This window comes from Pelobates fuscus, chromosome 2 (genome assembly GCF_036172605.1).
Source record: "Pelobates fuscus isolate aPelFus1 chromosome 2, aPelFus1.pri, whole genome shotgun sequence".
In the NCBI taxonomy this organism is placed as follows: domain Eukaryota; kingdom Metazoa; phylum Chordata; class Amphibia; order Anura; family Pelobatidae; genus Pelobates; species Pelobates fuscus.
Genome location: NC_086318.1, coordinates 77,203,428 through 77,347,606, shown reverse-complemented (window position 1 = coordinate 77,347,606; position 144,179 = coordinate 77,203,428). Strand labels below are relative to the sequence as shown.

Here is a 144,179-nt window from a genome sequence, read left to right as displayed (position 1 = left end):
TTCTGACATTGGCTTCTTACGCTCAAACATGTCCTTGACAGACACCTGACTGTGGGCAGATGAGCGTGAATTGCTCAAGGCGAGAGACGGAGTGGCGGATGGTTGAGAGGGGGCAAGGAGGACAACAGTGGTTGACGTGGCTGAAGATGCTGGACCAGGAGGAGGATGGCGGCTTTGAGTTTGTGTGCTGCTTGTACTCATGTGTTGATCCCATAGGCGTTTGTGATGTGCGATCATGTGCCTACGCAAAGCAGTTGTACCTAGGTGGGTGTTGGACTTCCCACGACTCAGTTTCTTTTGGCACAGGTTGCAAATGGCATCGCTGTTGTCAGAGGCAGACACACAAAAAAAATGCCACACTGCTGAGCTCTGTAATGACGGCATTCTGGTGGTGGACACAGCATGCGTTGATTGGTGTGCTGTCGGGCTGACCCCGGGTGCCGATGCATGCTGTCTGACTGTGCCACTAGCTCCTTGCAACGACCTCCCCCTGCTTCCAACTCGTCTCCTCCTCCTCCTCTCTGTCTCCCCATCTGAACTTTCGCCCTGTTCTTCTTCTTGCCGAGCGGGCACCCACGTGACATCCATGGACGCATCGTCATCATCAACCGCTTCACTTGTATCTGACAACTCAGCAAAGGAAGCAGCAGCGGGTACAACATCATCATCATCCCACCGTACGTCCATGTGTGTAATGCTGCCTCCCTGAGATATATCCCTGTTATCTACATCCTCTGGCAATAATGGTTGCGCATCACTAATTTCTTCAAACGGATGTGTAAATAACTCCTCTGACATACCAAGTGAAGCGGCTGTGGTGCTAGTGTTGGTGGTGGTGGCAGGCGAGTGAGTGGTATCTTGAGAGGTGCCCGAAGCTAAGCTGGAGGAGAATGGTGCGTCAAGGATCCGAGCGGAAGCTGTAGAAGATTGGGTGTCCTGTGTTAGCCAGTCAACTATGTCCTCAGAACTTTTCAAGTTCAGGGTATGTGGCCTCTGAAAACTGGGCATTATTCTAGGGCAAAAGGGAATCACAGCACCACGACCACGATGGCCCCTGCGGGGTGGCCTGCCTCTGCCTGTCATTTTTTTTGGATTAGTGGTACTATGCGTGCAAGCTACTGTGCGACCAGATATGAGTGGCACTGTGCAGTGGCAGAGGTTGGCAGAGTGCACGCTGTAGGCCTGACACACCCGCTTGAAGACAACTAACTGCTATTCAATCTATAACAGTGAAATCAACGCTATTGTGACACCAGATATGAGTGGCAAAGTGCACTTGCAGAGGTTGGCAGAGTACACGCTGAAGGCCTGACACCCGCTTTAAGGACACTGACTGCTATTAGCTTACAGTGAAAACCTTTTTTCTTTTTAAAGGCACGCTATAGTGACACCAGATATGAGTGGCAAAGTGCACTTGCAGAGGTTGGCAGAGCACACGCTGAAGGCCTGACACCCGCTTTAAGGACACTGACTGCTATTAGCTTACAGTGAAAAACCTTTTTTTCTTTTTAAAGGCACGCTATAGTGACACCAGATATGAGTGGCAAAGTGCACTTGCAGAGATTGGCAGAGCACACGCTGAAGGCCTGACACCCAGACGCTTGCAGACAACTAATGCTATTCAATCTATTACAGTGAAATTTTTTTTTTTTTTTTAAATGCAAGCTTAAGCTATTGTGACACCAGATATGATTGGTGGCACTGGGCAAGTGGGCACAGTATCCACTGTGAGCCTGACACAGACGCTGGCAGGCAGGCAACTGCATTTACATTACACAGAAAAAAAAAATGCAGACTGATGTTCTAGCCCTAAAAAGGGCTTTTTGGCGTGCTGTCCTTACAGCAGAGATCAGATGAGTCCTTCAGGACTGTAGCCTAGCCTAGCTATCAATTTCCCTATCAAATGAGCAGCAGCTACACTTTCTCTCCTCTATCTAAGAATGCAGCTTCAGAATGAATCTAAAATGGATGCTGTACAGGAGGTGGGAGGGTCTGGAAGGGAGGGTCTGCTGCTAATTTGCTGGAATGTGTCTGCTGACCGTGAGGCACAGGGTCAAAGTTTACTCAATGATGACGAATAGGGGGTGGATCGAACCGCGCATGTGTTCGCCCACCGTGGCGAACGCGAACACGCTATGTTCGCCAGGAACTATTCGCCAGCGAACAGTTCGGTACATCACTAATGAGGAGTTGTCATTCAGCCAGTGTGAGGAGTTACCCTCCTCTCAAGTAGAAGTGTCTACTTTCCTGTTAGGATAATAGACAAAAATAGTGTATACGAAGACTGTCAAAATGCAATTTTTATATGGTATTTTTTTTTTGTATTTTTTTTTTTTAAATTCTCATTCACTCATATCATGCATATATTCAAGCTCTTAATGTGTATGCGCTTCGAACCAGTTTTGATTGCTACTCTTCCATTGCAATAAAGATGTGATTCTATACTTCCACTATTCCGGTCTCTGGTTAATTGGAAAAGGGCTATTTGGCTAACACATCACTGCAATAAGGTATGCAGGAGAAGCTCTCTCCGCACATACGCTTACAGACACATATATGCATTGCAGGCACAGTCATTGATACACATACAAACAGATGTACAAAGATGCTTACTGCCATTTCCCCCTTTCATAATATTGTAAAGCACTGCGGAATAAAGTGCTATATAAATGCCTAAAATAATAATAATTTATAGGTAAGAGGATGATAGATTATGTAAAGGGAAAAAAGTAAATGTTACATACTGAGAAATAATGTTTATTTAAAATTCTGTTTTCCTATCTGTAACCTCATTAATTGTTAATTATTCCTTTTAAAGTTTTTCTGTCCAGGCAACATTTTCATTTTTGTTTCCATTAACCCCTTCAGGACCGCTGACGGTTCAGGACCGTCAGCGGTAAAACGTGCGTTTGGACCGCTGACGGTCCTGAACCGTCATAACGGTTTTGGGCTACTTACCTGATCGCCGTCGGTCCCACGGCGGCGATCAGCTCTCCTCCCGGTCCAGGGGGACTGCCTGTCTGCCCGGGCAGTCCCCCCTCGGCAGATCAGGACCCCACGGCCATGTGATCACTCGATCACATGACCGCAATAGGGGTCTTTGTATCTGCCTGCAGGGGGACTGTCTGTGCTGACAGGCAGTCTCCCTGCAAGTGTAAAATCATAAAATAAAGTAAAAAAAAAAAACAATCAGTGTAAAAAAAATTATAATATGTGTATATATATATGATATATATACATGTATTATATCTATATATATAATATATGTATATGTATCATATATATAATGTCACACTAAGTGTATTTTTATATTTATATATACGTATATTAATATAAAAATACACTTATATTTAAATTACACACGAATATATACAATATATATAATAACTATATATATGGTATATATATATTATTATAAAATACAAATAATATGTTAATAAAAATAAATAACAAAAAATAAAAATAATTTTTAATAATTAAAAAAAATTATATATATATATTCAATTTTATTCTAACAGTATTTTGATATTGATATATATATATTTATATCAAAATACACTTAGAATGTAATGATATATATATCTATGTATAAATAAATAAATAAAAATAATACGAAATATACATATGTCCACATACAAAATTACATTAATAATTTCATAAATATACACGTAGACGTCAAATATATAAATATGTATATATATTAAAATTCTACGTGCATATTTATGTAATATTTTTACCTAATTAAGTAATTTTAATGATTGCAATTTGAGGGACCTGCCTGCCAACCCAGGCCAAAAGTCCAGATAATTTAATTTGCTAGCACTGTGCTTAACCCTGTAACTTTCTATGACACCCTAAATCCTGTACATGGGGGTACTGTTTTACTCGGGAGACTTCGCTGAACACAAATATTAGTGTTTCAAAACAGTAAAACATATCACAGCGATGATATTGTCAGTGAAAGTGAAGTTTTTTGCATTTTTCACACACAAACAGCTCTTTCACTGAGGATATTATTGCTGTGATATATTTTACTGTTCTGATACACTAATATTTGTGTTCAGCGAAGTCTCCTGAGTATAACAGTACCCCACATGTAGAGGTTTTATAGTGTTTGTGAAAGTTACAGGGTCAAATATAAGGCTTGATTTTTTTTATTGAAATTTGTCAGATTGGTTAGGTTGCCTTTGACAGCGTATGGTAGCCAAGGAATGAGAATTAGCCCCATGATGGCATACCATTTACAAAAGAAGACAACCCAAGGTATTGCAAATGGGGTATGTTCAGCCTTTTTTAGTAGCCACTTAGTCACAAACACCGGCCAAAGTTAGCGGTATTTGCATTTTTAACACACAAACAAATATAAATGCTAACTTTGGCCAGTGTTTGTGACTAGGTGGCTACTAAAAAAGACTGGACATACCCCATTTTAAATACCCTGGGTTGTCTACTTTAAAAAAATATGTACATGTTAGGTGTGTTTCGGGGATTTATGACAGATAACGGTGTAACAATGTCACTATTGATACATTTAAAATATATATATATTGAAACAGCAATTTCCTACTTGTATTTATAGGCCTATAACTTGCAAAAAAAAGCAATAAAGCATGTAAACACTGGGTGTTTTTAAACTCGGGACAAAATTTTGAATCTATTTAGCAGTTTTTTTCATTAGCTTTTGTAGATAAGTAAAAGATTTTTCAAGTAAAAGTCCAAAAACATGTTTTTTTTTTTTTTTTCACCATATTTCATTATTTTTTTTAAATACAATATATGACATAATATAAATACTGGTATGTAAAGAAAGCCCTTCTTGTCGTGAAAAAAACAATATATAACTTGTATGGGAACCGTAAATGAGAGAGCGGAAAATTACAGCTAAACACAAACACCACAAAAGTGTTAAAACTGCTCTGGTCCTTAACGTACAAACATCGCAAAAACAGGCCGGTCCTGAAGGGGTTAAATAATGACCTCTTTACCATACTGAATTGAAAAATACATTTAAACATTACTTTCCAGGACCCCCAAAATACTAGAATTCTTAGGGTGGTTTTTCTGCAAACCGCTTTGTTAAAAACACAACAAATCATATCATAATAAGAAAGATGTATAGATATTAGATATGAGATTAAAAAAAAACTATATTAACTAACACAATGTATTACCAATATTACCCAAAACTCCATTAATGTTGTGCAAGGATAAAGTTTAGTGATACATCATGGAACATCCAGTTTTATTACAGCTGTGTGGGCTACTTATTGATTATCTCGGTACTTATCTTTTTAACACTTTATTTAACCTTATACGATAAACACAAGACGTGGAAAACGGAACGACATAAATAATACATAACAAAAATTGGATTCCTTTTGAAAGAGTTACGCTAAAGAATGATTTTCTTAAAGGGACACTCCAGTGCCAGGAAAACAAACAAACCGTTTTCCTGGCACTGCAGGTCCCCTCTCCCTCCCACCCCCCATCCCATGTTGCTGAAGGGGTTAGAACCCCTTCAGTGACTTACCTGAGACCAGCGCGATGTCCCTCGGTGCTGGTTTAGGGTCCGCCCACGCTCCTCCCCCGCTGACATCATCCAGCAGGAGAGACCGAATGCGCATGCAGGGCCGCCGGCGGGGGAGACCTAACGTGCATGTGCGTTTCAATGCTTTCCTATGGGGATTTTAGCGATGCTGGAGGTCCTCACAACCCTGTGCTATAGACCAGGAAGTGCCCTCTAGTGGCTGTTTAGAAGACAGCCACTAGAGAAGGAGTTAACCCTGCAATGTAAATATTGCAGTTTATGAAAACTGCAATATTTAGAGTTGCAGGGTTAAGGGTAGTGGGAGTCGGCACCCAGGTCACTCCAATGGGCAGAAGCAGGGCCGCCATCAGGGGGTGACAACCATGACGGTTGTCACGGGCCCGGCGGTCCTGGGGGGCCCGGACTGCACAGGTAATCCCCTGCATGCCCGGGCCCCCAGCCCTTCAATTTGCATATATACATAGCGAGTACCGCTATGTATATATGCCTCTGCGGGCCCTGCTGGCTTCCAAGCAGGGCCCAGGATATACTTACTTCCCCTCCAGCACTCTCGCAAGCCACAGCAGTAAAGCGTTGCCGCGGGTTGTCATGACAACGCTCCGCGGCGCGCAATGCATGCTGGGCTAGAGCAGTGGCTGGCAGGAGGGAGAACATGGAGGGAGTCTGCTGGGCTCCTCCTTGCTGCCCCAATAAGCGGAGCCAACGGACCACCAGGGAATCCAGTGTTCCCCCTCCCTGGCTACAGGTAAGAGGCAGGGAAGGGGGAATACATATTTTTTAATTATACAAATTCTACATAAAAAAAAAAAAAAAAAAATCCCAGCAGCATTTGTCACACATCCAACACACACACACACACACCAAACAGACAAACTGCATCCACTACACAACCATACACATCATCCACTACACAACCACACACATCATCCACTACACAACCACACACATCATCCACTACATTAAACAGACAAACTGCATCCACTACACAACCATACACATAATCCACTACACAACCACACACATCATCCACCACACAACCACACACATCATCCACCACACAACCACAAACATCATCCACCACACAACCACACACATCATCCACTACACAACCACACACATCATCCCCTACACAACCACACACATCATCCACTACATAAACACACAAACTGCATCCACTACACAACCATACACATAATCCACTACACAACCATACACATCATCCACCACACAACCATACACATCATCCACTACACAGCCACACACATCATCCACTACACAGCCACACACATCATCCACTACACAACTACACACATCATCCACTACACAACCACACACACATCATCCACTACACAACCACACACACATCATCCACTACACAACCACACACACATCATCCACTACACAACCACACACATCATCCACTACGCAACCACACACATCATCCACTACGCAACCATACACATCATCCACTACACAACCACACACATCATACACTACACAACCACACACATCATCCACTACATAAACACACAAACTGCATCCACTACACAACCATACACATAATCCACTACACAACCATACACATCATCCACCACACAACCATACACATCATCCACTACACAGCCACACACATCATCCACTACACAGCCACACACATCATCCACTACACAACTACACACATCATCCACTACACAACCACACACACATCATCCACTACACAACCACACACACATCATCCACTACACAACCACACACACATCATCCACTACACAACCACACACATCATCCACTACGCAACCACACACATCATCCACTACACAACCACACACACATCATCCACTACACAACCACACACATCATACACTACACAACCACACACATCATCCACTACATAAACACACAAACTGCATCCACTACACAACCATACACATAATCCACTACACAACCATACACATCATCCACCACACAACCATACACATCATCCACTACACAGCCACACACATCATCCACTACACAGCCACACACATCATCCACTACACAACTACACACATCATCCACTACACAACCACACACACATCATCCACTACACAACCACACACATCATCCACTACACAACCACACACACATCATCCACTACACAACCACACACATCATCCACTACGCAACCACACACATCATCCACTACGCAACCATACACATCATCCACTACACAACCACACACATCATACACTACACAACCATACACATCATCCACTACACAACCACACACATCATCCACTACATAAACACACAAACTGCATCCACTACACAACCATACACATCATCCACTACATAAACACACAAACTGCATCCACTACATAAACGCACAAACTGCATCCACTACACAACCATACACATCATCCACTACACAGCCATACACATAATCCACTACGCAACCATACACATCATCCACTACAGAACCATACACATCATCCACACACACAATGCATCCACTACACAACCACACACATCATCCACCACATAAACACACAAACTGCATCCACTACACAACCATACAAATCATCCACCACATAAACACACACACTGCATCCACTGCACAACCACACACATCATCCACTACACAACCACACACATCATCCACTACATAAACACACAAACTGCATCCACTACACACATCATCCACTACACACACACACAGCATCCACTACACAAATACACACTGCATTCACTACACACATAATCCACTACACACACACACATCATCTACTACACAAACACACACTGCATTCACTATACACACACTACATCCACTACACAAACACACACTCTGCATTAACTATACATACACACTACATCCACTATACACACACAATACCTCCACTACACAAACATACACTCTGCATTAACTATACACACACACTACATAAACACACACTCTGCATTCACTATTCACATACTACATCCAGTACACAAACACACACTCTGCATTTACTATACATACACACTCTGTCCACTACACAAACATACAATCTGAATCCACTATAAACAGCGTATCCACTTTACTCACGCACTTTGTATCCACTACACACATTTTATAGCCACTATACACACACAAACAAATTCAGTACACAGACACCTCATCCTTGTGGGTAGACTTAAGATGGGCCCTGTGGGGGCATTTGGGGGCGGGTTATGTGGGCGGACTTGGGGCGGGTCATGTGGACTGACTTGGGGGCGGGCCCCGGGGGGCCCAGACCGTAGGCTGTGTCAGGGGCCCCAAAATTTCTGGTGGCAGCCCTGGGCAGAAGTGGTCTGGGTGCCTGGAGTGTCTCTTTAAGGGTTGTGGTAAATGTTAGTAGGTAGAATAAGTGCGAGGGTGACTGCCCTATTTCTTTCTAGAAGTCATGTAGTGGAAATAACCTGGTTAGAAGTATAAAACTGGATATTTATGTTTAATTATTTTTCATTTCCCTATTGATCTCAGCGTGTGCTGTTTTTTTACATTTTTTTTTATCATTACTAGCATTTATAAAGAGCCAACATATTCCACGGTGCTGTACAAATGATGAAAAAGACAGTAAAATATACACCAACTAGTACAAAGATAAATAGGGCCCTGACCACGAGCTGAGACCTAGCCATTAAAGAACCTGTGAGTTTTAACCTTCTATTTATGTAATAAATGTTTCCTTTTTCTATTAGTTGGAAGATGCTTCCTTTTTGCAAGTTATTTTCTTGGCACAACATACACACTATAATTAGTTGAGACCGCAGCGAAGATGACCCTTTATTTCCAACCAAAGAAGGCTAGATGTAGGAGGTTTTGGTAATACTAGAAACTTGTTTCAGGGGGAACTTGGTCTTCACCTAGGATAACTGAAATGGCGTGATGTCAGAGCAGGGTATTTTTCCGGTTCTATATTAAGAACTGTCATATGATGATGCCTGGAGTGAGGAGGAGTCCATAATGTTTGAACATGCTGTTACTTTGTAAAATTATATAGCTTGAGTTCACCTATAAACTGGATGCATTGTAGCATTTTATTCACTTTATATCAATAAACAGGCTCATATAATTCCCTTTTCTACATTATGCGTTAGTGCAATAGTGTACACAGTTCCTATAACTTTTTTCTTTTAAAAAATTTTTTTAAACAAAATATTCATGTGTTCTCCTATTCGTTGTTTTGCCTAAGTACTAATATAGTACTAATATACTTACCCAGTGAAAGAAGAAGAAGAATGTTAAATTGTATACAATTTTAAATAAAAAGTATACAAACATAGCCAGGATTCGGCTGTAAGCATTTGCAACACTTACAACAATCAAGTAACATACACTCATATAAAATGTAAGTTACTTGGCCAGTCAATGTAATGACAGGAATGAATAAGTAGAAACTCCCTAATTCCCACGATATTAGGAGGCTATCTACTAAAAGGCTGAAAGACCTAAATTGGTCTTTCAGCCAAATTTACTAATACTAAGTAAAGATTACTTAGTATTAGTACATTTTGCCCCTACTCACTATACCGCGAGTAGGGGCATGTCTATTAAACAGTGTTTAAAAAAAAAAAGTTCCCCCCTCCCGAGTCCCCACCCGCATCGCACGAGTGGGGGCTTTTAAACTAAAGGGGAGACCTATTGCCCCCCCCCCCCCGGCCCCCACCCCTGACCCCCACCCCGCTCAGGGCTGCAAGAGAAGTCCTGAAGTTCCGAAGTCCCGAAATGCCGAAATTCCGAAGTGCCGAAGTTGCTGAAGTTCCGAAGTGTTGAAATGCCGAATTGCCGAAGCCCCGAATTGTGAAAATCCCGAATTTCGGAATGCCGTACCGAACTGAAAATTTTCCCCATGCACATGCCTACTTCTTAAACCATATTGCATCCCAGTGAAAACTGCAGAGAATACCGGTATCTTCAGACCTCACATGTCCTTAGCCAAATTACATATAAAGGCTGTGTTGCTACTATAACTAATTTATTATAGGCAGTTGTCTGGGATCTTAACAATGTGACCTCACCAATACCAACAATAAGGAACCGTTGAGAATGTATGGGGATTCTATTTCTGTGTTCTGAACTAAGGGCTATGAAAATGTGTCTTAGGGGATCCCTTTTTTTAGTTTTATGGAGACTGTAAAATAAATTTAAAGGGTTACTCCATGCACCATGACCACTTCAGTGATTTGAAGTACTCATAGTGCTTGGCGACTGTATGTGCAGTGTTTCGCAATGAAACTTGGCATGCATGTACACAGTTTAATTTCTCTACTGCAGCAGGAGTAACTACACCTTAAGTAGTCTCATTGGAGCATTATTAGCCAGCCTAGAACAAGCATTCTTGGTTAATTCTGTACATATTGGAAACACGCACAGCATGCGGACATACAGTGGTGTTATGGCCATGGTTTAGGGTTGGTATATGGCTAGAGTTAGGCAGGGTGTATGGTTGGTATAGCATTAGCATTAACTATCAAAAATACATTGAGATTCTAGACATATTAGGCATTTAACAATCAGGACTGATATATGCATATATATTTTTTTTATGTATTTGCATTGAATATTTAACAATTATAATAAGCAGAAAAGTGAAAAAAATACATATTTTTTCATTTTATTTCCCATTTTTAACATTTTATTGACACTTAATGTTGTGTTAGGTATACTTACAGGATATTAAAAGAAAGCCATTTCTGTCCTTTAACAAATTATATAATATCTATAGAGGTACTTAAAGAGAAACCCTTAAATTGCGGTGGCACAAACACATTGTAGGTTTTGTTTTGGTTCAGAAATTACCTCATCCTTAAGGGGTTTTGGTGATTAACCCCTTAAGGACCGGACTGTTTTTGCGATGTTGTACATTTGCGACCAGGCATCTTTTTACACTTTTGTGGTGTTTGTGTTTAGCTGTAATTTTCGGCTCTCTCATTTACTGTTCCCATACAAATTATATATTGTTTTTTTTCAGGCCAAAAGGGGCTTTCTTTACATACCATTATTTATATAATCTCATGTAATTTCATTTAAAAAAAATGAAAAAATATGATGAAAAATTGAAAAAAATACGTTTTTTGACTTTTATGTGAAAAATCTTTTACTCATCTACAAAAGCGAATGAAAAAAACTGCTAAATAGATTCCTGAGTTTAAAAATACCCAGTGTTTACATGCTTTTTGCTATTTTTTTGCATGTTATAGGGCTATAAGTACAAGTAGGATATTGCGGTTTCAAAACATACATTTTTAAAATGTATCAATAGTGACATTGTAACACTATTATCTGTCATAAATCGCTAAATAACACCCCACATGTACATATTTTTTTAAAAAGTAGACAACCCAGGGTATTCAATATGGGGTATGTCCAGACTTTTTTAGTAGCCACTTAGTCACAAACACTGGCCAAAGTTAGCATATTTTTTTAAAAAGTAGACAACCCAGGGTATTCAATATGGGGTATGTCCAGACTTTTTTAGTAGCCACTTAGTCACAAACACTGGCCAAAGTTAGCGTTCATATTTGTTTGTGTGTGAAAAAAGTAAAAAACTAAATTGAACGCTAATTTTGGACAGTGTTTGTGACTAAGTGGTTACTAAAAAAGACTGGACATACCCCATTTGCAATACCTTGGGTTGTCTTCTTTTGCAAATGGTATGCCATCATGGGGGTAATTCTCATTCCTGGGCTACCATACGCTCTCAAAGGCAACGTAACCAACCTGGCCATTTTCAATGTAAAAATATTTGACCCATATATTTGACCCTGTAACTTTCATAAACACTATAAAACCTGTATGTGGGGGGTACTGTTATACTCAGGAGACTTTGCTGAACACAAATATTAGTGTTTCAAAACTGGAAAATGTATCACAACAATTATATCATCAGTAAAAGTACTGTTTGTGTGTGAAAAATGCAAAAATGTCACTTTCACTGACAATATCATCGCTGTGATATGTTTTACTGTTTTGAATCACTAATATTTGTGTTCAGCGAAGTCTCCCGAGTAAAACAGTACTCCCCATTGACAGGTTTTAGGGTGTCGTAGAATGTTACAGGGTAAAATACAGTGATAGCAAATTAAATTCTCTGGACTTTCGGCTTGGGTTGGCAGGCAGGTCCCTAAGTTGCAGTCAATAAAATAACTTAATTATGTAAAAATATTACATAAATAGGCACGTAGAATTTAAATATATATGCATATTTATATATTTGAAGTCTACGTGTATATTTATATAATTATTTATGTAATTTTGTATATGGACATATGAATAGTTCGTATTCTTTTTATTTATTTATATATACATAGATATACATACAATTTCAAGTGTATTTTGATATAAATATATATTAATATCAAAATACAGTTAGAATAAAATTTCGTATAGATATATAATTTTTTTTAATTTTTATTATTATTTTTACATGTTTAATTTAATTTAAATTACTTATTATTTGTATTTTATAATAATATATATATACAATATATATAGTTATTATATATATTATATATATACGTGTGTAATTTAATTATAAGTGTATTTTTATATTAATATATGTACATATTAATATAAAAATACACTTAGCATGACATTATATATATGATATATAGACATATATTATATAGGTATAATATATGTCTATATATCATATATATACACATATATAATAATATTTTATTTTTATTAACTTTAACTATAATTTTTTTTATTTTTTTATTTTACACATGCAGGGAGACTGCCTGTCAGCACAGACAGTCCCCCTGCAGGCAGACACATGGACACCTATTGTGACCATGTGGTCGCCCTGTTGAGCGATCACATGGCCACAGGGGTCCTAATTCGCCATGGGGAGACTGTCTGGGCTGCAGGCAGTCTCCCCACAACGGGAGCACCGCCGATCGCCGCCAGGGGAACGACGGCGATCGGGTAAGTACATTTGACCGTTAGGACGGTTCAGGACCGTCACCGGTCGGCAACGCAAAAATGCCGATGACGGTCCTGAACCGTCCTCGGTCCTTAAGGGGTTAAAAACCCCCCAAAACAAACAATAATTGACAGGGTGCTTTGTGTCCCAAATTAAATTAAATTACATTTACTACAAATGTAACAAACATACATCTTCTAGCGCATGTAAAACTACAAACAATATTGATAATTGTGATAATAGTGATCCAGAACCACTCATACAGTATTTTACAAAAGTGAGTACACCCCTCACATTTTTGTAAATATTTTATTATAACTTTTCATGCATTAACACTGAAGAAATGACACTCTGCTACATTGTAAAGTAGTAAATGCACAGCCTGTATAACAGTGTAAATATTAAAGATATAATAAAATATTTACGAAAATGTGAGGGGTGTACTCACTTTTGTGAGGTACTGAATACAAGAGCATCACCAGGCTCTGTGATTAGCTCGCTAGGATGCCTTATGGGCTCACGCTCTCCTCTTCATATTGGGGTACATAAGCAAGGTCTTTAATAAAAGGCACAATCATTTATTTAGAATACGTAACAATAATATATTCAGCAAGATAAGAACAGCGGTATGATATTAGGGCAATATACAGTCACAATCTAACAATTTTTTTCTGTTTACTTTCTATATATGTATATTTGTGATTTTTTTTCCAATATAAAGTATATGTATCTAAGATTGTAATGCTTTTATAATCATATACTTTATAGTTTAATATCAGAATTGTTATTGTGGTAAAATTAAACACAACTTTATATAAAGACATCATTTAACCTTTGTCTTTAATTTTTTTTAAAGTCTTTCATTTTCATTTTTGTGGAGACATTTGCCGCTTCTTGATTCCCAGCTCTGTCATTCTCCACGAGTGTATCTATATATGGCAAAATCAAGAGGAAGCATTTTAAACACGTTGGTGTACACCAACAAGAAACCATCTCACACAGAAGCTGATTCATGTCTCATTGAATCTATCTGTATTCTACATAATACAGAGTAGCACTGTCATTTGTCAACATTCACTCACCAGAGAGGTAAGTGATACAAAGCGAAGAGTTTGATTATGCACATATATATATTTATATTTATATCATAGATCATAGTTATATATATATTTATAAAATGTGATGTGTAGTATGTTGATGATTGCCGTGAAAACTTTGTTTTTTTAGCTTTATTATTTAGGAAATTAATCTAAAGTTGAGCAAGTGCTACATAATTAAATAATATTATTCTGGATAATTGAAAAGATTACTATGGCCCTTTGGCTGAACAAGGCACATTTACTCTGTATGAGTTGCTCAAAGCAGTGCTGAGTTCAGTTATCCTCTGCTACTCATATGGATCTGAATTTATTGCAGATCCATTCTCAGTAGACTTCAGAAGCTCACTATAAACTTTGACATAGGACCTCCAGCGTCAGAGCGGAAATCAATGCTCAAATTCAGCATCCACTTGATTATATAATACAAAGAGGAGACACATCTCTAGTAGTGTAGCAATATTGCTGTGTGTCATTGTTTGTATAGAGTTTTATATAATACCCAGTGCCTTTGTGCCTTCCCTAACACATTGGTACCTGTACAATAAAGAAAAGGAACATGATGAGAGCCTCACTGCAGACACGCTCAGACGCTGTCTAGGTTGCCATCCCTAAATTACACGTAGAGTAAAAACATTGCGTTATTATTTAATGCAGGGCTATTTAATGCAAAAATAAAAAAAAATTAAAGGGAATCCATCACATTCCAGGATATTGTATATTATGTCAACCTGAAAAACTAAAGTTAAATGTAGAAACCCCTATCAGTGAGAGGGGACCACTATCTTGTAACTGAGCCCTTTCATCCAATAATGTACCAATGGGGAAGCTGCCTGCACACAGCACACCCTCCCAGCTCTGTCACTTTTTGTATTGCGGCTCAGATGGACCATGGCTGAGGACTATCACTCAAAGCTCCTCTGATAGATAGACAGAGGAGCATGTAGGTGTTAAGTTGGGCAGGTAGCAGGACTGGAGAGATAAGCAAGGGCTAGGAAATGGGTATGGGAGACACACAAAAGGTTCAGGAGGGGGGCTGGAGGGACACACAAAAGTTGGTAGGGAAGCTGGATGGACACACAAGGAGCTAGAGGGAGTTTGAGAGACACAAGGCGGTAGATGAAACACACAGTGAATGATGTACTAGAGGGAAGAGGAGACAAAGTGGGCGTGGGAGGGAACTGGAGATACACACAAGCGGTAGGCTGGAGAGACCCATAAGGGAAATGGAGGGTGTTGGAGAGACACAAAAGCGTATGAGGCATGCTGAAGAGACATACAAAGGAGTGAGGGAGGCTGGAGAAACATATATGCGCCGAAGGGGGCTGTGAAGATAAATGGGAAGGTCCCCAAAAATATAGATTACACCCCAGGTGAATTATACCCTAAGTGCACCTCTGCCTCCATCTTGGCTAAAACTTGTTATATGTTTCTGCTCTTTGTCCCTGTCAGTCATCATAATGAGGAGGGAAAAGAAAAACAATATTTCCGTTTTGTTGCCTCCAGTGCTAGGGATGCTCTATCTGTGTCTGAACCTTGAATTTAATAAAAGAAATAGTGCATCATAATAGTAATAGACAATTTGTTAATGTATTATTTATGGTGTCATTTCCAGAGAAGTAATGATTCCCCGTTAACTCAATAAAGTTTACATATCTGTTGCCCGTGATGCCTAATAATTAAAATATATTCATTTTTTCCTTTCAGTCTCTCGGTGGTAATGTGTGTGGGGAAATGTTCCCGATTCGTAGGCCCCAGCCTAACGGTGTTGTCTGTACTGTCTGTTCTGATGAATCTGTTGCTGTTCTTGCCAAACTTTGATGGAACCTACATGCGGAGAGTGTTTACCTACCCATTTGTGTCAAACAGTTTTCATGTTGGAGTTTGGTTAGGGGGAGTTTTGGTGAGTCCAGAAATATTAATATCTTTTACAAGGCAGCAAGGAAATAATAGTGAGGCAACCTGCAGAACTTCTCTGTGGTTCACTTTAAACAGCATTAAATAGAAAGTCTATTTTTATCATTTAGCATAACATTGTGGTCACAAGTTTATAAAAACATTTTTTGACGTTGCGGCTGGTAAAGCTCCTACCCTCTCCCCGACTTGTTCCGTTCTACCACTTCAATTCATGAGATCCCATGCCCTGTTCAAAACCAGTTGCACCTCCATGTATCAATAATGGGAAGAATAGACACAGCAGATATTATCATGGAAGACTATCAGTCCTCTTTACAATGTGAATTGATTTGTTTTTTTTGGAGGGATTGCAAAAGAACTGGGGAGGGGGATAGCCTTCCCACGTGTGCCTATAGAACAGCCTACAATACATGAAGGGTGTATATTTTACATTACAGAATATATCACTTCTATTTAATCATTCCAGCAGTTTATAAAATAAAAAAGGCTGCAATTTTCCTTCAATACCAACTGGCCATATTAGAAGAATTACTTTAACCCGTTGTTTCTTACTCTCCAATACGTTTGGCATGTTTTTGCCCTCTGAATGCTATAAGTTACCGTACTTCCTCCTACCACAGAAGCCTGCATCATACCTTGCTGTAAATCAAAAGGGAGAGGCTGGATGCAATCATGTTATTGGTGTGACAATCATGGTACATTCTGGAGTTCTAGCCTTCACTACACCCATTGAGTATATTAGCTCAATAGTTCACTCACCCATTGGAAAGTCGGTATTTTTAAAATGTAAATATATATATATATATATATATATATATATTTTTTTTTTTTTTAAACAACGGAAAAAGGACAGTATTGTTTTAACATAAAAATACCTAGTATGTGCATTTTCTATTCTATTTATGATTGGTTGAAAATTAACAAATTAATACTAAAATATCTAAAATACTTAATAAAACTTTTTTTTTTCGTCACATAGTCCATAATACATTATACATTACACATAGTCCTCATTCCACATAGTCCTCATTCCACATAGTCCACATTCCACATAGTCCTCATTCCACATAGTCCTCATTCCACACCGTCCTCATTCCACATAGTCCTCATTCCACATAGTCCTCATTCCACACAGTCCTCAGTCCACATAGTCCACAACACAGATAAAGCATATAAAAAGTAGTCAGAATTTTTTTTTTTTTTTAAAAGATTCTTTATTTTCATTTTCGGGTTTCATATGAACATATGAACATTTTTACAGAAAAAGGGTAAAGAAGAGGTTGGTTATTGGGATAACAACAATTAGGAACGACCTTGGGTTGTTTGTAGTCGAGTCTGGCTCATTGGGCAGGGGTATCTTTGTCTATCCCGTCTGTCGTGGACCGCTATTGGTGTTCACACGGTGCATCGCCCCGTTCGTGTTATTTGTTTGCATGCTTCAATGTGGAAGTTAGGATCGTAATGTGGCACTCTGTGCTGGGTCGCGGTCTGGTATGTTAGCTTCGTTGGTGGAGAGTAGGGGTAGAGCTTGTATGTCTGTTTTGCCAGAGTTGTTATGAGTGGTCGTTTTTGGGTGAAGGTTGGCTTCTGTGGAGGTCACTGCTGTTGAATGGTTTGTTATATGGCGTTGGTTCAGCGGTGCCTGGCGTATGATTCAGGTTTGTGGTCTGGTGGGTAATGAGGTAGGGGAGGTGGGTTTGTGGGGGTTGGGAGAGGGAAGAAGGGGGCGTTCAGGAGGGGAGGTGATGTGAGGCTGCCCGCCTGGTTACCCCCCGGGACTCCGAGTGGTGGGATTGGGTTGGGGGGAACTGGAGGTGTGGGTTGTGTGGGTGCTGTGGATCACCATGGGAGTGCGTTGTGTCCGTCCAGCCATGGGTCCCACACTTTATGAAATGATTTTGGGGTGTCATGAACTTGCGCTGTAAGCTTGTCCATGGCTATGTTGTCGGTTATTTTGGTGTTTATCTGGGGTTGGGTGGGTATATGTGGTGTGGACCAGGTTTCGGCTATTGCTCTGCGTGTGGCCAGTGCTATTCTTGCGATGAGTTTGTTTTCATTGCGGGTGAATGTGTCGATAGGTTTAGAGAGCAGAAGAGCCCAAGGGTCTAGAGGTACTGGTTTGTTAAGTATTCTGGCTAAGAGTGTTGTGATTGTGTTCCATAGTGGAGTGAGTTTGGGGCATGTCCACCAGCAGTGGAGGAATGTGCCGGTTTCCCCGCACATTTTCCAGCAGAGGTTATTGGGTATTCGATTCATTGCCCTTAGGCGGAGGGGGGTGAGGTACCACCTGAAGAGCATTTTATAGGCCTGCTCTTTATGGGTTACACAGATTGAGATGAATTTGGTGGATGCCCAGATGTCTGCCCAGTCGGTGGGATCTTCAAGGGGCCCCAGGTCGCGCTCCCATGCTGCGATGTATTGGAGGGCCACCTGAGTATGGTGTGTGGTTAATGCTGTGTATAGGTTTGATATTTGGCTCTTTCTGGCTGGTGAGCGGAGGGTGTCCCTCTCGAACCCAGTCAGGGTCGAGGTGGCTGCCATGCGAACCGTGTCCGTTGCTGCAAAGCTTCGGAGTTGGAGGTATCGGAAGTAGTCGTAAGTGGTTAGGGATTCGGGGTTAGGGATGTCCGTGTATTGTAGGAGTTTGCCATTGGGATAGAGGTGTCCTAGTCTGACTATATCCCTGTCTTCAAAGTGGGCATAGTGTCGTGGTGTGAGACCTGGTGGGAACAATTTGTTGCGGAGGATTGGTGTGAGGGGTGATAGGCCCGTGGAGAGGTCGAACTTGTCGCTGAGGCGGTCCCAGAGATCTAGGGAGTGGGTGATCGTTGGTGATGTGGGAGGTGGTAGCGGTCTGTGTGGTTTTGGGATCCACATATATTGAGAGGGATGGTCCCTACCGAAGATGAGGTGCTCCAGGTCTACCCATCGTTTGTGAGCGGGGGGGAGGTGCCAGTGTTGTATTTGTGTTAGGTGGGCTGCATGTAGGTAGTGTAAGAGGTTGGGGACGTATAGTGTGGTTCTACGGACTCTGGGTTTCTTTCCATTCCATATGAACCGGTCTATGGCTGATTGTAGGTGTTTGAGGTCGTTTTTGTTGCAGGGGATGGGTAGCGCTTGGAATGCATAAAGGAATTTGGGTAGGAGGTTCATTTTGACTGACGTTATTCTACCGAGCCGATCATCGGTTTCCAGCGTTCTAGGTCTAGATATGCTTTGTGCAGGAGGGGGGGGGGGGGGGTAGTTGGCTGTGTAGAGGGTGGTGGTATCGTTGGTAATTTGGATGCCTAGGTATGTAATTGCCGTTGGGCAGAAGTGGAAGGGGAAGTTACTTCGCAAAGTGGAGGTAGTGGGTTCGGTGAGGTTGAGCGGCAGGAGGTCTGATTTTGTGGCATTTAGTTGGTATCCCGATATCATCGAGTAGTCTTGTAGGGTTGACATAAGGGCAGTTAAGGTTGGGATGGGGTTAGTTAGGGTCAGGAGGATGTCATCTGCATATGCTGCGACGGTGAATGTTTCGTCCCTTATTTTGAGTCCTTCTATTTGTGGGTTGTTTCGTATGGTCTCTAGGAGGGGTTCGAGGGAGATGGCAAATAAAAGGGGGGATAGGGGGCATCCTTGGCGAGTACCGTTTAGTATCGGGAAGGAGGGGGGAGTGATGTTGGGGATTAGTAGTTGTGCGGTCGGCGTGTGATACATGGCTTTGAGGAATTGAGTGAGTTCCGGTGGGAATCCAAATTTGTGGAGTACTTCGTAAAGGTAGGGCCAGAGGAGGCGATCAAACGCCTTTTCGGCATCTAGGGAGAGTATTGTCGTTGGGATGTGCTTATGGTTGGCGTACCAAATTAAGTCTATGGTTCTCCGTGTGTTGTCTTGTGCTTGTCTTTGCGGTATAAAGCCTACTTGGTCCGGGTTAATGAGTTTCGGTAGAAGGGGGTTAAGTCTGTTTGTCATTGTAGTATTTTTAGGTCAATGTTTAGGAGGGATATGGGGCGGTAGTGGCCTGGTTCGTCATGGGATTTACCTGGTTTGGGTAAGAGGGTAATGTTGGCTTGTGTCATATCGGCGGGTAGTGGGTCTCCTTTCAGCATTGCATTAAAGACTGTGCATAGTCTGGGGGTAAGTATGTCTCTGAAGGATTTATAATAGATGGCCGTTAATCCGTCGAGGCCTGGGCTTTTATTGGGCTTCAGGGTCTTTATTGCTGCCTGAATTTCCTCTGGGGAGATGTCTGCTGCGATCAGAGATCTGGCTTCCTCAGTGAGGGAGGAGAGGGAGAGCTTCCCAAGGAAGTTGTCCGTTAGGGATTGGATTAGGTCAGCTGGGGGGTCTGGGGTATGATTGTATAGTGAAGTGAAGTATTGTCGGAATGTTTCACCTATTGTGTGTGGGGTGTCACTCATTGTGCCGTCTGAGGTGCGAATTTTGGATATTCGTTTTGTTTCAGTCAGATGTTTGAGGCGCTTTGCTAACATAGAGTCTGCCTTGTTGCCTTTCTCGTAATATTTTTGTTTGGTCCACGTGAGTGCCTTGGTTGTGGCTGTGAGAGAAAGGCTTTTGAGTAAGGACCTGGCTGTTGTGAGCTGTTCAAGGTGTAGGGGGGTCGGGTTTCGTTTGTGTAGGGTTTCCAGGCGGCCTATCTCGGCTATGGTGTCCATTAATAGTTTGTTGTGCTGTTTTTTGCGTGCTGTCGCTATAGCTATCAGTTTGCCTTTTATAACCGGTTTATGGGCCGCCCACAAAGTGATTGGGGAGGATACCGACGGGTCGTTCAGGGTGAAGTATTCTTTGATGTCTTTTGCGATGGATATGGTGACTAGCTTGTCTTGGAGAAGTTGTGAATTGAGTTTCCATGTCCATGGGCGCGTCATGTTGGGAATGGAGAGGGTTAGGGAGATGTCGGCGTGGTCCGACCAGGTGATGTGGCCTATGGAGGTGTGTGTAATTCGTGAGGTAATGTTTGGGGAGATAAGGAAGTAGTCGATGCGGGAGTAGGTGTTGTGGGGATGGGAGTAGTATGTATAGTCGAGGGTGGAAGGGTGTTGGGCTCTCCAGATATCTAGTAGGTTGTGTGTGCTTAGGAAGCTGGAAAAGAGGGTGTCGTTGAGAGAGGGTCGCGGTTCGCTTTGGGACTTGGTAGTGCGGTCTAATGTTGGTTGGTGGGTGGTGGCGTTGCAGTCTCCTCCTATAATGGTGAATGTGGCGTTGTGGGCTGTTAAGTGGGCGGAGAACGTGTGCCAAAACAGAGGGTCCGGGATCGTGGGGGCGTATAGGGAGGTGATGGAGTAGGTTGTGGAGCCTATTCTACCTGTGAGCGTTACATATCTCCCTTGTTTGTCCAGGAAGGCCTGCACATCGGTCAATGGGCATGATGATTTGAGAGTGATGGCCACTCTCAAATCATCATGCCCATTGGCAGTCTCCTCCTATAATGGTGGTTTTTACATCTGGTGAGTTAGCAAGGAAGGTGCGGTTGTAGTGTTTATTTTTGAGTAGGAATTGTTTGTGGGGTGTAAAGTGGGTTTCTTGTATCATGAGGATGTCTGCTTTTTGGCTGTGAGCCCATCGTAGTAGGGAGTGTCGTTTTCTAGGGTTGTTGAGGCCTTTTGCGTTGATGGAAACACAGTGTAGTTGGAGTGGCATGGCCTGGGATGGGTAGGCTGTGTGCTGTGTCGTTTGGTGTGGGTGTGGGTTTTAGGTAGGGGTTCGGAGCCCAGGTGGTCCCCAGAGGGCAGCAGTGTGATTTGGTGGGTCGGGTGAGGTAGGGTAGGGGGTGGGTGTGCTGGGCTTATGTTGATTGCCGGCAAAGGTGGATGGTGTTGCCAGTGGTCTCTCGGGCCTACAAGGTCCAGGACCAGCGGCACGGGTCAGGTCGTGGGGGGAGAAGTGGTCGTCCACGTGGGAGCAGGTGGCAGGCAATTTTCGTTTCGTTTGGGCAGTTGTAACTTATTACAGAACCTGATTAAGTCGAACTTATGATGCAACAGGTGAGGGTCAGGGTTTCCCCGGTCCTTGTCCCGTCCCCCGGTGTCCGATGCCGGGGGGGGTGAGGGTGCGGATCTAGGTGCTGTTGGGGAACAAGGAGGGGACTGGTCTCCGGAGACCTGCTTAAACTATTTACATGAGGGACTGTGTCGCACCGCACCCCTTGTCGTCATTAGGTCATGTTGAGTGGTGTGTTACTAGGTCTATTGGCGTGTCTGTTGTGGTCCGATGACCGGTCAGTAGTAAGCTCGGCCCGAGCACACCAGAGATAAATATGAGCCATGTTTTGTCAGGGTTCAGCCAGGGCCCCGAGCCGTCCGTTCCCTCCCCGCCCCGGACCACACACCCTCTCCCCTCCCGAGTGCGAAACCCAGGGTGCCCTTGGCTGTTCAGCGTATATTTCACCGATTAGGGGCCAAGTCTGGAGCGACCCTCCATGTGCACTCCCCCCCGGGGCTCGGTGCCGTCGCGGCCCGCCGCCCCCCCACCTCACTGAGAGGAGGGGGGGGGACGGCCGCCAGGGCCCCCGATAACCCCTCCCTCTCCCTCCCCCATCCCTCCGTATCAAACACAGAGTGTCCCATTTTGGTTCTTACGGTTTGCCCAGTGTCATTTGAGTTCTCGAGGTTCTCTGTCTCTTGGGCGGGGGGCGATCAGCGTCCAGCAGGTCCCGCAACCCGCCAGGGCTCCCTCCAGATGTGGCTGAAGGATGTGTTACAGTGTTCTTTAGTTTGTTGTTTGGTCTCGCTGGTGAGCATCTAGGCGCGGGGAGGCCCGACTGCGGCCTGTGCTGGTGGTGTGCGTAGTCGCTGTGGTCGGCATTGGTCGTCACTGGAGCTCCGCAGAGGCCGGAGGGCAGGCAGGTAGCGGAGGGGCATCCGTCCCCCGTAACGAGGTCCGTTGCTGGGTCTGCAATCCGTGTTCCTCCGGTGTGCGAGTCTGTGAGTCATCGGGATCTGTGGTTGTCTGAATGGGCTGTGGTGTAGAGCTGTGAAGTTATAGGAGAGATAGGGGTGCGGCAACGGCTCAGTTTCTTGGATTTAGGCTTGGGACTGTGAGGAGCGTTGTCCTCTGTTGCGGTCTCTTTGAGGCTGCGGGTCCCACATTCGGCGTTGTGACATAGGCGGTTGTAAGGCTGTGTTCAGGTCTCCGCGTAGGTCGTGGATGCCTAGTTGCGCAGCAAAGTCTTGGGCCTCTGACGGTCTAGTTAGCGTGAGTGTACGGTTGTTGTGGCGGACCATTAGCTTAAAGGGATGGCCCCATGAATAGCGTATCCTCTGTGCTTGTAGGGCTTGGGTCAGTGGTTTCAGTTCCCGCCGTTTTTGCAGGGTGGTAGGTGCTAGGTCTTGATATAGTTGTACTGTATGACCTTCTATTTGTAATGGGGTCTCCCTTGTTGCCCGCATTATCGCCTCCTTAATGTGGAAGTAATGACAGCGGATGATGATGTCGCGAGGTTGCGTGGGGTTCGAGGAGGGTGGGCGTAGGGCCCGGTGGGCTCTGTCCAGGAGGAGATCTGATGGCGGGGCGTCAGGTAGAAGGCTGCTGAATGCTTCGTGTAGCATAGCGGTGAGTGCTTCTGGTGCGGAGGATTCAGGGAGCCCCCTGATGCGAATGTTATTACGTCTGGACCTATTGTTTAGGTCCTCTTGCATGTCTTCTAAGTTTGTTATTTGCTCCTGTAGTTCTTTTAAGGAGGCCTCGTGGGTGGAGGTGGTGGCTAGTACATCCTCCATTTTGTCTTCCATCACCTGGGTGCGTTTGGAGAGGTCTGTGAGCCCTTCCTTGAGTGGAGCTAAGTGTTTAGTCAGCTCCTCTCCCACTAGTGATTTCATCTCTGTCAGCATTTCTTTCAGGTCTCTTTTAGTGAGGGGTGCTGATGTGTCCGTTTTGTGGCTGGCTGTGTTATTGTCTGAGTCATAGTCTGAGGCCTGCTGGCTGTGCGTACCTGGCGCCTCTTTTTCCGGCCTGGGTTTGAAGATTGGAGCCACGGCCGTTCCGGTCTTTAGTTTCCTCCCTCCTCCCATCCTGTTGTGGTTGGTGAGTGTTGCGCTCGGTCTGTTGCTGCTCGATGCGGGCTTTATTGCCCCCGGTGTGTGCTGTTAGTTTATTGCCGCCACGGAGCTCTCCTAGTGCGCGGCCATTTTCGTCGGCGGTCAAGCTCCGCCCCTCAGTCAGAATTTTATACAGTATATGTATTACCTATAAACTCAGGTCACATCAATGGAACGTAGAATTGATTATTCAAGGTCTTTTTTAGTAACTATTTACCAATTTTACCTAGGGTCGGGGGACAAAGTGCTCATTACAACCAACCAATCTTTGCCAATATAACTGCTAATGTGCTCAGCATATCTGCTCATGGCTAATTATTATGTTTTTGTATTTAGGTTCTCCTGACTGGAATACAAACCACATTAGCTGGTTATAAAGTTAAATATTTGCCTTGCTGTGGACCCCGTTGTGGTGTAAGTAGCAGATAAATATATCAGTCCTGTTTTATGCCAAGAAACGTAGTAGTTTTTTTATTCTTCTCCGTACACATGCCCACTGCATCCGTACACATGCCCACTGCATGTGTACACATGCCCACTTTTTCAGCCAATCACACAAGACACAAACACAAAAGCATTGCTACTCTGTGTACATATATTTCTATATCTGTCCTTGCTGACGTGCTGTGTGTGTGAAGATATGGTCACTTTAATAGCATTTTTAAAATTTTTATATTGTGATTTCTATTTGAAATCAGCATTTTTATAAATCCTTGAAGAAGCAACTCCCTATTATCTTAACTATTCCGTTAGCTCCAAAGAACCAAAGGAAGTGGGAGGTGTGCTCTGCTAGTCCGTGCCTATATTCTCCTGCCAGTCACATTGAGCTTGTGAGTAGACACCAACCCGTACACGCGTGTCCACAGGGCAGCTTACCTATTCTTCCCTGGCTTACTGGCTCTGCGCATGCATGTGTGCTTCCAAGCGCTCAGCTTAAAATCAGCTGAGGAAAAAACTGAGTGCTAGTCAAGGGTGCAGACAAGAGATCCACAACGTTTGCAAGCTGGTTTTAGATAAACCTCAATTACAAAAGGTATAATTAAATGCATGTGTGTTTTAATTGGGGGTATAATTACTAAATAGTATTATTATTATTTTTTGTTTGTGTATTTGGGCAGTGTCCCTTGTAATGTATTCATACAGTACTATCAATGAGAACGTAGTACATTTTGGAATCTACAGAAATTGCGTCTAAACTTTCATTCATTACCCCTTTTCTCCCCAGATGTTGTTTTCCTTTTCCCTTTGCATTTTGGCCACCGTTGGAGCATTTGCCAGCTTGCTATGTATCACTGTTGTCCTGAACAAAGGTCCTCATTGCTTGTACAAACTGAGCCAGAATACCGAGGAGAAATGGGGATTTCCTTTTGCAAATTTAAGCATTAAAGACCGTGTTTACAGAAAGTAAATAAAGAATGCAATGCATATGGCCATAAATCTTATTGATAATAAATAACTATATTTGATTTGTACCAGCAGGTACCAGGAAAATCCTAGTATTATCCAGGTAAAGTTAGCAACACAGAACTCCTCTCTCTCTGCAGGGGGAAACAACAGTGGCACCATACTGACAGATTAGATGAGTGCAGAGCTTTACCCATATGGCGTGTGATTCTTCGCATTGCACTTTCCCTGTGTGCCCCATAGCCTGATTACACGTGGCGCTGTGTGATCAGTATCGCTTATCTCTTTGTGTGATCTGTTAGGGTAAGGACATAGAATGTGCTGAGGATATCCTTCTCTTGAGGGTTAGAAATATATAAAATTAAAGCTGTCACATTATTGTGCAGACCAAAAGCTAAGTAAATGTTACAGGTAGCTTATACATTTTTCATGACCTTTTTATATAATATGCCAGGCTGTTCGGGAACATGAATATACAATTTACATTTCTTTAACCTCAGTGGTGCCATAAAGCAATATGGGAAACAATGGCGAGCATGCGTACACTTATACATACTTTCCAAGCAGATGGCTATGCACACATGAGTACACCCAGGGTACTACTAGTGAAAGAGAAGTGACATTACCTCTTTACGGTTAGGATTAGGGGATATTTATGGAACTTGGGGGACTTTGAAAATAATATGGGGGAGTTATAGGTTTCTTTCCAACTGTTGTCCATTTCCAAAGCTCCCAGTCTGCCGTGCCCCATAGAAAGTCAGAATGATTGAATCTACCGTGTTATGTAGTATGGCAGCAGATGTAAGTTAGAAAATAGCAGAAACATTAATTGTGGTGCAAATTATACTTGGTATCCTGAGCAATTTTTGTTCATCCTTGATTTTTTGGTTGGAATAACCCTTTAAATATACACTAACAGGGTTATTCGCAAAAGTGAGAATTGTTGGGAAATTTAAAGTGAATATTACATTTGATTTTATAGCCAAACCAGAAATGCTTCCAGTTAGGCTACTTTGCTTTAAAGTTCAAATTCCCTCTGAATTCCCAATAATTCTCACTGTAGTAAATGACCCACAAAAAATTGGTCACTCTGTTTATTTTAGTAAGTTTAAATGAGGATTCACATGAATAAAATATCCTTTGAGATTCTTGGTCCATATTCACGGGTAATTTCATTATTATTGATGTGATACTAACGGAAATTGAACAAGGCATTTTAAATACCTAAATATTTCTCTGCATACATTTATTGTTAAATATTTTATATGACTATAGAGCAACATGTGTAAGATAATCCATGGTTATTAACTATTTCTTATATTTTTGAACTTTGGTACAGCAACGCTGATCTATTTGACATCGACTCCTGGTACTCTATTTGCATTGAACCACTAAACATCGTACCCTGGTTTACCTGCATTGCCATGAGCCTTTTTATAACAAATTTGATAGAGACCTTTCTGTGCTTCTCTCAGGTGATAAACGCATGTTTTGGAATGTGTTGTGGACTATGCGACAAAAAAAAGGTTAGTTGAGTATTTTAGATATTTTAGTATGTTTTCAGATACTATTGAATTGTGTATAGCTTCAATTTCTCATGTTCCTTCACTTATTTATCCATTCCATGATGGCCTTTCAGAAATTAGATATCTGCTTTTGATAGTACAGCTCTCCCACTGCCATGTTTTTTATGTTCCTCTACTATTTCAGTGACCAACGATGACCATAATATGATGTATTTTTCTAGTTACCTTTATTACCCTCTGGTGTGATTTGATAAAGAAGCTGAGATTAGACATATGTGCTACCGCCCTCTAAACCAGGCTTCCCCAAACTCTGGCCCTCCAGATGTTGCTGAACTACAACTCCCATGATTCTCAGCCTGTTTCATTCATAGAATCATGGGAGTTGTTGTTCAGCAACATCTGGAGGGACGGAGTTTGGAGTTTTCTATTATACTTCATCTTAATTCTTTTATATTATTTAGTGAATTTGTGTCCACTCATTCTTTAGTGAATATACCTTGTGTATACCCCCTCTCCTTTTCAGTTAAAAACGAATTTTTTTTTTTTTACGTATCTTTTCTCCAGTGCAAGACTCCCTTGGCACTACTAACCACTCCTCCTTCCACAGCCAATCCAATGCTCCTCTTAGTTGAGCATTGGAAACAGCTTGCACATCCAAAAGCTTCTCATAGAATGATGGAGTGATGGTGTAGTTGAGGAAGCGCCTCTAATGGCTGTCTGGAAGACACCCACTAGCGTTGTGTTTTACCTTGCAATGTTAACAACAAAATGACAAGACCACTGCACCCTGACCACTTTATTAAAATGAAGTGGTCTGGGTTACTTTAGTGGTCCTTTAATTAATAAAAGTGCCAATTTCTATAGAATCTGCATTTTTTGTAAAATTTAAAAAAATCAGAACATGCAAGCTGAAGTGCTTTAGGGGTCCGAAGTCTACCTTTAATTTGTGCGGCTGGTAAATTTGGTATGCCTGGTAGCCTCACTGCTGATAAGCATCTATACTTTCTCTTAACCATAGGCTCATATTGTCCTGACCAAGTTTTGGGTCTTGGTGTCATCCTTTAGGCCAAAACAACTGTATGTTTTACTGTACTGGACATTCTGAGAGTAACTAATCAACCGATTGCTCCATTGCAAAATGCTCAATTCTTTACCACAATGGCACGAGGTCACGTTTTGTTAATTTTTTTTTTTTTTACAGCAAACTTTATTTACAAAGAAGCAAACTGTAATCAAAATGCTCCTCATAACAAAATAACAAAAGTATTTTATCTTTAAAATAAAGTTTATTTGTTTTAGAGAAAAATGTCTATGATTGCAAGGAGAACTGTTTCAGCGCTTATATCAGCAAAATGAGATGCCTACCATCATTGTTAAGGTAATTAATCTTTTGATTTCTTCAAAATATATGTAGAAACATAAATGGCCAATTATATACAAATTTCAATTGCATGTAGTCCCATTTAATTTATTTAAAGTGAATCTGTCACCAGTGGCGTACATACGAGGGTCGCAGGGGTCGAGGCTGCGACGGGGCCCGGCCCACCAGGGGGCCTGGCCGCCCCTGCGACCCGGTATGTACGCACTGGGCCAGCCTCTTCTCCTGGGGGGCCCAGGAGCCGGCCACCACCGGGCCCCCCGAGGCTGGCCCTGCTTACACCCGGCGGGCAGTCAGGCTGACCGGTGCGCGAGGGAGCACTCTCCCCTGAGTGCTTCCTCTTCAGCTCCCTCGCGCACCGTACTGATACCGGAGCCGGAAGATGATGTCATCTTCCGGCGCCGGTATCAGTACGCGGCGCGCGAGGGAGCTGAAGAGGAAGCACTCAGGGGAGACTGCTCCCTCGTGCGCCAGCCAGCCTGACTGCCCGCCGGGTGACCGGCCCCCCAGGAGCCCAGCAGCACCACTGGACCCCAGGGAATCCCCTCAGCACTCCAAAAGGTAAGGAGGCTGGGGGGATTAAATTAAAAAAAAAATTTGTTAGTGTGTGTGTGTTAGTGTTACTGTGAGTGTTAGTGTTACTGTGTGTGTTAGTGTTACTGTGAGTGTTAGTGTGTGTTAGTGTTACTGTGTGTGTTAGTGTGTGTGTGTTAGTGTTACTGTGAGTGTTAGTGTGTTTGTGTTAGTGTTACTGTGAGTGTTAGTGTTACTGTGTGTGTTAGTGTGTGTGTGTGTTAGTGTTACTGTGAGTGTTAGTGTGTGTGTTAGTGTTAGTGTGTGTGTTAGTGTTACTGTGAGTGTTAGTGTTACTGTGAGTGTTAGTGTGTGTGTGTTAGTGTTACTGTGTGTGTTAGTGTGTGTGTTAGTGTTACTGTGAGTGTTAGTGTGTGTGTTAGTGTGTGTGTTAGTGTTACTGTGTATGTTAGTTCTCTCCGGCTCCTGGCGCTTCAGCTGCCAGGAGCCGTGTCAGTGGTCTTCTCTGATGTCTAACACTGAGGTCTATGGAGGATCCCACCAGCCCATGGGAGCTTCCATAGACAATTCTTGAATACCACAGTCGTTGCATGTGACGGCTGCTTGGATTGGTCAAAAGTTGGAGGAGGAGTCATGATCAAGATTTCATAAAGGATCTATCTTTAGGAAATACATAAAAGTGACAGATTTACTTTAAAGCCCTTAGGTAACAACTTTGTAAATTGCTGGAAATTTTCATCAGTCGATAATATTCTCTGCCTTAATTAACCTCTTAAGGACACATGACATGTGTGACATGTCATGATTCCCTTTTATTCCAGAAGTTTGGTCCTTAAGGGGTTAAACAGAGTTATGATTATCAAGTCTAAAGGCCATCTTCTCATGTGTTATTTAGCCTCTCTGTGCACTCTCTTATTAGTTTATGTTAGGAAGCTAGAGGTAGCATCTAACCATTATGCATGTGACCTTTTTTTGTACTAGCCACCTCTTAATTTCTATAGCAGAGCATAAACCTACAGATTATCTCCAACCTGTCCTGTTGCACCTCTTGAGTCAAGGTAGCTTCATATAAACGGATTTACATTGAATTAAAGGCTTACATTCCTAATTAGACATACTGCATTTTATATCACTTAAAATTATGTTGAAATGGTAGGAGCCAGCTCTAGTAATGCACTAATGCAGAGATCCCCATGTTTTTATAATAATGAACTATGAGGTCTACATGGCATTTCAGATGTAAATACAAGTACTGAATAGTGATAGAAACATAGCTTATGATAGGAGATAACTAGCTGACCCTTCTAGACGGCCCATTGTAAAGTCTCAAACTAGCACTTCTTATTTATTTTCAGGTTAACCCCTTAAGGACACAACTTTTGGAATAAAAGTGAATCATGACGGAATATTTCCGTCATGTGTCCTTGAGGGGTTAACTTTATATAAATCACAAACATTCTTAATTCTTTTATGTTTAAACCTTCACTACTTATGCTCTAAAGTTATTCAAGGTATCCATGCTCTACAATGTCCTCACATGGTCCCTCTGTTATACACACTCCCACTTCAGGTCCCTCTTTTGTTCTTCTAATACTGTTTTTATTTAAAATGTTTCCTTCACCAACTATATTTAATATATTAATACATTTGCCTAGTTTTGTCATGTTTACTGTTTAATTTCTCTTTTCCAAGGTGCATTTATTAAGTTACAACGTCATCATTGGCAATCCTTTCTGTTTCTGAAGATGACTCAAGTAATTTTTCACTGACACCTGGAAGACTGATTTTGACTATTCCGTATATAAGAAGCACAGGAATATGACACCTGATAGAAACATCTTTTTGCGTTCTGGAGAAGGAAAAGGGGGCTTGGAAGTAAACTCTGGATCTTGTCAGAGAGATGATGGTGATTGGTATTCTTGATGGGGTGGTATGAGTCCATTTTCATAGAGGCATTAAAATGGCTGTTGAAGAACCAGTCGTACCAAATTCACCACATCCAGGCTCTACATATTACAGATCTAGACAGACATTGGGCTCTTCATAAATAGCCTAATAACGTTCCCAGCTGACAGCATCCTAATGCTATGCATTTAGGTAAACTTACAGATTTTTTAATGTCATTTGAAATGTATGTTATACGTGTATAATATCCAGGTAAGTGTTTGGAGAAGTTGGTCTGACGTGTGAAGAGCCTCAGCATTTGGATAGCTTTTAACTCTACAATTGTTGGTGATTTAAATCATTGAAGAGCATGGTTGCCAACAATGCCACCCTCTTTCACATAAAATTATCATCAAGGCAGAGGAACTATTATTTTACCTGGACAAAAATAAACATTTTCACACTTTTTACGTTTGTTGGAGTATCTATGTTTTTTTCACATGCTTTTTCCTTTTTTGTTACTATACAGTTATTAAATTCAGATGAAATATATTTCTATCAAATTTTGAATGCAATCTAAGTGGCCTTGTCACTTGATGGGTTTATCTATTGATTCTCATCCAGTTGCCCTGACTCAAGTAATTTGCAATAGAAAATCATCTTCCTCATTCACCAACATCACTTACACTACACAGCTTGCAGATTTGAGATGGACTCCTCCAACTGTTCCCAGGATCAATGATGAGAAAGCCATTTGTGTTGTGTTACAATCAATGTATTCCAACGGAAGCACTTCAGTCAATATGGAAGTTTAAACAGGAGCAAGGCATTGATTGAATTGTACCTGTATGCTATGATCCCTTCTCATAACAAATGTTACCCAATCTGTGTGTGAAATAATTCAAGAAGGAAGACTATGAAAGACATTAAAATATTTTTATATTTAGTATGTGTTGACTTTTACTTAACAACACGAAAGCAAGAGGGGACCACTACCCCTGAACTCTGATTGTGTCACGTCTCCCAGGCAACAGGAGACGCCTGGGAGACATGCACAATCGTTCCACGCCGCTGGACAGTGTGACAGGAACCTAATTGGTGCTGAATAGCTCACATGGCAAGTAATTGACAGCCCGATACACCAATATGGAGTTATGGAGGCTTGTCAAGTAGGTGTGCGTTTTGTCTGGCACCCTGTTTAAACATAGAATAGCTGAGCTTTCATTGCACAGTTGTTTTGTGCTACTTACCTGCTATGACCTGTGTTCTTGATCTTCTGAATTCCTGTTTTACCTGACCTTGGACTGCCTCACCATTGCTGAGCCTCTGCTGCCTGGATATTTGAACATTGAATTGCCTGGCCTTGTTTCTGTCCTGCCCCTATTGGATTTGTTTGCCCCAGACTCTGCAAGTACAATTACTGCATTCTGAGTTTTATACAATCACATGTGTCAGTATCATCCTGTTTATGGACAGATTATCAGAGAGATATTTCTACCGGTCCTGTGTATAATTGTATCCTATCCCCTCTGAGTCACCTTTTTTTTTTTCTAAAATAAAGAAGTTGAAATTTTCTAGCATTTCTTCAAAACTGTGCCTTCAATTTCTCTATTCATTTTGTAGCTCGCCTCTGCACTCTTTCTAGTTTCATAACATATACGTTAAAACAAGTGCCTGAGATTTTACCGAGTATTTGAGGTGGGGTCTTACCATTGATTTACAAAAAGGCAAGATTATACTTTGGTCCTTTGGATAAATAATCCTTTTTATGCATGACAATACCTTACTGGCCTTAGCAACATATAGCTAGACTTGTACAAATGTTGCATGGTCTCTAGTTTATAACTTCTCCTTTACTGTTTTCCCTAATCCATTTCTATTTACAGTATAAGTAGTATAATAAATATCTCACTTTAAAACATTTTCAATAGCCTAGTACAGAAAATAATATTAGCCTATCACAGTTTACACATCAAAATTACATTTTTACCAGATTTACTAATATAGACTAGATTTTAAAATATACATTATTAAATATCCTGCGATTTTTTGTTTCTTCTCTTCTATTTTTTTTTCTTATATCTACACTTAGAAGATTTGTATATATATATATATGGATATATATATTTTGTGAGTTTTATTTTTTAAGCATTATTTTCACATTTTATTGTATTAATATATCAGTACACAATCGTGTTTTTTCTCTCCTCCTCCCCTGTTTTTGTGTATGTGACAATCCACAATGCTCACTCATCCAATTTACATAGTTTAAAGAAGATTGGCGTAAATGAGTCATTTAATTAAATGCTTGGGTTGGATTTTATTTACAGCAGGCATTTACTGGCAAGCATAGGATTAATATTAGATTTGTCCTGTGAAGAAAAAAAAAACTTGATGCTGTTTCAGTCGGTCAGTTACAGCGATATACTGTAAAAATGAATTACTACCCAATACAAGCAGTATAATTGCACAATATGTAAGAGCAGTGTGTATTAAAAAGGAACATAGTTGGGGGCGGGGTTATCCCGGTCCCCACGGGAGACAGCTGCACGAACAACAAAGCCCAAACACCAGCCCAGCAATGAAGTGCAGAGAAGGCAGCACTCAGCAAGATGGCCGCCAACTCGCAGCCACGTGTGCACCACAGACCCAGATAACATCCCTGGATTCCCTCCAGGATAAACCAGCAGGCCCCTTTGAACAGCTTCTGGTGAGCTGGGCTACCTATGGGACTTACCTGCTACCACACAGCCTGCATTTGGGAGCGCACGCCTGGCAACCACACCGGCATTGCCATATCCAGCAACACAGGGCAGAAACACATAACAAGCGCCTGCCACAGCCACCTACACGGTACCGGCAGAACACAAGCTTCTGCCAGAACTAGGAACCAGCACCATATACTTCAGAATGCACCCTGGAACCCGTGGAACACTACAGCTTCAAGACCAGCTTGACAAAATACATATTTGACTCTCTGTTTTTTTCTCTTTATCGGTGGTGTTGCCACACATGCTTGTCACACGCAGCAGCATTAAGACCTGGACTATATACCATCCCCAGACCGTAGAGGCAACCAGAGGGACATGACCATAGAGGATTCATAGCTAGCCAGATAAACTTAGCATATCGTTGAATCTCAGCAGAACAAGTATGCTTAGCTCACCAGAGTAGCTTACTATATAAATGTTTCTAACATGACATGCCTGCCTAGCTCGCCAGAGTAGCTTACTAAATAAATGTCTTTGACATGAAATGTATGCCTAGCTCGCTAGAGTAGCCTACTATATAAATGTTTTTAACGTGTAATGTCTGCCTAGCTTGCCAGAGCAGCTTACTAAATAAATGTTCTTGACATGAAAAGTATGCCTAGCTCACTAGAGTAGCTTACTATATAAATGTTTTTAACGTGAAATGTATGCCTAGCTTGCCAGAATAGCTCACTATATCAACATTTTTAACAAGTAATGTCTGCCTAGCTTGCCAGAGTAGCTTAATACCTAAACGATTTATATGAATGCCTAGCCTGACAGAGGAAACCTTCGACTGAAGGTTCCAAAAGCGACTCCTATATAGTCTCAGAGCACACTAAGGCACACGCGGACAAGCAGCACACTTGGGGCTCGCTCTCAACACTTTCACCAGGGCACAGGGCTAGGAAAGCACCTCAGGCATAGCATTTCCGGAAACTAGCATAACATAACCACACAGCAACACAATTCACAACGTCAAATAGCTAATGCTAGGACAAATGCACATGAACTACTCTTCCTCTTTGTCACTCCTCTGCTTTCTACTCTCTGACATGTCCATACTGATAATCAACTAAGCAAGAACCAAAACTATAGTAATACTGACTCAAGTTCAAACGCCTCCCTCCTGTGGGGAAAAAAAAAAAGAGGGCAATGCTGTAGACCCTACCATCACCTTAACCCCTTAAGGACCAAACTTCTGGAATAAAAGGGAATCATGACATGTCACACATGTCATGTGTCCTTAAGGGGTTAAGCGTAACTGTCTTTGTTAGATGAGCATTTAGCCAGATATGTCTGGCGCAAACTACTGCTTTCACATAGCCTGTTATTTTCATGTTGTACAAAGCAAAAAATGTGCTATTTAAACTGTTACACTATGTAATGCCTTGAAAACGCTTGTAGCTGCTGTTGTGGCGCTGCACGCCTGTTGTCACGCTATGCACAAATAAAATAAAGAATAAAAAATAAAATAAAAAAAGGAACATAGTTTGAAATGCTAACTATAAACATGCTGTATGTACATACGTATACCATATATAAAAGTAAGACAATAAATAGCGTTTTAGAGAACACAGTGGATTGCTGAAAGACTTTTATAAGGATTTCTTAAAGGAACCCTCCAAGCCCCATAATTACTACAAGCCACTTTCCAAGATAGTGGTTAAACCATTCGTAAAGGTTGGCTCATTGGCTGAGAGCATCAGTTAAGTGCCCAGCCAATGAGCTAAACTCTGCACTGCTTGGCTAGTTCCGTGCAGAAATCTTCCAGCTACACAGGAGGAGGTGATACTTGTCTAGAAGACCCCAGATAAGTTGTCAAACTGTTCTCCAATGGTTTGACTATTTACCAATCCTTCTTAGACTGTTCCTTTAAATGACTAAACACTAGACTAATGCTATGAAGGTTGCCTATACCTGGACTAGACCAAGGTGTGATGGGATGACATTTCATAACAATAATGTAGTCAATAGTCCTTGGCAGAGTGAGCAAACTGGGTTTGGTTTTATTTGGAAGAATAGGTTGTGGTACAGTGGAGAGCTTTGTAGGTGAGTAATAAGATTGTGAATTTAATAATAAATAATGCAGGAGATTAATGTACCAAATGACAAAGTGGTGAAGTGTGAGATGAGTTGCAAATAAGCAAGACAAGCCTATCTGTGGAATTTATAATGCATTGCAATGGAGTACTACGAGTCAATGAAGAATGGGTTGCAGAAATCAAGATCGGTGATGATGAGTGCACGAACAACACTTTGCTTTATGAGTTAGAAATGGGTATATACAGGGAGTGCAGAATTATTAGGCAAGTTGTATTTTTGAGGATTAATTTTATTATTGAACAACAACCATGTTCTCAATGAACCCAAAAAACTCATTAATATCAAAGCTGAATATTTTTGGAAGTAGTTTTTAGTTTGTTTTTAGTTATAGCTATTTTAGGGGGATATCTGTGTGTGCAGGTGACTATTACTGTGCATAATTATTAGGCAACTTAACAAAAAACAAATATATACCCATTTCAATTATTTATTTTTACCAGTGAAACCAATATAACATCTCAACATTCACAAATATACACTTCTGACATTCAAAAACAAAACAAAAACAAATCAGTGACCAATATAGCCACCTTTCTTTGCAAGGACACTCAAAAACCTGCCATCCATGGATTCTGTCAGTGTTTTGATCTGTTCACCATCAACATTGCGTGCAGCAGCAACCACAGCCTCCCAGACACTGTTCAGAGAGGTGTACTGTTTTCCCTCCTTGTAAATCTCACATTTGATGATGGACCACAGGTTCTCAATGGGGTTCAGATCAGGTGAACAAGGAGGCCATGTCATTAGATTTTCTTCTTTTATACCCTTTCTTGCCAGCCACGCTGTGGAGTACTTGGACGCGTGTGATGGAGCATTGTCCTGCATGAAAATCATGTTTTTCTTGAAGGATGCAGACTTCTTCCTGTACCACTGCTTGAAGAAGGTGTCTTCCAGAAACTGGCAGTAGGACTGGGATTTGAGCTTGACTCCATCCTCAACCCGAAAAGGCCCCACAAGCTCATCTTTGATGATACCAGCCCAAACCAGTACTCCACCTCCACCTTGCTGGCGTCTGAGTCGGACTGGAGCTCTCTGCCCATTACCAATCCATCCATCTGGCCCATCAAGACTCACTCTCATTTCATCAGTCCATAAAACCTTAGAAAAATCAGTCTTGAGATATTTCTTGGCCCAGTCTTGACGTTTCAGCTTGTGTGTATTGTTCAGTGGTGGTCGTCTTTCAGCCTTTCTTACCTTGGCCATGTCTCTGAGTATTGCACACCTTGTGCTTTTGGGCACTCCAGTGATGTTGCAGCTCTGAAATATGGCCAAACTGGTGGCAAGTGGCATCTTGGCAGCTGCACGCTTGACTTTTCTCAGTTCATGGGCAGTTATTTTGCGCCTTGGTTTCTTCACACGCTTCTTGCGACCCTGTTGACTATTTTGAATGAAACGCTTGATTGTTCGATGATCACGCTTCAGAAGCTTTGCAATTTTAAGAGTGCTGCATCCCTCTGCAAGATATCTCACTATTTTTGACTTTTCTGAGCCTGTCAAGTCCTTCTTTTGACCCATTTTGCCAAAGGAAAGGAAGTTGCCTAATAATTATGCACACCTGATATAGGGTGTTGATGTCATTAGACCACATCCCTTCTCATTACAGAGATGCACATCACCTAATATGCTTAATTGGTAGTAGGCTTTCGAGCCTATACAGCTTGGATTAAGACAACATGCATAAAGAGGATGATGTGGTCAAAATACTCATTTGCCTAATAATTCTGCACTCTCTGTATACATTATATTTTAAAATTAGAGCTACAATATTGAATGGCTGTGAATGGTGTAGAAGTGTAGATTTGAATACGTACGTGTGCCTTAAAGGGACATTCAAAAAAATGGTTAGTGCGGGGGGCGGGGCCGGGCCGCCGAGCCGAGCGGTCGCATGAGAGACCAGCTCCCGCACAACATGGCTTAATAGACCCGTTAATCGCCGGTTATGGGAGGAAATCGATGCTCAGCATCCACGTACCTCAATGCACGCGGGCTACCGGAGCCGAGGAGAGGCTTGCCATTGGGGTTCTAGACCCTCGGAGGAGAGGTCCCCAATGCACCAGTTGGGGGCCTGCCTGGCGGTGAGTGGAGTGGACGGCCGCCACTCCACTATCCTGCCCAACGGAACCCGACAGCCAAACGGAACACCGGCGGATCCGGTCCCGACCCCCCCCCTGTGGACCAGGGGAGTCATCCCGGTCTCAACTGGAGGATACAATGCAGTCCTCAACGAAGCTCCAAAGGCCCCAATCCAAAATGGCCGCCGCACTGACTAGCCGATACGCGGCACCCAGAGAAACCCCCTAGCTACCAACAAGGGGACTGAATGAACCCCTGGCCCCAGCAACACCAGCTACCAGAGCCTACCTACCCGAGACACCTGCCTCACAACCGGGTCCCGGACAAACAAAGGCCCACAAGATGGCGGACCTACGTCCAGAAGCACCACGAGGCACCCGGACACAGAGATATTTCACGTCTGGCTGACAGGTACATTCCGACATGATACACACCCACTGCCAAGCGAACACCGACCACCACATAGACAAGGCATTGGATGAATGGGCAAGAAGCTCCGGACTGTCTCATGGCACGGGCACTGATGGCACTGCAGCCCTGGTATATCCTAATGGACACCCGACGAGTTCAGGCTCTCCTGTGAGCCTTTGGGACTGACATATGGACACAATCCTGTCTGATAATCTGAGCAGCAACATGCAGAGTTTCTCGGGTCTGTGTCCTGCCCAAAGGTGCAGCCCACCCCTGAGAGACCCACTTCAGATGGCAGGACTGTCACTCTGCACTGCCCACTCAAACCCCTTGTAAAACAGAGTGGTTAAAAATATCACAAGATTCTTTGTTTATGTTTACGTTATCGACATCACTATATATCAAAATAAACAGCGGAATCTAATGCATACTTAATATACCCACTTGTTAGAATGACTACTCGCCCTAGCCGGGTTAGCATTATAAGACAGAGAAGCGATGTTTTCAATTAACCTATATAAATAATCTTCTGTCCTTTCATGTTATTCTGTCTTACCTACAAATGCCAATAATTATGCATATAGTGTTCATATAGTATTTGCAGATTCAAAGAACAAGGTGGCTACTTCTGAATTCAATACAAATAGGCACACTGCTTAACTTAAGCTACTACCTAATCTAATTACGCTAGCATGTCTAACTATCTAGCGCTCTGTACCCGCACTACATACATTGTAGACTAGCGCAGCTTAAGGATACTCATGTAGCTGCTTAAGGCAGATATAGAACGCTCTATGTCGTCGAGATACTGTTTGAGCTACGCAGCTAACTGTTAAGCATCACTTACCCATTTTATTTCACTTAACGCCACTTACTAGAGCTTGCATCATTATGTTTATTATTCAAGTGTTATACTATTATCTATAATGAAGCATGTTTCTTTAACTTAAAAAAGTGCCATTGTCTCTCATGCCATGACACTGTATACAAATGTTGGACCACATTAAGCTTGTAGATGCTGTTGTGACGCTACCAGCCTGTATGTTACTTCTTTGTTGCACACTAAAATAAAGAATTCAAAAAAAAAAAAAATGGTTAGTGCTTGAAGATAAAATTCAAAACTTCAGCAAGTGAGCTGCCATATAGTAAGGGATGACTAAGATAGTTAGATAATGAAAATAATAACAGTGTTCAGTTATTAAACAAATGATTCATATCCCTGCTCTTTCGATAGAATAAGATGAAACTGTCAGTCACTTGGTTATCACATGCTAAATAGTTTCATGACAAGAATAAAATACCACTGTATGCATAGAAATAAATGTGAAATATTTATTTTCTTTCTACTTCACTCGACATTCTATTTTTATTTTCTAGTTTCATCCTCTTTTTATTTTATTTTTTTGTCTCTTTGTTCCTTTCTTTTTTTCCCATTGGATATAAGTTGTGGGAACAACTAGGAAATCCTGGATCTTCTAGAAGATGATTCTCATCGCCAGAGCCGGATTACCCATTAGGAGGCCAATTAGGATCTGGCCTGGAGCCATAACTATGACTGTGAGGTGGGCCTCCTTGGGCCAGCAGGGAGATGAGAAGATTTCCCTGCTTGGTCCTGAGCCCTTTCACTTTGTTGTGGGAGCTTTGTGGTCTCCATCTGTATTCAGTGTAGATCACCTTAACAGCTCCCCAGTGGTCCCCTGGCGCTTCTTGATGTACATGACAATGAGTTTATTGTGTTGCTTTGGCCTCCATATTCCCCAGATCTCAATACCATGGGATGTGCTGGAACAACAAACCTGATCCATGGAGGGCCCACCTTGCAACCTGCTGGACTTAAAGTTTCTACTGCTAATATACCAGATACCACAGGACACATCCAGAGGTCTTCTGGAGTCCATGTCTTGACACATCAGAGCTTTTTTGATCTCAGCAAAAGGGGACCTACCTTATATTAGGCAGGAGATTTTAATGTTGTGGCTGATCCATGGGAGGAAGGTGCCAGTGGGGGTAAGGTAAAGAGGGCGGTCAAAAAACATTAATGTGTCACTAGTTTTGCCCCCAAAGGGGAGGACTTGCTGGAAAGGGGTGGGTTCTCCTCAGTTAATGGCAGGTCATCCTGGCATGAATGCATGCCAAGCTGCCTGTCCATCACTCAGGCCAGCCCACTGAAGGCAGGACATGCAGTGGGCACTGTTTCAATGCTTCCTGCATGGTCCTAGTGCCCTAAACAAATAGCAAATGTATGTTATGATGTGCTTGTGTTATGAATGTTGGGGCAGTTCTCTGGTGTCCCCAAAAGCAGGACACTAAACTTAAAAATCACGACAGTCCTGCCAAAATCAGGACAGTTGGGAGGCATGCAATCTTAATCCAGGGATGCTTGCCACCTAGTTTATTAGAAAAAAACTTAAGTTACATACAGCTTATGTAACTTAGAAAATTATTATTCTGCTCAACTGAATATTTAATTGAAGTTTAGGCATATAATATTATTTACATTTGGTTCCTAAAACATATGAATGTTATAGGAAGGGACCTATTAATCTGAGAAACTGAGGCAACAAGGTAATGTAAAATGACAATGTATGCTGAAACATCATCTCATATGTATTAGCTGGGATTCCAACATGCCCAGACAGATAGTACTGGAGAGAGTGTAAAAAAAACATCCTAACTCACTGAATATTGTAAAACTGATGGAGGTTTAGCACTGCTGAAAGGCCAAACATAATATGCAAAAATAAGAAACTATTTAACAATATTAACACAGGACATAATATCTAGATTTAAACAAATTATAAATATAAATAACATCTATTTTTTACGTTATCTTGCTTTACGTTGGATAGTATGACAAGATCAGAACATAACACATCTGGAGCAATGCCAGTTCTGACAACAGACTATGCATATAAAGTGTAATGTCTATCATAACTTCAACAGAATATCTGCAGAAATGTTATGAGACTAGATCCATCTGCTTTCACTATCTGGCCCATGCCACTGCCATGTTAACTAACCCTTTTAGTGCTGGAGGGCTGACAGACACACAGGGAAATAGGTAACCATTTAAACTTCTATCCCTATTTCTGACAGCATTAAAAAAGCAGGATGTCTTCTAACCTAACTATACGAAGCCCATGGTTTCATAGATGGTCCTATGTCCTCACAATGTCCCATTTCAATATCACTCGCTATAAACACAGCATAGCTTTCCTCATTGGCTGTGGGAATATGTCAAACTATTTTTTTTCTTTAGTTTATCCACCTGTGCTCCAGTAACGATCCTCTAGAGATCTACATGGTCTGAAGATTGGTTTTAGAGTTCAAACCCACCACCAGATGTCCTCTGACCGCCATGTAGTTAATGAGGAAAGTCACACTTCTTTTCATTTAATTGTCCAACAAGTTATATTTGTTCCAATGTCAGCTGACAGAAGTGACTAATACAGGAGTACAATTATACATATTTCTTATTACTTGTGAAGATTAATACATTGTATATGTAGTTGACCTTAAAGAGTGACAATAATAAAATAATAAGAGAGAACAAAAAAACAATAAATGCAAAGTAATATATGTAGTAATCCCAATCCCTGAACTCAGCGCATTTGTATATGAGTGAAAACGAAAATAGTAACATTGATATTAAGATTGCTATTATTTGTCCATGCTTGATCCCGAACCTCACCTTCTTGTGCCCTAATCCAAAACCTATTGCTTTTATTTACCCATCTATGGTACCTGGCTTCTGCTTGTGAATTAGTCTAAGAAGTCCCACAGCCTATAGAAAAGGCTCAGATTAAATTATTGATAGAATGTGACAATTTTTTCTAGTTGCTTCATTTTGTGTATTTTACTGATAATAACATGGAAAGTTACACTTCTTAAACTTAGCACGTCAGATGGTCATACCCTCACCTCAGTCTCTTTTTAGTAAATAGATAAGTGTTTTAAACCCTTCTCTCTCTCTCTCCCTCTCCCCATGGGGATGAATTGCTAAAAATCTTCTGTCCAATTAAATTAATAGAATACAAATAAGGAAACTAGATTGTTTGGGAAAAATTACTTCAATCTTGACAATTCAGGGCATTAGAACAAATTAGTAATACGACACAGAGGGGAAATTTATAAAAATAAATATTGGGCTAAAGTTCTATAAGAGGAGAAGTCAGCAGGGACACAAAATAGTTTTCATCGTAACATCATAACACCATAACTATAACTTCTTCCATAATTACCCATAAATGAATAACCCTTATAATGCTTATGGAGTAATCATGGAGTAATCATGAGTAAATTTTACTCAGCTTTACATCAGGGTTAACCAGGTCCAAATTGGTGAAGTTTGGAATTTAGGTGGCCCATAGAGTCCCTAGGCAAGCGTATAATAAGGATGTGCAGGTGAGCTTAGTGATGAGAAAATGTTTGTTTGATTATCATTGGGACATTCTTGCCCCGTAATGAATTCAATAAAAGTTTTTGCTCTGAATTATAGTAATTGAGTGAAAATGAAGTGAATTGACACACCAATATCACTCACCAACAGGACTGGTCTTGAACAAATGTTTGGCCATGGCATTTACCCCAACAGGTGGGTGTAGGGCCAGGGCCGGCGCTTCCTATAAGGCGAACTAGGCAGCTGCCTAGGGCGCCATATAGGAGGGGGCGCCCTGCGCGCAAATCGCCGGCCATTTAAATGCCACAGCTGCTGCACTGCCTCACCTCCCCTTGCCTGTAGCGTGGCCGAGCTCCTCTGCGGTCCGCGACCTGGCCGGACTAAAAGGAAGTGCACACTCTCAGTGTGCACTTCCTGTCAGTCCGGCCGGGTCGCGGACCGGAGAGGAGCTCGGCCACGCTACAGGGGAGGTGAGGAGAAGATTGGAGGGGGGGGGGGAGTATTACAGGGAGGGAGGGAGGGGGGAGAATATTACAGGGAGGGAGGGAGAGTATTACAGGGAGGGAGGGAGAGTATTACAGGGAGGGGGGAGAGTATTACAGGGAGGGAGGGAGAGTATTACAGGGAGGGAGGGAGGGGGGAGAGTGTTACAGGGAGGGGGAAGGGGGGAGAGTATTACAGGGAGGGAGGGAGGGGGAGAATATTAGAGGGTGGGAGAGTATTACTTAGAGGGAGGGGGAGAGTATTACAGGGAGGGAGGGAGGGGGGAGAGTATTACAGGGAGGGAGGGAGGGGGAGAGTATTACAGGGAGGGGGAAGAATATTACAGGGAGGGAGGGGGGAAGAGTATTACATGGAGGGAGGGGGGAAGAGTATTACATGGAGGGAGGGGGAAGAATATTACATGGAGGAAGGGGGAAGAATATTACATGGAGGAAGGGGGGAAGAATATTACAGGGAGGGAGGGGGGAAGAATATTACAGGGAGGGAGGGGGGAGAATATTACAGGGAGGGAGGGGGAGTGAAGAAAATTACAGGGAATGAGGGGGGAGTGGAGAAGATTGGAGGGAGGGGGGGAGAAGAAGAGAAGATTAGGGGGGAGGAGAAGAGATTACAGGGAGGGATGGGGGAGAAGAAAATAAAATTACAGGGGGGAGGGAGAAGATTACAGGGGGGGGGGGGAGAAGAGAAGATTACAGGGGGAGAAGAAGAGATTACAGGGACGGAGGGAGAAGAAGTGGAGAACACAGGGAGGGGGGGGAAGAAGTGGAGAACACAGGGAGGGGGGAATAAGAGGAGAACACGGGGGAGAAGAAGAGGAGAACACGGGGAGATGAGAACACAAGGAGGGGGGGTTGAGGAGAACGTGGGGGAGGGAGAAACCACTAAAGGAGGGAGGGGGTGGTGGAGAGACCACTAGGGGAGGGGGGTGAGGAGAGATTGCTAAGGGGGGGAGGGGGGGGCGGCAAATCTTTCTTTTGCCTAGGGAGGCAAAAATCCTTGCACCGGCCCTGTGTAGGGCCAGAGAAACAACATGTTGTATGCTCACCAAGATCTCTTGCATGGAGAATGTGCCCAGTGTTTATTTACATACTTGCTCTGCAGTTGCAGAGACTTGTTTGACTTGTTTCTGGTGTCCCCATAAGTGGAGATTGCTTGTGGTGTTTTGTGTGTGTGGGGAGGCTGATTATGGTATTATGTTTTTGTGAAGACTCTGCTGTGGTGTTTTATGTTTGTTGGGTAGGGCTGTACACTGAGGTGTAGTGTGTGCGTGCGAGTGTGGGTAAGGACTACGTGTTTATTAACCCCTTAAGGACCAAACTTCTGGAATAAAAGGGAATCATGACATGTCTCACACGTCATGTGTCCTTAAGGGGTTAAAGAAGCAGGAATCACAAGCATTTTGCAATTACAGATCAAACTATGTGGAAAGGCAAATTCTCATGTAAATTGTCACATTCAGCAATGTTTATCTCTTGGCTAAAAATGGTTGAAGTATTTTCAATCTGACAAAGTATTAGTAACACACGGAGGAAGTTGTTGAAAATAATACTGCTTCCTCTTTCTCTCACCACTATTGTGGAACATTGCTCAATAATCATTATTCAAAATAATTGTTTCAAACGCAAAGGGAAGAGTGAGATTAACCCTCTGAATACCTTGTCTATTTCTGTCATTCTTTGAAGTGGAACCAAGAACCACAACCACCGCAGCTTATTATAGTGATTATAGTGCAGGGAGTATTTAAAGGAAAACTATAGTGCCAGGAAAACAAACTCATTTTCCTAGTACTATACTTAGTCAAGGCAGCCACTGGTAGACAGCCACTAGAGAAGGAGTTAATCCTAGCAGGTAATTATTGCAGTTTATAAAAACTGTAATAATTACCGCTCTTGGGTTAAGGGTGATGGGAGTTTGCACCCATGACCTTGTTTTCTACTTTGCCATACTCGCCTATTTTGAGCATCATGTTAAGCTAGGCCACTCTAAGGTCCACTAATACGTAACCTCTGGCTCTCATTTACCTTCTATTGGCTAACCTATTCTCTGTGAATTAGGGTCACTTATTCTGACAGGAAGGTTAATAAAAGCAGTGTAATTTCTGAAATAGGGCACTATTTCCATTTTGCAATCCTCATGTCTCTAGCTGTTGTCAGACAGACATCCACCAGGTTCTTTGGACTATAACAAATTCAGTAATGGAATCTATTTAAAGGAACACTATAGTCACCTAAATTACTTTAGCTAAATAAAGCAGTTTTAGTGTATAGATCATTCCCCTGCAATTTCACTGCTCAATTCACTGTCATTTACGAGTTAAATCACTTTGTTTCTGTTTATGCAGCCCTAGCCACACCTCCCCTGGCTATGATTGACATAGCCTGCATGGAAAAAAAACTGGTTTCACTTTCAAACAGATGTAATTTACCTTAAATAATTGTATCTCAATCTCTAAATTGAACTTTAATCACATACAGGAGGCTCTTGCAGGGTCTAGCAAGCTATTAACATAGAAGGGGATAAGAAAATCTTAATTAAACAGAACTTGCAATAAAGAAAGCCTAAATAGGGCTCTCTATACAGGAAGTGTTTATGGAAGGCTGTGCAAGTCACATGCAGGGAGGTGTGACTAGGGTTCATAAACAAAGGGATTTAACTCCTAAATGGCAGAGGATTGAGCAGTAAAGGCTGCAGGGGCATATTCTATACACCAAAACTGCTTCATTAAGCTAAAGTTGTTCAGGTGACTATAGTGTCCCTTTAATGTCTTGTGGCAGCATGCAAAATCTGCTGACGCCATATGCTGGGCATTGCAGCAATAAGTGCCCACGTGCCATATATCTACAATGCTTCTTTATATTGGACACAGATTAACAAGCTTGATGATCTCACAGTAGTAGGATCACAGTGCAGAGGTGATTCTGTCTGAATAAATAAATAAATAAATAAATATATACATATATACAAACTTTGATCTCTGGCTTAAAATCTTCCATTTCGGCTGGTGGCCAGTATTGGACTAAATGTATACCACATACGAAGGTGTACCGGCACTCGCAGTCTTCCCAATTAAGCTTTTATTCCATCTTTGTCAAAAAAACACATTGACATTTCAGTTCCAGACTGACTTTTATCATTACATGTCATCATGTAAAAATTTTTTTTTTTAGAGTATTACTTTAACATTGGCAGTGCATCAAGGGAACCAATACAGATCTTTCTGAACCACATTTCGCTTGATTCTAATTTCTCAACCCGTATTACGACGCAGTGTATCATGGGAAATGTAGTTCATAAACATCTGGGGTGTCATTGATAGCCACCACGCTCCTATATTATGGAACAAGGTTCTATAAATTTCTTATTCTATCCAATGTGAATTATAAAAGAGTAAGCAAGCACCTCGACAATAAGCCCTGGAAGTAATCTGGAGATCACCTGCACCTTCTATCTAGAATCTAGATGATTATGCCATTGTGCAGGTTCATTTCCAAGAAAACAAAACCCAAACTGGAAAATGATGTGTTTAAATCAAAACAATGTTTTGTATTGTTGCTCCTGCCTTTAAAATATTCTATCTACATCAGTGTTTAATATTTAGAATATTCTATGGAAAGACTAATCAACTATACATGTTCTGCTATTTAACTCAGAAAACAACTAACATCTGAAAAAAAGATAGGGTTATACTTAGGCTAGTGTTTTAGCATTGTGCAGTAGAGTTTGTAAACATTTGGCTGATTTTGGCGTTAGATGGAAATCTCCTAGATTAGGGAACATTTAATTTTGATTTCAAATTTAAATTAATTTAATTTAACAATTTATTGCTCCAACCTCTCCCTCATACCTCACTACTCATATAGTATGGGGTAGAGCAATGTGATTGGAGTTGGAATGTTTGGCTTATTTAATTAAGGATTAATGCAATTGGGAGGAGACTGATAAAGGAATTATATTGAGGGGTTGAGGTTGTGATGGGACAGATATTAACGGTGAGGGTTAATGCAAAGTGGTTATGGTTAAAGAAAATATGGGAATGGAGGTAATCACGGAATTAGGGGGTGGGTTAATGCGATAAGAATGGAAGTGATGGTTGGCTGAGGGGGTAAGTGTTGATGTGGGTAGCGAGAAAAATAGGTTATGAGAATTAGGATAATATTAGGAATATGGGCATGAAATTAATGTGATTAGAGATAGGGGTAATGCAATTAGAACTACTGGGCAGGATGATGAAAAGATTACGGGGCTGGATGAATGTGATTGATTGGGTATGTGGGCAGTAAGAGAAAGAGAGATTATGGCTCTAAGGGGTCTCTAGGGGGGGACTTTTGGGGCCTCATAATAAAGCTTTGCCCAATACCTTGATACGTTTAGAGCTATCTCCATAAGAGGTGTACCTCAAATTGCTACATAGAGACTCCATTTGCCTATTTCATGCACATGGGAATTTCCCCAAGAGGTGACTGTTTAAAATATGTGTACCCTGCCTGTGGAATTAACCTAAATGCCATGACATTTAACTTTTGATACAGCCCTTTCATTTTTGATTTCAGTTTCATACATATAAAGACATTCTGGATATGAAATACCTTACAAGTATACAGATAATGCATATTCATTAAAAAGTGCAGGTGTAAAAATACCCTTGAACACAATAACACTCACCTATAAGGAATAAGGGGATAGTACATGCTAGGTCTGTCTGTGCTAGTGTGGTTGAGCTTTCAAAAATGGATAAAGCAGAGAGTGGCTAATGAGTTAACAGCTGGTCACCATTTTGTTCCCCACTGCCATTTTGTTCCTTAGGTCTTGGTACTCTTTAAGCACACAATTATGTTTCTGCTGACTCTCTCCATTCACAATATTTGTCTGACTGTTGTCTTTTCTCAGTGTGAAAGGCTTGTTTTACTAACAGTATATTTTTCCCTTCAGATTAGAGGCAGTGCTTTTACCAATGGGATTTCTAATCTGGAGGGAAAAAACAGGCAGGCAATTCTCCAAATTTTTAACACCCTCCCCCTAATTAAACCCTTTCCGTTAAGTAGCATCTCCTCTTGAACATACGCAGTTCTTTGCTTGCCTCCGGCAGGGGAGGCTAGACAGGAGGTTCTCCAAGGAAGCAGGTGAGAAGGGCTGAGGCTCGGGAGGCTCTGCTTCCTTTTCTCGGGTAAGTAGAAATGTACACGCCGGACGGCATGGTCTGCCTTCATTTATGCCGTCTCGTGCCGTGCCAGGTGGTGGTCTGACGAAGGACGCAGGCGTGCGTCGGCTGGGAGGTCCTGTCGGTGGAACGCACGCACAGGTTGCAGAGCGCTATGCACATGCGCAATGCGAACCTGGATTCAGGCGCCAAATCTGAACTCGGCGTTTTGGTTCAGTGGCTTACAGGACTTAAAGGAGCAACTTACCAGCAGCAACCTCTGTTTGCCAGGAGCTCTCAGAACGGTTTCAAGTGTGTTTCTCACCTGCCCTCCAACACACTGTGAGGCCATTTAAGGTAAGACATCTTAGCTTTTATTTTAAATGGCTTTAGCCTGAATCTTAAAGGGGATTTTTTTTTTATTGTAATTTTTTCCCTTTCTTTTCTTGTCTTTCCTCAGTATGTCTAATCCTGAGATTCCTGAGATTCTGAATAAAGCTTCAAAAGCCAAGCCAAGCATCAAAAGCCAAGCATTTAAGTTGCTCTGTGTGTTGCCAACCTATGCCAGATGGCTATAAAAAGAAGCTTTGCTCACTATGTTCTAAAGAAGCTTCAGAGGAAGCGAAAAGAGCAGAAATGTCCACATTTCTCAGCTGGTTACAACAGAGTATGCAGCAAACTTTTGTGGATATGCAGTCGGCAGCTTTGCAGACAACCCAGGCTTCTATTGCCCAGGATTCACAGATAGTAAAACATTCAAAGAAAAGACGTAGATCGTGGGAAGATTCCGGTACGAGTTCAGGTACTTGTGGTTCTGATTCTGGCGAAGTTTCCGGTAGTGACTCATCGGATGAGGAATTTGCATTTACAGAAGAAGCTATTGGGAAACTTATAAAAGAAGTGCAGTGCATTTTTGAGAATGGGGAATCAGGAAAAAAGTCTAAAGTGTTCCCTTTACACCCACAGATTAAGGAGTTGGTTTTAAAAGAATGGAAGTTCCCAAGCCACAAACCTTTTATTTCAAAGCATTTTAAAACACTTTTTTCCATAGAAGCGGACCAGGACTGTAAGCTGGATACGGTCCCTGTAGTGGACGTTCCTATTGCACAAATAGGAAAGAAGACTACATTACCTATTGGGGACTCGAGCGGTCTAAAGGATGTCATGGAAAAACGCATGGACGCATCCTAAAGAAGATGTTTGTCTCCTCAGCGGCCCAAGCAAGAGCTCTGATTGCTGGAACATCCGTGGCCAAGGCCCAAAAACTTTGGCTGGAAGAGCTAGAGAAGATCTATACAGGAGAATCAAAGGAAGATCCAGTAAAGCTGTTAAAAAATGTCAAAATGGCAGCTGATTTTTTAGTAGATGCCTCTTTGGAAAGCCTGAAATTATCTGCCAAGAATTTGGGTCTTTCAACAGTTACTAGAAGAGCTCTTTGGCTTAGAAACTGGTCAGCTGACGCAGCATCTAAAAATTCATTATGTGAATTAGCCTTTGAACCGGGAAGGCTCTAAATTGGATGATCTGTTAAAACAGATGAAGGAAGGCAGGAAGGCTTTGCCGGAATCCCATAGGAAGTAGTTTTGGAACCGTAAATCGGAGACTCATCCCTCATTTAGAAGTTCCTTTCGCAGGAACAACTACAGGGGTCAACAGAAAAGGGTTTTCGATTATAGGAAGAAAGAAAGATTCACAGACAAGAGAAATAAAAGATTGTGACGCCAGGCCAGTGGGAGGAAGGTTGAGGCACTTTCTATATCACTGGAAAAGGACAACATCAGATCGCTGGGTTCTCTCAGTAATAAAGGGCGGGTACGCTCTGGAATTGTCAAATACCCCAAAGAAAATGTTCTAATGTTCCAAGGTTCATGCTCAAGAAATGGAATTTACTCTGATGCAAGAAGTATCAAGTCTCCTACAGAAGAGAGTTGTGGAAGAGGTTCCTCTAAGGGAAAGACATCAAGGCACGTATTCAAGGCTATTTTTGGTGCCAAAACCAGATGGCTCGTTCAGACCCATTTTAGACCTAAAAACCGTAAACAGGTGTATTATAAACAAGAAGTTCCGAATGGAAACAATAAAATTAGCTGCTCTTCTTATTCAACCGAGAAATTGGTTTGCATCCCTGGATTTAAAAGACGCCTATCTTCATGTGCCCATAGCAGAATCCAGCAAAAGGCTTCTAAGATTTGCAGTGTGCATCCAATCGGTAACCAGACATTACCAATTCAGGGCCCTGCCATTCGGCCTGTCATCTGCACCCAGGGTATTCACAAAGCTTCTAGTAGTCGTCTCAGCATTTCTAAGAGGTTTGGGGATTTATGTCATCCCTTATTTGGACGACTGGCTGTTGATTGCAGAGTCACAAAATCAGCTAAAATTAGACCATTGTACAGCTATACAAACTCTTCAAACACATGGCTGGCTAATAAATTTCAACAAATCGGAATTAGTGCCGGTTCAAAGGATTCAGTTCTTGGGTCTAATTTTGGACTCAATCGCTATGAAGATTTTCCTGCCGGAAGAGAAGAAGCTAAAGATCAATCTATTAATCCAGAACCTCAGGGAAAAAGGTGTTTTTTTCAGTCAGAGAAGCAATGAGTTTGCTGGGTCTGTTTACAGCTTCAATCCCTGCAGTTGGTTGGGCAAAAGCCAGAATGAGGCCTCTTCAGAGAAACATTCTGCAAGTCTGGAATCGACAGACAGACAGCCTGGAAGGGCTGATGAAGTTCAACAATCTAACACTGAGGAGTCTGCATTGGTGGACCTCTTCTCGATTCCTGCACGCAGGTCTTTCATTCCAAATGAAGTCCTTCAGAATAATAACTACAGACGCCTCTGCACTAGGCTGGGGGGCCCATTTGGGGGACCTAAAGAAGCATAGGTGTTGGCAAGAGAAGGATACGAGAAATTCCTCAAATTTCAAGGAATTGAAGGCTATATGGATGGCGCTCTTGGCATTTCAGTTCATCATCAAAGATCAGCATATTCAGATTCGTTCAGACAATCGAACGACAGTGGCGTTTTTGAACAAACAAGGAGGTACAAGATCGACAAAGTTGGGAAGTCTATGTTCAAAGATCATGCTGTGGTCAGAAGTTCACCTTCTATCGATCTCAGCGGTTCACATCTTAGGAAAATTCAACGTGTTAGCAGACGCCCTGAGCCGTCATCATTTAAAGCAAACAGATTGGTCCCTGTCATGCAGAATTTTCAAGCTCATTACAGACCGCTTCGGTTGTCCGGATATAGACCTGATGGCCTCCAGGACAAACAGGAAGACAAGACGTTTTGCATCTCTGAATCCAGTAGACAATCCGGATATCATAGATGCTCTGTCAGTACCATGGAAGTTCAACCTTGCATATATCTTCCCACCAGTAGTTCTTATTCCCAGAATACTTCAAAAGATCAAGTTGGAAAAAGTAAGATTATCTTAATCCTTCCCTGGTGGCCAAGACGAAGTTGGTTCTCGGTTCTTCTAAATGTTCCAGGGGCCACTTTTTGGAAGCTTCCTCTATCAGAAGAAGTTTTAGAACACGCCATGGTGCCTCTTCCAACCCTTCGGAGATACCAGTTGACAGCCTGGTATCTGAACTCCAGATTTTAGAGAGTAAAGGTCTAGATCCTGAGGTTATAAAACTTTTATTAGCTACTAACAAGGAATCTACGTCTAAAATCTACTCTAGGATTTGGAAGATATTTTGTCAGTGGTGTTGTAGGTTTTAAGTCAACTCTGTTTCTGCATCCATCCAGAAGATTCTCAGTTTCCTTCAGATGGGATTTGCAAAGGGTTTAAAACCTGCTTCGTTGAAATTACAAGTTTCTGCGATCAGTTTCTTTTCTTTCCGATGTTTAGCCTCAAACATTCTGATATCAAGGTTCTTCAGAGCTCTGACCCGTTTGGTTCCCAATATTAGGGAAACCTGTCCTCCCTGGGATCTAAACTTAGTCCTTTCCGCTCTTTGTGAGCCACCCTTTGAACCAATAGAGAGTGCGTCCCTGAAGATTGTTTAATTAAAAAACGTTTTTTTGGTGGCAATCACATCAGCCAAGAGAGTGGGTGAGATCCACTCCGAATTTTCCTTTTTTGGTTTTTCATCAAGACAAGGTGGTTTTAAAGCTCGACCCATCGTTCATCCCTAAGGTTTTGACTGCTTCTAACATCAACCAAGAAGTTGTGTTGCCTACTTTTTGTCAGAATCCTTCTAACGCCTTGGAAAGTAAATTTCACTGCCTAGACGTGAAGAGATGTCTTATGCAATATCTTAAAGCTACGGAATCCTTTCGGAAGGATAACAGTCTTTTTGTCTTGTTCAATGGCACAAGGAAGGGTATGAAGGCTTCAAAGAGTTCGCTGGCTAGATGGCTGAAGGATTGTATTCTTTTGGCATATTCCACAAGTGGCGCAGAAATTGCAGGTCCCATAAAGGCCCATTCTACTAGAGCTGTTTCTACATCATGGGCTCTGCGAGCAGCTGCTTCACCTTCTCAGATTTGTTCAGCGGCTACTTGGTCCTCTCTGCATACGTTCTCAAGACACTACAGGTTAGACATACTGGCCTCGGAGGATGCAGCTTTTGGGCGTAAGGTGCTTCAAGCAGTGGTGAAATAAAACCCGCCCTCAGGAATTGCTTTGTCATATCCCATTGGTAAAAGCACTGCCTCTAATCTGAAGGGAAAAACATAAATTTTTACTTACCGTAAATTTCTTTTTCCTGAAGATGAGAGGCAGTGCTATATACCCCCCCCCCCCCTTTTTTTCTAATAAACTCAGTGTTTTTCAGGTATTTGGCTTGTGTATTTTCTGGGTATGTTCAAGAGGAGATGCTACTTAACAGAAAGGATTTAATTAGGGAGAGGATGTTAAAAATTTGGAGAATTGCCTGCCTGTTTTTTCCCTCCAGATTAGAAATTCCATTGGTAAAAGCACTGCCTCTAACCTTCAGGAAAAATAAATTTAAGTAAGTAAAAATGTGTGTTTTGTGTATCCTGTCCTTGAAGTGTGATATGAAAAAACTTAGATATGGATGCCTCCTGTGTCTCCCATATCCCTGTTTTGCTAAATGCATAGAAGAGTCTATGGCTCATTATATTGCCAAGTATAAACCTGTCATTTAATGCTTCAATATTAGGTAAGGATGTATTAACCTATTCTTAGTTTTTTTTTTGCGTTAGCTTTATTAACTATGGTTTTGTAATTATGTGTAACCAGTATATAAGATGTGGCTGGCACCACCCCAAGCCAGAAATGCATTTCTCTCCACTGAGCTACTTTCATCGTAACCCTTTCAATAAACAAACTCTCCAAGAACCTGGCTAGTGTGGTATGGCTTAGTATGTACCCCATCGATAATTAGCGTAATCTAGATTAATGGTCAGCGAGAGGAGCAATAGGTGTAGGTGAAAATATATAGGACTATAATTTACAGTACCAAAAAACAATTCATCTACCACAATTAAAATGATAGATGCATGTCCCTGCTGTCTTTAATTGTGCAAAGTCACTAATTTCCTCATTTAATGCGATATTTGCCACCTCATCTCTCTTCCCTGCCCTCTCCTACTCTTAGTGTGTGTATATCTATATATGGCAAAGGCAAGAGGAAGACAAAACAGTGAACTCTGACATGAAAATATCTACTCCAGATACTGATTAATTCATGTTTGTACTGCTGTTACCAAATCACCACCTATCTGTGTTCTACCCGTTAAAGAACAGCACTATATCTGTTAGCATTCTTCCGGAAGGTAATTGATACCCAGCTAAGAGATACAGTAAGTAACTATTAAATACGTACATGTCTCTGTTTATGTACCAATATTCTTCATCTTCAATAACATAAAACAGTTGCAACTTTTTATTTTATTTTTATAATTATTTCTTTAGCTCTGGAAATGGAAATACAAATTAAATTAATTAAAATCTTTAGATATTTAGTCACTAAACGGGGATTTGTATGTACGACTGACTCCAGCAAAGTTTTTTTTTTTTTTTTAAGCTTGACTGTTTTGATCTAAAATTTTCCAGGGTTATTTACTAAAGTAAGAATTCAAAGTGAATTTCAGATTTTAGGCCAAAGTAGGTCAATTTAAAGCACAGCTGACTTTGAAAGTTTTTCCAATTCTGTAATTTTGGACTTTGAAATTCACTTTGAATTCTTACTTTAGTGTATAACTCCGTAGAAGCAGTTTGGAAACTCATCTCAGAACACTGCTTAGTAAACAGAGACCAGAGTTTGCACCAACCTTCGGTAACCCAGCTGCTCTGGGCTGCAACTGTAGAGTGCTGTAGGACGAGTTACTATTTGTATTGTTTGTACACTTGCTCATTAATTCCAATGTACGCAGACATTCTCAACACTTTCTTATTATTTATTGATTTATTTACCGGTTTAACTCAGGCTAAGTATTATTACAGTGATGTTGTTGATCCTCTCTTGACATGTAAAGCCTGACCTTCATCTGCAGCTTGACCAAACTAAAATCCAGATTGTCCATTCAACTTTGGACAGCAATGATATTGTTTGGATTATATTCCTTAGATTGCACCTTTAACAGTTAAGTGATACAAACTACTTTTATTCACAATTTGCTTCACTGTGTACTGGTAATAAACAGGCCTATTCACTTTCTGATGTTAACATTTTCATTTAATTACCAACTTTACTTGCTTCGTACTTGTGGAATTATGTCTTATATTTAAAATGAATTTAATATTTAATTTCAGGTTCTCTGCGGAAATGTGTGTGGGAAAATGTTCCCGGTGTGTCGGCCTCAGCCTTTTTGTTCTATCTGTACTGTCTCTTCTCCTGAACCTGTCCCTGCTCTTCCCAAACTGCGATGGGTCCTACCTGCAGAAGGGGCTTATCGGTACATACGTTATGGACAGTTTTCATGTTGGATTTTGGTTAGGGGGTGTTTTGGTGAGTTCAAAAATATAATTGTCCTACAAGGAGCAACTAAATCAGATTTCACATAATCTACTGAGGTCTAAATCTAGAAAAATCACCGTAAATACTATTGTATAGTAGTTGGAGAACTATCATGCTCCTCTTTATCGTTCAAGCTTCTGCTCAGTCCGTGTTTTAACCCCTTAAGGATCAAACTTCTGGAATAAAAGGGAATCATGACATGTCACACATGTCATGTGTCCTTAAGGGGTTAAACTAACACAGAAACTAGCTTGAAATTCCCAGATTTTACTATTAACATGACGTAAAGTCATGATTTTATTAATGACACGGAGGCGAGTATTATGCTATCTCTTTCTTACTTTATTCCTCAGCAGCAAAGAAAAATATAACTGAAAGAGAAAATATGTAGAATATGAATATATAACAGATACAACCATATCTGCCTAGTAACAGGGCAGCCAATCAGTCTCTAGGAACAGTCCATAAATCTCTATCCTTGTACTTCCACTTCCTCTTCTTTGCCTTCTGAACCGAAGACCCAAACCGAAACATCCATATAAGTAACGAGTAACTTTCAAACTGGTAATTTCCACATAACGAAATCAAGCTGTAAAAACAAAGAAATATGTGGTAAACTCCAAACTTAGGACCTGAGTGTAACATATCGTATACATAAAACTTGTACACAACGAGCATCCTAGTTAGAATAATATGAATATATGTCACACCCTACAAGAATATGCATTCAATACAAGTAAACCAAGTATACTCACCATGAGGAAGAAGATCATCCCGATTGAACCATAAATGTAAACTTACCCCAGATCCATGGGCAGGTGGGTGGGAATAATACTCGCCTCCGTGTCATTAATAAAATCATGACTTTACGTCATGTTAATAGTAAAATCTGGGAATTTTATTAATGACACGGAGGCTCCTATTATGCTAGTTTAAAGCTGAGCCACAACCAACGAAGAAACATGTTCAATCAGGCGGAAATAAAAATCACGGAACGTAGATTCCTTAGACCAGTCCGCCGCTCTCAAGATATCGTCCAGACGACATCCCATCGTAGAAGCCTTCGATGCCATGGCACCCCTAACCGAATGAGCCGAAAAAATCGAAGTATCAATTCCTGCAGCGGAAAGTAGACCCTTAACCCATCGGGCTAACGTAGTCGAGGAGACTGGTAGAAACGGTGCCTTAAAGGAAATAAATAGTGGAGGCAAGTCCGTTGACCTCAGCTGTCGAGTATGAGCCAAATAGACCTGGAGACAAGCCACAGGACATAAAGTCGGTCTGACGGAGCATCTAGGGTAGTCCACCGACTTGGAAGCCGACTTAGTCCTCCTTGAGATATTGAACGACACACCTTCGGGGGTGAACGAAATCGCGTTCCAATCCAGAGCCCTGACGTCCGATACCCTTTTGCACGAAAGTAAGCACAGAAGCATGACCAGTTTCCATGACAACTGTTTGAGAGTCAGGTCCTCATTACAGGGCCAGGAGTCCAAAAAACCAAGGACAACGTTAACATCCCAAAATGATGAGTATCTAGAGCTTGGAGGCCTAGCGAAACGGATACCCTTCAACAGTCGGCACACAACAGGATGTTGTCCAATCGGAGATCCATCTATCCCTCTGTGTCCGGCTGAAATAGCCGATCTATAAACATTAAGGGTACGATATGCCAAACCCGAATCGAAACGTTCAGTCAGGAAACTGAGCATTGCAGTTAGAGGGGCAGAAAGTGGATCCAGCAATCTTCCCAAGCACCAGCTAGACCACACGCGCCATGCGGACTTGTAAGCCTGTCTGGTACCTGGTGCCCAGGCATTCTCCAAGAGTCGAGCAGTCGCCTGCGAAACGTCCGCGACACACCAGGGTCCCCTGAGATCAGCCAGGCCGTGAGTTGGAGCAAGTTCTGATCCACCAATTCGTGCGAGTTCCCATCCGGGTCTAGAAGCACATCCGGCCTCATTGCGATCATTCGTGGGACGTCTATGGCCATTTCCAGGAGACGGGGAAACCACGGTTGAGATTGCCACAGGGGAACCACCATCACTAGCGTGCAATCCTGTCTGGTCGCGTACGTCAGCGTCCGTGATATCAGATTGAACGGTGGGAACGCAAAGTGGCGCCCTTGCGGCCACGTCTGTAAGAACGCGTCCACCGCAGCGGCTGTTGGGTCCGGCCTCCAACTGAAGTACTGGGGCAGTTGGGAGTTCAGTCTGGACGCGAACAAGTCCAGGTGTAGAGGACCCCATAGCCGATCCATCCTTTGAAAGGTTGAGGATAGTAAATGCCAATCTCCTGAATCTTTCAGGTAACGCGAATTCCAATCCGCCCATTCGTTGTCCAGTCCCGGAATATGTTCGGCCGTAACCGATATAGCGTTGTGGAGGCAAAACTGCCAGAAGTCCCTTGCCAGGTTCGCCAGCTGTTTCGATTTCGTACCACCCAGGTGGTTTATGTACCTGACTGCGGACACATTGTCCATGCGCAGGAGTACGCAGCAATTCCCTCGATTCGGAGATAGGCTCCGAATGGCGAACGAACCTGCCAGAAGTTCCAGGCAATTTATGTGTAAAGTCGACTCGACCTCGGACCATCTTCCACCGGTGGAGACACTGCCACAGCGAGCGCCCCAACCGTGTAGGCTCGCGTCCGACTCTATAACCATGTCCGGCGCGGAGCCGAAGATGGCCCGGCCGCTCCATGCCTCCATGTGGTCCAACCACCATCGTAGCTCGTCTCTGGAGTCGTCGTCCAGGGTCAATACGCTCTCGTACGAGCCCCCGGCCCAAAGATGGGAACCTTTCAAACGTTGTAGGGCCCGGTAGTGTAATGGGCCCGGGAAAATCGCTTGAATTGATGAGGCCAAGAGGCCGATCACTCTCGCCAGTTGTCGGACGGAAAGAGCGGTGGCCCGTAGTGCACGCCGTATCTCCTTCTTCATCGACCGAAGTTTGGTCTCCGGTAGGAACAGAAACTGGGTGACCGAATCGACCTCGAAGCCCAGGAATTCTATCCTCTGTACCGGTCCCACAATGGATTTTTTCCAATTCACGAGGAAGCCCAGGCCTTCCAGGAGGTTCACCGTCCATCCCAAGTGTCTGAGAAGTTGGTCGGGGGACGAGGACATAATCAGTATGTCGTCCAGGTAAATAATCATGCGGACCCCTCGGGCCCTGAGGAAAGCCACCACGGGCTTCATCACCTTCGTGAAACACCATGGAGCCGAAGAGAGACCGAACGGCAGACAGGTAAACCGCCATCGACGACCTTGCCACGTAAAGTGCAATAAGTCCCAGTGCTCTTTTGCCATGGGTATAGTCAAGTAGGCATCTTTGAGGTCCAATTTGACCATTCAATCTCCTTGACGGAGCAGGTCCCGGAGACAGTGGGCACCTTCCATCTTGAAGTGATGGTAACGGAGGAAAAAATTTAGGTGTTTGAGGTTTATCACCGGGCGGACACCTCCGCCTTTCTTGGCGACGAGAAACAAATTGCTCAGAAATCCTGGGTGGTCGTAAGGGATTTCTTGAATGGCCCGTTTGGCAGACAATTCCGCCATCTCCGCGGTAATTAGCTCGGACTGACCGTCCGGCAGTCTCAGTTCCTGTGGGATAAAAGTCTGGACAGGGGGAGACAACAGATCCAGGCGGAAACCCCTGACCGTCTCCAGAACCCATACATCTGTGGCGATCATATTCCACATATCTAGAAATAGCGCTAATCTGCCCCCCACACTTGTCCTGCAAGACATACGTTTTGGGGTACTCACTGTAAGGGCGTCTGTATGAGGGTTGTCCACGACCTCCTCGACTTTGCCAAGGTCTCCCACGTGAGGGGAAGAAGGGCGCTGGCTTATACTCCTGGTAGGCTCGGGGGCGGAGAAGGAACCTCTGTGGGTCCGCAAGGGACCTCGAGCTCCACGGCCGGGCGGACGGCTCCTATACCTCCCGGCCCCATGGAAAACCTTAGGGCCAAAAACCCGCTTCAGGTTAGACTGCGCTTTATCAAGAGCGGTGAAGGTACGCACAAAGGAGCCTAAATCCTTGACAAAGCACTCCCCAAAGAGCATACCTTTGGCCGAGGCACCCGGCTCCTTCACAGCAAGGTTTACTAGCTTTGGCTCAATCTTGAGCAAAATCGCCTTGCGGCGTTCAGCCGACATGGCTGTATTTGCGTTGCCAAGGAGGCAAATCAACCTCTGGACCCACCCAATCGCCTCATCGAGGTCGATGGGTTTCGTTCCAGCTTTAGCTGCCTCCAAAAGCTCATAGAGCTTGGCAGCGGGGCCCAGGGTGTCCAGGATCTTGTCCTGGCAATTGTGCAGTGAAAACTCCAGCCCTTTCCTGGGCTTCCAACCTGTTTTAGCCAGGAATTGGGAGATCTGAGGGTCAACCTCTGGCGTCTTGCACGCCGCATCAGGCAGGAAGGCCTCGGGCACTCGGCCCTCAATTTACTGCGTCCCTCTTTGGAGAGAGGGGTACGCATACGAAGTGCCAGATAACTGGCAATGTGCGCGGGTGGGTCCCATTCCGCCGAGCGAGGATGGCGAAGGTCATCGGGATCGAACAGGGGGTAACCCTGAGGATCACCGATGTCCTGCCCCTCACCCGGAGGAAGTTTCGAAGCGTCAAACTCCGCCTCATCGCCGGAGCCCCCTTCCTCATAGGAGGCGTAATCAGGGGGGTCCGAATCCGACTCTCCAGTCTGATCGGTATCCGATCCATCATCACGGGCACGCGCCCGTTTCCATTTTCTGGCCGATTTTGCCCGGCCAGCGGCTCTCTTGCGTGGAAACGCGCCATCTTGGACGGCCATGGGCACGTCAGTCAGGGCAGGTAACACCTGCGTCACATCTGGAGAGACATGTTTAACCTTGGTTTGAGCCTTGCGACCCGCCTGAGTCTGAACTGCAGGCATGGGAGCAGGCAACATGACAGGGGCCAAAGGCAGTGTTAATGCCTGTTGAATAGTGTGGGAGAGGGACGAGGACACGGTCCCCATGGCCGAAGCCAGAGCCCTCTGCATAGTCGAATCAATAAGGGCCTGGAACTCCTGGGAGGGAGTAAGGCCTAAGTCCCCTGCAGTAGGGGTCTGAGAGGAGTCCATAATGGGGTAACTGGGGCTACCAGAACCCTCACCTCCAGCCTGCATAATGCGCAGAGCAGAATATAAATATATGTACTGCACCTTTAAAAAATAATAATCAGGCACCGAGCAACCGATGCAATACTGAATCAGAGCAGTATTAGGTAGAACACACAAAGCTAACAATAAGGGGTTGATTAACCCACAAGCAAATACCTGCACAGAACAGTTATTAAGGGAGAGAGGTAAGGAAGCCGACCCGCTGAAAAAAGCCGCCCAGCCTCGTGTGATGAGGCAGAAGATGGCCGCCGTGTGCAGAGCGCGCCGCGCTGCCACCAAGCTCCTCCCCCGCCAATGGCCGGGGAGCGCGTGAATCACACGCGGCCGGGAACACCCTCGCACCAGCGGGTGCGAGGAGACAGCGATCGGGTCGGCAAATAGACGCGGCCGCACACGCAGCCGCGAGGGGAGAGGGAAGGGAACCAAAGGAGTGTAAGTCTCCCCTGCTAGCCGTGAACCCTGTCTGGGAGAGTGAAAAGGCAACACAGACAGGGGAAGCGGCGGGAATACGCAGGGGAGGCAAACAGTAATAAAACATCAATAAAAATAGACTAAATAAACGCAAAAATACAGAAAATAGCAAACAATGTAATCAACAATAATAATTAGGCAGTAAAAACAGGGTACATAACCCTAGTAAATAAAATCAAGCACACTATGTAGGAGAGAAAATTAATACTTAGCTGGTCTGAGGACAGCAGCAAAGAAAGAGGGAGTGGAAGTACAAGGATAGAGATTTATGGACTGTTCCTAGAGACTGATTGGCTGCCCTGTTACTAGGCAGATATGGTTGTATCTGTTATATATTCATATTCTACATATTTTCTCTTTCAGTTATATTTTTCTTTGCTGCTGAGGAATAAAGTAAGAAAGAGATAGCATAATAGGAGCCTCCGTGTCATTAATAAAATCCTTTTGTCTTCACCAAACATTTCAACTTCCAAATTTGGGCTCATTTCTATGCTTCTCCCAGTCAGTTACTGACACTGTGGCAGTTATATAGTTACATAGTTGCATAGCTGAAAAGAGACTTGCGTCCATCAAGTTCAGCCTTCCTTACATTTGTTTTTTGCTGTTGATCCAAAAGAAGGCAAAAAAAGACAACCCAGTTTGAAGCACAATTTTGCAACAAGCTAGGAAAAAAATTCCTTCTTGACCCCAGAATGGCAGTCAGATTTATCCTTGGATCAAGCAGTTATTACCCTACATTGAAAGATTATATCCTTGATAGTGATGTCCCGAACGGTTAGCTGGCCAATAGTTCCCGGCGAACATAGCGTGTTCGCGTTCGCCACGGATGGCGAACATATGCGAAGTTCGGTCCGCCCCCTATTCGTCATCATTGAGTAAACTTTGACCCTGTACCTCACAGTCAGCAGACACATTCCAGCAGCAGACCCTCCCTCCCAGACCCTCCCACCTCCTAGACAGCATACAATTTAGATTAATTCTGAAGCTGCATTCATTTATTTTTTATATTTTTTGTATTGTTTTTTTGTTTTTTTTTGTTTATTATACATTATCCTCCATAGCCAGTAACCTGTGTTTATTATACATTATCCCCCATAGCCAGTAACCTGTGTTTATTATACATTATCCCCCCTAGCCAGTAACCTGTGTTTATTATACATTATCCCCCCATAGCCAGTAACCTGTGTTTATTATACATTATCCTCCCATAGCCAGTAACCTGTGTTTATTATACATTATTCCCCCCCATAGCCAGTAACCTGTGTTTATTATACATTATCCCCCCACAACCAGTAACCTGTGTTTATTATACATTATCCCCCACAACCAGTAACCTGTGTTTATTATACATTATCCCCCCATAGCCAGTAACCTGTGCTTATTATACATTATCTCCCCCATAGCCAGTAACCTGTGTTTATTATACATTATCCCCCAACAACCAGTAACCTGTGTTTATTATACATTATCCCCCCACAACCAGTAACCTGTGTTTATTATACATAATCCCCCTATAGCCAGTAACCTGTGTTTATTATACATTATCCCTCCATAGCCAGTAACCTGTGTTTATTATACATTATCCCCCCATAGCCAGTAACCTGTGTTTATTATACATTATCCCTCCCATAGCCAGTAACCTGTGTTTATTATACATTATCCTCCCATAGCCAGTAACCTGTGTTTATTATACATTATCCCTCCCGCATTTCCGGACTTTTTGGGACTTTTGTTGCAGCCGCTTGGTAGATAACTCCCTAATTCCCACGGTATTAGGGAGTTATCTACCAAAAGGCTGAAAGACCTAAATTGGTCTTTCAGACAAATTTACTAATACTAAGTAAAAATTACTTAGTATTAGTAAATTGTGCCCCTACTCGCAATACCGCGAGTAGGGGCATGTCTATTAAACAGTGAGCAGCCTGTGGCTGCTCACTGTTAAAAGAAAAAAAAAAAAAAGGGTCCCCCCTCCCTGAGCGGGTGGGGGCCCTAAAGTAAAAAAAAGGGGGGAGGACCTATTGTCCTCCCCACCGGCCCCCACCCCTGAGCGGCGGTGGGGGCCCTAAATAAAAATTTAGGGGGGACCTAATGTCCTCCCCCCTGGCCCCCACCCCTGAGCAGTGGGTGGGGGCCCTTAACAAGAATAAGGGGGGACACACCTAATGTCCTCCCCCTGGCCCCCACCCCTGAGCGACGGGTGGGGGCCCTAAATACAAATGGGGGGGACCTAATGTCCCCCCCCTGGCCCCCACCCCTGAGCGGTGGGTGGGGGCCCTAAACAAGAATAAGGGGGGACCTAATGTCCTCCCCCCTGGCCCCCACCCCTGAGCGGCGGTGGGGGCCCTAAATAAAAATTTAGGGGGGACCTAATGTCCTCCCCCCTGGCCCCCACCCCTGAGCGGTGGGTGGGGGCCCTTAACAAGAATAAGGGGGGACACACCTAATGTCCTCCCCCCTGGCCCCCACCCCTGAGCGACGGGTGGGGGCCCTAAATACAAATGGGGGGGGGACCTAATGTCCCCCCCCCTGGCCCCCACCCCTGAGCGACGGGTGGGGGCCCTAAATACAAATGGGGGGGACCTAATGTCCCCCCCTGGCCCCCACCCCTGAGCGGTGGGTGGGGGCCCTAAACAAGAATAAGGGGGGACCTAATGTCCTCCCCCCTGGCCCCCACCCCTGAGCGGCGGTGGGGGCCCTAAATAAAAATTTAGGGGGGACCTAATGTCCTCCCCCCTGGCCCCCACCCCTGAGCGGTGGGTGGGGGCCCTTAACAAGAATAAGGGGGGACACACCTAATGTCCTCCCCCCTGGCCCCCACCCCTGAGCGACGGGTGGGGGCCCTAAATACAAATGGGGGGGGACCTAATGTCCCCCCCCTGGCCCCCACCCCTGAGCGGTGGGTGGGGGCCCTAAACAAGAATAAGGGGGGGACCTAATGTCCTCCCCCCTGGCCCCCACCCCTGAGCGGTGGGTGGGGGCCTAAACAAGAATAAGGGGAGGGACCTAATGTCCTCCCCCCTGGCCCCCACTCCTGAGCGGTGGGTGGGGGCACTAAAAAAAAATAAGGGGGGGGGACCTAATGTCCTCCCCCCTGGCCCCCACCCCTGAGCGGCGGGTGGGGGCCCTAAATACAAATGGGGGACCTATTGTTCTCCCCCTGGCCCCCACCCCTGAGCGGTGGGTGGGGGCCCTAAACAAGAATAAGGGGGGGGGGACCTAATGTCCTCCCCCCTGGCCCCCACCCCTGACCGGTGGGTGGGGGCCCTAAATGAAAATTTAACCCCCCTCCCCCGCAGGAGACTAGGGGTCCCGAAACCCCTAGTCACCCCCTCCCCCCAGAAAATAAACTCCTACCTACCCCCCTCACCCTAAAAATTATGAGGGGGGACCATTTAACTAAGTACCTTTAAAAATAAAAATACACTTACCATTCGATGTTTTCTTTCTTCTAAAATCTTCTTTTTTCAGCCCCCAAAAAGGCCAAATAAAAATCCATAATAACCGACGCAATAAAAAAAAAAAAACGAGCGCAAAAAAAAATTATCCATCTTCACCCGGCGAGGGCTCCGTGCAGACTGAGCTTGCCCCACCCTGCAATTATGCTCAGAGCACTCTGATTGGTGGGTTTAAGCCATCCAATCAGAATGCTCTGACAGGTAAATGAAGAGATTGACAGGTAAGTCTCTACATTTACCTGTCACAGCACTCTGATTGGTTGGTTTGAAATCCACCAATCAGAGTGCTCTGTGTCATTTTACACAGCGTGGGAAAGTTCTTTGGAATTTTCTTACGCTGTGTAATTTGACTCATAACTCTCTGATTGGTTACTTAATCCACCAATCAGAGTGTTATGAGTCAAATTACACAGCGTTGGAAAATTCCACAGAACTTTCCCACGCTGTGTAAAATGGTTAAATATGTATTTAGGGCCCCCACCCGCCGCTCAGGGGTGGGGGCCGGTGGGGAGGACAATAGGTCCTCCCCCCTTTTTTTACTTTAGGGACCCCACCCGCCGCTCAGGGGTGGGGGCCGGTGGGGAGGACAATAGGTCCTCCCCCCTTTTTTTTACTTTAGGGCCCCCACCCGCTCAGGGAGGGGGACCCTTTTTTATTTTTTATTTATTTTTTAACAGTGAGCAGCCACAGACTGCTCACTGTTTAATAGACATGCCCCTACTCGCGGAATAGCGAGTAGGGGCATAATTTACTAATACTAAGTAATTTTTACTTAGTATTAGTACATTTGCCTGAAAGACCAATTTAGGTCTTTCAGTCTTTTAGTAGATAGCTCCCTAATACCGTGGGAATTAGGGAGTTATCTACTTATTAATTCCTGTCATTACACTGACTGGCTTAGTAACTTACATTTTATATGAATGTGTGTTACTTGATTGTTGTAAATGTTGCAAATGCTTACAGCTGAATCCTGTCTATGTTTGTATACTTTTTATTTGAAATTGTATACAGTGTAACATTCTTCTTCTTTCAATGGGTAAGTATATTCGTACTTAGGCAATACTGTGCTTCGGAACTTCGGCACTTTGACACCTCGGAACTTCGGCAACTTCGGAGCCTCGGCACTTCAGCAATTCGGCACTTCAGCACTTCGGCAATTCAACTATTCGGACATTCGGGAGCACCCGAATGTCCGAATTATCTGAAATTCGGCCGAATTTTAATTCGGACCGAAACAAATTGCACATGTCTAGTATATAGTGATCATGATTTTTAGCGATATCCAATATTTTTAAGGTGGTCCCAGTGCCACCACTCATATCTGGTGTCACAATAGCTTGCATTTAAAAAAACCAAAAAACATTTTTGACTGTAATATAATAGCACTCAGTTTCCTTCACACGTGTGCGTTTCAGGGCCTGCCTGGGCACAGCATCACACCAGTGCAACTTATATCTGGCGTAACAGTAGTGTACATTAAAAAAACAACTAGAAATTTGACTGTGAAATAATAGCAGTCAGTTTCCTTCACACGTGTGCGTTTCAGGGCCTGCCAGGGCACAGTGTCACACCAGTGCAACTCATATCTGGTGTAACAGTAGTGTACATTTAAAAAAAAATACAGGGGGCTTGTTGTCACCTTTCGGGGACCCTTGGTGTTGTACGTGGCTGGGTGGAGGAAGAGAGCTTTTATGACATCAGTGAGGACAAGGAATGGCACATGGCTAGCTTGGTATCCAACCTTGTGCAAATGGGGAGTTTGCGGTTGTGCAAATGGACTGTTTGCGGTTGTTTGCGGTGCATTAAACGGGGAGTTTGGTCTGTCACTGTGAAGCGGGCGTAACCCTTACACTACCTGATCGATACAACATCATACCTGATGTTCTAAAGCACGTTATTCCAAACAATTTAGGAATGTTAGGTGATTTATGCCCTTCATGGATTAGAAACCAGACTCTGCATCAACTATGTAATTTTCCATGGGAGTTTTGCCATGGATCCCCCTCCGGCATGCCACATTCTAGGTGTTAATCCCATTAAAACAACTTTTGCATCACTATTGTGGCCAGAATGAGTCCCTTTGGGTTTTAAAATTCGCCTGCCTATTGATGTCTATGGCGGTTCGCCGGGTTTGCCTGTTCGCGAACATTTGCGGAAGTTCGCGTTCGCTGTTCGCGAACGGAAAATGTCATGTTCGCGACATCACTAATCCTTGAATATTCTGTTTTTGCAAGTATGCATCCAGTAGCTGTTTGAACATCTGTATGGACTCTAATAAAACCACCTCTTCAGGCAGAGAATTCCACATCCTGATTGTTCTTACAGTAAAAAAAACTTTCCTTTGCCTTAGACAAAATCTTCTTTCTTCCAGTCTAAACGCATGGCCTTGTGTCCTATGTAAAGTCCGGTTTGTGAATAGATTTCCACACAATGGTTTGTATTGGCCCTGAATATATTTTGTATAATGTTATCATATCCCCTCTCAGGCAACGTTTTTCTAAACTAAATAGGTTTAAATAGGTTTAAACTGTTAACCAGTTGTTAAAATGGCCATCAGGAAATAATAGTATTTAGTAATTGCCTTAACTTTTAACATCTCTCTTGTAGACTAATTGAAGACGATAATTGATAAGTAGCTTCTGTCTTCCCTGCCAGACGGTATAATTTACTACCAAGTCAGATTCAGTTGCCAATTCATTTAACTTTACACCTGCTTCAGCTTGATGTTATGTGACAAAGAAGATGACACAGTTTATAGGAAAATAACACGGTTATTTAAGATACAAACACAGTTCAGCATTAGAGTCTATCCATAATCATGGTGTATTTTAGTTTTCCATAGTTGTGACAATTTATAGTTCTACATTGCATGTACCAGTCTGCTTTCTTTGACTGCACACAAATTTTACATTTCAGAATTAGCAATAAGTAAGAATACGTAATAAATTAGAAGTAATACACACATTAGTATAAGTAATAAGTGTTAAATGTGCTCCCAGTTTTGTGCTAAGCATGCTTATGTTTGACTTATTATTGTATTTGTAGGTTCTCCTGACTGGAATACAAACTTTGCTATCTGGTTATAAAGTAAGATATTTGCCTTTTTGTGGACCTCGTTGTAGTGTAAGTAACAGACACTTTTCTGGAATTATATATTTCCCTGTTTATACAAAAAAATGTAAAATCCTGTAGTAAATATACCTTTTGAATGATATCCACTTTATTCCTGGAAATCATACCTCAGAGCCACTCGAGTTTGTACAAGAACTGTACTCTGTCATTGGGGAGGATGTATTCTAAGTTCCATTATAACAATGTGATATGTTTTTGGACGTTCTACGAATGCATTGTTTTTATTTTTTTATTTTACTGTATAGAGAAGTATTTAAAAGGTGTGAACAAAAATGCTGTAGGTTTTTCATAGCCTTTAAGCCTATTGACCTATATGAAATTTCATTAAAAACAAACAATTCAGAGAACTAACGTAGTGGCCTTTGGAGACTGAGTCAGCGTAGGACTCGGAGGATATATGGAGTGAAGTGGTATCATATCCGTTTGTCTAATTGGGGTCAAAGGTTAAAAATAGTCTTACTCTACTTTTAGCATCTAGTAACATTTGTATTTGGTTGTTTCCAAATGGAGCTTGCCATTTATATAGTAAAGTACATATACACACATACACAACATACCACGCAAAACCTGCAAATAAGCAGAAACAGAACTGTTACACTTATTTTTTATTTCCTTGTTCAGAAGTCCATTAGCACTAGAACTATACTGACATATGAACAAGACATTCTATAAATAGCTTGTCAGTTAGAACCATGGATTGGCTGGAAAGCTATATATAAAACAGTAAGTCACGGCTAAGGAAATCAAAATCAAAAATTGGTTGGAAAAACTGAGAAGCAAGAGAGGCTGTTCTGCTTGTTTGTATTTGTATTCTGTAAAATATACCACCAAAAATTAACCACAACCACTCAGTCTTTACATTTGCTGTGTGTCAGGTAGTTATTTTTTTTCCGTTGTTATTGAAAGATTATACTAGGCTGCAATATCTTTTGGAAGCACACACTGAAGGGCAGTCACCAATATATAACTTTCTTCTCTTCATGCCTTAGCCCCCTCACTACTGAGTAACTTTTGATTGAAAACATTTCAGTAACATTTATCTGAATCAATAATGCCTTTATATGATGGTGGATCCCCAGACGATACGCGGTCTTCAAAAACAGATTTCAGATTATATCTGGCAGGATAGGCGACCCAGAGTTTCATTGGAAATTCTACAGAGAGACTGCAGGGAGGGGGGAGTTTCCTTTCCGGACGTTCAAAAATTATATATGATTAACATGACAGTTTATCTAGTTATGTGTGATAATTTTACAACCTCAAGACCAACTTGGCTAGATATCGAAAAAAGCTGATCTTGGTAATATCGAACCTTATTTGATGCGATAGTGAGCTTGTGAAAAGCATAAAATCTAATAATCCGACGAATAATACAATGATATATGAAGTAAAGCATTTAAAAAAATAATAGGGTACCAAATATATATCAAGAAGTGCCCCACTAGTATGTTTAAAATATTATATAAAAGATATAAATATTCAAGAATGGGTAAAGTGTGGAATTATACATTTTGAGGAGTTTTTAGAGGGAAATCAAATCTTACCTTTTCCAACGCTACAGCTTAAATTTAATCTCCCTTCTAAAGAATTATTTAATTACTTAAGAATAAAATCCTTTATCTTAAGCAAAGAACTTTTGGAAAATAGCCCAATTGATCAATTTATGGAATCTCATTATAGAAAAAAAATTGCTTCCCAATTTAATAGATTTATGAAAAATCAAAAGCAAATAGATAAAGCGTCAGCATTGATTAAATGGGAGCAAGATTTTCAATTCTCTTTTTCACTCAAAGAGTGGTTATCGGGCCTACACTTAGTGGAAAGGCATATACATGGAGTAAATATACGGAAAGTGTACTTTAAACTTGTTTATCGATGGAACCTAGTGCCCACCCGTCTTCATAAATTTCAACCTACACTTTTTCCAGATTGCTGGAGATGTAGTAGGGCAGTAGGCTCTTTTTCTCACATATGGTGGGATTGTGATGAGCTGAATCCCATGAAATTAATTCTATATGAGCTAGTAAGTTTTATTCTTGGGGTACAAACAGATATAACTCCCCAACTCTTTTTGTTTCATTTAGAAATGCCAAGGGTTAATACAAATTGCAAAATCCTCTTCATATTTTTACGGCAATTAAAATATTTATGGCCAGGAACTGGAGAAATATAGGCCCATTAAATTGTCACGATATTCGCTCACAAGTGGATTTCCAATACAGGATGGAAGCAGGCATAGCATTAGACAGAGTATCCAAAGAGAAATATGACAAAATTTGGGCCCCTTGGGTTAGTTATTAAAGATGAAATGAGTAAATCCCATAGAAACATAGAAACATAGAATGTGACGGCAGATAAGAACCATTCGGCCCATCTAGTCTGCCCAGTTTTCTAAATACTTTCATTAGTCCCTGGCCTTATCTTATAGTTAGGATAGCCTTATGTCTATCCCACGCATGCTTAAACTCCTTTACTGTGTTAACCTCTACCACTTCAGCTGGAAGGCTATTCCATGCATCCACTACCCTCTCAGTAAAGTAATACTTCCTGATATTATTTTTAAACCTTTATCCCTCTAATTTAAGACTATGTCCTCTTGTTGTGGTAGTTTTTCTTCTTTTAAATATAGTCTCCTCCTTTACTGTGTTGATTCCCTTTATGTATTTAAATGTTTCTATCATATCCCCCCTGTCTCGTCTTTCCTCCATGCTATACATGTTAAGATCCTTTAACCTTTCCTGGTAAGTTTTATCCTGCAATCCATGAACCAGTTTAGTAGCCCTTCTTTGAACTCTCTCTAAGGTATCAATATCCTTCTGAAGATAGGGTCTCCAGTACTGTGTACAGTACTCCAAGTGAGGTCTCACCAGTGTTCTGTACAATGGCATGAGCACTTCCCTCTTTCTACTGCTAATACCTCTCCCTATACAACCAAGCATTCTGCTAGCATTTCCTGCTGCTCTATTACATTGTCTGCCTACCTTTAAGTCATCAGAAATAATCACCCCTAAATCCCTTTCCTCAGATGTTGAGGTTAGGACTCTATCAAATATTCTGTACTCTGCCCTTGGGTTTTTACGTCCAAGATACATTATCTTGCACTTATCCACATTAAATGTCAGTTGCCACAACTCTGACCATTTTTTAGTTTACCTAAATCATTTTCCATTTGGCTTATCCCTCCTGGAACATCAACCCTGTTACATATCTTAGTATCATCCGCAAAAAGACACACCTTACCATCAAGACCTTCTGCAATATCACTAATAAAAATATTAAAGAGAATGGGTCCAAGTACAGATCCCTGAGGTACCCCACTGGTGACAAGCCCAAGCTTCGAATATACTCCATTGACTACAACCCTCTGTTGCCTGTCACTCAGCCACTGCCTTACCCATTCAACAATATTGGAATCCAAACTCAAAGATTGTAGTTTGTTGATAAGCCTTCTATGTGCAACAGTGTCAAAAGCCTTACTGAAATCGAGGTAAGCAATGTCTACTGCACCACCCTGATCTATAATTTTAGTTACCCAATCAAAAAAATCAATAAGAATAGTTTGGCATGATCTGCCTGAAGTAAACCCATGTTGTCTCTGATCTTGAAATCCATGTGTTTTTAGATGTTCAACAATCCTATCCTTTAACATGGTTTCCATCACTTTCCCCACTACTGAAGTTAGGCTTACTGGCCTATAGTTGCCCGACTCCTCCCTATTACCTTTCTTGTGAATGGGCACAACATTTGCTAACTTCCAATCTTCTGGGACTACTCCTGTTATCAATGATTGGTTAAATAAATCTGTTAATGGTTTTGCTAGTACACCACTAAGCTCTTTTAATAGCTTTGGGTGTATTCCATCAGGTCCCATTGACTTATTTGTCTTTACTTTTGACAGTTGAAATAGAACCTCTTCCTCTGTAAACTCACGTGTAATAAATGACTCATTTATCCTTTTTCTTAACTGAGGTCCCTTTCCTTCATTTTCATCTGTAAATACCGAACAAAAATATTCATTGAGGCAGTCAGCTAGACCTTTATCCTCATCTACATACCTTCCTTCTTTTGTTTTTAATCTAACTAATCCTTGTTTTACTTTTCTTTTCTCATTTATGTATCTAAAAAAGGTTTTGTCCCCCTTTTTTACTGACTGTGCTATTTTCTCTTCTGTGTGTGATTTGGAAGCTCTTATAACTTGCTTAGCCTCTTTCTGCCTAATCTTATAGGTCATTCTGTCTTCCTCACTCTGGTTTTTTTTATAATTACTAAATGCTAACTTTTTGTTTTTTACTATTTTGGCTACATCTGTGGAGTACCACAGTGGTTTCTTGAATTTGTTGCTTTTACTGACAAGCCTAATGCAATTTTCTGTTGCCTTCAGTAGTGCAACTTTTAAATAATCCCATTTCCTTTGGACTCCATTTAAATTGCTCCAGTCTGATAATGACTCCTTTACACATATTCTAATTTTGGAAAAGTCTGTTTTTCTAAAGTCTAAAACTTTTGTGTTTGTGTGGTGTGACTCGGTCACTGTTCTTATATTAAACCACACTGACTGATGATCACTGGATCCTAAACTTTCACCTACAGTAATATCTGATACCAAATCTCCATTTGTTAACACTAAATCTAGTATGGCCTCTTTACGAGTTGGCTCCTCAACGACTTATTTTAGAGACAATCCCAGTAGGGAGTTTAGAATATGTGTGCTCCTGGCACAAGTAGCTATTTTTGTTTTCCAATTTACATCAGGAAGATTAAAGTCACCCATGATGATAACTTCCCCCTTCATTGTCATTTTAGTTATTTCTTCAACTAGTAGATTATCTAACTCTTCAATTTGTCCTGGGGGCCTATAAATCACACCTACACGAGTTACTGTGTGATTACCAAATTCTAACGTAACCCAAACTGACTCTATGTTCGCCTCACTAACCTTTATTAGGCTAGATTTTATGCTATTCTTTACATACAGGGCCACCCCTCCCCCTTTCTTGCCTTCCCTGTCTTTTCTATATAAAGAGTACCCTGGTATTGCTATGTCCCAGTCATTTTTCTCATTGTACCATGTCTCAGTAACAGCGACTAAATCTACACTATCAGTTGCCATTATTGCCACAAGTTCATGGATCTTATTCCCTAAACTGCGAGCATTTGTAGACATGACTCTAAGCTTATCATTTTTTAACACACTTGCTACAGGCACCTTCTGTCCTTGTTTTGGGGGACAATTGGATTGATGTTTTATCACCCTTTTGCCCCCCCTCCTAGTTTAAATACATCCTAGCAAAACCTCTGAACTGCTCACTGAGAACATTTGTTCCCTTTTGAGAAAGATGCAAACCATCTTTTTTGTACAGTTTATTCCAAACAGAGCTACCATGAGCAATAAAGCCAAATCCTTGCTCCCGACACCATTCACCAAGCCACAAGTTAAAGTCCCTAATACGCATCCGCCTGTCATTCTGAGTGTTATGCACAGGCAGAACTTCAGAGAATGACAATGTGGAAGCAACCTGCCGTATATCATTGGCAAAAACACTAAAAACTTCCTTAACCTCTGAAACCTCATTGCAAGCCAAGTCATTTGTCCCTAAATGGACAAGTACATCCAATTCCCCTTCCTGCTTTGCTTGCTTAACAATATTACAGATACGTCTCCTGTCTCTGTGAGCAGTAGCTCCGGGAAGACACCTCACAAGACCACCATTGTCCATCTCCACACCTCTTATGATGGAATCCCCCACCAACAACTGCTTTCTATTAGGCCTCACCATAGTCTTCAAGCCTCTCTGCACAACACCACTAGCCTCAGTGCCTCTCTGCACAACACCACTAGCCTCAATGCCTCTCTTCACAACACCACTAGCCTCAATGCCTCTCTTCACAACACCACTAGCCTCAGTGCCTCTCTTCACAACACCACTAGCCTCAGTGCCTCTCTGCACAACACCACTAGCCTCAGTGCCTCTCTGCACAACACCACTAGACTCAGTGCCTCTCTGCACAACACCACTAGCCTCAGTGCCTCTCTGCACAACACCACTAGCCTCAGTGCCTCTCTGCACAACACCACTAGCCTCAGTGCCTCTCTGCACAACACCACTAGCCTCAGTGCCTCTCTGCACAACACCACTAGCCTCAGTGCCTCTCTGCACAACACCACTAGCCTCAGTGCCTCTCTGCACAACACCACTAGCCTCAGTGCCTCTCTGCACAACACCACTAGCCTCAGTGCCTCTCTGCACAACACCACTAGCCTCAGTGCCTCTCTGCACAACACCACTAGCCTCAGTGCCTCTCTGCACAACACCACTAGCCTCAGTGCCTCTCTGCACAACACCACTAGCCTCAGTGCCTCTCTCCACGACACCACTACACTCTGAAAGTGCAGAAACTGAATTATATAGAGCAACAGACTGTGCAATATGCCTTTTATCCACAACTCCAAGTCTACCAGATCCTACAGTAATCCATCTGCCATTCCTACTATGTCTCTGCGGCAGTGGCTTTGCAGCAGTTCCAGCCTGAGTTTGTTTACCAGATAATTTACAAATCTCAGACTTCAAAAATACAATCTCCTGCCGCAAAATAGAGAACTGTCTACAGATTAGACAACAACCAAACCTCCAAAAAGTGGAACGTGAAACAAATGCAAAGCAACTATTACACTGAACTAAGTCTGCCATTCCAATGAGGTGAATAATTTAAATCAAACAAACCTTAACTTTTTATTTATCCTCCTGAATACCTCGGATTACCTCCAGGTTATCTCCAGAATATCTCCAACCACACACACACTTAGAAGCAACACTCTCCAGAATATCTCCAACCACACACACACTTAGAAGCAACACTCTCCAGAATATCTCCAACCACACACACACTTAGAAGCAACACTTAGATGAAGCAACCAAGCTCTATTAGCCAAGCTAATGACAACTACCCTTATATACTCCTAAAATCACCTCCCACTAGGAATGTTTAACACCTGGGTAGGCTTCTGCTTATTAGCAAACAATAGCTAATTTAAATAGTAATCAATAGCAAGTAGCTACCTAATCCAATCAAATGCCTTATAATTACCAACAGGAAATCAAACCTTGTGCAGTCAGTAACCTTTTCCTACAGATGAATCTTACCTGTAACAGTAAAAAAGAACTCTTAGCACAACTCTTAGACAGTTGAAGCTTCTGTAAAACTCTCCAGAATATCTCCAACCACACACACACTTAGAAGCAACACTTAGATGAAGCAACCAAGCTCTATACCCCATCAAATCCCCAATTTCACCTTCTTTCAGTCAGGCAAGTTAGTGTTTCTTTGTATTAGTATGAATGAAGTTAATTTGTTTAGCTTTTTTTTTTACATGAATATATTTATTGTAAAAAAAAAAAAAACGAAAAGAAAATAGCGAAGAAGAAAAAGAGAAAATAAAATTTGGTCTTATATATTATATATGACATGTTTAATCTTGTAAACATAGCAATATATTATAGTAATTTATTCTGAAAATATGTTATATGGTGAATTTTAAGTGAAAAATAAAGATATATAAATAAAAGTAAATAAAAAAAAATATTTGGAAAATGAAAAGCTTTAAACAGAATACTGTATCCTTCATCTGACAATATTTCACACAGGGTCTAAAATGTTGGTATGCAAGTAAAAATACAGTTGGTGCGACAAAAATGGATAAATAAAAAATGGCCAAATACCTTGCTTGTGAAAGTATTGCTAGTAGTACAGTTTGCTATAAATGGCAGAATGTAAAAAACAATGTCTGCCTTTGAGAATAAAGACCACATACAGCAAATATAGTTGAACCGTATATTCCCAAAATAAAATTATTCAAAATTGCTATTGAAATCGTTATCAAACTCTGGACTGCTAATATGATGCTAACAGTAAAATGGCAGGGTCCATTCACTCCTCACAGTTCCCGATTATAGGAATAATATGACCCATTGACACTTCCTGTAGTGTGTGGAAAGAGAGGGTGAGCTGACATTTTTAGCAAGCTTGCAAGCATTAAATCAGAGACCTTCCAAGAGAGTACTCTTGGAAGAGAAATACTGTCCTCTACAGATTGCAGGGCCGGATTAACATAGGAGCGGGTGAAGCTCCGGCTGCGGGCCCATCCTGCTGTGAAAACCAATTTATGTGGCAATATGTAAAAGAGATTGTGAGAGAGAATGGTGGAAAAGTAAGATCAGATTAAAAGAAACTTTAAATACAGACTGATGAAAATAAAGATGGTAAAAATAAAATGGTATCAAAGGGAAGTAGATAATGACATTTTCTAATTATTGCATTACACTTAGAAATCAATCACACTTATATGTAAATACAACTGGCATATATTACACCAACATATACATACAGCAGACACATTAAATACACTGATATGCCCCACACGATATACATAAACATAGATTTTATAAATCACACACCTTATATAGGCATTACATATGTATATGTATCAGACACATGGAGAATCATTCACACTCATGCTTTTATGCACACTACATACATATAGGGTGTGAATTACAGAGTTACACACTTACCACCCAATTGTAGTGAATTGAAATCCGCACTACAATTAAATTGGATAATTTTTCCAAATCAGCTATTGTTGCCTTAATTTTGACATTTACTTTTCAGTTCACTACATTCCATAGTATAATTATTATTTTATTATTTATATAGCGCCATCAGATTCCATAGCGCTGTATAATAGGAGGAAGGGTGAATAAATGTGACTCTACAAAGTGTAGCAAAACAACCATGTATGTATAATGTGCAGATAGTTTTACGTAGGACTGATATATCCAGTGTATTTCATGTGAATGAGATTATGGGTTTATATATCCTCACAATTGATCATTTATATGGGTACTTGGGTGTAGTTTTTGATATGTTTGCAACATCCAGTTAAAGAAACAACCCAAGAGCCAAAACTTTCAGTAGTGGTTATGGTCCTCGGAGTACTCCTTTAATATACTCATCAAAACATTTAGCTCCTTAATTGTGTCCTGACTAACTGGTAATCATTCCGAGAGTATATGAGGGTGAGTTAGACTTTATAGACTAAATTTCATGCTGCAAAATGCATGAACGTAAAAACAAATTGTAGTCGATACTGGTAGTGAAGTGGTTAAAGTCCACTTTTTGTTTTTTACGTACTTCAACATTAGCAAATCTTGTTGTTTAACCCCTTAAGGACACATGACATGTGTGACATGTCATGATTCCCTTTTATTGCAGAAGTTTGGTCCTTAAGGGGTTAATATGCAATAAATGTATCATTATTTTTTCAAATGAATGAATTGAATGTAGCGGACACATTTTGTTGTAATATGTCTAACATTGACAACATTATTCCTTTTTCACCAGATGCTGTTTTCCCTTGTTCTTTGTACCTTGGCCACCATTGGAGCTCTTACTAGTCTGCTGTATGTTATAACTGCATTGAATAATGGTCCGTATTGCTTGTACAGACCGAGCGAGGAAGCTGAAGAAGAGTGGGGATATCCTTTGGCAAATAAAACCATACCGTGTTCTGCTGCTCTACCAACAAACACTTCCTAGTAAGTTCCCTTGTCCATATTTATTGGTAAAACAAGTTACTTTTGCGATTCTTGGATTTTTACTGTTTATTTAGATGTTGTAAAAAAGGAATAATAGGGTTGAAACATGCCTTTTGAAACATTTATGATCTTCTTGGACTACAGTGAATATTAGAAAATCAGAATGTTAGTTCTGGGACTCATGGAGTCAGATACCTATATGGAGATGCGATCAGCAATAGAACAATGTACAGTATTATCACACTTAGAGCTGTATTCCTAACACTATATTCCCCCACCTCCAATGTAAAGGGTTACATAACCCTTAATTCACTTACCTGATTCCAGTGCTGATGTCCCTCGGAGCTGGGTCAGGCTCCTACTCTACCGAAATCCCCCTGACAGTAATCTAATGTGCATGTGGGGCAAGCACTGCGAATGCATTGGGCAGTCCCCATAGGAATGTATTGACTCAATTCTTTCCCATGTGGGGTTTTAAACACTCTAGGCATCCTCATGCAAAACATGAGGATGGCCAACATTGTTTAACTGCGTGAAACTCCATGAAACTGCAGAAAGAGCCTCTAGTGGCTGTCTGGTAGAAAACTTCAATGCTTTACATTCAAGAACTAAGGGGACAGGGACACTGCACCCAGACTACTTCAATGAGATCAAGTGGTCTGGGTGCCTCTAGTGTCCTATTAAAGGGATACTCCAAACACTCTAACCACTATAGTTATGAGCAGTTGGCTCACAGCCACTACAGCGTGCTGTTGTGGTTTTGGTGCTTGGAGTAATCCATTAAGTTAAAATAATTGACTAGTCACTGTTATTGCAGTATGAAGTGTATTAGGGCACTGAATACGGAACAGGTTAGCCCTTTCCCTGGTGTGTCCAAGGGAATTCATAGAATATACAAGTATATATATATATATATATATTTATATATTTCATAGCTGGGAAATTGTATAACTGGAGTGGCTAGCCAAGAGATGGCCTGAAGTCTAAGAAAATAATGCTAATAACTCTATATTGGGTGTATTAAGATCTGCAAGAAAATCTATGATTGTTGTATCTATTACTTCATTTGATCTTCTACACAGTGCTGATTTGTATATCTTTGGCATTCCGTTTGTGCACCCTGTTTGCATCGAACCACCAAATATCGTACCCTGGACTGCCAGCTTTTTAACATGCTTATTTTTCATAAACTTTATGGAGACTGTTCTTTGCACCTCTCAGTTGATAAATGCAGGTTTTGGAATATGCTGTGGACTTTGTGACCCCAAAAAGGTTAGTTGACTCCTTGATATATTTTAAGAATATTTAAAGATCACAGTGACCACGCTTGTATCTTCCTTTCGCTCCCTGGTACTTTTGGTTATCTAGGAAGTGGTCTTTTACCAGCATTAAATATATGCCTCTGATCATAGCTGGGGTAATATTCAACAGGCAAGGTTCCTATTTAATCATTCTGTAATAAGCATTTTTCCCTACAGTTATCTTCCTCCAGAATGTCAGTTTCCACACCATCAGTGTACCAATCATACCTTCCATAAACTCCCATCCACAAATTTAAATACTCGTGCCAAATACTCAATTAAAAATAAATAAATATATATATGGTTTATTTCTTTAAACTATCAAGAGTCCCATTCCTACTCCTTCTTTATCTTCTTTTTCAGAATATATTCCAAAAGTGTTCTCAACCTTATATAAGTTTTACATAGTCCACTAATCTTTTAATCTGGTCTACATCCCTTAATCCTACACCTTATACTTGCAGTATCAGCCACCCTTTCATCTTTCAAACTTCTTCTATGCAACCACCTCTTTCTTCTCGCAATGCTTATAGTTCTGTTTCCTCCTCGCAGGTTCTCCAGTTCTACTGTGCATCCCTCCTTTCTTGGCCAGCTATTATGAGTGTATATAATGGTGTGCATGCTATCCTTCTATGTTAACTTGTGTTTGCCACAATGTCATTTATAGTCATATGTAGGGCAATGGTTGGCCATGGCTGATCTAGAAAGGTTCCTTTAGGATCACCAGTGGTTAATTTTTTAATCAATATGCCTATTGTAATAGAAGTGGGTAACCCCTTAATCAAGATAGGTGTGAAAACCATCAATATATAGGTTTTCTAATCCATCTTCTAAATGTCTAGTTGTTTGCTGCAACCTAGTTAAATAGGCCAATCGAGCTTCTGCTTATTGGCAACCAAAGTGATCATACTTTCACGGTTTAAGGATTACTATACTAAAGGGTAAACAAAATGAAAATCAGTGCTTTCGTTTATGTAAATCATGTTTGGTTATGATTACATTTACAGTCAAACTACACACTTTTTGGGAATGGGCTGTCCATTTTTGAGAGCTATAAATGGTCCACGTTGCATACAATAAATTGACTGTGTTACTTATACAGAAACACGACCTATCTTTTAACAGATGTCTCCAGACAGTCGGTATAAATCTATTGTCACAGTTTTCTTACACCAGAGTACAATAAGTATCCATTATTGTTGTTTCAGAGGGGATTGTCTAAAATTGAGAGAACTGTTGCTGTACCAATATGAACAAAGCAGACAAGTGACTCTGTTACTTTTAAGGTAATGAAACTTAATTTTACTGAACATTTTGCGCAATCCTGGGTGTTTTCTTTTGCATATAAGCAAATTTAATGGAGGACGTTGAGAGGTGGAATTTAGACAAAATTTTAGCTTATATGTATAGAACACAGATAATTAGTCAACATTACACTATGGTATGGTTGCCAAAACTCCATATGTTGCTTAATAATTCTACATTCTTTGAGGCAGTGTTTGAAAGTGCTACCTGTTAGCATGTAGACACCATAAGTTCTCGATGTGAACTCGCTGAATTAAACTTTGTGGCTCTTTTAAAGGGACACTATAGTCACCAGAACAATGACAGTTTATTGACAGTTTATATTACCTTCAGGCTTTTTGCTGTAAACACGGTCTTTTCAGAGAAAATGCAGTGCATACATTACAGCCTAGTGATAACTTCACTGGCCACTCCTCAGATGGCTGTTAGAGATCCTTCCTGGGTCATGGCTGCCTAAAATGCATCCAAACATTCAGTGTCGCCACCCTCTGCATGCAGACACTGAACTTTCCTCATAGAGATTTATTGATTCAATTCATCTCTATGAGAAGATGCTGATTGGCCAGGGCTGTGTTTGAATCATGCTGGCTCTGCCCCTGATTTGCCTCCTTGTCAGTCTCAGCCAATCCTATGGGGAAGCATTGTGATTGGATCAGGCTACCACTTCTGATGATGTCAGCAGACAGCTTGTTTTTCTGAGTCGAACAGCATGCAGATCTACAGCTTCTGGCTTGAATACAGTAAGATTTTGCTATATTTATGGAGGTATGAGGGGCCCAGGGGGACTAGATAGTGGTTTTAACACTATAGGATCAGGAATACATGTTTGTGTTCCTGACCCTATAGTGATCCTTTAACATGCAGAATTAATAAACATCTACAAAACTGCCAATACATATTGGCAAGCCAAGAAGCAACTTCTCTCCTTCTCCTACAATATCATAGTTTGGTTAGTGCAGATCTACATTCTCATTGAGCCCACTCAATTAATCATATATAAGTAAAAACATGTTTAACCTTATTTTGTTAATAAGAAACATTTAGGAGTGGGACAGCTACAGGTGACACTTCCATAAGCAGGGAGGGCAAAATCTGAGGGCAACATAAGGAGACAGCTGGGAGCACACAGTGGGAGAGAGAGGTGATCAATCTTCGATTTGCAGGCTCTCCACCTGCAGTGGGGAAGATTGACATGTTTGTCACCAGCATGCTGTGTACGTTGATGACAGATGCAAAATATGCACAGAAATGACATTGGCAGCCCAGAACAGAGTTTTGGGCTGCCAATAACACATTTGTTGGGGGTGCAACTAGCCCCAACACAAAATGACAAATATCTCAGTAAGTACAGTGTTTCAAGCAGAAACACTACACATACTCACCACATATTCACTCCTACCACCATGACAACATCAAATCACCGAAGTGGTCATGGTGGTTGGAGAAATCCTTTAAATCACAGCCTTGTGTTCTATTCATTTTTATTTTTTTATTGAAACTGCTTCAACTTTCTTCAGTCAGTAATCTACTGGAAGGTGTTGGTCACATATTCTCTCTCCTTTCTCTCCAAGGTGTACATGTTAAGGTATTCAAGCCTTCCTTCTTCATTGACCATCAAGTTAATTAAAGATTGATTAATACAGCCTCTATTAGAAGATTATGGGATTTTCCTATTGCTATCCCTAGTGACACCGAACAGTTTCCAAGTTTGTTCTGAATTTAAAAACCTATGTGACACTCTTATTAGATTTTTTTTCAATCAGTTGATCTATTAAACAAAAGTGAAATCAGCTTAAGTAAGACCTAAGACATTACACAGTTTACTTTCTGCCTGTCTTCATTTTGCTTTTCATGGAAGACCAACGAGTTTGGAGGTAAGCTTTGGATAACCTCATACAGTGTGAAGATGCTAAATGATATTTGTTCATAAGGCGAAATAAGACCGTTTTCATAGAGGCATGCAAAGGCAATGACTGGAGGAGAGCCAGTTCCACCCAATTCACCTGAAGAAAGTTCCAAGTATGCCAGATCTGAATAAGCACTGGGTCCCTCATAAATAACCCAAGGGCCTGCCCAGCTGTCAGCATCACGAGGATATGGGCTAAGGTAAACTCCCAGATTTACCCTTGACTGAGAACTTGTGGGATGGGAGTAGAGTACCCAGGTAGGAGTCTGGAATTTCTGATCTGTACAAAAAGTCTCTTTCTGCTTCTGGAGGAATTCTAACTCCACAAAGGTTGATGATTCAGAACACAGAAGAGCCTGATTGCCACCATTACAAGCTTGCTCCATACCAAGACATTGCTTGTGAAACATTAAGTTACTGACACTGCTGTATTGATTGGACAAAAGTACATTTTCTCCAAACCTTTTAGGTTGTTTGACATGATGCTTTTTCTTGCAACAGTGTTGCATTTCTGAAGCTTTATTACTCTTTAAACCTCCTAGTATGAGTTTATTTGTATTAAATCTGGAGTATAAACTTAGTGGAGCAGGAAAACCAATGACACTTCCATGGCACCCATTGGGCGTCTCCACCAACTTCTCAATTAGTTGCCCTGGCTGGAACACTATGCCCTCATCAGAGCTCAAAGCATGTACTCGAAAGCCCAGTGGGCTCCTGGCATTGCAGTACAAAACATTATTCCCATCTTCCTCATCCACTGACACCAACTGGCACTCCACCGTCTGCAGATTTGGGACAAGCTCTCCCAACTTCCAATTTTTGCCATGATCATCACTGCGAAAGGCAAAGGCTCGTGGAGTGGTACGGCAAAGTATTCCAAAGCAGTCTCTGCATTCGATGTGGTAGGTGTAAGCAGGAACAAGTAGTCGACCGGATTTTAGTTGTATGCCGTGACCAGGTCCTAAAGCAAATGTTGCCCACTCTGAAAAAAGTTACAGAAAGAAACATGAATTATAATTCTGTCTTTTGCCCACACTAAAACTTTATTTTGGTATTTCCCAGTGTTTTTTATTAAATCACACAATACAAGATATAATTTTAAATAGAGAACACTCTCGAAGGCTTAAACATAAAATAAAGTTACAAAACTAATTTTCTTTGTAGTCTTTAAATAAGCTGATGTAAGCTATTCGTAAACCCTCCATATTTAAAATGAACTGCTGATTCCTAAAAAGAAGATATGTTGTAGAAGATATGTTCTATTTCAAGGATGGCTCTAGACTTTGTAAGACCAGATACAAACTGCTGCACAGACATACACTCACACAGTGATTCTCAATGTTAGACACACTGAAAAAAATACACACATGCCTTACAGCCATGCACAGGCAAACATACACACACACACTTCTAGGCATACACACACTAACAGACACACATACTAATAGACACACACACACTGACAGCCACACAGAAACAGTCAGCATCGATGGCGTGCTGTACTCAGGGTACTGTGATGGGCAGTTTCTGTCTTCTCGCATGGCCTCCTCTGAGCACTAGGAGGAATAGATCGGACATCACTTGATTCCAGTGTTGCCATGCATATGGAGAGGCTGTATCTTGTAAGGCAAGCATGTCAAACTCAAAGGCTAGCACAGTCTAATTTATAGTTATATTTCCCTCTGTATAATATTGTAAAGTGCTGTAGAATAAGTTGGCGCTATATAAATACCAAAAATAATAATTATAAAACCTCCTGACGGTGGCCCTGCTGCTCTGGAATTCTCTGCTTACAGGAAGTGTCTCCCTCTCTCGTCTGAGCTCCCCCTATCACATCTCAATCTCCCAGCTCCATCTTCCTCTCTCCCCTTCATCAACCTCTCACTCCTCTCCATATCTCCCAGTATGCTGGTGCTTCCTTTACCTCCCCCAAATCTGTGGTAGTGTGAAGAGTGGCTGGACACTGTTGCTCCTCACACCTCCTATTTGTGAGCAGCCCTCTAGTCATTGCCCTCTGCTGCCGCATGTTGCAGGCCCTGTTCTCCAGTTAGGAGAATTAGTTGACTGCCTATGCTAATAACAGGTTCCAGTAAGCACTTATCATAGCTTGTTTAAGGACTACAAAAGACATTCATTTTGTGACTTTTATTTATATTTGATCTCTTGGTTCTCTATTTTTTTAAATAAAATTTTGTATGTTACACAAGAGATATGTGAGTTTTTCTTATGAGGGAGTCTATTTGTACTGATATTTTCCCATTTTTGCTGTAACTTTATTTAATCCAGTCAATATCTACTTGTTTGCCAACTACAAAATGATGGATTTAATTGAATTTAAGACATATAAAGTAGGTAAAAGGGGAAGTACCATTTTACTCTAGAATCTTGACTGGTAAAACCCTTACCTCTTGCAATGTGTATACTGTGACATTTCATGATATGAGGGAATCATGGTGATGCAAAAACATGTTGTTAGCAAACTTAAACTAGCACGTAAGGCTATAAACTTCAACACACACGTACGAAACATGTTATACAGGTTTATTTTGTGTTCAGTATTTCTTAGTATTTCTAATAACTTAAAATGAGCACAAACAGTCAAAGCTTCTAACCGTTATCTCACCACCACCAAAATTTATTTCACGTGGATGCATATAGCACCTGTATCAGTGGTTGCTAGTGAAGTTGAAAGCTGATGTGCTAAATAACTCAGGGCCATACCATCGACCACCACCACATCACCTTCGGACACAAAACCCAGGCAGGAGAAGACAATAAGTGAATCCCCCAATCCCTTAGCCAACCAACTGTGGTCTAGAATTAAGAAACACTCTCCTCATCAGGCCGACCCTAACTAAGGTAACACATATTTATAACTGAAACCAAAGAACTCTTCGAGGGGGGACTACTTTAAACAGAGGTCAAACCAACTCAACAGATCACAAAATATCCTAACTAAAATGTCTTGTAGAAATGTCTTTACCATAAGTGAACTTAGTATTACGGGACACTACACATGTACACTCTGAAACTAATCACTGTATAGACATGATCCTATTGCTGTCCGAGGCCATCTAATGGTCATGCCCATACAGGTGAGCTGTGCACTCGGAGCCTGTACTACACTGTAACAAACCTTTATGCTTCACTCTAAACCATCTTTGTATATGTATATACTGACTTTTAATTCAAAATAAAAATAAAGAATTTTGAAATAAAAAAGCTGATGTGACTCTAGGGACTCTACCCCTGGAATTTGATTCTGTCCCATGACTTGCTGGATTCTGCACACATCAGCCCACATGCACCCAGGGCTGGACTGGCCCACCGGGATAACAGAAAATTTTGCGGTGGGCTGTGGCACCTGGGGCCAGGCAGACAGCCCAAATCATCAGGCTAATGTAATTTAAGTATTTTAGCCTTGGATTGTGCTAGCCTGTGTCAGTACGAGGATAGTAAAGAGGGAGGAGCTGGGGGCTGGTGCATCCGCAATTAGGCAACTGGCGGTCGGAGGGAGACCTGTCAGTCTCCCTTCAAAATGTATATACATTTTGACCGCGTGCCCCGCCCCTGCATGTAAGCACCACTTCTTAAACAGAAACCCCGCCCCCACACAAAGCTTCGCCCCGTTCACATGTTGCTGACCTCTCTGGAAGAAAGAGGCCACAAAATGTCAACTTCATTTGCCAGGGCCAGGTAAGCTTCAGCCATGTCAGTGATTGTGTGTGTATGCCTGCTAGTGAGTGAGCTTGTGTGTGTGTGTGCCTGCTCCCGAGTGAGCTTGTGTGTGTATGTGTGTGTATGTGTGTGCCTGCTCCTGAGTGTGCTTGTGTGTGTGTGGCTGCTAGTGAGTGAGTTTGTCTGTGTGTGTGTTGCTACTAGTGAGTGAGCTTGTATGTGTGCGTGCCTGCTAGTGAGTGAGCTTGTGTGTGTGTGCCTTCTCCTGAGTGAGCTTGTGTGTGTGGCTGCTAGTGAGCGAGATTGTATGTGTTTGTGTCAGTGGGCTTGTCTGTGGTGAGCATGTGTATGACAGTGAGCTTGTCTGTAGTGAGCGTGTGTGCATCAGTGAGCTTGTATGTAGTGAGTGTGTGTACCAGTGAACTTGTCTGTAGGGAGCATGCGTGTGTCAGTGAGTTTTTCTGTAGGGACCATGTGTGCTTCAGTGAGCTTGTCTGTAGTGAGCATGTGTGCGTCAGTGAGCTCCTCTGTAGAGAGCATGTATGCATCAGTGTGCTTGTCTGTAGTGAGTATGTAGATGTCAGTGAACATGTGTGTGTGGGTGTCAGTGAGCTTGTCTGTAGGGAGGATGTGTGTCAGTGAGTTTAACTGTAGGGAGCATGTGTGCTTCAGTGAGCTTGTCTGTAGTGAGCATGTGTGTATCAGCGTGGGTGTCAGTGAGCATGTGTGTAGGTATGACAGTGAGCTTGTCTGTAGTAAGCTTGTGTGTGTGCCAATAAGCTTGTCTGTGTGTGTCAGTCAGATTGTCTGTCAGTGGGCCTATTTGTGTGCATCATTGAGCTTGTGTTTTTATATCAATGAGTGTATGTATATCAATAAGATTGTCTGTCTGTGAGCCTGTGCCTCAATGAGCTTGTGACAGTGAGATTGTCTGTGTCTGCATGTGGGTATGCTTACTATACAGTTAAATGTTTTACTTTGAAAGAACCAATACTTTAAATTAGAAAAATAAATATACCAATATTATATAAGGCTATGTTGTGACAAAAGCAACTTCGCCACTGGGTCTTGGAGGGGACTACTTGCCACACTTTTGCCCTGTGACTATAGCCCCTTTAATTTATTTTGTCTGAGAGATCCTAATTGTGCCTATTGGGACTTGGCACAATGTACTTTAACTTTTGAAGTAGTCGAAGTGGCACCTTGGATACAGCACTAGTGTTGAAGTAGTCGAAGTGGCCACCATTCGACATTCGAACATGTGGCGGTGGCCATTTTATTCGGTCAAACGGGGTTCAGCTGTGTTTTGTCGTCGAGTTCATGGAACTCAAATCAGACACGCGACGGCACGAACACCGCTCAAAACTTACCTTCCAGGAAACTTCGACTATTCGAACAGGAGACGAACGGCATTCGGTGAGTTGAATTCCACGAACAAGAGACACACACAGACTATGTGCATTCACAGTTCCGTTTGGTAATTCGAATGGTACTTTGACTTTTTGAAATAGACCGGCCGCATAGCCTAATTCTCTGGAACTGTTTTGGGCATGAAAACATGGGTGCGGTCGGTCAAAAGAGACTTCCAGGAATTTCCTGAACCCTTGCTCTGATCTGGGTGATTTTTGGATATTTTGTTCACCCATTTCAAAGGGTGTACCTTAAAACTAATATTCTCTTTCTAGAGGTACCGGTAATTCTGTATATACCTTTAAATATAAAATAAAAAATACACAACATAGTGAAAACTGTATATAAGAAAGGAAGTGTGAAAAAAGTGCCAAATGTCGACTCACAATTTTCTGAGCTAAAAAACAACTTAGCTCAGGTTCTTGCGCCTTAGAGTCTGTTAAGGCGACCCTCTCCCTCCTTTACATCCAAACTTTCTTAGGGTTTTATCTGTTCCTCCAGGATGCGTTTTGCCAATGGGCTTCCTCAGCTGGAAAAAATTCTAAATTGGCGAAATGCACTCACAGGACTTTGTAAATAAATATTGAAGTTTTATTGTGCAATTATACACTACAAAACGTGTCGATGTTTCAGTCCTCTATGAGACTTTTCTAAAGACCTTGAGACGAAAATTTCCATAGAGGACTGAAAATTCCACACATGTATAATTCCACAATAAAAAATCCAAAATAAAGCAATAAAAAAAGATTTATTTACAAATTCCTGTGACTGCACTTTCCTTGATACCTATATTTTGGCATAAGTGATTTGCACCCAGACTGTCACGTATTCATCCGCTATAAAAATGTGATTAATGGAATTTACTGTTCAGACAGGAAAGGTTGTGCCGAGCAACATTACTGTCTTTACAGGAAAAGTTGTGCAGAGCAGCAATCTATCTACAGGAGGTGAGCAGCAATCTATCCTCAGGTGCTGAGCAGCAATCTATCTACAGGAGGTGAGCAGCAATCATAGTAACTACCTAGTAACTGCCTTTGGGGTCAAAGGCTGGTTACAACCAATCAGATCCACAGGCCCAGTTTTTCTCTTGCTCAGTGCCCTGTTGTGGTTTCCCTTGTGATTGTCCGAGAGCGCGTTATTGATTCTGGTTATTCTGGTAATTTGACTTTGGCGTTGATTTTGACTTCCCTGTTTTCTGGCATCCCTGACCCCTGGCTTTTCCTTATCGCTGTGTCTATTTCTGTGTCCCTTGACCTCGGCTATTCCTGACTGTTCTTTGCAAAGATCTCCCTCACCGGCCCACAGGCACTGAGATGCGGCCGGTGCTCGGGTAGCGCTGGCCCTGCAAGGGCTGGCAGGGGAGATCCTGTGATCTCCCCTGCCGGCCTCGGCCCACGGCCATCGCGCCCACCGGGCCTGCCCCTCATACACAGCACCCCCAGACACACACAGCTCCCAGACACACACAGCACCCCCAGACACACACAGCACCCAGACACACACAGCACCCCCAGACACACACAGCATCCCCCAGACACACACAGCATCCCCCAGACACACACAGCACCCTCAGACACACACAGCACCCTCAGACACACAGCACCCTCAGATGCACTCAGCACCCTCAGATGCACACAACACCCTCAGACAGACACAGTTCCCTCAGACAGACAGCACCCTCGCTCACACAGCACACACCCACACATGTACAGCACACATATATATATATATATATATATATATATTACAATTACACTACAGCACCCCTCACACTGCACCACTACACACATTACGCTCCAGATACATGCTAGATCCCTTACCCTATATGCACTCTTAATCCTCTACACACACACACACACACACACACAATCTTCTATACACACTCTGGGTCCTTTATACACTAGATCTCCTACACACACACTGCAACACCTACACACACACTACATTCCTTGTCAGCAAACACATACAACATTCTCTAAACACACCCTCTCTACAACCCCTACACACACTACGTCACCTATACACACACACTACAGCCCGTATGCACACACTCGCTACATCCCCTATAACACTATGCCCCCTATACACACACTCTTCACAGCCCCTAGCCACACATATTACACCACAAACACAAATGAAATTGACCTATTTACACAATACCACACCACACTCTACACACACGCAATCCCTCAAGCAGGCTCCAAACACATGCACCATACACTTTCCTGGCCCTTTTGTCTTCTGGTATCCCATTTGTGGAGACACCAGAGACAATTTAAAAGCAAACACAGCGCAAGCATGTTATTAAATTTGCTTGCGCTGCGCAGAACAAATACAGGGCCTTTTTTTTAATGCCAGAGCTCTTCGGCGGGCCTCTGCGCATTGAACCAATATGCTCACTTTGAGAGGGGGCCTGCTTGTCATTAGTGATGACAAAACACACCCTCTCTGGCCCTGCCCCCTTCTTAGGGGGCCGCTCTGTTTGAAAAATGCCCGGGCCGAATTTTTTTCCCAGTCCGGCCCTGGTGTGGGGGTATTAGGCTGCTTTGTCACTGTTATTGCTATTGTATTGATTTAAATTTTTATGGTCCCTGAGGAAGTTCCAGTACTGGGAACGAAACGCATAGGACCTTTGTTTTTTAACTTCATTATTTATGGGTGACTGTTCACCTATTAATAAAGCAGCTGATTTTTTACATCTCAATCTATTGAAGTCCTGTCTTACATCTACTACATTGGACCAACAGAAGGGATCAATAGCCCCTCAATAACATCAGGGGAGGCACCTTTGAGTGCAGTAACCATCTTTATCTTGTGAGTGTACTCTATTGAGCGCATATCTGTTCATAATAACTGTATTACACTATATATCTTATTTTGTTCCTTATTTAGATTTTACAGCCGTATCCCAAATGTTTCTGGTTTCTATATATTTCGCTATGTAAAGGTAATTTTTTCTGGGTAATGACCTGGGGAGGCTGTTCCATTTATTTTTAAGATAAGTATATTTTATGCTTAGTATCCACTAAACACATTCACACTGTGGTGATACTTTTTTCTGTTTATCTACCTTACCTACCTTATGTTCCACATGATGAAATTTGAGATCTATTCACCTTTTATGGACTTGCCTATAACCTCTACAGTCAGGTCCGTGACGTTGCTCCAGCTTTTTCCATGGTCTAAGCTTGTAACGTAGCACAGGCGAGCGAGGTTGCGCCCTGTGGTGATCTGGTAGGATTCCGTAGTCCTGCCCAGGACTGCAATGAAGAAAAGGAAGAGTTGCCCAGTGAAATCATCATAGATTGGGCAAGGGTTCATGGAACGATGGCCTGGCAGATGTGCTCTCTCCACTGCTCGCATATCCTCCCACTGCCAGAAATACAATATACTTTATAATATTTTTTAATATGGCCATATAATTACAACAATCAACTCAATATGATGAGAGCAAAAAATAAAGAGAGAATACAAAATTCTAAAGATGGAATATATTTTCTGCAAGTATTTTGTTTGTTTTATGAAGTAAGTAATTTTAAGTTAAATTAGAATGGACTATTACTCTTGGCCAGATGAATGGATGCATGGGCATAATGGATATGGCTACAATGCCATATATACATATTCATTTGGTAGTAATTGAACGTAAATTTGAACGTCCCAGCACTTTTCATGATAACTGCAATATAAAAAGACTAAGAGGTCATCCTGACATGAAATTATAAAACAAAGTGTCAAGGCTGATCCATTGGCGTCAAATGGATAGTAGAGTGCCAGGAATACAAAGCTGTGTTCCTCGCACTATTTTGATCTTTCCCCTGTTAAGAAGATAGCTCCCTTGCGGCGTCGGGGGCAGTGCTATACTGTGTATATCACATACATTTTATATACAGGTATCACATGCATTCTGTATACACGCAGCATGTACATTATGTTTAGATGCAGCATATACATTCCATATACATGCAGCTATATGTGGGATTGCCATACCAAAATAGTGAGCTATCAACTAAACACAGCTTCCTACCCTTAAATATGGCAATCACATATATGTGTATAGAATGTATGTACTACATGTATGCAGAATGTAAGGGAGCTATTTACTAAACAGTTGAAAGATCAAAATTAAGAAAAGTCCTTCTAATGCTATAGGGCCCTTGTCACCATTTACGTGACTAGGCTCCTCCCCCCAAGTGTTAAAATTCTCCTCGACAGTTAACTTACCTTGCATCCCACACAGCGCTGCCCATAGCACCCAGAATCTCAATTAAATTCTCTGGGTGCCTATAGTTATCCTTTAGGAATAAAAGCACTTTTTAAAATGTAGCTTTTTTTGAGTTGCTTAGTAGAATCCTAAGTAAGGATGCCAAATTAAACAGGCTATCTACCAAACAGCTGAAAAAGCAAAATTAAGATGAGCCCTTTTATTAATTTTGCTCTTACAGTTTCTTAGTAGATAAGTCCCTAATTTGATATCCTTATTGAAACAAATACTTTGTTTTGATTCGAAATTCGATTTGGAATGAAACAAATTGCTCATGTCTACTTTTAATAGATATTGGGAATCAGTCAGAACATCTCAGCTACTATTTTATCTACCATATGAGGAATGCTTTAACACTTGCATCACTGAAGTGTTTGGAGTCCAAACCCTCCTCTTACTTCCACTGACCTCCACATAGTTACGGTAGAACTTTCCACGTCTTAACACCAGCAGGTTAGCGTGGGCATCATCTGCACTCAGCCTCTCTTCAGCAAATGCCAACATGGTGGCCCAGCGTGGAATATAGAGCAGGGCTGGAACACGATATGTTACACCATTCTTCTCCTTCTCAAAAAGCACAGTACGAGCAGGAACATGGCGAGACCCCATGTCCTACAGGACTTGTTGGACAACAAATAAGAACAGCCTGCAGACACAAATATAAAAAAAACTGCCTCATTACTCTTCTATCTGGCCATGGTTTTACAATTTATCAAAACAAAGTAACCGGAGGTATAACTAGAAACCACCGTACCCTGGTGCAAAAATTGCTCTGTCCCCGCTCCCCATGTCTCTCATTCCCACCCATCTCTTCCATGTGTCTAATTCTCCTCCCCAGCCCCTCCATGTGTCTCATTCTCCCCCCAACTCCTCCATGTGTCTCAATTCCCCCCAGCATCTCCACATGTCTCATTCTCCTCCACAGCTCCTTCACGTGTCTCAACCCCTCCATGTGTCTCATTCTCCCCCCCAACTCCTCCATGTGTCTCAATTCCCCCCAGCATCTCCACGTGTCTCATTCTCCTCCACAGCTCCTTCACGTGTCTCAACCCCTCCATGTGTCTCATTCTCCCCCCAACTCCTCCATGTGTCTCAATTCCTCCCAGCATCTCCATGTGTCTCTTTTACCACTTCCATGTGTCTGAAATCCCCCCAGCCCTTCCATGTGTCTCATTCCCCCCTTACATGTGTCTCAATTCCCCCCATCCATTCCAAGTCACCCCTCCATGTTTTGGGCCCCCTGAAGTGACGTGCAGCTGCGACCCCCGTTTCCGTGATAGTTGTGCCACTGAAAGTAACTAAATAAAAAAAACACAGCAGTCAGCAGGGACATTACATTTGTTAAAAAAATGCAGACATGTATTGCTGACACTATAGTCCTGAAGTGGCTGTATACTCACTTTTTCTCCCACATCTCGCTAGTCTTGCCTCAATAGTTGAGATAATCAATCGTGATCTTAGTCAATACAATGCATTGCCATAAGAAAGCATTGGGAGGCTATTGCACGTGTGCTGCAAAATGCTGTTCTGCGCCATTCAGCATCTACTCACAGAGTATCTCTGTGAGGAACGTTCAGAATCTCCATGCACGGTGTAGAGATGTTAACGTAGGTGCTGCACACTGTGCAACACTGAAATAGGAAGCACCTCTAGAGGCAGTCTGAGTGGTGTTACTAGGCGCCAATGTAAACACTGCTGTTTAAATTGAAAAGCCTGAAGGGACAGACTATAGATATCAGAAAATCAACATTAAGGTATAGTAGTTTTGGTGACTATAGTGTCCATTTAAATCACTAAAGTGAGAATTCAAATTGAAAGCAAAGTGAGATTGGCAGGGACGTTTTAGCCGCGAGGCAAACAAGGCATTTGCCTTGGACGGCATTTTCCAGGGGGCGGCAAAAAAAGCCTCCCCCAAATGCCCAAGGCAAATGTCTTGTTAGCCTTGCGGCTAACAGACATGCTGGCGGGCTGCTGGGCGGTCGGGCGGCACTGGCGGGCGGCGCTGGCGAGGGAGCACTTCCTCTGAGGTGTCTGCTCAGCTCCCTCGCGCGCCGCAGAGTGAGGCTGGGAGCCGGAATATGACGTCATATTCCGGCTCTGCCTCCCAGCCTCACTCTGCGGTGTGCGAGGGAGCTGAGCAGACAGCTCAGAGGAAGTGCTCCCTCGCCAGCCGCCCGCCAGCGCCCCCCCCGACCGCCCAGCAGCCACTGGACCACCAGGGAGAAAGATGACCCCCCCCAGCATTCCCAAAGGTAAGGAGGCTGGGGGGGGTTAAAGTAAAAAAAAAAAGTGTTAGTGAGTGTGAGTGTGTGTGTGTGTGTCTGTTAGTGAGTGTGAGTGTGTGTGTGTCTGTTAGTGTTTCTGTTAGTGTGTGTCTGTTAGTGTGTGTCTGTTAGTGTGTGTATGTGTGTGTGCGTGTCTGTTAGTGTGTGTGTCTGTTAGTGTGTGTGTGTTTCTGCTAGTGTATGCGTATCTGTCAGTGAATGTGTGTGTGTGTATTTAGAAGGCGGGGCGGGGGGAAGGGGTGGCGTGGGGGGGGAGAGGGGGGCGCCTGAGTTTTGTCCTGCCTAGGGCAGCACAAAACCAGGATACACCACTGGAGATTGGGCTAGTTAGAGCAGTGGCATTGTTACTTCCTTATATCTGTAAAACCTAGGTTTGAATGTCCTTGGATAAGAGACCCTTTCTGTTACTGTAAAGTACTTTGTAATATGTCAATGCTATATAAATGATAACACTACTTTCCAATTTAAGTCTAGAGTAGCCAATCTGTTGTAGTGACCATAGCTGACAAATAATTTTTCCAGTCCCGCTATTTTGTCCTTAAATGTGAAATTCACTTTGAATTCTCACTTTCGGCTTAATGGGACACTCCAGGCACCAAAACAACGTCACAATTATAAAGTTGTTATGGTGCCAAAAGGCCCCTTGAGGCACTCTTACTTCAAGAATGGTTTAACCCTTAAGTTGCCTTGAGAGCCAATCTCTTCTCCTCCCCTGGTGGCGTTTGCCTTCTAAATTGTCACTTACAGGAAGTGGAGTGCAGCCGGGCAGAGCGGCCACTGATTGATTGAGAGCAGTCTCCTTACATTCTTAGACAATCTGGAACATACATGCTCTGCGAATAGTGAGAGTTATGTTCCCTTGCATCAGCTAGAATTTACAGAAGCCACCATTAACTCTTTCTCTACCATTACAGAGGGAAAGGAACTGCATAAAGAACTGCACCTGCAAACAGGAACTACTGTATGGGATTGTAATTCCTACTAATCTCAATGTTCCGTTGATGTTATAAGATTAAAGGGATTTTAGCCCTAATGCTAAATCTACACTTAGCCCTAATCCACTCCACTAAACACTCAATTTAAACACTTTAGGTAAATACATTGCCACCTTGTGGTTCTGCCAACATGTATAAACTTTTTAGCCAGTGGTTTATTACATCTTCAAAACCCTTGTATGGCATTATTTGTTCATGATATACACTTGAATCTTATGTTTCCTCCATATAAATTAAATACAATAAAAAATATGCGAGGCACTAAATGTGCACAATTGCCTTGCATAATGCATCATTCAAAAACATATCCTGCAAAATAAAAAAAACTCTGGCATCATTGCTTAATCCCCTTTAATGCCACTTTCAATAGAAGTCCTCTGGAGACATCATTATAAAGCCATAGATTATTTTCCGCAAATATTCACTTTAGCATTATGTATCTTTTATATTATATGAATTTATTTTGGTGTTAGGCTTCTTTTAATCATCATCACCATCCATCATGGCAGCAGCATGCTACCCATAATTAATCTCCTCCACTACCGTTGGTGATTTGCTGGGAGATGACCTGGGGTGCGAGAAATGAACAGCTTGTGTCTCCCCAGTACTCCTCATGGCATACCAGTAAACGGAGAGCAGCTGTTCTCTAGGAGTATCACATTCTATAATCGCAGGCTGGCAAGGCATATATTTTAAATGTTTCGCAGTAATTAACTAACTACTTATCAAAATCAAATAGTTATCGATCATTCTATCACACTGTAAAGACGCCCAAAACTCAGGTTGCATGTACACTTGTGCACACTCATTCATTGAACAAGCACAGTATCCCACAGCCGGTTATTAAAAAAAATGTCTATATGCATGTTCTCATATCTCCGGGAGATATCCTTACACTGCTCTGCTCTGCTCTGCTCCCAACCTCAACCATCACATGTCCTTCTTAGATCCAAGCCTTTTTTCCATTCCAGTAAGTCAATGAATGAACATATAATTTTCAATAGTGGAATCCTGTTACCTGTGGACAGTGATCCTTGAACTCCGATTTCTTCAAATACTGCGTTCTGTAGGTTTACCATGCCTCTCTTTATCCTGGTTCTGATAGGTTCTTTCATCTTCTAGGGTTTTCTACCTACAAACTTTGATGTGATCACATGCGCTGACACACAAAGGACATGACAAGTGACCCAGAAAATCACTCCCAGTCAGCATACAGCGGGTGTTTTTTTCCCTGTTAAATCCTGGTTTTAAAAAAAGCCCTATTGCCCGCTGGTTGTAAAGTTACTGAAAGCGTGTTAGTTTTGCTTGGAATTTTATTGCCCAGATTTACAATAGAGCAGTGACACAGAGGAATGCAAAAGAACATACATATGGACACAATCGTTAAGAAACATTTTTCAAAAGCGATTGTTCCTACAAATATTCTTGTACACACACAATATAGATTTTATTAAGACAGAGGCTTGTATTATAAATTATTCTCCTTCTACCACTCCATAACAGGAAACGCATGGGAATTAGACTAGATAGAATGAGTTAGAAACAAACAAACTTGACATCTATAGAATGTGTATTAATCAGTACCGTACGTAGTTTATATAGCACTAATCTGCTAGCAATATTCTTATTTCATGGTTGCAATAGAATGCGCTAATTATGTTGGGAGTTAACAACTTGAACTTTTTTATAAACTGCAATAATTACCTTGCAGGGTTATCTCCTCCTCTAGTGGCTGTCTACTAGACAGCCACTAGAGGGCACTTCCTGGTCCATAGCACAGAAAACCTATGCTATAGCGTCGCTGGACGTCCTCACGCTGTGTGAGGACCTCCAGCGTCGCTCAATTCCCCACAGGAAAGCATTGAAAGCATTAAAAGCGGCATTGCCGCGCATGCGCATTAGGTCTCCTCAACCGGGGGGGGGGCGGGATCAGTCTCGCCAACCGGCTGATGTAAGGAAGAGGAGGAGCGGCGACGAGCAGAAACCACCACCAAGGGACATCGGCGGGGGTCTCAGGTAAGTGACTGAAGGGGTTTTCACCCCTTCAGCAACCGGGGATGGGTGGTGGGAGGGAGAGGTGACCTGCAGTGCCAGGAAAACGGATTGTTTTCCTGGCACTGGAGTGTCCCTTTAATGAAGATGATAAAACATCCATAAAAAAAAAAAAATCAAACTGCATGAATGCAAAGTGGACTTATTTTAAGTCTTTTAAATGGAAAAAAACAGTAATTACAATTATTGAGGGTAGTTAGCGGGGTAGATGGTTAGGATAATACCAATCTCATGCCTTTAATAAAATCTACTTTTATTTACAACATGGCTGGGGACATGTTACATTTTAGGACAGATAGGAGATTTGTATCATGCATGTTTAAAGTTGAACGCACAATGTATATAATCACAACAATTACAGACACATGTTTATTGGATGTAGAATAGAAATTCGTAAAAAGATACAGTCCGAGGACCAATATGTGGCTTGGAAAATATCCACAACAGGAAGCCAAGAAGAAGAAACAAGACTGATAAAATGTAACTTTTATTATTTATTTTAAAATGTTTTCAGAATGTGGAACTCAAAATAAACCATAAACCTACAAGATAATGCAATTATTTTTTTAGACAAAATTCTAATAAAACTAGATAGTTTCAAGTGAGCATATTTTTTTCTCTTTAAATTCTTCTTAGTAGTTTCCAATAATAACATTGTCAGTAACACGCACAATCACCAGTAGGTGGCAGTGGTATACTGCCTAGATTGGACTAGTTTAGCAAGTTATGGTTAAAAGGATAGAAGAAAAACAGAGAATGAAATTGTTAAAGTATAAAAACGAAATTTTGAGAGAAATCACAATATGAATGAAATTAAAATATTAAAAAGCGGGGAAGAACAAAGATTGAGCAGATATGCTAAACCAGCTATGGACCCCCACTCCCAGCACATGATAGGGCAGAAATGTCTTAGATTAGGGCAGAATTGTTGCAGACCATGTACACCTTCTTATAGCAATGGTGTTCCCTGATGGCAGATTAATGCACCCTGCCACACAGAAAAATTGTTCAGGAATGATTTGAAAAAGATGATAAAGAATGTTAACAAATGTATTGCGGCCTCCAAATATAACATGTTTGTCCAATCAGGCTCCTACATCACATGCACATCATAACCACACTATCTTAAAAAATAAGTTTTTCCATGGTTTTACGGTGCAACAGTGCAAAGGTGATGTTTGTAACTCTGTTAATGTCCTTACCAGAGGCGGCTCTCTAATTAGGCGGTTTAGGCGGCCGCCTAAGGCCTTGCGCTGGCGGGGGCCTCGCGGCCGCCTAAACCACCTGTGAGCAGAGTGTGTCAGGTCCTCGGTCACTGACCGAGGACCTGACACCAGGAGGGGGCCCGGCGGCTTGCCCGGTATGCCGCCGGGTGCGAGGCCCCTCCTGGCTGCCCGGCCACCATCGCAGACACTGGTCTGCAGCTCCGCAGTGTGCAGAGCTGCAGACCATGTGACTCGCGAGAATTGGCCAATCAGAGCGTTGCCGCGGATTACCGCGGCAACGCTCTGAAATCTCGCGAGATTACATGGTCTGCAGCTATGCGGAGCTGCAGACCGGAAGCAGTGGCCACCGGACCACCAGGGAACCCACTGGACCACCAGGGAAAGGTAGGCTCTCCCTCCCCATCACCCCCACCACACTCAGCCTCACCCACAGCATCACCCCCCACCACCCTCAGCCTCACCCCCCACCACCATCACCACCCTCAGCCTCACCCCCTACCACCCTCAGCCTCACCCCCACCACCCTCAGCTTCACCCACCCTCAGCCTCACCCCCCACCATCACCCCCCACCACTCTCACCATCACCCCCCACCACCCTCAGCCTCACCCCACCACCCTCACCCTCAGCCTCACCCCCACCAACCTCAGCCTCACCCCCCACCATCACCACTCCCCACCCTCACCATCACCCCCCACCACTTTCACCATCACCCCCCAGCACCCTCAGCCTCACCCCCCACCACCATCACCCCTCCCCACCCTCACCATCACCCCCCACCACCCTCAGCCTCACCCCCCACCACCATCACCCCCACCACCCTCAGCCTCACCCCCACCACCCTCAGCCTCACCCCCACCCTCAGCCTCACCCCCCCCACCATCACCCCCCACCACTCTCACCATCATCCCCACCACCCTCAGCCTCACCCCCACCACCCTCACCCTCAGCCTCACCCCCACCACCCTCAGCCTCACCCCCCCACCATCACCCCCCACCACTCTCACCATCACCCCCCACCACCCTCAGCCTCACCCCCACCACCATCACACACCACCCTCACCCCCCACCACCATCACCACCCTCAGCCTCACCCCCCACCATCACCCCTCCCCACCCTCACCATCACCCCCCACCACTCTCACCATCACCCCCCAGCACCCTCAGCATCACCCCTCCCCACCCTCACCATCACCCCCCACCACCCTCAGCCTCACCCCCCACAACCATCACCACCCTCAGCCTCACCCCCTACCACCATCACCCCCCACCACCCTCAGCTTTACCCCCCACCACCCTCAGCTTTACCCCCCACCACCCTCAGCCTCACCCCCCACCACCCTCGGCTTCATCCCCCACCACCCTCAGCCTCACCACCCCCCCACCACCCTCATCATCACCACCATCACCCACCACCCTCATCATCACCACCATCCCCCACCACCCTCCTCATCACCACCACCCTCAGCATCACCCCCCTCACCACCCTCAGCATCACCCCCCTCACCACCCTCAGCATCACCCCCACCACCCTCAGCATAACCCTCCGTCACCACCCTCAGCCTCACCCCACTCACCATCACCCCCTCCTTCTCACATTACCCCCTCCTTCTCACATTACCCCCTCTCACTCTCACATTACCCCCTCTCACTCTCACATTACCCCCTCTCACTCTCACATTACCCCCTCTCACTCTCACATTACCCCCCTCACTCTCACATTACCCCCCTCACTCTCACATTACCCCCCTCACTCTCACATTAGCCCCCCCCACTCTCACATTAGCCCCCCCACTCTCACATTACCCACCCACTCTCACATTACCCACCCACTCTCACATTATGCCCCCTCACTCTCACATTATGCCCCCTCACTCTCACATTATGCCCCCTCACTCTCACATTATGCCCCCTCACTCTCACATTATGCCCCCTCACTCTCACATTACCCTCACTCTCACATTACCCCCCTCTCACTCTCACATTACCCCCCTCACTCTCACATTACCCCCTCACTCTCACATTACCCCCCTCACTCTCACATTACCCCCCTCACTCTTACATTACCCCCTCACTTTTACATTACCCCCCCTCACTCTCACATTACCATCACCCCCCGCTCCCTGTCACATTACCATCACCCCCCGCTCCCTCTCACCATCAACCCCCCACTCCCTCTCACCATCAACCCCCCCGCTCCCTCTCACCATCAACCCCCCGCTCCCTCTCACCATCAACCCCCCGCTCCCTCTCACCATCAACCCCCCGCTCCCTCTCACCATCAACCCCCCGCTCCCTCTCACCATCAACCCCCCGCTCCCTCTCACCATCACACCCCCCGCTCCCTCTCACCATCACCCCCCCCGCTCCCTCTCACCATCACACCCCCCGCTCCCTCTCACCATCACACCCCCCGCTCCCTCTCACCATCACCCCCCCCCGCTCCCTCTCACCATCACACCCCCCGCTCCCTCTCACCATCACACCCCCCGCTCCCTCTCACCATCACACCCCCCGCTCCCTCTCACCATCACTCCCCCCCATACACACAACACACTTCAAGCAGCTACCCCATACACAGGGTCTCAGACAAAAACGCAAACATGCTCACAGAGACATACATTCACACACACAATGATACTCTCTGTCAGACACACTCTCAGGCACATACACAGGTAGACAGTGCATCAATGTGTATATGTGACACTTTTTTGTTAGTGGGGCCTCATGTTTACGTTTCGCCTAAGGCCTCATAAAGTCTAGAGCCGCCTCTGGTCCTTACCTATGTAACAATTAGGGCAATCATGGTAAAAGCAGCCATGGAGTTCAAAAGCTATAAGTTTGCCACCAATCAAAGCAAAAACATCCCAAAATATTGTTACCAGCCGCCTTCTCACCATCCTGTAAGGCATATTGTGTGGTGAAAACAATGAGAATGTTACCTGCGCTCTGGCCTAAATCCATATGTACATTTAAACAAAATGGAGGCTCTATAGTTTTATTCCAATGAGCTAAAAGGCAAATTTCCCTGTAATCAGAGTTTCGCATTATAAACCTATTTATAAACCTTTTTTAAAATGTATAACTATTGATCTATGTAACAATTGGAATTGTAAGATGGAATTGTAAGATGGAAAGTATACGGTCTACATGTAAACTTGCACTAAAGTATGGAGTTTTTTTTATGCATATATGATTATGAGTATGGAAAAGTTACACACCTGAGAAATGTAATTAGGTGATGTATATATTTAGCCTCAATTCCCCCGAACACTTTATCTTGAGAAGCCTGATCTAACGGGTGAAACGCGTAGATAGTGTTTGGCGGGATTTTTTAAATGGGAAATTGCTAAAGGCAAGTACGGCAGTACCTGACAGCCGGCGTTCCAGCGAGGATATAGGTCTGAGCGCACAGGACCAGCTTGCTAATCTATATCAACGGAGCGGTAACCATATCCATCTCGGCTTTTACACTGTACTACACCTATGCTTGTTTGGTGGCATTTAGGAATAAATTCCACCACTTAACTTTGTGGGATACTAAGTTGCACTGAATGATACAGACCTCGACTAAGAACATACAGATTTTTTTGCAACAGTTACAAATTCCTGATACTATTTGGACATATCCCTGCATAAACTAATATTGATATAAAGTGTTTTAGAGCCCTTATTTACTCACTGGTTTATTTTATTATATTTTATTTTCATTGCTCCCTCTTACCTTTTAAATTATTATTTTATTTTTCCCATATTTAGAGAAGCAGCATTTTGAACTATGTCTCTATTCACATTTAGAGGCCAGTGTTCAATAGATCTAGCACTAAAACAGGGTTCAGATAATTCAGAAAGCAAGTTTTTTCTTGAGAAAAACGTATTACCAAGGACATGACACTTAAGTTAGAGGTAGCTTCCTTGGAAAAGTACTGGGAAAGTCGTATTATTCCGCGGGGGCTGAGAATAATGTTACAGTCATTCACGGACAAAGACGGCCCAGAATTTAACACTATCTGGGATCGCATACTTGACCATTGTTCATTTGAACTCATGAGCCACATCATATGTAAACGTGAAAGAATGTTAGCAGCTATTGATAGAGACATTAGTAATCTTAAAGAAACACTAACCCCGCATCTAGAACTTCCAGAGTGTGTTACACTCATAGAAATAATAGAGCAAAAACTAGAGAAAACTTTTGAAAAAGTTATGAGTGTCAAAAAAAGAAAATTCGATAGGGATCAACAGGATTTTAAAGAAAACCATGTAAGAGATTTTAAGAAAAAGGAGAGAAATAATAATAGGATGCTCTACCATCCAAGCACAAACTCTCAGGGCATAACAGATGACATAAGGAACTCTACAGAGAATATTCATCCTCCCAAACATAAATCATATGCAACACTAAACTTTAAAGTAAAACTCCAAATACCTCCAAATAGAACTCCTAAAGAATCTAGATGGGCCACTGTCAGACATCGTAAGGGAGGAAAATTACCCCAATATAATAATACTAAAACCTCCTTCACTCCCAAATCATATAGGCCACTAGAAAATACTAGTTGGAGACATAATAATAGATTTGCGGCCTTAGACCACAGCATTGAACCAGTAAACCATCATAGTACGAATTCTAATAATCCCAATAACTATGAAAGTAATTTTTTAGGTCCAAGAACACATTTTTATTTGGCAGGGGCATCGCTGGGTAGCAAACCTAGTCTTATATAGACGTTATATAGTCAACTGTTTTTTTGTTTGGAAAGGCACGGAAGCAGACCTGTTGGAATTTCTGGCAAATATCAATCACAATGATTGTAATCTGTCATTCACATACACATATAGTAGAGAAAGCGTCAAGTTTTTGGATCTAGTTTTATATATAGATAAGGGAATTTTAAAGTCAAAAACGTTTTTTAAACCTGTAGACGTTAACAGTTTCATCTGGACATCAAATTGCCATTATCCCTCATGGCTACAAAGTGTACGGCCAATATTTAAGAATCAAGAAAAACTGTTCTGAGGAGGAAATATGACAGGAACAATTAAATGAAGTTAGAGCACAATTTGTATAAAAGGATTACGATCATGACTTGCTCTCTAGAGCAACAGAAAAAGTATTGGGTATTAGAAAGGAGATTTTAGCTCCAAAAGGAAAAGAAAACTCAACATGTCCTCTAATTTTTAACTTTAATGCCCAGATAAATTATATAAAGAAGGCTGTATACAAGAATTGGGACTTACTTAGACAAGACCAGGTACTAGCATCTATACTACCACCTAAACCGAGAATTATATTTAGAGAGGCGCCAACACTAAAAGATAGACTAGTACATAGCTATATCAGACCGTCCCGAGAAAGACATTTCTGAATTCACATATAGGCTTCTTTAAATGTGGTACTGTCACGTATTCATCCGCACATAAAAATGTGATTACTGGCATTCACTGTTCTGACAGGAAAAGTTGTGCCGCGCAACATTACTGTCCTGACAGGAAAAGTTGTGCCGAGCAGCAATCAATCCACAGTAGAGTTTGTACTGAGCAGCAATCATGCAAATAGGAACCTGGTAACTGCCTTTGGCAGGCGGGGTATTTAGGGCCAGCTCCTTTTGCTCAGTGCCCTGTCATGGTTTCCCTTGTGGCTTTCCAAGAGCGCGTTATTGATTCTGGTTATTCTGGTTATTTGACTTTGGCATTGATTTTGACTTCCCTATTTTCTGGCATCCCTGACCCCGGGCTTTTCCTTATCGCTTTGTCTCTTTTTGTGTCCCTTGACCTCGGCTATTCCTGACTATTGTATTCTTTGGTACGTAAGTCCGGCCATTCTAAGGTCCGGCTTACGTTACCTATCAGTCCTCTGTGTTACACAATTCTACGTGCTGGATCATACTGTAATCCTGACACTACCTCTATCCGGCTAAAAGGTTCTTCAATAACAGGGAGAGGGTGAAGTTTGGCCTTGTGGTGGTCTCCCCTCTTACCTACTCTCTGGCAAGTATTGCACGTCTCGCAATACCACCTAATATCCTGCGTGATCCCGGGCCAAAATAAATTTTGGGTAAGCCGATATCTGGTTCGACTAACCCCAAAATGCCTGGATAGCGGGATGTCGTGCGCTATCTGGAGCAGGTTCTGCCGGTACCTCTGAGGTACCACTAGCTGTATAGTGGGATTGCGGATCGGTTCTGACCCAGCCACTACCCTTTCTGTCTCCAGGTAAAGCAGTCCCTTGTCCCACACACACCTCTCCCCCTCTAACCCAGCCTGACTGGAGGTGACCCTATCCCTGAATACCTGTAGCGTGGGGTCTGTGGTCACTTCTTTCCCAAACTCTATGGGTCGTAATGGGTCGCTTACCTGAGCCTCCGGGTGTGAGCTGTGGTCTCTGGTGCGGGCCTGTTGCCGGGTGACCACCAGGTACAGTACCGGCTGCTACTGGGGCTCAAAAGCTAACGTGAGCTTTCCCAGATCGTTCCCCAATAGTACCTTTGCTGGTAGTTCTGGCATCAACCCCACCTCCACCATTCCAGACCCCGCTCTCCAATGTAAATTTACTCGGGCAGCAGGCAACCGGTAAACTGCTCCCCCGACTACCCGTACTGCCACCGAATTCCAGATCTTTGCTGCATCCAGCACCAAATGTCGCTTTACCAGGGTAAGGGTGGCTCCCATGTCGTGGATCCCTTGAACCTCCTTGCCCTGAAGGTGCACTGTCTGCCGGTGATGCTGGCGATTATCTGCAGCGGCTTGAACCTAGTCGGCTTTGTGCAGTGCTCTACGGGTGGTGTTGGGTGCCTCCGTCTGGTAATAGTGGGCTGCTGCTCTGGCTGCTGTGGGTGGCCCAGGGTGGATCCACTGTGCCCGGTCTCGGTTCTGGGGCAATCCCTTTGCATGTGCCCTATCTTTTTGCACAGGTGGCACTGTACCTGGCCCTGCTGTTGGAAGCATGGTGGTGGGGCGTTGAAGGTACTGAGTTGTGTGGCTTGTGCCACTGGTCCAGTAGGGGCTAAGGATGGTCAAGGTCGGCGGGCATCCAGATATTCAGCCCGTTAAAAAAATGTTCCACTGGTACCAGCTGCAACAGTTCTTCCATGGTACTCACTTGGTGAGCTTGTACCTACCCTGAGGCATCTCAGTGTAGCCGACATGCCCACTCGGCATGGGACTCTCTGTTTTCTGTGTTTCTCTGAACCGGTATGCGGTATGCCTCTGGAGTGATGGCATACCTAGCTAATAATACGGTCTTCACCCGAACATAGTCTCGAATATCCTCATCAGGGACTGTTCGGTAGGCGTAGGCTTCCCGCCCTGATAATCTGCTACCCAAAAGCGGCACCCAGTCTTCTAGACTGATCCCATGTAGTGTACATTGTCTCTTAAAGTCTTGGAGGAAAGCATAAATATCTTCCTCCGCCTCTACAAAGTTTTTAAATGCACCATAAGGAATTTTGTGCTTACCCTCTGGTACCTCTGGTACTCTCTTGTCACTGCCTGGGTCCTTTTGGGAGCTTGCCTTTTGTTCCATTTTAACACAAACTCCTGGACTTCCGTCATGGTTCGGGCAATAATTTCAGTCAACGGGTTATTGCCATAAAAAGATATACAAAATTGTAGTTCCCTTTGAAATTCGGTAGTTTCTCGTTCGTGCTGATCCAAAGCGCCGTCCATTCAGTATTCCGCCATGATTTCGGCAATGAGGGTGGCCTTCTTCTTATTGCTTGCTGCTATCCCTCTTGCCTCTAGGAGATCCTTTAGCATGAACCGTTTCAGGACAGTATAGTCAATCTTCATTCACGGTACTGCTAAACATCCACTGTGGTTCTTGTTCCTCCGTGAGCTCTGGGTCCCACTGCTGCCACCAATGTTGCGGAGCCCTAGTCCTAGCAGGGACTCTTCTCCGCCAGACCCACGAAATTAAACTCAGGAACAAGTCCAACACCTCCCACCTCCTCCCCAGCTGGACAACACACAGTTCTGGGAGTACAATTGAAGTTTATTGTCACATACACGGCTTTTATGCCCAGTCTCATGCAAGAGGTTTTACACACAATAATGCGGGGGCTTCAATCCCTGGATCCTCTGTGCCTGAGAAAACTCCTCTAATTTAAATCTCCCATTTACAGAAAATCCCCAAAAATATCCTGTACCCCAAAAGTACCTCAACTATACCCAAGAATCCCACGAAAAGTACATTCCCCGATAGCCCCGTGAGTATCCAACATAGCCAAGAATCACTCAGATTGGTTCAGCAGAACGGAAATACCATAGTGGTAAAGTTTTGACCGGCCAGCCACAAGGCACTAGCCCAAAACAGTTCCAGGGAAATAGGTGCCCTGGCCTGTCTCCGTTTGTGAGGTTCTTGTGCGAACACCATACAAGGGAATCTCTTTATTTCAGGATACAAATGCTCCCCCTGTTCAGTAGTTCCTATCTCCAGAACGTCGTTCGTGTAGGTGGTTGGGAACTGGAACGGGCAGCGGTCTAAGGTTTACCGGCGTTTGCGCGAGTGCCTAGCCGAAAAGAGCTCCAGGCACTCGATGACCTAGTACTGCTGCCCAAGTTTAGGAGACAAGATGGCCGCCATTCTCACTGACCCATTCTCTCTGCCCCACCCAGGGGAAGCACTTATTAATTGTTTCCCTTGCGGTTTCGCACTTGAGTGGTTGGTGTCAACGTTCTAATGGGGCACACGGGTGGTCCTCGTTCGGGATTCCGTTTGTATGAAGTCTCCGGAACAGCCAAAGAGAAACCACAAAAAACCACAGGGGGGAAACACATGAAAGGTGGAAGCTCTGCTACAAGGGGGACGGAGAGCCAAAAAAGCTGAATAAAAACTGTCTGGCAAGCGTCCATTCCGCTACAACCATCCCTCCAAAAAGCGCTCTCCTGACGGATTTCAAAGTGGTTCAAAAAGGCGAACCAAGTTGTCCGGGAACGCACAGTCACCTCATAACGAAAACAGTTCCATAACATTCGCAGCAAAGTCCCGCTGAGGTGATCGGGAGCCCACAAAGCCCTCATGCCGAATTTAGTTCCATAGCTGTCGTGGCTCAGTACCGCTTGAACTATTCGTGGGATTGGTTCATGCGAATGGCCGCCAGAGAGCCAGAGTTCAGTTCTATTTGCATGAAGGGAAAGTGCCGAACCAGGGGCACCCAGGGAAAGTTGATAATGGCCGCTGGGCAGAGTAACTCCCAAACGGTGTCCCAGGCCATAGTCGGTGGGCAGGAGGCTGGCTTCCACACTCCTCCAGGAGTCCGTGAGAAATGTACGTGGGAAGGGGCATTTTACACAACTGGAATAATAGCTGTATTTGATAGATGTTCTTTTTCTTTCTTTTGGGACAACATTGAGAGCTTCAATCTCATTTTTTACTCTTCCACATATAGCTATTGAAACTTCTTTGAAGCATCCTGTGGGGGGACGAATCTGGAACAAATGCAACCATTTTGCTAACAAATAGGAGTTCATAACATTTGCTTTCATTATGCAGGACACTTATAAGTTTCTCTATTGCTTTAGGGCAAGCATGTCAAACTCAAAGGCTAACATGGGCCACAAAATACAAAAACTTCAGTTTTCATTGAAACATAAGTTTATTTAGAAAAGTACAGTATAAAAAAGTTGCACGTCCTCACGCTTGTAGGACTTCAAAGTAAACAAAAGAGTGGATTTATTTGAACCCCTTAGTGACCATGAAAGTATCAGGTAAGTCTGACAAAAAATGGTCTGATACGTCCGCGGGGAATAAGAGCGCTGGAAGCAATCATGATCACTTCCAGCAGCTCTAATGGTGCATTGAGGCATCGCTGCAATACCCCCATCACTGCCGGTGGCCGCCGTAGAACACCGGGTGATCACTCACCCCGAAGCGATCACTTTCGGGTTGCTCCACGTGGCGCCCGGCAGTGAGGCAGAGCATCGGAAGCCTTTAGGCAGGCTTCCGATGCTCTGCCTGTACTGAGTGCCTCGAGGGGTCAAGGCACTTAGTTAAAATAAAAATTAAAAATAATTTAAAAAAATATATATATTTTTTAAATTATCCCCTACCCTCCCTCCTTTTCCCTTCCCATGTACTTACATCATTCCCACGCCGGCGATCAGTCTTCTGCTTCACTGGGGGGACTGTCTTATAGCCCAGACAGTCCCCCTTATGCAAATTAGGACCCCCAGGGGCCATGTAACTGCTCTAAAAAGAGTGCAGCCCGGAGGGGACTGCCTGAACTGACAGGCAGTGCCCCTGCTGGTGAAAAAAGTTTTTAAAAAAGGAGATGTTGCCAAACACATATTGTGGTGTTCTTTGGCAGTAATACTTAAGAGGAGCTCAGAATCCATGCCTAAAGTGCAATGTGTGTGAAAAATAACACAAAAAAATACTACCCAAAAGGTTGACAGAGACTGGTGGTAGAATAAGTGTAACGGAACCACTGGCACCCCGACTGTGTACCTTCCGCTGATGGATGCTCCTATTGCTTTCAGAGGACTCCAAGCACTCTGCCTGACACCATAACCACTGCAGACCCTACGAACCGCCACAGCTTGGTTGGGGTCTCGCCGTCTCCACCCACTCTGGACCCAAGACCAGGGTCCAGCTTCCAGTAGGTGGACCTCTCCGAATTCCAGAGAGCAGGAACAAGAACAAGCTCTTAGCAGAGCTTAGTGATTATATCCTGGAGAGTATAGTGATTATAGCAATCCCCATAGTGTAGTTCTCCAATCCCCCAAACATGAGCCGAAATTTCATGAAGGTCCAAGATGATCTGAACTTTTAATGACCATACACTGGCTTTTATGCAAGTCCCCATGCAAGGGGACATCCCACAGGGTGGGACACAGTACAACCAATCATTTACAGGCAAACCGTAAAACCCACCCAGCACAAACATACAATCCCTCCCCTCTGCCTGTGATATAATTACTGAACACAATGGGTTAATATAGTTTATCACAGGCAGGAAAAATACACTTTTTATACATATACTGTAACTTTAAAAATATGCATCATATTCACATAAAACATGCATATTCGGAGTCAGCATACTTTAAATATGAACATAACCATAAATCATACAAATCCCTCCAGTACATCAAAAGTTAGACGGAAGTCCTTAATGACCGACCGCAAGCACATTTTCCTGCCCAAAACAGTTCCATAGATTTGGGCTGTGCGGCCGGTCTATTTCCGATGTTAAAGGCAGTTCACTTAGAAAAACTACTAAGTCCCATTCGAATGCACGAACGGGCCCCGTTCATGCAAATAGCACAGTGTAACATGGCGTTCGAATTGTCGAACGCTCTTCGACTTTAGCCGAAGTGTCGAAGTGGAGGAGACGGTAAGGGTCAGCGGTTTTCGTGCATTTGTGTAGCCGATTTTAGTTCCATGGATTTACTAGCACACATCGCTGACCGTGTTCGACTTAATTAAAATGGCCGCCGCCACGTGTTCCTTTGTCGAATGGCGTCCACTTCGACGACTACGGCACTTCGACTGCATCCAAAGTGCCATATAAAAAGTACCAATCCTTCCCAGTAGTATTTAAAGGGCCAGAAGTAGTAAAATACAATCCGATATGGCTGAATAATGTTTTTAAATGGCCAAATCTCCCAGGGTCCATAGTCATGCGGAAGGAGGCCGGCAATCAGACTCCTCCAACAGCCAGGGGAAAAGGGCAGCTTGTCACCTAAAAATCCAGTGACAAAAGGTGTTTTGTCACAATAAGTTCATGGAAAGTGTTAAAATACCAACATTCGAAATACCCTAGGGTGTCTACGTTTCAAAAATATATGGTTTGATGGGGGTAAATTACATTGGCCGGCTTCAAAAATGTCCCAAATAGGACATGGGTGCATGATGATCAGCTGAGATCAGCTGAGAATATTCAAAGTTGGAAAACTGGAATGCGCACCCTCCAAATAAGGTATTTAGCCCTCAGAGGATCCGATACACCTATACATGGGGGTTATCACAGTACTCAGGAGATGTTGCCGAACACATATTGTTCTTTGGTAGTAACCCTTAAAGTTCTCCGTACATGTATTCTTAAATTGCTACAGGCAACAGAGGGTTTTAGTCAATGGAGTATATTCAAAACATGGTCTTGTCACCAGTGGGGTACCTCTCGGATCTGTACTTGGACCCATTCTCTTTAATATTTTTATTAGTGATATTGCAGAAGGTCTTGATGGTAAGGTATGTCTTTTTGCTGATGATACTAAGATATGTAACAGGGTTGATATTCCAGGAGGGATAAGCCAAATGATTTAGGTAAACTAGAAGAATGGTCAGAGTTGTGGTAGCAGACATTTAATGTGGATAAGTGCAAGATACTGCATCTTGGACGTAAAACCCCAAGGGCAGAGTACAGAATATTTGATAGAGTCCTAACCTCAACATCCGAGGAAAGGGATTTAGGGGTAATTGTTTCTGATGACTTAAAGGTAGGCAAAGAATGTAATAGAGCAGCAGGAGATGCTAGCAGAATGCTTGGTTGCAGGGCCGGACTGGGAAGAAAATTCGGCCCGGGCATTTTTTAATTACAGCGGCCCACTAAAAAATGGGCGGGGTCAGATAGGGTGTGTTTTGTCATGACAAACACGCACCATCAAAAAGTGAGCAAGTTGGTGCAATGCTCTTCCAGGGCATACCATGTGCAGAGCTCTGCTGAAGAGCTCTGGCATGAGAAAAATACCTTGTATTTGTTCTGCACAGCGCAGGCAAATGTAATAACATGCTTGCACTGTGTTTGCTTGAAATTTGTCTCTGGTGTCTCCATAGATGGGATACAAGGAGACAAAAATGCCAGGAAAGAGTATTGTGCAATGTGTGTGTGTGTGAGGGGTGTAGTGTGTGCTGTGTGTGAGTCATGGGTGCTGTGCGTGTTAGGGTGATGTGTGTGTGTCTGTTAGGGTTGTAGTGTGTGTGCAAGAGAAGTGTAGTGTGTGTGTGTGAGGGTGCTGTGTGTGTGAGGGGTGCAGTGAATGTGTGCTGTGTCTGAGTGCTGGGTGCTGTGTTTGAGTGAGGGTGCTATGTGCATGTGAGGGTGTAGTGTGTGTGTGAGAGTGAGGGTGCTGTGAGTGTCAGGGGAGCAGTGTGTGTGCGCGTGTGTGTGAGTGAGGGTGATGTGAGTGCCAGGGGAGCAGTGTGTGTGCGCGTGTGTTTGAGTGAGGGTGATGTGAGTGCCAGGGGAGCAGTGTGTGTGCGTGTGTGTGAGTGAGGGTGCTGTGAGTGCCAGGGGAGCAGTGTGTGTGCGTGTGTGTGAGGGAGGGTGCTGTGAGTGCCAGGGGAGCAGTGTGTGTGTGTGTGTGTGTGTGCATGAGTGAGGGTGATGTGAGTGCCAGGGGAGCAGTGTGTGTGCGTGTGTGTGAGTGAGGGTGCTGTGAGTGCCAGGGGAGCAGTGTGTGTGCGTGTGTGTGAGGGAGGGTGCTGTGAGTGCCAGGGGAGCAGTGTGTGTGTGTGTGTGCATGAGTGAGGGTGCTGTGAGTGCCAGGGGAGCAGTGTGTGTGCGTGTGTGTGAGGGAGGGTGCTGTGAGTGCCAGGGGAGCAGTGTGTGTGTGTGCGTGAGTGAGGGTGCTGTGAGTGCCAGGGGAGCAGTGTGTGTGTGTGTGTGTGCGTGTGTGTGAGTGAGGGTGCTGTGAGTGTCATTTTTTCTAAATGACTGGACCTCTTAATCACATTCATTAAATCACAAACATTTAATTGCATTGTTACTGTTGCCCTATACCACTCTCGACATTGAGTGGATCACTTAAAAGCTGCCATGCAGTTTGCTGGAACTAGCACTTAAATTCCAGTTTATGAAGAGGATGTATTAGATGGGCAATAACTTTCCAATTATTGGTAGCAGGTATGCTGTGCTTTTGTGAGTAGTTTTCTAAATAAATATACTTATTCGCTAGTCATCATGCATAAATACTGAAATCAGCAACTATAGTTTTATTTCAGTGTCCCTCAAAAATGCCATGGATTTAATTTTAAAAATGTATATTACTTTCGTTGGGAAGACTCTATATGGCTACAAACTATTGTACTTACAATATAAAATGTGGAAGTAATGAGGAAAACGTGGTTTTAACATTGGTGTGTTATAACATAAAATATATATATATATATATAAAGTTATAACATTGGTGTGTGGGGGTGTGTGTGTGAGAGAGTGAGGGTGCTGTGAGTGATTATATTCCCCCCTCCCTACTTACCTTATGCCTGGGAGGGGGGATCCTGATGCCGCCATCCATCCCTGGTGGTCCAGTGGTAAGTGAACTCTAGCCTGTGGGGCTAGAGTTCACTCTCGCGAGACCCGGACCGTTGCCATGGCAACAGTGTCGGATCTCGCGAGAGGAACCCGGCGGAGCTGCAAGTTAGAGCTCTGCCGGGTTCCTCTGCTGTCAGGCTGTCTCCCTCCCTCTCTCCCCGCCGGCGGCCGGAATATACTACATGTGGGCCGGTGAGGGAGATCTTCGATCTCCCCACCGGCCCTTCATGGAACACAGCGGGGCCAGCACTCGGATAGTGCCGGCCCTGCAAAGACCGGCAGGGGAGATCCTGTGACCTCCCCTGCTGGCCTCGGCCCATGGCCACCGCGGCCCACCGGGCATTTGCCCGGTGTGCCCGATGGCCAGTCCGGGCCTGCTTGGTTGTATAGGGAGAGGTATTAGCAGTAGAAAGAGGGAAGTGCTCATGCTATTGTACAGAACACTGGTGAGACCTCACTTGGAGTATTGTACGCAGTACTGGAGACCGCATCTCCAGAAGGATATTGATACTTTGGAGAGATTTCAGAGAAGGGCTACTAAACTGGTTCATGGATTACAAGATAAAACTTACAAGGAAAGGTTAAAGGATCTTAACATGTATAGCTTGGAGGAAAGACAAGACGGGGGGGATATGATATAAACATTAAAATACATTAAGGGAATCAACATAGTAAAGGAGGAGACTATATTTAAAAGAAGAAAAACTACCACAACAAGAGGACATAGTCTTAACTTAGAGGGGCAAATGTTTTAAAACAACAGGAAGTATTACTTTAATGAGAGGGTAGTGTATGCATGGAATAGCCTTCCAGCTAAAGTGGTAGAAGTTAACACAGTTAAGGAGTTAAAGCATGCGTGGGATAGGCATAAGGCTATCCTAGCTATAAGATAAGGCCAGGGACTAATGAAAGTATTTAGAAAATTGGGCAGACTAGATGGGCCGAATGGTTCTGCCATTACACTCTGTTTCTATGCTTCTACACAAGGACAAGAATATTAATCTTGACCAATTTCTTTTAGTTTGAACACTAATCTATTGTGAGGAACCGTATCAAATGCCTTGGCAAAATCCAAGTAGATCACATCCACTGCAACACCCTAATCTATACTTCTACTTACTTCTTCGTAGAATGCAATTAGGTTAGAATGACATGACTTAAGTTTAATAAAAACATGCTGATTATTGCTAAAATAACACAGTTCTTCCCAATGAATTCCTGAATTTTAGCCCTTAATAGCCCTTAAAATATTTTCCCAGTCACAGTTAAGCTAAGATCACAGGTCTTTAACTTCCAGGCAAGGATTTTAAATCCTTTTTAATTATAGAAATGACATCTGCCTTCCTCCAATCCTCTGGTACAATTCCTGAAACAAAATAATCTTAAAAGATTCAAAAGACAAAGGTTTAGACTCGAGGAGGTTTACTTTATGTCGCATGTTCTGCACTCTTTATGTTAGTATGCCTAGAGGGTCTGTCCATACGTAAGACAAGTTAAATGATGCAAGAGGCAGAGGAAAAACCCAGTAGGCAATATGGTGAGAGTGACTGCAGGTGGGAGTCTAACAGGGAGAGTACATGTGGGCCGTGCGGGCTGGGTTCCTTCAGCTCTCGGCTGAGAGTGGTGGTGTTGGGACTATCTGTTCATGAAGCCTGTTCTCCGCTGGGTAGGGTCGCAGCGCAGATCCGTAAGGTAGAATTACTTGGGAGGTCCATAGCTCATTCCGAAGGATGAGGGTTGTTTGTTCCCCGGAGGGCACGAGTTCCACAGAAGGAGCATGTATAGCGGTCCAGTGTAGGCAGGTTATGGTGTCATTGCGGTTGGAGGGCGTGCCCCACGTCTCCTTTTAGGTGGTGACAGAGGCGTAAGTGACCGGTGTGGCGTTCGGTGGTATAAATGGGGCAATTCTCGCTGGGTCCCAACCGTGGGCCTAGGAGGTGGGGGTTCGGTGTCATGTTAGGGAGAGTGCGTCTTGTGGCAGGCCCAAGGTGTGCAGAAGATCCGTAGCATCCTGCATGCCCTGGATTCGGTGCGCTTTCCCTCTGTACTGCACGAGTAGCGTGTGGGAGGACCACCAGCGGTATTGGGTATTGTGGTGCTGGAGCATGGAGGTGAGTGGCCGGAGTGATCTACACCATGCCAGAGTTCCACTAGACAGGTCTGCGTAGAAGGTTAATTCTGTATTCTCAAACCGCATGAGAGTTTACCCCGAAGGGCAGTGAGGACCGTCGCTTTCCCTGACCTATTTCTAAAGGTAAGCAGCGTGTCCCTTGTGGCCGTGACTGGGGCCCCAGCGGGTTTTGGGATCCGAAAGATGTCCGTAGGTGTAATTGCCTTGTTTTGGCCTGGGGCAGCACGAAGGTTAACATACGCTTGATCGCTTGCGCAACTCTGCCTCCGGCAGCCCCTCCGGGATCCCCCTAACCTTTTAGTTATGTCTCCATCTCGTGTCCTCCTGGACTGCGAATCGCCTTTCATGCAACATGTTTTGGTGGCGCAAGTCCTGTATGTCCTTCTGCAGCGAGGCTTTAGACCGCTGTTGTTCTTGGGAGGAGTCCTCCAGCATTGTTATGCGGCCCTGTAGGCCTTGCAGCTCTCTTCTGAGTGCGGTGATATCCGTGAGGATGTTCTTCTGTAGTTCCGCTAGCAAGTGCTTCAACACCCCGGTGGTAGCCAGATCGGCGTCGGGGTCTGTTCTCGGCTTACTGGGCCTTGCCCTCGGCTTTGGGTCTGGGTCTTGGATGTAGTCATCTTCAGCTCCCCCTGAGCCGTCATATGAGAAATCAGAGCCATGTTGGCACCGCTCTGGCTGCGTGCTTGCTGCCACATGTCTCCTATCGTGAGCGCTGGGGCTGGTTTGTCCGATATCAGCTTTTTGTGTTTGCGACCCATGAGGCTTGGGGTGGTCCCACTGTTGATCAGTGATTAGTGGGGTTAATATTGGCTGTATATAAGCTTATTTTCTCTGTTGTTAACTCCGAAATGCACCTTTCTAATATTTGTTTCCATCTATCCTCAGTGTTTTTTTTTGTTTTTATTAAGGAGTTTATGCCAGTCGATATGTTGTAGAGCTGCCCTAATCTTATTGAAATTGGCTTTTTTAAAAATTATACGTTCTAGTATACCCCACGCGCTTTTGCTTTTTTGAGTTTATTTCAAAGATTACTATATTGTGATCACTATTTCCCAAATGCTCCCCTACTTGAATGTTGGTCAAAAGATCAACATTGTTTGTTATACCGAGATCCAGAAAAGTATCCTTTCTAGTTGGTGCTTGTACCAGTTGTGACATGAAGGTGTAATTTAACACATTCAAAAACCGGATCCCCTTGCTGAAGTACTAGTCCCTCTATCCCTATTTTTGTCCGAGTAATTACAATCTCCAATAATTAACATGTTGCCCAGATGTGCAGCTATCATAATTTGCTCTAACAGCTTTTCTTCCTCAATAATATTTACATTAGGTGGTTTATAACATGTCCCAACCAATAATTGACTTCCCTTTGTTTGCCCCAAGCAGATATCTACCCATAAAGCTTCCACATTTTCCTCATCACACTCCACATGCCTAAGATTTGACTCATGGTTGACATACAAACATACCCCACCACCCTTCTTGTTTTTCCTATTCTTCCTAAATAACACGTACCCATTTAAGTCAACTTTTGCCTCTAATTCCACCATTTTGTTATCTAGGCTCCTTGCATTAGTAAGCATTCATTTATTATCATGAGTCACTTTGTGCACATTTATATTACTGTTGTATACCTCCCCTGTTCTTGTCTTGCCCCCATCCCCATCTCCACCCTGCTTATACTGAGCTAAAGCCCATCTCTTTTCTGTCATATCTTAATTTTGTAGATTACAATGTACGTCCCCTCCACCACTAGTTTTAAATATCCTCCAACCTTCTAGCCAACCTATCCCTAAGCACAGTCGACCCTCTTCCATTTAGGTGCAATCCATCACGGCTCTAATTATGAACTTTACTGACAGAATTCAGCATGCATGCTTTTAATGCAAGACTAGACCTTCACTGAGGCACTGAAAGAGAGGATTTGACTGGCAGTGTTCACCTACTTAAAACGAGTAGTTGCTTTCAATAGCAAGTTATGCCCCATCATAAATAGCATTGTTGCTGTATCTTAGTTAAAAGACCAAATATAAAACACTTTGGCCTCTAGTAAATTAACCAGTTCGTTTGAACATAGAATATAAAATAAGAAGCAATCAGACATTTTTACATTTTTTTGTCAGTAAATCCATTTTGATTCATGGCAGTTAAAAACAGAATTGAAATTAGACTCGCAAACAAAGTTACAGCATACACATATTGTCATCTGTGTTAGGAGAGTAAATATTTGATCTCATAATGAGAACATTTCCAATGTCAGCTTAGTGAGGAAATATTGAGAAGTTTCCTGATTATCTGACAGTTGTAAAGAATATTAATTTATATTGACATTTTCCACAGGTGGAAAAAGGTAATGCCCAACGACACATTTTATTTCCCTATCCTACGGAATCCTGTCTCTCAAATGGAATCATCCTTCACATACTATAAGGAGAAGAATGTGTTCCAAAACCCTAAGAGTCTAGCAGATTTCCTCAACAATACAGCAACATACTACAATAGCACCGATATAGACAGTCACTATGTCGAAAAACTTTGTCATTGGATTTGGGCTTTGACAACAACTGACAAGAATCTGCAAAACACTTTAAGTTGACATGTCAAACAGCAGAGATCTTGTTTGATCTACTGTTCATTTCAGAGTACTTTGATGAATCTTTGGTGCTTTTGAAAAATGCTCGTTGCTGGACATTTGATGATGTTCAATCGATTCCTCTAAACATTAGGAGTAATACAACAAAACAATCCCTACCAGACGAAAACCAAGAAAAGATCAAGAATTGGAATCAATTAGACTGGAACCCGTATGCCTACTTTAATAGGTCTTTCTGGAGAAAAATGTGGAGAAATTAGGGAGTAAAAGAATGGAATTCGAAGTAGAGGCGCTACGGAGGAAGAGAATTGAAATGTGTGAGATCTGCTTGGAAGGTGAAGTAGATCCTGAAAGAATGACAGACAAGTCACTATCACCCTACCAAGCAGGAGCAGCCATGATACTGGGACACAACTTGAGGCCAGAACTAAAAGAAAATGAGAAACTATTTTGCCAGAATTTGGTAAGACCAAAGATTCAGTATACTGAAGTGTTGAGAAACAAGAGAATGCATGATAAATATATACAATCTAAACATTAAAACACATTCATAGACTCTCAGCACCTGTCACCATCTCCTTATAAGATATATATATATTAGATATATATATATTAGAAATGTGTTGTGCAATATTGCACCTTTTCCGAAGAAGAAAAGTCTGTTTTTTTTCATGGATAAACCTGGAAGAAAATTTTTGAAGAAAAAAAAAAAAATCAATGATTTTCAGATTCAATGATTAGGGAAGTTTAGAAAAACCAATACTACAAATTAAAGGACCACTCTAGTGCCAGGAAAACATACTCGTTTTCCTGGCACTAGAGTACCCTGAGGGTGCCCCCACCCTCAGGGACCCCCTCCCGCCGGGCTCTGGAGAGAGGGAGGGGTTAAACTTACCTCTTTTTCCAGCGCCGGGCGGGGAGCTTTCCTCCTCCTCTCCATCTTGATCGCGACGTCATCGGCTGAATGCGCATGCGCGGCAGGAGCCGCGCTCGCATTCAGCCGGTCGCATAGGAAAGCATTTACAATGCTTTCCTATGGACGCTTGCGTGCTCTCACTGTGATTTTCACAGTGAGAAGCACGCAAGCGCCTCTAGCGGCTGTCAGTGAGACAGCCACTAGAGGATTTGGAGGCTGGATTAACCCTCATTATAAACATAGCAGTTTCTCTGAAACTGCTATGTTTATAAAAAAAAGGGTTAATCCTAGAGGTACCTGGCACCCAGACCACTTCATTAAACTGAAGTCGTCTGGGTGCCTAGAGTGGTCCTTTAAGGTGGTGGGTCACCACAGAAATAAAGGTGTGCAGTATCACCTTAAAAAAAAAGCGAAAAACTGGAAAAATATAAAAATAGAAAAAAGATACTCTTACTGTAAATTCACAGGCAAAATATCTCCACTGCACCCCCATACACACACTGTCCCACATACACACACTGCACCCCTCACACACGCACTGCCTCCCATACACACACACACACACTGCATCCCTCACACACACTGCCTCCCATACCCACCTTGCATCCCTCACACACTCACTGCCTCCCATACATACATACTGCACCCCTCACACACACACACTGCCTGCTCACAGACACATTACTAGAGGCCCTATAATGTTACTCATTACTAGGGCCCCTAATTCAGCCCCTATCCTGGCAGACTCCAGGTAAATTGTCAAACTGTTCTTAAACGGTTTGACTATTTACTCTGGGAGGGCGCCACGGCACTCCTGGCACCATAACCACTAGAGAGAGCTGTAGTGGTTATTGTGCCTGGATTGTTCCTTTAAAAATAACGCTCAACATAAGGCTCTGGATCTGTCTCTGGTGTGTTACCAATTGTTTTCTTGGTGACTATGGTCCCAGCTGCATTGAGATCATTTACAAGATCCTCTCATGTAGTCCTTGGTTGATTCCTCACCGTTCTCATGATCACTGAAACTCCACAAGGAGAGATCTTGTATAGAGCACCAGACCGAGGGTGAATAACAGGGCATGGCTCTTAAGAACAAATAGAATTTAAATGCAGGATTTCTTCTCACCTGAATACTTCTTACATACCACCAGGGTTCCAGACAGTTACTGGTCTTTTCTTAGTGTACGACTAATACTGCACTTAGAAAGAAAGTGGCCAAACCATTAGGAAATGGCTTAAACGACCTACTGCCCCGGGTCCTGCTTAGCGAACCAAATCCAAAGCCCGATCGAAAGAAGCGTATCGGACCCAGCAATTCTCCGTTGAAATACCGTCGTTAACCGAGGACCCCGATGGTTACGACAGTGAATAAGCTGAAAGGCACCCGATTCCTTCTTTGGAAAAAAGCCCAAAGAGGACATCCGCAGATTATCGAATGGAGGACTGGAAAACGGACCCGCCATATGCCCCAGCTCCACCTCCTTCCTGACCTTGGCTGCCAGAACCCCTTCCTGACCCTGAACCGAAGACAGGTTAGGCGCAAACGACACCTCATCCGATGGTGTGAACGGAATACGAAAACCCACGGTAAAACCTTCCCATATAACCAGTGCGTCCCTACGCCTGCAATACAGTGCGAGCCACGGCACCAGTCTTTCCACCCTCACTGGCATCCTCTCCCCAAGGAACGTCATCCTTGGATGCCAGCCTCGGGAGGGGTTTTCCCTTCTTAAAACAACAGATGGCTGGATGAGCCCCATCACAGTGGGAGCACTCATGTCTAAACTCACAACTGTTATACCATCTGCAGTGACCCTCGTTAAAGAGCCAGCAGATGCCTTTCTTGTGACCTGTTGACTCTTCTCTGGAAGTGCCCCCGTATACCTTATAAGCCCCCCAAATCAAGTCCAAATACGAAAACAGCGACAGGGCCCTTTCTGGAAAACTAGCTGATAGAATGATAGCATAGGTAGCAAATCCTTGCAACCAATCACCAAATATCCAGGGGAGCTGTTTACCTTTTTCGCACTCCGGTGCGTCACCACGACGTGGTCTATCTGCCGACTCTTTGTCAAATGGGACCAAGGAGAGCAGGTCCACATACTCACCCTTAAGAATCTTTTCCCTCACCTCCAAAGAGACATGTAACCCTAGGGGAGCAATGTCACCGACAGGCCCCCCCCCCCGAAGTCCTCACCTCACTTGTACCTGAAGGTAGAGCCCCAGAGTCAAGCACCAAGCCCTGCGCGTCATGCGGTGCCTCAACAGTCTCTGCAGACACCAACCGTGAATACAAATACAAAAAGACAAGTCCTGCGCTCACTCTCATCACTCCTGGGCGGCAGCAATGACCACAGTACACATCAACCTCAAAACATACAGTAAAAACCAAAGAAAAAGTTACCTGCGCTCTCTCCTAAATCCCTATGTATATTTAAACAAATTGAGGTCAATTAGTTACTCCAATGGCCATTGGAGGGAAAGCCCACCTGCCAACGTCAAGGCAGACCCCCCTAGGCGGGTCCTACACTGACCTTTCACCTTGCTTCCTTGAGCTTCTGGCAAAGATATCTCTAATGAGACAGAGAGGGGTATTTTTTATAGGCACCAACCGTCCCAGCACCAACGCAGCAATTGCTCTAATTCCCTTTGACCCTCCCACACTAGCCCTAATTTCCCCCCCTACCCACTGCCAAGCGTGAGCACACTCCAACTCACGGTTCAGGAGAAGGGGTCTCTCTATCCCAGGCTCTAATTCTGGACCTTGGTGCTGTAAGGGTGCTCCAGCCCGCCTTCCTGCTGAACCACCAGGGGTGTGGCAGCTCACACCCCAGAGAGCTCCAGGCAGTCCCCTGCCGGGTATGTGGTATCCTTCGGGAATCCTGCTTCCCTCCTATGTGCTCCGGCAACTCCGGTCTAGAAGCCGGCCCGCTACCACCCGCTGGCCTGCATGTGGAGGGGAATTCTGCGTTCCTCCCTGGTGCTCCAAGGACTCTGGTTCAGAAGCCGGCGAGCTCCTCCGGTGGCCCGCTACCACCCGCTGGCAGCACGCCCCACTTGCCTTCGATTCCCCACTCCAATCTGTACGGGGACCTCCGGGTTTGGTGGGGGCCTGTGACGTCTGCATTCCAGGACGTGCAGACAGCACCTACGCGCCACCCGGGTTCCGGCAAATGTCACTCTGCCTCCTCCTACGTGCTTCCGCCCGTGCCGGCGTCACTTAGTGAGGATGCAGGACAATGCAAGACCCATATCTTCTTCCTAAAAATCCATAAGACAGCCAGTAGCACAGTTATGAACATTCTATTCCGCTTTGTAGAGGCTCACAACTTGATCTTTGCCCTTCCTTCTGGCTACAGCTTTTCATACCCTTATTATTTCAGTACAAAGTATGTAAATGGTTTCAAAGAAGGCAACACAAATGTTCATATTATGTGCCATCACATAAGGTTCAACCTCAATGAGGTATGTTCCACAATCATCATTATTCAATATATAAACAATGCATATACAATTTTTAATATTTTAAATGTATTAAAATAATTGTGAACAGTTACTCTTAAATGAAAGATGTCATTTATTATGTGCAAACATTTACTACTTTACTATACGAGTGGAAATACAACCAAGTGAAATGTATTAAATGTCAGAGGCTCACAATTCTTCTGTCTCATTAACTCTTGTCAGTGCAATGTTCAGTTGTTCACTGAATAGTTCAGATATCAAATTACTATTGGTGCGTCTCATATATGATATATATGTTTGAAGGAGCAGTCATGAAATATTTTTCAAGCAAAGTCCTATATTGCTTTGCATCCTCGTTACAATTGTGTGTCCTAATTGTTGTATAATTCTTCCCTTATCACAAATGCTTCCAACTGGATCCAACTTAATCCAGTGTGCATTGTTTATTAATAGTGAATTTATACTTCCAAACTTCAGCACTCCAGGAATTGGGACACCAGCCTAATGTGCATGTTACAAAATGTCTTTTGTCACTGTTCCTTTAAGTGACAAGTTGCCCTGTTCCCCTGGATTATGGAGAAGCCCAATTGCCAGCCTCCTCCCTCATGACTATGGCCCTGATGTGTATGGCCCTTTAAGAACCATCTGTGGGCACATTGTGACTTTGGTGAACAATGCCCCTTTAAGACTATGTCCCCAGACCTGTAAATTAACTTGTTTGTGCCTTTTTCCCACTTGGTTCAGTAAATGGGGCTTACTGAACAATGTACCACACAGGCAGACCACACAGAAGTGGAAGTGTGCCGTCAATTTACCTCCCAGGCTGGGAGGCTGCTGTAGGTAAATTGCCGACCGCTGGGTGGCCGCCATTCATACAAACGAACACGTGGCGGCGGCCATCTTTATTCAGTCGAACTCGGTCAGCGGTGTGTGCGCCTTAATCTATGGAACTGAAATCGGCTACACATTTGACCCTTACCTTCTCCTCCACTCAGTTTTCAGCCGCAGCGTTCGGCCATTTGAACACACAGTGAGACTAAGCTATTTGCACGAACGGTGCCCCGTTCGTGCATGCGAATAGGACTTAGTCATTTTTCTGAGGGAAATTGACCGACCGCACAGCCCAAATCTATGGAACTGTTTTGGGCAGGAAAATTTATGATTTTTGAGAGTGTTCATATTTGAAGTATGCTGAGTAATAATATGTGCTTTTATGGAGACTGGATGTATAGTTTTTTTTTTGTAAATCTTTCTTTTATTATGGCACATATATCATGGGGTACATAAGAGAAAGAGGAGGCATTGTGGGGTAACATGAGGTAATAGTATCAAGATGGTGTGCAATGCACCTCAAAGAAAGATTGCCATGGTTTTTTTTTGGTTTTTTTTGTGAAACATGCAAGTAAATAGAGTGGTACAAGCTTAGGTAAGTAACAGAATTAATCAAAATCAGAGAGGACAAGTAGCCCTTGTGCGCCATAACATCGTCTTCAGGCTAGACTGGTATACGTTTACATTCATTGCTATGTCTTTAGCTAGCTATGCACAGTTTTATATTGTGAAGGTTGATAACAAATCAAATTCTCGCTCGTATGAGTAAAGTGAAGGTCAGACAGTAGGAGTCAGAGGAGGGACAAAAGGGAGAGCACCTGATATATATCTGATTGCCAACATTCACTAGATAATACGCGGTATAGGTATGCAAGTGAGTTATTGCTAGGCAGATTGTTATATACATTTTTAGTGACACAACATAGAAATTATCGTCGCTATTTCTGTCTCATTAACACATGTAGCATTGCTGAGTGACCTAGCTAAGCAGCCTTAGAAAATTAAACATGTTTAACGGTAACATTGTCAGTCTAAAGGCAATGTTGTATAGATAATAATGCTGCGACTTAACATTTAATATTTTACACAATTTAATTGGCTTGTATTGCTCAGGGAGCAGGAGTAACTTTTGTAGCTATCGGTATACATTAGTGAGAATTTCGGCCCAAGTCACAGTTAGGTGCCAGTAAGGTCATCAGGCACTGGGCAGTATGTCCGTTAGTGTCTCAGCCCACTCCGCAGGGTGTGAATGCTGCTCGGCCATTAGGAGCTGGTCTTCCGTGCCTCAGGATATTGGCCTTTTGGATGTCTGCCGCAGCGGAGGGCCATGCCGGTCCGCCGTTGTGTCTTCTCCGGTAGGAAGTTCGGCTGATTCTTCCCTTTGCGGTGGTGCCCCTGCGGCCGGGGACCGCCTTTCTTCGGCCTGAGGCCTTAGTAGGCGCTCGTGCCCTTATGCCATTGATCCCATCCACAGGATCGTGGGCCCAGGGTTCCATCGGATCCCGATCTTCTCCCTGGGTGTATGGCAGGCTCTGGAGGAGTTCCTCCCGGTGAGCGCCCAGCTCAGATGAAGGGCGAGCGGTCTCATCCGCAGTGGCTTCCACGTGGGTGGTGCGTAGTGTTTGGACACTAGTGCCCTGTGCCCAGTGTGTCTCGGGTCCTGTGGGTTTCTGATCGAGTCTGGTTGTTTGCTGGTGCCTGCTCACCTGAGACAGCGGTGGCTGCGTCTGTGCTGCACGAGATTCAATTCGGCTCCAGAACGCTGCGCAGATTTTGTCAAAGGTTGCATTGAATTGTGCCTCCCATGTAGGCCTCCATGAGTTCTCCTCCACAGTCGCCATTTTAGGTCAGCTTGTCGGGAGGGAATGTCCCGGGGGGTTGGTGAGTCAGTTGTGTAGATTGGTCGCTTCACCCCCAGGTGGGACCGGGATAACCCCCGCCGGTCCAGGGGGGGGGGGGGGGGGGTCGGGTCGGTTATGGTACACTGACGGCGGGTGGCTGGGAGACCGGCCGTGCCTCCCCTCCACTCAGTCCACCGTTCAAGTAGGCCTCAGTAAGGGTGTTTGGTCGCGAACCGTGGACGTGGCTCCCCAGTCGCTCGTGGGAGTTCCCTGTCGGTTTGCGGTTCAGGTTTGTGCCTTTTGGACTCCGTTAGACGGCTGCTGGGCTGCAGTGTAGCGGGTGTCAGTAGATTATTTGAGGAGCTCCCCTTAAACACGTCCGTCGGCCATGCTTGCTAGGCCCCGCCCCCTGGATGTATAGTTTTAACCCCTTAAGGACACATGACATGTGTGACATGTCATGATTCCCTTTTATTCCAGAAGTTTGGTCCTTAAGGGGTTAAAGTTACAGTACATGTGTAATAAGTATGTTTTTCCTGCCTGTGATAATTACATTAATCCATTGTGTACAGTAATTATATCACAGGCAGAGGGGAGGATTTTGTGGGAATGAATGGGAGTGTTTTACTGTATATTACATGTTTTATTGTTTGTTTTACAAAACCCTGTGGGTGGTACTATGTGTGTAAAACCTGCATAAAAGAAAGCCCTTTGGTGCTGATTAAAACAGTTCTACTTGACCCTCAACTCGCAGCTTTAACTCGTGTGAAGAGGGAACGGAGGTTACTATACCTGAGAGGTTATTGCTTCAAGCAGAGCTGAGCTCAAATACTTTCATGATAGAAGTGTCAGCAAAAGCCCGCAGCAATCAACTCTCTATACAAAAATAAGTACATTAAGATAGTAGATATTACCCGTTTCAAACACACTAAAATGGCTGTTCAATGTTTGAAAAGAATGCAGTAAGGATTGCAAAGAAAAAACAAACAAAAAACTTGCAAGTGGATAATTGTTTAATTTGGCTGTTTATTATTACTTCAGCAAGATTACATCAAATATTGCAAAGGGATAAAAAAAAAAAATACAGGGTCACTGGCAAGAGATTAACTGTTAGTAAAACAACTAAATTGACGTCCAAGGCAAGTTTTGGCTAGATTGTAGCAAGTAGTGCATAGGAAAAGCAGCACCTGCAAGAGATTAATTGTTATTAAACAAACTGAAATGGCAGTTCCTTATTAGTTTGGCAAGATTGGTAGTGAACAACGGCAAGAAGAAAAAGGACAAGCAGATAGGAAACGGTAAAAAAATAAAGTGGAAAAAGTAAACACATTATCATATAGCTGGATAATCCTGAGAGAAGTAAACTTGAGCAGTAAAAGGACGAAATTGTGGGGAAAAAAAGGAAGGAAAAAGAAAAAACAAAAACTAAACAAGCTACTTAAGATTGTAACCTCCTGTTTGGCTTTCACCACTTGACTTCAACAGAGAAGCCTATTAAAAAAATAGTAAATTATGACAACTAAATCTGTAGAGAAGATGCCTGCAAAAAAAGAAAGCAAAAAGGAACAAAAATCAGAAAAAGAACCATCAAGTTTTTTTCACTAGCAAGCAAACTGACAAAAGAAAAAAAAACAAAAAAACATTTTTTTGGAAAGATCGAAATGAACAATTGAGAATTCTGGAAGGTAAAATAGGAGACTTAGAGGATCGCACAAGACGTAATAACCTCAGACTCCGAAATGTCCCAAAGACGGTTATACAAGAACAAATTCCAGAGTTCTTAGAGAAGCTATGGTTAGCACTGAAGATAGAAGTATCAAAATATAATACCAACATTCAGGGCCGCCATCAGGGGCTGACAACCATAATGGTTGTCACGGGCCCAGCGGCCCTGGGGGGCATGGCCGCCCGGGCCCCACGTTGAGCGTGAAACTGCCACAGGTGCATCTGCACCGGGGCCTCTCAGGTTTCCCAAGCATTTAGGGCCACCCGATGGGCCCTATATCTTCAGGGGCCCGGTCAGCGCTGCAGCCGGGTAATTGAGCGACCGGGCCCCTTTAAAAAAAAGATTGCGGCTACACCGCAAGGGCAGCTGGGAGGAAGTGACGGCCGGTCACTTCCTCCCAGCTTACTCCATGCGGGGGGAGAGGCAGAGCAGAGGGAGAGCGGAGGACACAAGAGGCATCCACTCCCATCATCCCCAGCCACCCTCCTGCAACTTAAAGGTAAGAGGAGGGTGGCTGATAAATGAGGTGTGTGTGTGTATGTATGTGTCTGCAAGTATGTATGGCTGTTTGTGTATGTATGTCTGTGTGTATGTCAGTATGTATGTGTGTGTATGTATGTATGTCATTATACATGTATGTCAGTGTATGTCAGTATGTCTGTATGTATGTGTGTATGTCAGTGTGTATGTCTGTGTATGTGTCTGCAAGTATGTATGTATGTCTGTGTGTGTATGTCAGTATGTATGTCTGTGTGTGTCAGTATGTATGTATGTATGCATGTATGTCTGTGTGTGTGTGTATGTATGTGTGTGTGTGTTTGTCAGTATGTATATATGTCTGTATGTATGTCTCTGTGTGTGTATGTATATATCTGTCAGTATGCATGTATGTCTGTGTGTATGTCAGTATGTCTGTATGTATCTGTGTATGTATATATCTGTGTGTGTGTGTGTGTGTGTGTATGTCAGTATGTATTTATGTGTATGTATGTCTGTATCTGTGTATGTTGCTATGTGTGTATGTTTCCGTATTTGTGTCTGTTAGTATATGTGTATCTTTCTGTGTGTGTCTGTGTCCTTTTGTCTCTGTGTGTGTGTATTCCTGTGGGCGGGATTTGAGGGCGGGATTTGAAGGCGGGGCTTGGAGGCGGGCACAAGGGGGCCCAGACCTTGAGCTGTGTTAGGGGCCCCACAATTTCTGACGGCAGTCCTGCCAACATAGAAGGATACCATAGGTTATTTAAACCGAAAGCTATACCACAACAACTACCAAGAGACATCATAATAAATCTTCAATTATTCCAGTTTAAAGAAGCAATATTGCTTTCTAATCGAGCCAAAATAACTATGAAAGAGGAGTTTAAAAATATAAACATATAACAAGATTCATCATTTTTTACAAGGTCACAGAGAAGAAAATTTACCACGGACACGAGTTCCTTAAGAAATTTAAATCTAAAAAATCTAAAAAATATTCCTGGAGCTACCCTAACAAGATAAAGATTATAACAGAGGGACATACAGAGACCTTTGATTCCCCAATACAGATTGAAGACCCCTGCATAACTAAGAATAAAGAAGAAGGTGTGGAGAAAAAAGATGGAAAATAAAGATAAAATGTTTAAGAGATGATTAGGAAGAAGAGAAAAATAAATAAATGGTCGATACAGGAAGAGAGAAGAGTAAAAAAGGAAAATGGAGGACTTTTTTCTTTTCTTTTTCTTCTTATTTTATCTCTTGCTCTGACTTAAAAACCATACTCACAGTGATAAAGTAGAGACAGAGAGAGTGAATAGTGAGAGAAGTAGGAATAAAATGGGTAGGTAAAGGGAAAGGTAATTAGGTTAGAAAGACATTAAGACTCACATAAACACTATATATTTTAATATTAAAATGTAAAGAGGGAAAAAGAGAAGGGCAAGAAAGAAAAAATAGAAAAATAATTTGGTGAGATATATATTAACCCCTTAAGGACCGGACTTTTTTTGCGATGTTGTACATTTGCGACCAGGCATCTTTTTGACACTTTTGTGGTGTTTGTGTTTAGCTGTAATTTTCCGCTCTCTCATTTACTGTTCCCATACAAATTATATATTGTTTTTTTCAGGACAAAAGGGGCTTTCTTTACATACCATTATTTATATAATCTCATTTAATTTAATTTTAAAAAAATGAAAAAATATGATGAAAAATTGAAAAAAATACACGTTTTTTGAATTTTATGTGAAAAATCTTTTACTCATCTACAAAAGCGAATGAAAAAAACTGCTAAATAGATTCAAAATGTTGTCCTGAGTTCAAAAATACCCAGTGTTTACATGCTTTTTGCTATTTTTTTGCATGTTATAGGGCTATAAGTACAAGTAGGATATTGCGGTTTCAAAACATACATTTTTAAAATGTATCAATAATGACATTGTAACACTATTATCTGTCATAAATCGCTGAATAACACCCCACATGTACATATTTTTTTAAAGTAGACAACCCAGGGTATTCAATATGGGGTATGTCCAGACTTTTTTAGTAGCCAGTTAGTCGCAAACACTGGCCAAAGTTAGCGTTCATATTTGTTTGTGTGTGAAAAAAGTAAAAAACTAAATTGAACGCTAATTTTGGGCAGTGTTTGTGACTAAGTGGTTACTAAAAAAGACTGGACATACCCCATTTGCAATACCTTGGGTTGTCTTCTTTTGCAAATGGTATGCCATCATGGGGGTAATTCTCATTCCTGGGCTACCATACGCTCTCAAAGGCAACGTAACCAACCTGGCCATTTTCAATGTAAAAATATTTGACCCATATATTTGACCCTGTAACTTTCAAAAATGCTATAAAACCTGTACATGGGGGGTCCTGTTCTACTCAGGAGACTTTGCTGAACACAAATATTAGTGTTTCAAAACTGGAAAATGTATCACAACAATTATATCATCAGTAAAAGTGCTGTTTGTGTGTGAAAAATGCAAAAAAAGTCACTTTCACTGACAATATCATCGCTGTGATATGTTTTACTGTTTTGAATCACTAATATTTGTGTTCAGCGAAGTCTCCCGAGTAAAACAGTACCCCCCATGTACAGGTTTTAGGGTGTCGTAGAACGTTACAGGGTAAAATACAGTGATAGCAAATTAAATTCTCTGGACTTTCGGCCTGGGTTGGCAGGCAGGTCCCTTAAATTGCAATCAATAAAGTAACTTAATTATGTAAAAATATTACATAAATACGCACGTAGAATTTAAATATATATGGGCAGCCGACCTGAATGGCCGCACGTTAAGCGAGCTCCGCAGCGAACAAACTTTTTGGGCCCACTAACAGAACCTTAACCCAACAAAACCAGCATCAAACCGACCCGCGGACGCCCGCAAATGACATGGGCCGCAAATCCAAAAAGCCAAAGCCGGACAACCCACGGCAACACCAAAGCATTGGGGACATGTGGAAGCGAGCGCTCAGCGCCCAAGGCCCAAACATGGCCACCTACGACGGCTACAGCTCTGAAGTGTCCGATGACTTCACTACAGAGGGGGAGATGGAACATCCACTAGCGGGGAAGCCGCCCCACCAGTCCCCCCCGAAACCAGACTCCTCACCAGTGACCGTAACGGTCATGAAAGACCTCCTGGCAGAGCTCCGGTTATCTATACAGGCAGACATGGCCCAACTGCGAACGGACCTGCAGGGCCTGACGGGCCGCTTGGGCACACTGGAGGCAGACTCCCAGAACACCAAGCATCACACACAACGCCTACAGCAAACGGTCCAGGACCTCAAACACCAGCACCTTACCTTTGAACAACGCATAGCAACACTAGAAGACCAGAGCCGTGGTAAAAACATTAAAATCCGAGGTATCAGTGAGGAGATACCAGAGTCTGAGCTCCCACACACACTGCGGAGACTGATCCAGACGCTTCTGCCGCCCAAGCAGGCCAAGATGGTGCCTATAGACCACATGTTCCGCCTGCCACGAGCTGCCAAGGCCCCGCAAACAGCTCCACGGGATCTCCTGGTGCGTTTTCAAACCCACGGAGACAAGAGGGCAATAATGCAGGCCACACGTAACCACTCAACATACCCATTTGAAAGCATGCAGTTATCTTTCTACGCGGATCTATCGGGATCCACTCTGGCATGGCGGCGCACGCTCCAACCCTTTACAACCCTCCTACGCCAGCATCAGATCAGCTATCACTGGAGAGGTTCGCGCACGCTACTAATCAATCACGGGAATAAGGCCCACACCATCAGAGGCGTACATGAGGCCAATGAACTGCTGCCGACACTGGGAATCCCACCGATCCCTCATCTCCCCATGGAGTCCAGCTCCGCGCAGACACAAGGCACCACCTGGAACCCCGCAACAGTGGTACCGTTTGTACCCAGAAGAGCCGCGATAGCAACCAAAGCAGCAGCCAAAACCTGAGGCACCCCAAAAATTATCTGGCCTACCAGCCAACATACCTCAGCAACACTAATTGCTATATCTGCTGAACTTGAACACCTGTTGAACCTTTAATCGTTAATTGTTTGTTTTGTTCTAAGCATATTTCTTTGCAGCTTTTAGCTATTGAACATGTGTACACATAGCCATAGACACACTAGCCATATGGCCACCCACATATAGCTCCCTTGAGACCCCCCCCCCCCCTCTCCCCAGGGTAATAGGGGCCATTTCGACGACGGTAGATGGGGACACCAGACCACTCACTAGCGCTACACACAGGGAGGATGGGAAATACTACCCCAACGTAGCTCGGCCCCAGCGTAAGAAGATACACTACAACCACCCGGCTTTAAACCCCCAGCCCTGATCACCTAAGACCATACAGACAACTGGTACCCCCATATCAGCTATGCCAGCTTAACTCTCACTACGTTATAGTTATATTCCCAGAACATGTTATTATCATAATGTTTTTCCTAGCATATGCCACACGATCTCTAACTTGGTTGAAATTACTGCCATCTCTAGCTTGTCTCAACACATAAACAAAAAAAGTGCACCTTTTTATGCAATGTCACTGTGATAATCTTGTTACCCAATTTTTGCGTGCTGTTGTGGCACTTTCTTTATACCTGTAACCACCTTTGCACAACAAAAATAAAGAATTAAAAAAAAAGAATTTAAATATATATGCATATTTATATATTTGAAGTCTACGTGTATATTTATATAATTATTTATGTAATTTTGTATATGGACATATGAATAGTTCACATTCTTTTTATTTATTTATATATACATAGATACATATACAATTTCATTCTAAGTGTATTTTGATATAAATATATATATATTAATATCAAAATACAGTTAGAATAAAATTTCGTATAGATATATAATTTTTTTTAATTTTATTATTATTTTTAATTTTTTTTATTTAATTTAAATTCTTTATTATTCGTATTTTATAATAATATATATATATACAATATATATATATAGTTATTATATATATTATATATATACGTGTGTAAATTCATTATAAGTGTATTTTTATATTAATATATGTACATATTAATATAAAAATACACTTAGCATGACATTATATATATGATATATAGACATATATTATATAGGTATAATATATGTCTATATATCATATATATATACACATATATAATAATATTTTTTTTTTTATTAACTTTCACTTTAATTTTTTTTTTGATTTTACACTAGCAGGGAGACTGCCTGTCAGCACAGACAGTCCCCCTGCAGGCAGATACTTGGACACCTATTGTGACCATGTGGTCGCCCTGTTGGGCGATCACATGGCCACAGGGGTCCTAAACCGCCATGGGGAGACTGTCTGGGCTGCAGGCAGTCTCCCCACACCGGGAGCACCGCCGATCGCCGCCGGGGGAACGACGGCGATCGGGTAAGTACATTGGACGGTTAGGACGGTTCAGGACCGTCACCGGTCGGCAACGCAAAAATGCCGATGACGGTCCTGAACCATCCTCCGTCCTTAAGGGGTTAAAGGGAAACTCCAGTGCCAGGAAAACGATCCGTTTTCCTGGCACTGGAGGGTCCCTCTCCCTCCCACCCACCAATACCCAGTTACTGAAGGGGTGAAAACCCCTTCAGTGACTTACCTGAGGCAGCGGCGATGTCCCTCGCCGCTGTCTCCTCCTCCGCTACGCTCCTCCCTGTGCTTCCGTCGGCCGGTGGGCGAGACTGATCCCGCCCACCGACCGAGGAGACCTAATGCGCATGTGCGGCAATGCCGCGCATGCGCATTAGCGCTCCCCATAGGAAAAGCATTGAAAACTAATTTCAATGCTTTCCTATGGGGATTTGAGCGACGCTGGAGGTCCTCACACAGCGTGAGGACGTCCAGCGACGCTCTAGCACAGGTTTCCTGTGCTATGAAGAAGGAAGGTCCCTCTAGTGGCTGTCTAATAGACAGCCACTAGAGGTGGAGTTAACCCTGCAAGGTAATTATTGCAGTTTATAAAAAACTGCAATAATTACACTTGCGGGATTAGGAGTAGTGGGAGTTGGCACCCAGACCACTCCAATGAGCAGAAGTGGTCTGGGTGCCTGGAGTGTCCCTTTAAGCACAATAATTAATGCATGAAGGTCACTAAATAGATGGGGTAGAAAATAGAAAGAGTAAAAAGCAGAAAGAACACAGAAAGGCACAAGGAATATACAGTTGCAAGAAAAAGTATGTGAACCCTTTGGAATGATATGGATTTCTGCACAAATTGGTCATAAAATGTGATCTGATCATCATCTAAGTCACAACAATAGACAATCACAGTCTGCTTAAACTAATAACACACAAAAAATGAAATGTTGCCATGTTTTTATTGAACACACCATGTAAACATTCACAGTGCAGGTGGAAAAAGTATGTGAACCCTTGGATTTAATAACTGGTTGAACCTCCTTTGGCAGCAATAACTTCAACCAAACTTTTCCTGTAGTTGCAGATCAGACGTGCACAACGGTCAGAACTGTTTCAGTTCAGCAATATTCTTGGGATGTCTGGTGTGAATCGCTTTCTTGAGATCATGCCACAGCATCTCAATCGGGTTGAGGTCAGGACTCTGACTGGGTCACTTCAGAAGGCGTATTTTCTTCTGTTTAAGCCATTCTGTTGTTGATTTACTTCTATGCTTTGGGTCATTGTCCTGTTGCAACACCCATCTTCTGTTGAGCTTCAGCTGGTAGACAGATGGCCTTAAGTTCTCCTGCAAAATGTCTTGATAAACTTGGGAATTCATTTTTCCTTCGATGATAGCAATCCGTCCAGGCCCTGACACAGCAAAGCAGCCCCAAACCATGATGCCCCCACCACCATACTTCACAGTTGGGATGAAGTTTTGATGTTGGTGTGCTGTGCCTCTTTTTCACCACACATAGTGTTTTGTGTTTCTTTCAAACAACTCAACTTTGGTTTCATCTGTCCCCAGAATATTTTGCCAGTACTGCTGTGGAACATCCAGGTGCTCTTGTGCAAACTGTAAACGTGCAGCAATGTTTTGTTTGGACAGCAGTGGCTTCCTCTGTGGTATCCTGCCATGAAATCCATTCTTGTTTAGTGTTTTACGCATTGTAGATTCGCTAACAGGGATGTTAGCATTTGCCAGTGACTTTTGTAAGTCTTTAGCTGACACTCTAGGATTCTTCTTCACCTCATTGAGCAGTCTGCGCTGTGCTCTTGCAGTCATCTTTACAGGACTGCCACTCCTAGGGAGAGTAGCAGCAGTGCTGAACTTTCTCCATTTATAGACAAGAAAAGAAAGGAAGAAAAAGAGGGACAGAATAAAGGAACTGTTGTACTGATTTTTGCTATGGGAAAAAGGTCAGATTGACAGAAAATTTCCTTAGCTTAGGCTGAGCCTCCACTGCCACAATCCTGTAAGGGTTGAAGTGGGCAATACATAATGGATTGTGTTATGACTCTTTTTAGAGTCTTAAGTTTGAATGGATTTTTGTCACTTATAGTTTGTGTAAATGTATATGATTTATGTATGTTCATTGTGGGTTTATGTGCATGTCAGTGAGAGCCCCCTAGTTTGCCAAGGAAAATAAAAAACACAGTAATATGTAATAATGGTAAAATTGATTACATGTCCAAAGAAATGCCAACATTTTTGATAATTTACTGAAGAGAGAAGGTCTATATGATATATGAAAAGTAAACAATCCTTCGCTTAAAGATTTTACATTCTATTCCTGGCCTCATGATTCACACTCTAGAATAGATTTCTTTTTAGGAGAATTAAAGATGATAGAAAGAACGCATAAAAAAGAAATCAAACCAGTAATATGGTCAGATCCTTACAGTGTAACTTTAGAGTTAAACAAAACCAATTATAGAAAAAACCATAATACAACATGGAGACTTGATGATACTTTACTACCAAATAAAGAATATAAAGACCATTTAGACAAAATGACAAAATTTGGTTTTCAATAAAATAAAAACGGACAGGTAGACGATGATACCCTATGGTGCTCTTATAAAGCTGTTATTAGAGGCCTTTGTATTAAGCTAAATAAATTAAGAGATAAGAGGATTGGGGCAAGTTTAACGGGCCTTCATATATCATTATACAACTTAAATAAAGAAATTCACGTCAATCCGTCTAGGGAGAATCAGCTTAAAATTGCGAACATTAAAACAGAGATTCAAAATAAGACCTTTGAAAGAATTTTAAAAAAATTGTTAAAATTGAAAATTATCACAAATATAATAGAGCTGACAAGATATTAACCAATACGCTTGAAAAAATAAATACAAACAACCTAGTTGATAGAATCATTACAAATGATAAAATCTGCTTATCATCGGTGGAAATAGGGAAGGTTTTTAATAAATATTATGCAAAATTGTATGATCTCACAGATATAACTCCGTCAGATATGATTAAAGAATATATTAAATCGGCTTATCTAGCTAAATTATCAAATTCACATTTAATTTTATTAAATAAAGAAATTTCTGAGGAAGAGCTTATAAGGGCTATCGATAGACAAGAGAATTACAAAACTCCAGTACCAGATGAATTTGGGAATAGATTCTATAAGGAGATGAAAGTCCAACTAATAAGTCATCTAAAGAACACTTTTAATAATGCTGTCTCTAAAGGAAGGTTCCAAAGTGAAATGTTGAAAGTAAACATTTTACCAATACAAAAACCTGGGAAAGATCCAACTAATGTAAAAAGTTATCACCCAATATCTCTTATTAATGTAGATATCAAGCTATTCTCCTCTATTATTGCCTATCGAATGAAAGAAGTTTTGAAACATTGAATCCACTCAGACAAAATAGGCTTTGTACCTGAAAGAATGACAAATAATAATATCAGAAGATTGATGTAATAGATATATCGCAACAAAATTAAAATCCCATGCCGAAAAGACATTTCATAGGGTCAGCTGGTCTTTTATGGGAAATACTTTAGAAGCATTTGGAGTATCAGGTTGGTTTTTCACTACAATTATGTCACTATACAGAGATCCAATGGCTAAAACAATTGGACCTAACATATGTTCAAACAGGTTTAATTCTAAAAACGGCACCAGACAGGGATGCCCTTTATCTCCCATCCTCTACATACTAACTATAGAAGTACTGGCCAATAGAATTAGACAGAGCACAGAGATTAGAGGTTATCAAACAAAAAAATGAATTAAAGCTGTCACTCTATGCTGATGATACCATTTTGTATCTTACAAATCCCTCAATTTTCTCTACCAGATGTTATGTCAGAAATAGAATTACTGTATATACTCGAGTATAAGCCGACCCGAATATAAACCGAGGCCCCTAATTTTACCCCCAAAAACTGGGAAAACATATTGACTCGAGTATAAGACTAGGGTGGGAAATGCAGCAGCTACTGGTAAATTTCTAAATAAAATTAGATCCTAAAAAAATTATATTAGTTTAATATTTATTTACAGTGTGTGTATATAATGAATGCAGTGTGTGTGTGTATGAATGCAGTGTGTGTGTATATGAGTTCAGTGTGTGTATGAGTGCAGTGTGTGTATATGAGTGCAGTGTGTGTATGAGTGCAGTGTATGTGAGTGCAGTGTGTATGAGTGCAGTGTGTATGACTGCAGTGTGTGTGTGTATGAGTGCAGTGTGTGTATGAGTGCAGTGTGTGTGTGTATGAGTGCAGTGTGTGTTTGAATGCAGTGTGTATGAGTGTAGTGTGTGTGTATGAATGCAGTGTGTGTATGACTGCAGTGTGTGTGTATGAGTGCAGTGTGTGTATGAGTGCAGTGTGTATGAGTGCAGTGTGTATGTATGAATGCAGTGTGTGTATGCGTGCAGTGTGTATGAGTGAGTGCAGTGTGTGTATGAGTGCAGTGTGTGTATGAGTGTAGTGTGTATGTATGAATGCAGTGTGTATCTATGCATGCAGTGTGTATGTATGAGTGCAGTGTGTGTATGAGTGCAGTGTATGTATGAGTGCAGTGTGTATGACTGCAGTGTGTATGACTGCAGTGTGTGTGTGTGAGTGCAGTGTGTATGTATGAATGCAGTGTGTGTGTATGAGTGCAGTGTGTGTGTGTGTATGAGTGCAGTGTGTGTATGAATGCAGTGTGTGTGTGTGTGTGTGTGTGTATGAGTGCAGTGTGTGTGTGATGCAGAGTGTGATGCAGAGTGTGATGCAGAGCCTTGGTGGGGGGTGGGCATTTTTACTATTTTTTTATTATTATTATTTTAATTTTTTTTGTTATATTATTATTTATTTATTTTTATTATTATTTTTATTATTATTTTCTTATTATTATTATTATTATTTTTTTTTTCGTCCCCCTTCCCTGCTTGATACATGGCAGGGAGGGGGGCTCTCCTTCCCTGGTGGTCCAGTGGCATTGGCAGTTCAGTGGAGGGAGGGGGGCTGGCAGAGAGCACTTACCTCTCCTGCAGCTCCTGTCAGCTCCCTCCTCCTCCACGCCGGTCCGTGCAGCTCTTCTGTCAGCTCACACTGTAAGTCTCGCGAGAGCCACATTATGACCCCGCGGCTCTCGCTAGACTTACACTGGGTGCTGACAGAGGTGCTGAACGGACCGGCGCGGAGGAGGAGGGAGCTGACAGGAGCTGCAGGAGAGGTAAGTAACTGCACACAGCCCCCAGTCTGTATTATGGCAATGTAAATTGCCATAATACAGACAGTGACTCGAGTATAAGCCGAGTTGTGGTTTTTCAACAACTATAATGTGCTGAAAAACTCGGCTTATACTCGAGTATATACGGTATATAGTACAGTTTCAAACTATAAATTAAATAAAACAAAATCAAATGTATTATATATAGTGATGTCGCGAACACAAAATTTTCGGTTCGCGAACGGCGGAAGCGAACTTCCGCAAACGTTCGCGAACCGGCAAACCGGGCGAACCGCCATTGACTTCAATGGGCAGGCGAATTTTAAAACCCACAGGGACTCTTTCTGGCCACAATAGTGATGGAAAAGTTGTTTCAAGGGTACTAACACCTGGACTGTGGCATGCCAAAGGGGGATCCATGGCAAAACTCCCATGGAAAATTACACAGTTGATGCAGAGTCTGGTTTTAATCCATAAAGGGCATAAATCACCTAACATTCCTAAATCACAATGGCTATGGATTGACACCTGACATATGACATATTGACACCTTGACATATGGATTGACACCTGTCCTCAGAGACCCTGATACACACTGACACAGAGCAGAATAGGGACTGTTCCACCTACAAAGGGTCACTTGGCAGATATAGATTGACACCTATCCTAATGATACCTGATACACACTGAAACAGAGCAGAATATGGACTGTTCCCCCTAAATAGGGTCACTTGGCAGATATGGATTGACACTTGTCCTCAGGGACCCTGATACACACGGACGCAGAGCAGAATAGGGACTGTTCCTCCTACATAGGGTCACTTGGCAGATATCGATTGACACCTATCCTAATGATCCCTGATACACATTGACACAGAGCAGAATAGGGACTGTTCCCCCTACATAGGGTCACTTGGCAGATATGGATTGACACCTATCCTAATGATCCCTGATACACACTGACACAGAGCAGAATAGGGACTGTTCCCCCTACATAGGGTCACTTGGCAGATATGTATTGACACCTGTCCTCAGAGACCCTGATGCACACTGACACAGAGCAGAATAGGGACTGTTCCCCCTACATAGGGTCACTTGGCAGATATGGATTGACACCTGTCCTCAGGGACCCTGATACACACTGACACAGAGCAGAATAGGGACTGTTCACCCTACATAGGGTCACTTGGCAGATATGGATTGACACCTGTCCTCAGAGACCCTGATACACACTGACACAGAGCAGAATAGGGACTGTTCCCCCTACATAGGGTCACTTGGCAGATATGGATTGACACCTATCCTAATGATCCCTGATACACACTGACACAGAGCAGAATAGGGACTGTTCCCCCTACATAGGGTCACTTGGCAGATATGGATTGACACCTGTCCTCAGAGCCCCTGATACACACTGACACAGAGCAGAATAGGGACTGTTCCCCCTACATAGGGTCACTTGGCACATATGGATTGACACCTCTCCTAATGATCCCTGATACACACTGACACAGAGCAGAATAGGGACTGTTCCCCCTACATAGGGTCACTTGGCAGATATGGATTGACACCTGTCCTCAGAGATCCTGATACACACTGACACAGAGCAGAATAGGGACTGTTCCCCCTACATAGGGTCACTTGGCAGATATGGATTGACACCTATCCTAATGATCCCTGATACACACTGACACAGAGCAGAATAGGGACTGTTCCCCCTACATAGGGTCACTTGGCAGATATGGATTGACACCTATCCTAATGATCCCTGATACACACTGACACAGAGCAGAATAGGGACTGTTCCCCCTACATAGGGTCACTTGGCAGATATGGATTGACACCTATCCTAATGATCCCTGATACACACTGACACAGAGCAGAATAGGGACTGTTCCCCCTACATGGGGTCATTTGGCAGATATGGATTGACACCTGTCCTCAGAGCCCCTGATACACACTGACACAGAGCAGAATAGGGACTGTTCCCCCTACATAGGGTCACTTGGCAGATATGGATTGACACCTATCCTAATGATCCCTGATACACACTGACACAGAGCAGAATAGGGACTGTTCCCCCTACATAGGGTCACTTGGCAGATATGGATTGACACCTGTCCTCAGAGCCCCTGATACACACTGACACAGAGCAGAATAGGGACTGTTCCCCCTACATAGGGTCACTTGGCACATATGGATTGACACCTGTCCTCAGAGACCTAATTGTGTAATAATGGTAATACTATTACCTATTATATAATATTGGCAGGGACAAGGAAATTCCCTCTAAATAGATGGGTATAGGCAGAGAGTATGGAGACCGGAGTGATAAAGTGTCAATAAGGTGATATAAAGTTAAATGTATCACAGACACACAGCCACCCTTCCTCTTAGCTAGTTTCCAGAAATGCTGGATAGGTAGAAGGGCTATAAAGACCCAGAGAGGTCTAAGAAGAATCCTCTAAACTAGTCCTAATCTCCTTAAACACCTTCAAGGGTGTTCTAAGCTAAATCTCAATCTAAACGTTTAGATGACTGCCTGATTTCCCATCACAGATGCTGGCTAAGAATAACAGTGTGCAAGACAAAGAGTGGGTCTAAGTGCCCATAGTGCAGTAAAGTGTCCTTAGTGAAGTGAAAAAGAGAATAAGGAGCTGGCGCCCAAGAGAATAAGGAGCTGGCGCCCTATCAGGGGACGTGTATATGGCATCGATTTTAGGAACCAGGAGATGGAAAAAGATGCTTGGTCGGTCCTCCTACTTCAAATTTGGGGCACTGCGCGTGCAATCTAATGTGCCACCAGATAGGAGTGGTGTGTTAAGTAGTACTATTCCTATCAGTTTAATCTCTGTTATGTGCCTTTTTTTTGGTTTGGTTTTTGAAGCCACAGTGCAGCAGCAGAGGGCCGAAAAATTAGGCACGTACACATGCCTGAAAAATTAGGTATTGTTGCAGCCGCTGCCATGGGCATAGGAACCGGGGGGGATGGGGGGGACGCATCCCCCCAGCAAATCATGCGGGGGGGACAGGTAATGGGGAAATCCCCCCCAGCTCCGCCGGCCCCCCTTTTGCTGCAGCCGCCCGAGCGCTCTGCAGAGAGCCTCAGGCGGCTGCAGCTCTGCCCGGGCTGGTGCGTCCATGAGGGCGCACCTCCCGGGCGCAGCCAGAGGAGAGGGGCTGACAGGAGGGAAGCGCTCAGCGCTTAGGGGGGCTACTAATATGGATGGGAGGAGGGGGAGGTAGAAAAATTATTGGAAGGGGTTAGGGGAGTACTAATATGAATGGAAGGGGTAGGGGGTTAATATGCGTGAAAGGGGTAGGTGGGGTTCTTTTGTGCATGGAAGGGGTAGGGGTGGTTCTAATATTCATGGGAAGGGTAGGGGTGGTTCTAATCAGGAGGATCCCGGTGCTGTATCCGGGTAAGTAAAACCCCTTCCTTGTAGTGACCCTTTAATGTTATTATTTAATCATTTATATAGCGACTGCAAATTCCGTAGCGCTGTACAATGGGATAAACAACTCCTAGTTTACGGAATAAGAATATACCCGGCGAGTAAAAATGCTATCCCCCACAGATTTTTTTGTGTTCCTACGCCCATGTAGCAGCGGCCAGAAAAATTGATGTTTGTTTCCCAGGCAGAAAGTGCCCTAAAACATTGCGGCTTGAACCCTAGTTGAACCCTAGTTGGTGGCGGATAAGTCACGCAAGTCAACCGGCATTCAGAGCTAAAATACAGCAGCGTGGGGACCATTTTTAGCCCAAGGCAGCTCATCTCATCAGGCCTTTTTTAGTTGAATGTATCGCCCAGTGTCAGTCCCTTCGGGATCCATCCCTCATTGATCTTAATAAAGGTGAGGTAATCTAGACTTTTTGACCTAGGCAACTTCTCTTCTCAGTGACAATACCTCCTGCTGCACTGAAGGTCCTTTCTGACAGGACACTTAAAGCGGGGCAGGCCAGAAGTTCTATCGCAAATTGGGATAGCTCAGGCCACAGGTCAAGCCTGCACACCCAGTAGTCAAGGGGTTCATCGCTCCTCAGAGTGTCGATATCTGCAGTTAAGGCGAGGTAGTCTGCTACCCGTCGGTCGAGTCGTTCTCTGAGGGTGGATCCCGAAGGGCTGTGGCGATGCATAGGACTTAACAAGCTCTGCATGTCCTCCATCAACAACACGTCTTTAAAGCGTCCTGTCCTTGCCGGCGTGGTCGTGGGAGGAGGATGACTTCCACCTCTTCCCCTGTTAGATTCCCGTTGTGCTGTGACATCACCCTTATTCGCTGTGTAAAGCATACTTTTTAATTTATTTTGCAAATGCTGCATCCTTTCCGACTTGTTGTAATTCAGTAACATTTCTGCCACTTTCTGCTTATACCGGGGGTCTAGTAGCGTGGACACCCAGTACAGGTCGTTCTCCTTCAGCCTTTTTATACGAGGGTCCCTCAACAGGCACGACAGCATGAAAGACCCCATTTGCACAAGGTTGGATGCCGAGCTACTCATTTCCCGTTCCTCCTCCTCAGTGATGTCAATGAAGGTATGTTCTTCCCCCCAGCCACGTACAACACCAGGGGTACCAGATAGGTGACAACGAGCACCCTGGGATGCCTGTTGTGGTTGGTCTTCCTCCTCCTCCTCAAAGCCACATTCCTCCTCTGACTCCTCTTCCTCACAATCCTCTTCCAGCATTGCCGCAGGTCCAGCAAGCGATGCTGATAAGGCTGTTTCTGGTGGTGATGGTGACCACAGCTCTTCCTCTTCCTCTTCACGCTCATCTACGGCCTGATCCAGCACTCTTCGAAGGGCACGCTCCAGGAAGAAAACAAATGGTATGATGTCGCTGATGGTGCCTTCGGTGCGACTGACTAGGTTTGTCACCTCTTCAAAAGGACGCATGAGCCTACAGGCATTGCGCATGAGCGTCCAGTAACGTGGCAAAAAAATTCCCAGTTCCCCAGAGGCTGTCCTAGCACCCCAGTCATACAAATATTCATTAACGGCTTTTTCTTGTTGGAGCAGGCGGTCGAACATTAGGAGTGTTGAATTCCAACGTGTCGGGCTGTTGAAAATCAAGCGCCTCACTGGCATGTTGTTTCGACGCTGGATATCGGCAAAGTGCGCCATGGCCGTGTATGAATGCCTGAAATGGCCACACACCTTCCTGGCCTGCATCAGGACGTCCTGTAAGCCTGTGTACTTATGCACAAAGCGTTGTACGATCAGATTACACACATGTGCCATGCACGGCACATGTGTCAACTTGCCCAACTTCAATGCCGCTAACAATTTTTTTCCGTTGTCACAAACCACTTTGCCGATATCCAGTTGCTGCGGAGTCAGCCACTTTTCCACCTGTGCGTTCAGGGCGGACAGGAGTGCTTGTCCGGTGTGACTCTCTGCTTTCAAGCAAGTCAAACCCAAGACGGCGTGACACTGCCGTATCCGGGATGTGGATTGGAACCTGGGGAGCTGGGGGGGTGCCGTTGATGTGGAGCAAGACGCAGCAGCAGAAGAGGACTCAGCCGAGGAGGTTATGGAAGAGGATGGAGTAGGAAGAGTAGAGGAGGTGGCAGCAGGCCTGCCTGCAAGTCGTGGCGGTGTCACCAAGTCCTCTGCAGAGCCATGCATTCCATGCTTGGCAGCAGTCAGCAGGTTTACCCAATGCGCAGTGTAGGTGATATACCTGCCCTGACCATGCTTTGCAGACCAGGTATCAGTGGTCAGATGGACCCTTGCCCCAACACTGTGTGCCAGACATGCCATTACTTCCTTTTGCACAATCGAGTACAGGTTGGGGATTGCCTTTTGTGAAAATAAATTTCGTCCGGGTACCTTCCACTGCGGTGTCCCAATAGCTACAATTTTTTTTTTTATTTTTATTAAATTACAAAAAGACACATTTATTATTTAAATTGCCATTTTTAAGTTTAGTTTAAATGATAATTTACTCCTGTGCTCACGGAGGTGTATATTATACGTATGTTGATAGTCCTGTGTTTCTGTAATGTCAGTATGTGTATATTCTAACTCTAAGGACTTTTTTATTTATTTATAGCGTTTTTATTAGCGCATTTATGCAGTTTTACAAATTTTCACATATTGACTGACAGCGCCACTTGAGTATTATACAACATAGTAAATCACATTTCTTGTCTAGATAACTGTCCTTACATAGCTGATCCCGTGCCGCCTTGAGTCTTATTCTAGCGTGTGTTCACTGCGGCCTCAGCAATGTATCTTAGCTTGAAAGTATGATCCGTAACCTTATTTAACTGTTTTAACTGTATTCACCGTTTCGTTCTCAGGCCCAGTGTGTGTCCCTGTTCTCCTTCTACCTTCCCTAATATCCTATTGGTTCCCTTCAGGCCTCCCTCCATGGTCTCGCCCCCGTGTTTGTGTGTGTGGACGATGCGGCTTGGTTACTCCCTTTTCCTAGAGGTTCATTGATTGAGTGGAACCTATGGTGCTCCGGTTGAGCGTGTTCCTTCTATGTCTTCCTGATTAATTTGGGGCCCAATTCTCTCCCCTCCTCTCCCGGCTGCTCCTCCCCCTCACCTCCCTCCCTCCCCAGGTGGTTTCCGTGTTGGAGTGCGGTGTCCCTACTGTCCTCCCCCCCCTCCCCTCCCCTCCCCCGTGGCCACCCCGGGCTTCCTCGCTCCCTGATCGTTGCAGGGGCTGGGATATTGAGGGACCTGTTTGTGTGTCTGGTAAGTGCGTTTCCTTTAGGGACCCCGAGTCTGCCCTTCTTCCCCAGGTGTGGCCACCAGAGGAGGCTTCGGGGCGACATAGCTCCGGTCCATGGATAGGGTTCCGGCAGGAGAAAATAGGATAGATGAAGAGTCCATGTAGAACTACCTTGTTTCAGGAGGTGTTCCCAGGTTTCCCCCCCCCCCCCCGCCGGGGCCGCCTCCTGTCCCCCGCGAGGCCGCCAGCCCCCGCCCCCGCGACCCTTCACCGCCTGCAGAGTCATCTGCGAGCCATTTTGTCCAGTGGTACCAGGTCTGATGGTATCGCTGGGTCCGCCCTGTTGATGTCAGAATGAGTTCTTCAATTTCTCTTATTTCTTCTACTCTGTTTATCCATTCTCTAGTAGAGGGTACCGTTTTCTGTCTCCAGTGGCTGGGTATCAGACTGCGTGCTGCATTAAGTAAGTGCGGTATCACTGTCTTTTTGTATTTCGTGGGCGGTATAGAGGTGGCATGTAAGAGATAGGCTTCGGGGGTGAGCTCCACACTGGCGTCTGTTATGTCGGTGATGATCTCGTGTACCCCCTCCCAAAAGGGTTTGATGTTGTGGCAGTTCCACCAAATGTGAAATTGCGTGCCCAGTTCCTTTTCACAGCGCCAGCATTCTGGATTCCCGCTTAGTCCTGCTGCGGAAAGCTTTTCAGGGGTCTTATACCAGTGGGTGACTAGTTTGTATCCCGACTCCTGGTATTTTGTGCTGATTGAGGATTTATGTATGTTCACGAATACATCAAGCCACTGATTGTCCGTTAGCGCATGTCCCAGGTCTCTCTCCCAGTATTTGGCATAATATGGGGG

The 144,179-nt window shown here is 43.3% G+C and overlaps 2 protein-coding genes and 1 pseudogene across 2 annotated transcripts; 2 read left to right on the top strand and 1 right to left on the bottom strand.

The window, feature by feature from the left end:
- The first annotated feature begins 55,381 nt into the window (after positions 1 to 55,381).
- On the top strand, positions 55,382 to 78,904 carry LOC134586162 (transmembrane 4 L6 family member 5-like). Its single transcript, XM_063441666.1, has 5 exons — positions 55,382 to 55,564; positions 67,690 to 67,731; positions 77,173 to 77,366; positions 78,449 to 78,638; positions 78,845 to 78,904. The coding sequence occupies exons 1-5, from the start codon at positions 55,382 to 55,384 to the stop codon at positions 78,902 to 78,904; spliced, it is 669 nt and encodes a 222-aa protein (XP_063297736.1).
- Positions 78,905 to 81,614: 2,710 nt separating this feature from the next.
- Positions 81,615 to 91,864, bottom strand: LOC134585502 (sialidase-4-like). The gene is made up of 5 exons (XM_063440926.1): positions 91,639 to 91,864; positions 90,083 to 90,338; positions 83,858 to 83,860; positions 82,303 to 82,860; positions 81,615 to 82,194 (listed from the first exon to the last, which is right to left on the bottom strand). The coding sequence occupies exons 1-5, from the start codon at positions 91,837 to 91,839 to the stop codon at positions 81,776 to 81,778; spliced, it is 1,437 nt and encodes a 478-aa protein (XP_063296996.1). The 5' UTR covers positions 91,840 to 91,864; the 3' UTR covers positions 81,615 to 81,775.
- A 22,609-nt stretch (positions 91,865 to 114,473) lies between these two features.
- Positions 114,474 to 117,307, top strand: LOC134586161 (galactose-3-O-sulfotransferase 2-like; annotated as a pseudogene).
- The last annotated feature ends 26,872 nt before the right edge of the window (positions 117,308 to 144,179 follow it).

What these genes read in the sequence shown, in the direction of transcription:
- LOC134586162 (XM_063441666.1), top strand. Translation starts at nt 55,382, where the DNA reads ATGTGTGTGGGAAAATGTTCCCGGTGTGTCGGCCTCAGCCTTTTTGTT. An exon ending in TTTGGTTAGGGGGTGTTTTG is followed by an intron (nt 55,565 to 67,689) that starts GTGAGTTCAAAA and finishes TTGTATTTGTAG; the next exon opens with GTTCTCCTGACTGGAATACA. An exon ending in GACTTTGTGACCCCAAAAAG is followed by an intron (nt 78,639 to 78,844) that starts GTTAGTTGACTC and finishes TTTTCCCTACAG; the next exon opens with TTATCTTCCTCCAGAATGTC.
- LOC134585502 (XM_063440926.1), bottom strand. Translation starts at nt 91,839, where the DNA reads ATGGGGTCTCGCCATGTTCCTGCTCGTACTGTGCTTTTTGAGAAGGAG. An exon ending in TCTACCGTAACTATGTGGAG is followed by an intron (nt 90,339 to 91,638) that starts GTCAGTGGAAGT and finishes TATTTCTGGCAG; the next exon opens with TGGGAGGATATGCGAGCAGT. An exon ending in TTTGTCCAATCAATACAGCA is followed by an intron (nt 82,195 to 82,302) that starts GTGTCAGTAACT and finishes TTGTGGAGTTAG; the next exon opens with AATTCCTCCAGAAGCAGAAA.